General features: G+C 34.7%; 3 protein-coding genes across 3 annotated transcripts; 2 read left to right on the top strand and 1 right to left on the bottom strand.

Moving 5' to 3' along the window:
- The first annotated feature begins 8,872 nt into the window (after positions 1-8,872).
- LOC149414320 (uncharacterized) lies at positions 8,873-16,976 on the top strand. The gene is made up of 5 exons (XM_089644133.1): positions 8,873-9,001; positions 10,184-10,380; positions 15,459-15,608; positions 16,161-16,289; positions 16,948-16,976. The coding sequence occupies exons 2-5, from the start codon at positions 10,230-10,232 to the stop codon at positions 16,974-16,976; spliced, it is 459 nt and encodes a 152-aa protein (XP_089500259.1). The 5' UTR covers positions 8,873-9,001; positions 10,184-10,229.
- Positions 16,977-47,924: 30,948 nt separating this feature from the next.
- Positions 47,925-84,757, top strand: LOC149414321 (trypsin-1-like). Its single transcript, XM_089643660.1, has 9 exons — positions 47,925-48,124; positions 67,220-67,323; positions 71,401-71,593; positions 75,785-75,936; positions 77,780-77,889; positions 79,244-79,393; positions 79,974-80,103; positions 82,092-82,223; positions 84,002-84,757. Exons 1-9 carry the CDS (start codon positions 48,046-48,048, stop codon positions 84,179-84,181), a joined length of 1,230 nt encoding a protein of 409 aa, XP_089499786.1. The 5' UTR covers positions 47,925-48,045; the 3' UTR covers positions 84,182-84,757.
- Positions 84,758-98,999: 14,242 nt separating this feature from the next.
- LOC149414322 (uncharacterized) lies at positions 99,000-130,033 on the bottom strand. The gene is made up of 11 exons (XM_089644249.1): positions 129,410-130,033; positions 128,327-128,499; positions 126,902-127,245; positions 123,100-123,269; positions 119,174-119,310; positions 115,471-115,621; positions 111,319-111,485; positions 108,367-108,503; positions 107,753-107,984; positions 105,178-105,340; positions 99,000-99,315 (listed from the first exon to the last, which is right to left on the bottom strand). Exons 1-11 carry the CDS (start codon positions 129,522-129,524, stop codon positions 99,278-99,280), a joined length of 1,827 nt encoding a protein of 608 aa, XP_089500375.1. The 5' UTR covers positions 129,525-130,033; the 3' UTR covers positions 99,000-99,277.
- Positions 130,034-144,179: the final 14,146 nt, after the last annotated feature.

The following is a 144,179-nucleotide window of genomic DNA, read 5'->3' on the forward strand; positions in this document are numbered from 1 at the left end:
TTAGTGTCGTTAAGTAGAACGAGAATCGCCCTCCTGGTTCCGTCTTGGTGGAAACAGTCTCTTGATTTCGTAGACGCATGGCACTGCTGTGGTAATTGGTTCTAGCCCAAACAAATATAACTGAAACAGAATATTTGCGACTTTCCAATCAAAGCATTGATACGAATGCTGATACTTTTAGAAACCTCTTGTTTATAGTAACGTTACGTAAGTCTCTTAATACGGTGAAATGCGGCTACTTTGATGGATTTTGATTTTATTTTTACAACAATTTGGAAATCGATAAAACAAATGGTTAGAAAATTAAACTTAAAGATGACACTATTATTGCTTATCGAATAAGACCTCACCTTGATGTTTGTAGATTTAAATTTATACAAAATAGGACTGTTAAACGCTTTGTCCCTCTTTTGACAGCTAGGTCAAAGATAAGTGCATCACTAGACGGTTAGTTTCTACATTCGCATTATGGTAGGTACTGGAGCATTAAAAATAAAAATATTTTTCAGTGTCTAATTTCACCAATGGGCCGTTTTCGCAAGATTTTGGTCGCTAGAGGCGCTATTGTTCTACCGGTCCAACTTTTTGTGTTTAACTGTCAGATCCCATACATTTTTTAGGCCGTTTGACGCAATTTAGTGTTTTATATTACAATAATGCCGTCAACCTGTTGTAGTGTTCCTATGTGTAGACATAGGGGTGGGCACGAGTTTCCCAAAGATTAAAAGACTTAAAAGCCAAATGGATTCATTCCATCAGACGTCTAAAATGGGCACCGACTCCTCTATCTGTAGTCTGTAAAGCTCATTTCAGATTATGTAGTCAATGATATTAACCATAACAGTAAGTACATGACTCATTTAATTAATATCTTACTATAATTGAATACCCAATATTATATAAAGGAATAATATAATGAACAAGTAAAGAAACATTTGACATAGAATGCACAAAATTTTATACACAATATTTTGCCTTTCGCAGTTGACATTATTTAACAAACGTACCTAATAACCGTAAATACAAGTGTAGTCAATCACAACTAACATTAATAATTATGGTAGACATAATATCTTATTTCCTTTCTTTAAAGTAACCGTATTTTTAATTATTGCAATAGTTTTATTACACAGTTATCAAACTGTCTGGCACGAGAATTCTGGGCAGCTGATTCTTCATTGTTGGAAATCTAATTTACTTTGCATTTCTCGTCCAATGTCTGTGTATCTCGTAATTGTAATTTAATTTTCAGTAGGAGTCTTTTAGGAAAAAAAATCAAATTGTTATTATTTCTTAACGTAGACCATTTTGTATTTTATATCATGCAAGTATGGAAGTTTAGCCTAATTTCATTTTCAGATGTACTGTACAGGAAAAATCTACTGAAAGGTGTAGTTCCTTCAATATTTCCCTGGATAAAAGTAAAAGGAAGTAATTTAGAATTAAGAAACAGACTGGAAAGGCATCTGAAACGTGAAAAAACATATTTAAATTCTTCAAAACCAAAACCACAAGATGAAGCGGCATGCCTGTGAATCTACAAGACGCGGCGTTGCCTGTGAATATAGATGACGTGGCAGTGGAAGTCATATTGCCTTTTGATACTCCGTGTGATAGACCGACTCTAGATAAAGACATTCAGACAGATAATAAAATGGAAAGGTTAACAAGAGAATTTTCAAGTCAAACCATAAAACACTCTGAGTTCAGTATAATGACATACAAGAAAGACCCTGCCTCAATTCATTTTTATACCGGTTTAGAGTCATACGAGAAAGCTGCTGTTTGTTTTTCAATCCTTAGGACAAGCCTCACACTGTTTAAAATACTTTTATGGTAATCCTCCCAATAATATAAATGCATTTGAACAATTTTTTTTAACATTAATGATATTGAGAACACACAAAACATTTTTTGAAATTGCAAGAATGTATCTTATATCTATTAAAGACGTTTCTAATATTTTTATTACATGGGTGAAATTCATATCACTGCAGTGGAAAGAGCTCAATCTTTGGACATCAAAATCAAACGTAATTTTTTTTTATAATAAAAAACACATAAATTTGTTTTTGACCACGATAGTTTTATTTTCACTCTACCGGTTTCGGAAGAACCCTTCCTTCGTCAGGAGAATATTTAAAACTAATCTACTACACAAAATATTGACACATAAATACAAAAATGTTAAGTGTTTGAGAGAGATGTCGACAAAGTGGAAGGGGTAATTACGGGAATTCCAGGAATATTTTGTGTAGTAGATTAGTTTTAAATATTCTCCTGACGAAGGAAGGGTTCTTCCGAAACCGGTAGAGTGAAAATAAAACTATCGTGGTCAAAAACAAATTTATGTGTTTTTTATTATAAATTATGATGAGCCACAAAGTGAATGCTTTTTACAATTACGTAATTTTTTTTTCTCCATCTGATTTTAGAGACAAATACCCTAACACAGGGTTAATGATTGAAGGTACGGAATGTCCAATTAAACGGCCTACACTACCGACTGCACAGCAAGCAACCTTTTCTACCTATAAAAACAGAAATACTGTTAAAGTACTTATCGGTGCTACTCCTAGTGGCCTCATAAATGATGTGTCTCCAAGCTGTGCTGGCTTTGCCAGTGATCGCCAGATCATTGAAAAAAGCAACCTTTTATCCCTGTGTGATGTTGGTGATTCTATTATGGCTGACAAAGGTTTTAATGTCCAGGACATCTTCGCACCATATGGTGTCATCATAAACATTCCTACATTTTTCAAAAAAACAAACAGAATCACTTGGAGTGTTTTAGAAAATGACAGAAAAGTTGCTAGCAAAACGGTGCACATAGAAAGAGTAATAGGACTTTTAAAAACATATAAAATTTTGAAATCCCCTATGAACTATACCGAGACAATACTTTCATCGGATATAATATTTATATGTTGCATGTTGTGTAATTTTAGATCAAGTATAATAGATAAAGATGCTTAATAAATTGAATATAAAAAAAAATGAGTGTGCTTTAGACCACACGAGTGAAGTAAAACTTCACTAACTTATGCCAGGTACACGCTGTATATAATGCTGAAATAGGTAGTACTCGTTAGCTAGCTCTAGCTCCTTCTCCTTCTCCCGCCTCCGATCACTGTTTGCATCGATTAAGACCCTCCTCCGATCACCGTTTCATCGATTAGCGTTGGCATGTGATTTTTCGTAACGCTTTTCGTAAGGCACCAGTTTACCCCCCAAGTGTCGAGCGTGCGTAAAGAAGTTTTACTTCAAAAACTGTTAATGTAAATATTGTTCAAATTTTAGATTATATATTTTAGATAACTTCCCGAAGAGCTTATCCATCAGCGCGCACGATTTCTAACTTAACCCTTCTTTGAAGTTCCTTTTGTTATATGTATTGAAACAAATACACAGGGTGTTAAGGGACCTACTTAACTTACTTTAACCAGTAATTCCTGACATTATTTGGAATAAAAACCGTTTCTTCTAATTTAAAAAATTCTTTTATTTCTCGAGGTCAATATGAAAAGAACAAGATTACAGACATAATATAAATCTGTCGTAAAACATTTACAAACATTATACACATAAAAGAACATATCAGTACAACAAATAATTAACATTATACATAAATTATTTATTGTTTTGGCATTTTTTTTTTTTTTTTTACATCCTAAATTACCTTGTGAACAGTCAACCTGTTAAAATAAAGAAAATAAGATTAGCAAATTAAATATGCAACTAGTGCAGAATAAAAACAAAAATATTTTCAAGTTAGTTTGTCAAAATCAATGCCTTCAAGGCGAAACAGCTGCCATGCATAGTAATAGATACACTTAGTAAAACATTTCAAATCCTATTTTATTTAAAATAATTATATTAAAAATATACAAGATATTATTTTTCCAATAATAATTTCGGATGACATGTATTTATATTACTACTTATTTACATTCTGTACAGTCATTGGAGGTTGTCCACCGCTTACCCGCCCTGGTATAAGTAACATAAGGTTACTCCTTCAAGTCTCTCACAAGGACGCTATATATAAGAACGTTTAATAAAACGAAGCTAGACCTCCAATGTCCGTGCATATGGTGTTAGGTAGCAGTATGCAAGTTCTTACAAATACACAAGACAGTGATTGTTAGTAAACAAAGGCATTGGAGGTTATCCACCACATAACCGCCCTGGTATAAATAACAGATGGTTACTCCTTCAAGGCTCCGAATCTAGACCTCCAGTGTCGGTGTTAGGAAGCAGTGCTTACATAATATATAAAATGCGAATGGTATATGATCAATAATATAAAGTATTTCAAATATAAAGTAATTAAAAACATAAACATACCTTGCTGCTGGTATAGGCATCTTGCTTGCGTATGCATGCTGCAAGCAATGAAACAAGAAATGATAACAAAAACACGTATGGTGAAGAAGGCTAATATGGGGTGGGATGTGGGACTCTCTCGTCATGTGGCACTCAGTACCAGCTGTGGAGAATGCTGTCGGACTGACCGTGAACGAATCTCTGTCCTTTAGTCTGTTTCTCGGTTATGGATAGTGAGTGGGGGGACATACCCGAAGACTTTAAGGATGGAAGCGTCGAGTTGCCGGAGGGGGAGCGGAAGGGCGTCAAGTAAGTACGTCAAAAACTAAGAGGCAGGAAGAAGCAGCAAGGTAGTTGTCTGTATACTGTAAGCACCTGTAAATTGTGTTGGAAATACATATGGTTTAAAGAAACACTTGGGCAGAATTGGTAATCCACATTACAACTGGCAGGTCCCAGGAGAATGCACAAGGGCTTCAGCCTGACCGTAAGCGAAATCAGATGCCCACGCCCTTCAGGTTTCCCGATTGTGCCAATTCCTAGTGGGGCCGTTCCCTCTGTCAGCTCACCAAAGGTTGTCCGTGTAAACATGCTTCTTTAACAAAGCTGCTTTAAAGTAATCTTCATTAAAACTTATTAATTTGTGTAACATTTTCTCAATAAAATCTTGGTCCCTTTCTATTTCAATGATTTGAAAATCCTTTAAGATAAATATTTCTAAGAATGCCTTAGACCTGTGAGTGCATAGCAGCTGTCCTTGTATTTGATAATAATAGTTATGGTTTTTGTCTAACTCCAGCTGGCCCGAGAATTCACCTAAATACAAATATGGGACAGTCTCCACAGATATGATGCTGTCCTTGGCTGTATATGGACATTTGACTTCTAATAGAACATCTTCACCAATCAGTGCATCGGGAGAGCTGCCTAAGAACTGATGTTCAGGGTAAATGACAATTCCACAGGGAGAAGTGGAAGTATTTGTTACAAGCTCAAATTTTCTTATCGCTGCAGCCTCAAATTTTGATCCATATTCTAATGATGCAGCTTTGACAACAAAAACTTTCAAAAAAGATCCTGCCAGATTTCTATGATTAGTTTTCACCGTACTTTTACATATTTTGCCGAAATTTGAACTAGTTAGGCGTAGGCATCGTTAAGTGAACCAGTTTTTAGACTTACCGTGAAGTCTAGTTGAGGATTCAATCAAATCAAGTTCTACTTGTGATTTTTTATAAATCTCAAGGAAAGAATGTTCAACAGTTTCCCTTTCATAGAAATGATCAAACGTGGCAGAATATTTGTCTGCTGGTGGAATAATTTCCATGATAGGTATGTGCCTTAAATTTGAATTATGTGCAGAAAATCCTATGGCTAAATTACGGAACATAGTTGGGTAATTTTTGTTTTTAATCGAAGTAGTTAGCCTAGGATCAAAATCAAGGAGCTGTTGTTGAGACAACTGCTGTTTTTTTAGTTGCAGATATTCCGCTTTTATAGGCGCACCATGATATTTCCTTGGTGTATGAAAATTTTGTAACATGCTTGTACAACTTTGTTGAACAAATTTTTTTTTTATTTTCACTAAAATCTACTATTCCATGTAGAACTACAAATACGTGCTTGCAATGTGCATTAGACCCCAAGCCGGCTGCGCACTCACATTGGCATTCCAATATAGTATTACAATTACAGTGTATATAGACAGCATACGAAAGATGTTTCCTGTACTCCGAAGCACACTTTCCTAAAATATAGGTTGTGCCATTTTCATGTGCACTTCGAACACTCAGCAAATATTGTTCAGAATACATATTTAACGCTTTGTCGGTGTTCTTCAAACTTTCCCAGGAAACACTGAATTTATGTAGTTCTTCCCGCGTCAGTGCTGGAATATTGGAGGCCATGTTGATGTCTTGAAAATCTTCCGGCTTCGGCGTAACCATTTCCAAGACATCTTCGTCTGCAACGCCAGCAGGATTGAAATTATGAAGTTTATCATAGTCTTCGAGTTAAATAAAACGCATTATGATAATAACTATTGATAAATTAGAAAAGAAATTATCGTAGGCAATATAAAAAAAGCAATAGTGGTGTATTTACTAACCTTTCTACGAGAATTGCTTTTTTACCAACAGTTTTGGCATTACGTCCTTTTAATTCTTCCTTCAATTGGAAAATAGTTCACTGACCGTAATTTCTGTACATTTTACTTACAAATCGAGCAAACTAGGTTTTTTGTCGGAAAACAAATTGCAAATAGCTATAGAAATGACAGATCTTTGGAAGACCACAGTCCATAAATATACCACTGTCTAGATCGATATCTTCGGGCTTTTTGTATGTAACGGAATTATACAGTACTTAACCACAGATATACAAGCAGTACCTACCGTGCGGAGCAGAGCAGTACACAAGGTAGAGGAAACTCAAGGCCATTTAAAAAAGATGCGACCATAGACAACATAATTGCTCTCAGCCTACTCTGTTCATTCACTAGCCCAAAAAAAAAACTATTATAAAAATAAAAATGTCCTTGAAGCAGAAAAATGTCGAAATGTTTTCCGAGGGCAAGGTTCATCTGACTAAGAAAATGAACTTTTACAGTTTATTTCTTTAAGATGAAACTTGTTAATCTGAGAAGAAGAAACCCAAAATTACAAGAAAAATTCCAAAACATGATTGTCCGACAGTACGACGATGAATTCAGACATTTTTCAGCCTATTTTGAACTCATTATTACATATTATGTTTCAAAACTTTAATTTCACCAAAACAATAAGACAATACAGGATAACACTAATCAATAACATGAATAAGTTGGTCGATATAATAAATAACATTTATACGTCGTTTAGGAAGACATATGCCAAGTATGTTACGTAATAACCTAAAAACTGTCAATTCACTTTAAACTTGAACTTACGTAGGTAGGTTGAATATATGTTTGTAACTCGCTAACACTATACTGGCTTATATTGTATTTTTATCACGAACAACTTTAACACGCAATATTTTCGACGCGAAATTTTAGTATTTCGGCAGCAAATGACAACCTGCGTGTATAAATAAACCACTCTCATTTCTGTTGGAATGATTTGAAAACTGTCAAACGGGAAAATTCCGTCATCTCTTTCTGTTACACGAGTCATTATGGTAGAGAGCGAGAGATCAAACCAATCCTTCTGTTCTCACCAATGAGATCTGAGCTTTTAGCCATATTATTCGTTTTCTATAAGAATTTTGAGGTGGGCGTGGCGGTTTCAAATGAGTTTCAAGGCCAAAGCTTAGTTAAATGCCCCTGCCTCAGTCCATAGATTTGGTCGACAGAATAGGTGACAGGAGGACCGGTGCTGCCATCTCTTGGATATTTTGAAATCACTCAATTAATCGACTAATCAACTAATCATACGAATTAATAACTTTCTAAAAAACATTTTGTTCGATATACTTAATGCAAAAATTTATGTGAGCAGAAAGGATAATTTTGAAGAAAACTCGTATAAAATGAAGTGTTCGAGGATCGAACAAGGGTTGGGATAGCCGTATTTTAAAGGGCTATTCCACACAGATAAAGCATGGATAAAGCCTTTGGCTTATGACAGGCGAATGCGATAACACAATTTGTAAGGTTAATTCACAGTCAGCTTACCGGGTGGCGAACGAAATCTGCATATCAAGAATCATCTGTCAGCACTGGAACGGTGATCGTTCTACGGTAGCACTCGTTATTTTGAATTGGTTGCGATAAAATACGTATTAAGGGATTATTCCTATAAATAACCGGCGATAGTATAGGTACACATTGGTTTTGACAAGACGAACGTTTCGATGCGATTGTACGGCTCACGGCACTCCGTGATTATGGTTGACGTGTGTGAATTCAAACTGTACAGTTCAAATTCTGACCATACTATTGGTTAGCACACGGCCTGTCAAAAGCAAATCGGCGTGACGGAACATGAAGTGATCCAAAAATAGTACATTCTCTAACGGCACGACGGCGAAAAAAAACCAAATGTTAAATATGTTTTTGGTACAAAAGTTTCCTTGTTAAAACTTAATATTTTTACTGGTGAACCTGCTGCTTGGAAATATAACAACTGCGGAATTTCTTCGGTGAGTTGAGAGTTTCCAGTTTTGATCGCCGTGAGGTTGCAAATAAATTTTGTAACGGTATTTCTGTATAAATTCGGGTCTAAGTTTACGAGTTTTCGTGTTTTTGGGTCCGGTCGCCTACAAACTGAAATGAACCTTACGGTCGGTTGAAGTTGAGGGGTAGAGTGGTCGTTTTTTGCCCGCAGACCACCGTTTTACTTATTTTGCGCGACGGCTATGCGGAATTCGCCCGAATCATACGATTTGAATTTGCTCAATCAGAGGGCTGAAACCGTCCAAACGATAGCGTTAAAATATTTTCAGATTTATGTAACATTTATATCAAAATATCTAAATAAACATACAAAAAAACTCAAATTATTTGATAAAAGCAAATATATAATTTACTGTCTATGACTTCATTATTGTCTATGTACAACTTAGCAATAATTTTGACACATCCTTTCTTCACTGCCAGTTGTTCCATCATGTTTCCAATCTGTAACTCTACATAATACCCTTTCAACGTTTAACCCGCGCGGTTAAATTTATCACCCCACACTTGTGATAGTTATTGGTAAGTAATAATATTCATATTTATTTTAGTAGCAGCCGTTATTCCAAATCTAACTGAACGACCACTGATCTTTAATTTGAGCTATGGCAGGCTAAAACAAACAACCGCGATGTATCTAACGTGACCTAGTTTCTTATACCAAGTTGTATGATTAGAACATGAGTAGAATAATTAGATGTCATCCTTGACTTAAGCACTATTAAAGTGAGACAGCAACACTGTTTATATGCTTCTATGATAAGTCATCAAACTGACAATTCAACACACCTCTTAAAAATCATATAATCACATAATATTTAACCTAGTTTTTGCATCACTTTTCATGGCTTTCCATCACTTTTTAAAAAATGTATGTTGAGTTTTCATTTTGATTAGTTATCCAGTCACCAAATTAAATAAATTTATAAGCCGTTATAATTGCACTAATGATACAGAAATTAAATAAAAGTAATTCATTAAATTTGCGCCAGTTTGCTTATAAATAATTTCAAAAGTATGTCATACAAGATGGTTGCCAGGCATTTGGATATGGCTTCAATGCCATTCATAAAAAATCGCTATAATGCTCTGTCCACGGCTTTTAGTTTAATGCTACGGTATATCTGCTCACTCTTTCTTCCTCTAATCCAAGTCTCTGATTGCTTATACGTCAGTCATAGTAATAACCATTGTTCTCATATCGTGTATTGACAAAATCCATTATGGTGTACGAATGTAAAACGAATTCTTTAACAATACACTCAATCTTTAGAGATAGATATTGTAATGTATTATAGGTTGGGTTATTGCACGATTGGTGGCGATTCTCTCAAATTTCAGTTATTTGTGAAAAATTCAAACATGTATTCAATTTTTTATATAGAAAAAGAAAATTTCTGATTCATTACTGAAAATAGTACAATCCTTAAATACATATTTGCATGCCCTAAACTAAACACTTCATTTTCCGAACACCACTATACCCACTAACGAAAATATTACTTTGGAAAATCACCACCAGAAGCATTAATGAAATTCTATTATTGTTCTCTTCTAATTTTGAACACTTTCAAGAAATATGTTAGAGATATCAGTAACAAAAAAACTGTTTCCCCTATTTCCCCCTGTATTTATGTGTGAAAAAAACTTTTGTTAGTAAAAATAAATAAATGTAAAGGTCATTCACTATCATGATCTTTTCAGGTATGTTTGTTTTGGTTTGAAGCTATCGCTTCCACAGGGCAGTGCCATGAATCTACTAAATCCAGATAATGTTTCCATCAAGACGGAACCAGGGCCCCAGGAAGAAGACGGTGAAATACCGTACACGGATATAGACATCGACCTCCAAAATGTAAAGAATGAATGTTTGCAATATGCGGAGAGTATTCCGTCAGCCAGTAAGTTGCATATGCTAAAAATTTAGGACATTAAATTCGGATTTTATTTATTTATTTATTTATTCAACGCCCAGAGGGCTTTTACATGGTTGGTATGTAGTATAATTTTAATTTGACAGATATTTTGAAACATTAAAAATAAGAATAAAATTACATTTGATAAATCTATGCAACAAGTCATACAAACACAAGAAACAAAAACAGAAAATTACAGCTATTTGTAGGTTTACATGATGTGTTTAGGAGTATTGTTGAAATAAATGTTTTAAATGATCAACAAAACTTGCCAAGTTGGTATTGAATATGTCAACATCACCCAAGTAATGATTTCCCATGGTGTAAAGTCGTTGTATCGGAGAGTGGGCAATGTAGTTACGCTTATGTGTGCTGCCGTAGAATATTGTATTTTGTCGTGTTGTTACTGTGGGTGTATGTATGTTTATAAGTTGCAGGAGTTCACAACAGTCGAATTTAGAGTTAAGTATTTTGAATAAGAACGTTAAATCGTTTATTTCACGTCTATCTTCTAATGTATGTATTTTTAGAGTATTTAATAAAAAGTTGTATTTTAAGTCTTCGACAGGGATATTTAATTTAAAATTTATAAAACGTAGAAATTTTTTTTGTATTCGCTCAATGTTGTTAATGTGAATTTTGTAAGATGGAGACCAAACTACCTACTGAGTTATATTCAATTAGACTTCTTACTAGAGATACGTATAATAGTTTAATGGCTTGTAAAGAATTAAAGTTTTTAGTTGTTCTTAATACGAAGCCTAGTGTTTTCATACCTTTGTTCACAATTTGATGGATATGATTGGTGAAACTTAGTTTTTCGTCCAAAATAATTCCAAGATCTCTCATTTCCGTGACTTTTTCTAAAACTATGTTATTGATGGAATATTCGAATAAAACAGGATTTTTGTTTCTGAAGAAAGTCAAGGTTTTGCACTTTACTACATTTAAAAATAAATTATTTTGAATGCACCAATCTCTAAGCTTACTAATATTTGATTGTAGTATATGGCAATGATTTATGTCAGTTATTTTCTTGTATAGTTTGATGTCATCTGCAAAGAGCAATACCTCGACATCGTTGAAGCTTGGTTATATCATTGATGAAAATGAGGAACAAAACCGGGCCAAGGTGACCACCTTGCGGTAGGCCACTGGTAGCCCGGAAAGCTTTCGACATCCAAGATTTTATTTTAACGAACAGTTTACGATTTGACAAATAGCTACTAAACCATTTTAGCATGTTATCGGATGTTCTAAATTCATGACCGTTTTGAAATGTCGTGTCGAAAATTTATTTGTGACATGATTTAAGTTACATTCTTTATTGTATGTTAAAAATACACATATATTGATGGAAGAAAACATCATTCCTAACTACCACACTCCGCAATGAAAGTGCTCAAGAAAAAACGTCGTTTTATGCTGAAGAATCGGAAGAATGTCTGAAGCGGACATCTTGGTGTTTCTTATTTCTTATATAAACCATATAATTTTTTTTTATTTTTTTTATTATTTATTGAGTTAGTTTATATATTTGAATATAAACTAATATAAACAAGATCATATTTCATTTTGTAATTTTACATATTTTTACAATAAATATAACATTTATTTTTAAATACATTCATTCTTCCTTCATTCTTCAGACTTTCAGGCATTTCATTATACATTTTTAGTCCTTTGTACATTAGGCAGTTCTGTGATTTTGTTTTTTTCATATGTGGCAATCTAATCCTATTTACATTTCTGGTTTCGTAATTATGAACATCTCTATTAAAAACTATTTCATCCTTAAAATATTTTGGCATTTGGTTGTTCATGATTTTATGTACAAAAATTAACACATTAAATAATAGTCTCTTTTTTATAGAAATCCAATTTAGCTGTTCTCTCATTTGATCTATGCTTGCGTATTTTCCTTTTCCTAGTATACATCTCATAGCTCTATTCTGTATAACATAGATAGCTTGTTCAAGTTTCCTTCATTGGCCAAATACAACATAGTAGAGCAATAATCTAAATGTGGAGCAACTATAGTTTTATAAATCAGCTCTGTAGTGTTTCCATTTAGTTTAGTTCTTAATCTTCTAAGAAAATTGACTTTTTTAGATACCTTCTTTAGCACATATTCAAAATTTGCTGCGAAAGTTAGTTTTGAATCTAGTATCACACCCAGGTACTTAATTTCATTTACTTTTTCAATTTTTTCGTCATTATTTGTCAATTTTAACTCTGTGTTATGCGTTTTGTTGCCTATTTCCATACATTTTGTTTTGTTGACATTCAGTTTTAATTTGTTTAATTTCAGCCATTTCGCTATATTTTGTAGGTCTTCATTTAATTTATTTATTGCATCTATGTACTCTTCACATGAAATATAGATTGATGTATCGTCTGCAAATAATCTAATTTTGCAATGTTTTATGGTTTTAATTATATCATTAATGTAAATAATGAATAGAATTGGACCTAATACCGACCCTTGTGGAACACCGAGGTTGTTTTCTATCGGTTCTGATTCTGAGCTTTCCACTTTTGTTACCTGTTTTCTTTCATGGAGATATTCTTTGAAAAGATTTAGAGCTACTTCAGAAAGACCTATATCTTCTAATTTTTCCCAAAGTTTTTTTCCTTTCTATCGTTTCAAATGCTCTTTTAAAATTTAAGAATGCTGCAATGGTGATTTTTTTATTATCTGTTTCTTTCTTCCATGTATCAATAACAATGTTTATTGCAGCTTCACAAGAGTTATTATTACGGAATCCTGATTGTTCGTCACATAATATAATATGATGTTTTTTCAAATACTCATCGAGTTGTTTCTTTATTACAATTTCTAGTACCTGTTCGTATTTTGGTAACATATTTATAGGTCTAAATTCTTCACATTTTCTGGTATTAACAACTTTCGGAATCGGGATCACAATAGATGTTTTCCATGTGTTTGGAAATTTTCCACTTCTTAACGATTCATTTATTATGTTCAGTAGATGAGGTCCTATCACTGGCATTGCATTCCTTAAAACTGTAAAATTTATTCCATCTGGACTCTCTTTTGATTTGGTGCTGTTTAGAATCTGTAAAAGAAATGTTTCATCAATCTCTTTAAACACAAGTTTTTCTCGGTTTAGGGGAACATTTCTCACGCGGTTGTCTTCCTTCAGTATTGGTATGCTCTGATGTAATTTCGTTATGCTGTTTACAAAATATTTGTTGAAGCAGTTCTGTATGCTACCAGTCACCAAGTCACCAGTTAGGATGTTATCTTCTTCTTCTTCGAGGTTTTGGGTGCACCAGTTCTCTATAAATGATAGAAAGTCTTTGGTACTTGCATTTGGAGAATGGTAAATTACTCCGTATACTCCTTTCTTATATCCAGAAGTTATCCTGATCGCTAGTATCCAGCAGTTCTTTTCGTATTTTGTGTTAGAAATAACTTCATATAATATGTCTTTTTTGATAATTATTATTGCTCCCCCTGTGTGTCTACTGTAGGAATCACAGCGTATTGTTGTATATCCTTGAAAAGTAACTTTGCTGTCTTCAATATCGCATGTTATGTGAGTCTCGCTTAACATTACAAGTGCAGGATCATTTCGTTCAATCAGTATCTGGATTTCTTCATTATTCGATATCAGACTCTGAATATTTAAATATATGATTCCTTGCAGTTGGTTGCTTTTTATAAAAAAAATTACCTTTTTCTTCTCCAATTCCAATTTCCTTTTGTATACTGAACATTCGAAGCTCCATGCTGGATGATTTGAGTCTAGGTTTATCTTCAACTTGTTTTTAGTATTAATACAATTATTAATATAAATATCATACCATGTAAATTTTTATATTTACCTATTTTGAAGGTAATAATTAATTTATTTTATTGTTAAGGAACATTTATAGACTATAAACATGAAAAAAAAACATATGTCAACAGTCCACTTAAAATCTTATGTTCACATCATTCACAGCCCCTACCTTACTCCGCCTCACAGCGCCGCCCGACCGGGTGGTGACATAGTTAAGTTAGTTTTTGAGGTGTCACAAAAAAAAAAAAAAATTTAAGTGTCATTTTACACTGTGTATTAAGAAAAGATAACAGCAAAACGTGAACAAGGCAAAAAAAGAGATACAATAAAATTAAAAAAACATATAGATCAATATGTGAAATCAAAAACAAAGAAACATTCTCAGTTTATAAAAAAAAACGAAAAACATTCACAATCTATTGCTAATTTGCTTTTTAAAATAAGCGAGACTATTTGCATATATATCTATGTAGTTACACTCAATAGAATTGTACAGACGACGAATTCGAGACAATGGATTGAAGTATGCCATATTGTTCTTAAAAAATTCTAGATGGAATAAATTCTGCCTTCTTAAATTACGTCAATGAGGAACTTTAATAAGAATATTGCTCAGACAATGAGTTGCTTCAAGCTTGTCATGAACAATTTTGTGTAGACATATTAAGTCAGCACATTGTCTTCTTTTATCCAGGGTCGTAAAGTTAAAGTTTTGGAGTCGTTCCTCGTAAGACTGGAGTACGGCATTTAGTCCAAGTTTAAATGATAACAATCATAAATTTGTTTTTTGTGCAGATTCGTAGTTTTTGAATATTTCAAGTAGTGTGGGTTCCAGATAACACTCCCATATTCCAATATGCTTCTGACCAATGAGTGGTACAAGGTTATATTGGATTGGGGATTATTGAATGGCTTCGATATTCTATGTATAAATGCAATCATTTTCAAGGATTTACTCGTGATATATTATGAATATAATATATAATCAAAGAGAAAAAGATATTAAAATAAACGAATAACGGTCACAACTTGCAATTGAACCCAGGATCTCTTGTATTTCTGGGACAGGCGTCCTTAATAAAAACAAGTCTTCAAAACGTCGTGTTAATCCTGAATTCAGTGACATTTATCTTTTTATTTGTCTCGATCTTGTTCTGTTTCATGTTTTTATTTTATTTAAATCTTTCTACTAACACAAATACGTTTTGATGTACATCCATTATCGATATAAGTATTGTTGTTTTGTTTATCCAGGTAGCATTAATTTGGAGACAGTTACCATCAAGGCGGATCTTCGACCCCGAGAAGATGAAGGGGGATATCCTTACGTGGAAATCGACATTGACCTGCCGGATATTAAAAAGGAATGCTTAGAACGTTTCGAAAGAATTACCCACACATCAGGTAAAACCGATTATTGAGAACACGTCAAAAAATTCGTGCTCTCCAATGTTTTACATTTTTATGAATTCAAAGTGCTTATGTTATCTGGTATCACTCTGTTCTCTCCGGTATGGTTTAGCAATGTACGTATATTTTACAGGTTGCATAAATGTGCAACCTGTAAAAAAGGCGTTAACCATCAAGGCGGATCTTGTACCCCGAGAAGATGAAGGGGGATAAATTTCCGTGGCCTTCGCGATGTTAAAAAAAACTACTTAGAACGCTTTGAAAGCATTTCCCAGACTGCAGATCAAACCAGGTTTTTATGTAAGTTTTAATAATTCCAGCTGCTTGTTTTGAAAAACAAGTTATTTATTTGATTTTCTTAAAATTACCGGTTTCGCTTAGTACAAGCATTTTCAGTTCGATGATAAATCAACACACTGACGACTTATCACACATTTTAAAAGTGTGATAAAGCTAGACAAATCTTATAACCTATTTACGCTGTACTTAGGTTATAAGACTTGTTTAGCTTTCTATATACGTATTTTTTTCCTAATTTGTCGACAGATCTAAAGACGCATCCTGTGGAAAAATCATTATTTTTCTGTTCTCAAAAGAGCCGTCTGACGAGCCACACGCCGACTCACAGTGGAGAAAAACCTTTTTTATATTCCGAGTGCAACTATTCATGTTCCCGTAAGAGCCATTTGAAAGACCATATATTGACTCACAGTAAGGATAAACCATTTTTATGTTCTGAGTGCAACTATTCATGTTTTCTAAAGAGATATCTGACGCTCCACATGCTAACTCACAGTGGAGAAAAACCTTTTTCATGTTCCGAGTGCAACTATACATGTTCTTCAAACAATAATTTGAAGAGACATATGCTGACCCACAGTGGAAAAAAAACTTTTTCATGTTCCATATGCAACTTTTCATTTTCTGAAAAGAGCAATCTAAGGAGCCATATTCTGACCCACAGTGGAGAAAAACCTTTCTCATGTCCCGAGTGCAACTATTCGTGTTCACTAAAGAGCAATCTAAGGAGCCATATACTGACCCACAGTGGAGAAAAACCTTTCTCATGTTCCGAGTGCAACTATACAAGTTCTCAAAAGAGAAATCTAAGGCGACATATGCTGACCCACAGTGGAGAAAAACCTTTCTCATGTCCCGAGTGCAACTATTCGTGTTCACTAAAGAGCAATCTAAGGCGCCATATACTGACCCACAGTGGAGAAAAACCTTTCTCATGTTCCGAGTGCAACTATACAAGTTCTCAAAAGAGAAATCTAAGGAGGCATATGCTGACCCACAATGGAGAAAAACCTTTTTCATGTTCCACATGCAGCTTTTCATTCTCTCAAAAGAGCGATCTAAGGAGGCATATGCTGACCCACAGTGGAGAAAAACCTTTCTCATGTCCCGAGTGCAACTATTCGTGTTCACTAAAGAGCAATCTTAGGAGCCATATACTGACCCACAGTGGAGAAAAACCTTTCTCATGTTCCATATGCAGCTTTTCATTCTCTCAAAAGAGCGATCTAAGGAGGCATATGCTGACCCACAGAGGAGAAAAACCTTTCTCATGTTCCGAGTGCAACTATACAAGTTCTCAAAAGAGAAATCTAAGGAGCCATATGCTGACCCACAATGGAGAAAAACCTTTTTCATGTTCTGAGTGCAACTATACATGTTCACTAAAGAGCAATCTAAGGAGCCATATACTGACCCACAGTGGAGAAAAACCTTTCTCATGTTCCGAGTGCAACTATACAAGTTCTCAAAAGAGAAATCTAAGGAGGCATATGCTGACCCACAATGGAGAAAAACCTTTTTCATGTCCCGAGTGCAACTATTCATGTTTACGAAAGAGCGATCTAAGGAGGCATATGCTGACCCACAGTGGAGAAAAACCTTTCTCATGTCCCGAGTGCAACTATTCATGTTTACAAAAGAGCAATCTAAGGAGCCATATTCTGACCCACAGTGGAGAAAAACCTTTCTCATGTCCCGAGTGCAACTATTCGTGTTCACTAAAGAGCAATCTAAGGAGCCATATACTGACCCACAGTGGAGAAAAACCTTTTTCATGTCCCGAGTGCAACTATTCATTTTCACGAAAGATCAATCTGACGCGCCACATGCTAACTCACAGCAGAGAAAAAACTTTTTCATGTTCCGAGTGCAACTATTCATGTTCTTCAAACAAAAATTTGAAGAGACATATCGTCGCTGCTCTGACTCAACCTCGTATCTACAGTTTTTGCATTTTTAAGATAAAATTATGAACATCTGCGCATTTTTCTTGCGCATTTAATGCACAAACACGTATCTTCCTTAAAAATATTATTTATTAGTTATATTGATAAAACTCAAACTCATATCTGGTTTGTCGAATGCAGCAAACTCGTATCACAAGATACGAGTTTGCGATCTGTTTTGTCGTGCGAATAGTGTCTGAAGCACTCTGAAGTTAGAGCAGCATTCTCGTATCTACGCGTGACAGGTCGAGTCTTGTAAACATCCACTGTTGATTTTGTGTGTTTATAATAGTTATTTGAAGTTAAACATAGTGAAAGTTTTTTTATTAGTGAATATACATTGTATAGAGTAAGTTGTTTTAATTTTAATCATAATATTTAAAGAGCATTCTGTAATAATGACAATATATTATAGCCAGTACTTAACCTCACATATTATCAAAAATTCAATTGCAAATTTGTGAGAACTTGCTTATTTTAATTGAAATATTTACTAAATATAAGTTTAACTTATACATGCAATCAATTTAACCATGAACTTTCCTACAGAAAATGAAACGAAACAATACAAGGAGTACTCGTTTATTGCAACTAGCAATGAACAATTCGAGTATACCACATAATCCGGATTCTATTGAGTGCCTTTCCCTAATAAATCAACCATCTTCGTCAAGACAAGCTGATGAACGGGAGTTGATGATGAATAGCGAAATAATTTTGGATAAAGATTTCTGTGAAACTGTTATGGAGCAGGCAGCCGAGTCAAGACAAAATAATCAACATGAGATGATCGAGGGAGGAATTTTAAACGAAGTTACCGGTTTATTTTATTCATCTGCAGAAACAGACAATGTTTCAATAATGAATCAGTCTTCCAGTGAAGTTGGTCTAGCATTCCTTGCCGACATTGATGAAAACACAGTAACTTATTACCTGGACGAAGCATCAGGTTTATTAATTGAAACTCGCAATGAATTTGAGGTTGAGAAGAGTCGAGCACGAAAAGGTTTAGGAAAACCTGCTGCCTGGAAGCGAAATAAACTAATAAAAGCCAGAGAAATTGGACATGAGTATGAGAGCATTGAAAGGAAAAAGGCAGCCAGAGGAAAACCTTGTAATAAAATAGTCCGTCAAGCTCGTGCTTTAAAACCCAGGTGCGATAGTTTGAAATGCACTCGCAGTAAACATTTAAGGCAGTGTGATGTTATCAGTAACAGTGAAAGGCAGAGTATTTTTAATTCCTTCTGGGAGTTCATGACGTGGCCACAAAGAAAAGCGTATGTGAACGCACTGGTAGAAAAAGTTCCAGTTCAACGAAAAACTAACGAAGTACTATCACGACGGGAAAACACCCTTAAATACTATTTAAAAAATGAAAATGCACGTGTGCCTGTCTGCAAACGGATGTTTTTGTCTACTTTGTCGCTAGGAGAGTGGACTGTTCTTAACTGGGTAAAAAAAGGAAACAGTCATGGTATAATTTCTGAAGTTAAAAGTGTTGAACGCATTAATAAAAAGAAGGCTTCGAAGGTAGAGCATATCAAATACTTTTTAAGTAAGCTGCCAAAACTGCCTTCTCACTATTGCAGAGAGAGCTCTTCGAAGCAATATTTAGAGATGACGTATGCATCAGTTAAAGATGTATACAGAGCATTTGAAATGTATTTTTCTGATAATGATAAACCTTCTGAGGAGAAAGGAGGATATAATTTATTCCGGAAACAAGTCGATGCCATGCAACTTGGAATATTTCAGCCACGTAAGGACCAGTGCGACATGTGTTTTTCACATAAATTAGGATTTGTTTCTTCTGAAGCTTTTGCACAACACATTGCAGAAAAGAACTTGGCCAGAGATGAAAAACGAAGGGACAAGGAAATGGCGATTGCCGGACTTCAGAACATGTTTACTGTCGATGTTCAAGCTGTCCAGCTTGTACCATCCTTACCTGCAGGATCTTTATATTTTAAACAGAAACTGGCTTGTCACCAGTTTACAATTTATGATGTTGTAACATCAAATGTCACCTGCTATGTTTGGCATGAAGGAGAAGGAGGAATGGATGCCAACATATTCTCTTCGTGCATACTAGATTACGTTGAGAACCATATTACTAACAAAAATGTACCGATAGTATTTTTTAGTGATGGTTGTGCAGCGCAGAATCGCAATGTTATACTGTCTAATGCTCTTTTACATTATTCCAAAAATAATAATGTCACTATCTTACAAAAATACCTCGTGAGAGGACATACACAAATGGAATGCGATTCTGTACACGCTACCATTGAAACCCGCAAAAAAAACAAAGAATTACATGCACCATCCAATTTTGTCCAAATTATTAAGGAATCTAGGATTAATAAGCCGTATCAGGTGAAATATGTTGACCATAAATTCTTTAAAGATTATTCCAATATAACCTATTACAAATCTCTAAGACCTGGAGCAAGAGTAGGAGAGCCGCGTGTTGTGGACATACGAGCTATAAAATACAGTCTTGCTGACGGTCTTCAATTTAAATTGTCATTTAAAGAAGATTGGCAATGTCTCTCGCGTCGTCAAAGCCATGTTCCTGAAGAAGTATTAGTAAAGCCCTTGTTATCGGGGCCAGTACCAATTAAACTGACAAAATTCAGAGATCTACAATCCCTCAAAGATGTTATACATAGAGATTATCATACATTTTATGATAATTTGGTTCATTCAAATGATTAAGGGTGAACAATTTTAACCCAAGATTTCTTTTGTTGAACAAATTTATTGTTATATTAAAATCTATTTTTTTACTTTTATATTCTTCAAGGTCTTATGTGAAATCTTTTATACCTTATTCACTAATAAATGTTTTTAAAAATATCTAACACTTATATAATTTCAATGCAGCAACCTCGTAAGTAATCACTGAAAGCAAATTATACATTCTGCAAACTCGTATCTCACTAAAACTATGAAAACTAAAATGTGCCACAGTATTTGGTATTTTATTAACTTAATTATTGAGTTTTAAATAAACTAAAGTAATTTAAAAAAAATAAAAAACTTTAAATAAAGTTGAAACGGTGGATAAAGGTAGTTTTTTTTGTCTCCTGTAAAAAACTGTTTTTGTAGATACGAGGTTGAGTCAGAACAGCGACGATATGCTGACCCATAGTTCATAAAAACCTTGTTGATGTTCCATATGCAACTTTTCATGTTCTCGAAAGAGCCATCAAAGGAGCCATATGCTCACCCACAGTGCAGAAAAACCTTTTTCATGTTTCATATGCAACTTTTCACCTTCTCGAAAGAGATATCTGACGCACCATATGCTGACTCATACTGGAGAAAAACTTTTTTTCATATTCCGAGTCTAGCTATTCATGTACTCGAAATAGTAGTTTGACACAACATATGCTAACTCACAAAAAGGATTAACTTTTTTCATGTTCCGATTGCGACTTTTCTCGAAACGGAAATTTTATGAGACATATGCTGACTCACAGTGTAGAAAAACCATTTTCATGTTCCATGTTCAACTATTCATATTTATGAATAAAAAGAACAGTAGAAATAACCTTTTTCATGTTACGAGTGCCCCACATTGATTTACTCGGGAAAAACCTTTCTCATGTTCCAACTGCAACTATTCATTTTCTACAAACGGATGACTTAAAATTCACTGCTGTTCCCACGGTGGAACCTGGTTCGTGTGTTTATATATACATGTTAGATATTTCGATATTGTATGTTTAGATGTTTATGTATATTTATAATATATATATATATATATATATGGATCGAAATTTTCGCTAATAACACTGGATATTTTAATCATATGTCTAAAATTTCTCGATCATACAACGAGTATAGATATTTTCGAAAATAATATAACTTATTTCAAATCATATCTCCACAATCTCTGTACCTACAAAAAAAAATATTGTCGATATTTGATGGTTTGATATTTTCTATTATATACCAAATTTAAAAATATTTTTTTAAAAATTATTATGTCTTTTAATTTTTGTAATATTAATCTTTGTTTAAAAATACTGATATTATTGCTTTTGCTTCTGTGAATGTGCAAATGTGTATTTGCAGACGCATTAGTATTTGCACGTTAAGTTATTTTATACTTCCCACAAGATTGTATTTTAAATATCCTGTTTGTGCTTCTAGAAAAATTTAAAAATATATTCTAAATAAAAATAAAACAACTTGTCCAGTTCACAAAGACGAATTCTGAGGAAAATGAATTCTAACATTCCTGAGAAGCAAAATCATTTATCAAATATATATTGTTGAGAAGATAATCATTACTACAAATCAATTGTAGAAGATAACGAAATGCAAATGCTTTGTGATCATGTCAACCAGCCTACTTCTTTTGTTAAAGATTTAATCGATCAGTCTACTCCATTTAATGATGGTTTGGTAAACCAGCCTTCTTCATTTGATAATGAGGTGGTTGGCCAGCCTTCTTTATTTGCTTATGATTTGGTCGGCCAGACTACCTCTATAGCTTATGATTTGGAGATCCAGCCAACTTTGTGTGCTGCTTTGTGTGATTTATTCAACCAATCATTTAGTCAATATTTTTGCAAAATTGGCTCGAACTTAGCAAATAAAATCAAACAATCTTCATTTACTGCCGAAAAAACAGTGTGGAATGAAAATGTCAATTAAGAAAACTCCCTTAACATAGTCAAGATAACAAGTGAAGATATAAGAAATACCATAGCCTCCCTAAACACAAATACCTCATCGGGAAATGAACTCTTATCAAACAGAGCAATTAAATATCTTCTAAATGAGCTAATCTACACACTGACGTGCCTTGTAAATCTTTCAATAAGAAAAGGTATTTTTCCCACACGTCTTAAAATTGCTACGATTATTCCAATATACAAAAGCGGTCCCAAAAATTATATATCTAACGATCAGCCATTTAGTCTATTACCTACACTTTCGAAAATATTGGAAAAAGTAATAAAAAAACAAATGGTTAAATTTTTGGATGAAAATAAAATATTATCAACGACGCAATATGGTGTTAGGGAAAACCTGGATACTGGTGATGCTGTAGCTAAAGTAACAAATACAATTATAAAAAAACTGGATGAAGGTAAAAAATGCTTGGCAGTTTTTATTGACCTTCAAAAAGCTTTTGATACAATTGACAATGTAATACTATTTTTAAAATTAAAAAAAATGGAAGCACGGAGCAAGGTCTGACTGTACTCCAAAACTGGTTAAAACAAACTCCCTTACATTAAATGTGAGTAAAATTAAATATCTAACATTCTCTAAAAACAAAAGAGGTCAACCAACGAATGAGCATACACTTAAATTACATGAATGTCTAAACAAATATCCGCAATGTTCTTGCCCGCATATAGTCCAAACTAAAACAATTAAAAATCTTGGGATCGCAATTGACAACAAACTTCATTGGGATGCACACATCGAAGGAACCTCAAAAAAGCTAACAAAACTCATCTATTTCTTCAAAAAATTACGAAATATCTTGTCAACTACAGATCTAAAGAGAGTATATTATGCTCTATGCCACTTTCTATTGGAATATGGAATAATAGGATGGGGCTCAGCATCATCAAACCATCTTAAACAACTAAAGAAAACTCAAAATTGGATCATAAAAACCTTATTAAAGCTCCCCTTAAGGACGCCAACTACTGATATTTTTAATCTGTTTGATGTTCCAAGTTTACAAAAATTCTATGCTAAAAATATTCTAGTTCATCACCTAAAAAATAAACCAGAGGCAAACCCCTCTCACGATCATAAAACCAGAGCGAAGCAAACAGACACACTTAATATTCCTAAATGTTATTCTACATTTGGACAAAGAAGCTCTGAATTTTTAGCAATAAAATTTTATAATAAACTCCCTCTCAACATCAAACAAAGGAAAACGAAAAAAAACTACATTAAGGACATCAAATCTTGACTTAAGGAAATAACGGAAGAATAACTAGCTTATATATTAAAAACATCATCTCAGTCGCTGAAAACGTATACTAACATACATAGTCCCCCTCAGCACAGGATCTCCTAGTGAGGAGGGCTTCAATAATCTGTTTGAATTTTATATATTGTCACGTCTGAAGTCACGTCTGATGAGCATGGACCCTTGTCAATCACCAGGGCTATGATGGGGCTAAAGCAAGAAGGCATAATGTGTAAAAGCATTGAAGAACCTTGATCATGTTGTCACGTCTGAAGGTGTTTTGAGAGTCCGCCAGCGGTGAGCAGGTTGCGCCGGGTAGAGATTCGTCTGATGGAGTGCGCGAGGCCATCCTCAATTAAAATGCATCTATTGAACGTTTAACGGAACAATGATGATTCATCTTTGTGTCACCTCGACAGCATGCTTGGTAATCCAGTGTAGTCTCCAAGGAATTACTTTTCACAAATAAAACCATTTTTTAATCCAAATAACTGATTGTATATTTTAATCTCTTCGAACAATACCACTCGAACAAAGAACCGGCTGATCTCGCGCAGGAGTCAAAACGTCTGTTTTATGTTTGGTTAATTTACACGGAAAGTCTTCGAACGATCGGTTCATGGTAATTGCGTGCTCTTTTCCATTTTTTGTACAATCTTAATTTTGTCCCGCAAAACACAACGCACAACGCGGAATCGTCCTCTCCCGTATTGTCAACGATCTTTCTACCCGCGTTATTCTGCCCGCCCGTCAAACCGATCGCAGGGCAGCCACCCGAAAAACTCTAAACAAAACAATAATCGGGCACTACCCTGGCAATCCAAACTTGCACAATTCTTTGACGTTACAATATTTTTTTTTCCATGTGCCATACAAAAATGTACCTAATTATTTAAAAAAGTAACTTAATAAAATTTAAAAAAAACTACTACATTTGCTTATGATTTTGTTAACCTGACTATTTCATGTGCTTATGAGTTTGTCAACGAATCTACTTCATTTGCTAATGATTCGTCTTACCAATAGACAACATATTGTGACGCTTTGGTCAGTAATACTACAACCAACGCCAGCGTTATAACAATTTATTTATACTGGGTTTTTACAGATGTTCTCACTTACGTAAGAGCTATCCAGTTATAAAAACTCAGTTAAGTTACAATCTAAAAATTACATACACACAGGCAAAAATGCAATTAAATACAGGTTACGTACAATTAATAAACCAAACAAATAGTGAACTTTTTATTGAATTTGTATAGATTATCGACGAAAATATCTACTTCAGCACAGCGATATTATGTTTGAATATATTCACGTGAAAAATGCTATGGTGTCTTAAACAATGGGAATTGGGAACATTTATTTCAATATTGCCAAGACATAATGAGATATCAAGATGGCCGTGAATAATTTTATTCAAACATAATTATTAGGACAGTCAATTGCCTTCTTATTTTAAGTGTATTAATCTTAAAGTATTCACGACGTGCGTCGTATGATCTAAGATGATCATTTAGTCCACATTTGAAAGATAATAGTCTAAGCATTTTTTTTTATTGATTCTAAAATGTTTTCATACTTGCAATAATGTTGATTCTAATGTTGATTCTGTTGATTGTTGATTCCCATTTCGAGCCTTGGCCTCCTTTAACATGAGCCTCCACCGCCCTCTGTCCTCGGCCGTCGTCTTCCAATCTGCAACATGGAGTAGTCCTCTGGCATCTTTCCTGACATCGTCCTCCCATCTCAGCCTAGGTCTGCCCGCCTTTCGTTTGCCTCCCGGGTGTCCTGTTAGAACCTTCTTTGGTACACGTGTGCTTGGCATTCGGTGCACATGTCCGGCCCATCTTAGTCTTTGGAGCCGTAAATGAGTAGAGAGTCTAGGAGCTTGGTAGATGTCATATAGCTCCTTATTGTGGCGGATTCTCCATGCCTCTCCCTCTCGCACCGCTCCTAAGATTCTTCGAAGTACCTTTCTTTCGAAGGTGTCCAGCCGTTCCGCAGACTTTGCTGTTAGTGTTCCTGCCTCACATCCGTAGGCCAAGACCGTTCTAATAATTGTTTTATACAGGGTTATTTGGTTGATTCTAAATAGTGCTTCCATATTCAAGTTAACTTCTAATTGAGGCATAGGAAAGGGTTAGAATTGATAGAGGATCTTTGAAAGGTTTTAAATCCCATCATTTTAAGTGATTTGGACTTAATGTCATTAATACGTAAATCAAATATAAATCTAGAATCAAGAGTAATTCCTAGATATCTTATAGAAGACACTTTTTTGAGAATAATATAATTAATAACATAGGAAAAATTCTTTATAACCTTATTTAGAGTAAAGTTTAAAATATAACATTTTTCAAAATTTAAGTGTATATCATTGACAGTACATCAGTTATTTAGTAAGTGTTATCCAATTAACCGGTAATAGATCTTGTTGACATTTATTATAGTTTCCTTTCCTGAAGTTATAATTTGAATCATTTTTCTTATTTTCTAAGAAATTATTTTTATTTTGTTCTACCTTAATTTCAAATGAAGGGTGATATGGCCTGGTGCTGTATGTATATCTATGTAAACTTTATCAGACAAAATAAGGTTTAATAAATTTTCATTTCCATTGAGTACATAGTTAAATTGATAGAAATTACAAATTGATAAAAGGTTGATAAAACTGTGTGCTTTCTGGCTTTAATAATTGGAAGGAGAAAGGACATTATTTTCAAACGAAGTGTCAGGTAACTATTTAGTTTCTGGCAAATTGAAATCACCTATAATAATGAACTGTGAATTGGAATTTGAATGCCTTAAATATAGATCCTGTAATTTTACGATCTGACTGCAATAATTATCAACAGTTACATTAGTAGGAATGTAGACGACACAAATAAAAATTAACAAGTTTGAATGAGTATTGGACTTGATCACGAGCCATAAATCTTCATTGTCACTTTCCCACTCAGTTTTTCTAGAAACAAGAAGTTTTTTAGAAACGGCGGCTAGAACTCCACCACCTTCTTTAGACACAGATTTGGTGGACTCGCGATCTCTTCTAAATACTATGTAGGGTCAGTGGGCCGGTTGTGGCCATTGGGCCGGTTCTGGCCATTTTCAACTTTACAAGTCGAAATATAAGCTAAATAAAATCGAATCTTTTTTTAACCCTATGGCAAAATGCATATTTGTTAATGGTCTTCGTTGACAAGTGACACAATAAATTTCATTGTTAACAGTTTGTGTTTGGTCGATGCGAATAAGTGTTGCGGAATTTTTTATTGAGATTGTTATCCAAAACCTTAAGGAATCCACTGTAAGTAGGCAATGCAATCCCGGTATACCGGGATCCCGAAATACCGAGATCCCGCAGACATTTAGCGGTACTAATCTCGGTCGAAAATTTTGCGGGATCCCGCTGGACTGGCGGGATTACAGAGAATTACCTTCAATTCACTTACAATGCGCTAATGACTATTGTGCACAACCAGCGTGGAAGCTGAACGAGCTTTTTCAGACGCTGGCTACCTTGTGTCCAATATCAGAAGCCGTTTTTCAGATGAGACAATTAATACTTTAGGTAACTTTTTTACGAAGCTATTTCCAAAATAATGTTTAATTAAACTTATGATGCTCATTGTACAAGAATATAGTTTATCGTGTAAACGTTATTATTTAAATTTAAGTTGAGTTTTAGTTTCAGTGCCGGCAATCCGGGCGTTTATTTTATTGTCATTTGTCACATAGATTTCTTTTACCCACATCACTAAACAAAGTCTTTTCCGAGGCGGGTATGTTATGTAAATTTATGCCGTATCTTATTCTTTGCCAATTTATGACTTAAACTTTACCTATGTCTAACTAAAGGTATACCTATTAATAAATCATTTAAAATGTCCCAAAGAACTTGTTTTATTATAGGTATAAATTTAAAAGTCTAAAAACAAGGTTGGTAGATCGAGGTATCAGGTCTTTATACTATTGATTAGAAATTATCTTAGTCCACTCTGTTGGATCCCGCAAATACCTGGATCCTGCGGGACTAAGATTGTTCAGTCCCGCAAATACCTGGATTGACATTTCCTGGCGGGATTGCATTCCCTAACTGTAAGTAATCTTAATATATATTTGTAATCTTTTTGATGTTTTATTTGACAACAAGTTGTACCCCTTATAAAAGGGTAAAGTAATATGTTTTTGAGGTTATTTTTAGCAAATTGGTTGTTTAAACATGATTTTTCGATGTGGCCATTACTGACAAAAGAATTTATACAAATGTATGGGTTGTGGCCACGTTGGTGGCCACAAGTGGCTCCCATACAGTACTAGTTTTGGCCATTATCTAAAAAAATGTACATATCCGCTAATTTTGATATTTTAACTTAATAAATTATTATGTTTCTTCTTTAGAACTGTGAAAATGACTCCGGCAAATAAGAAAAAAAGATGCTATTGAGCACTCAAAACGCAAATTTTTTTGTTATTCACCATCGAAAGTGATTTTGGCACTCGATGCTATAAAAGGAGGTATGAAGGTATCTACTGCTAGTAAAAACTACAAAGTAACCCGTAGTACTTTGCGTAACAAAATATGTGGACGTGCACCAGCGGCCTCAGGTCACGTAGGACCACAAGCTGTACTTGGTATAGAAATAGAGATGTCACTAGTCAGGTGGATTAAAGATTGTGGCCGGGCAGGTTTTCCAATTAACAGGGAATGTTTATTAGATTCCGATTGTTGTTACTGGCAACATCAATACTCCTTTCATCAATAATCGCCCTGGGAGGACATGGTTTGAGTCATTTATGACGAGACATCCTGATTTAAGCAAAAACATGCAGAGTACATAAACAAGCAACGCGCATTGATAACCGAAGAAAAAATCAGAAACTGGTTTGAAGAAGTCATTAGTTTGTTAGGACCTGATGGATGTAAGATTTTTGAAGATCCTGCTCGAGTATGGAATTACGATGAAACTTCATTCTTCTTAGCCCCCAAAGGTGGACTTGTCTTAGCGACGAAAGGCGAACATGTTTACGACACTTCAAAAAACAGTGATAAAGAAAATATCACTACTCTGTTTACAGTAAATGCTCTTGGAGAACTAGCTCCACCTCTGACACTTTACAAATACAAAAGAATGAATTCAGATGTAGTTCAAAATGCACCCAATCGTTGGTCTATAGGTAAGACAGACAAAGTCTGAGTCTTTCTATGAATTTATTGGTAATGTGTTCCTGCCTTATCTCAAAGAAAAGGGTACAATTCGATAAGACTGGATTCAACAGGTAAAGCCGTCGGGTTTCGAAGAACTAGATCGAACACCCCTGGAAAGAGATTATGTCCTGGTTGAATTCAAGAATCCCAAAGCCACTTTTTATTATGTCGGCAAAATATTGCGTTCAAAAGACAAAGACAACGACTTCGAGATAAGCTACCTGAGAAAACATAATACCACTGGGAGCCAATTCACAATGCCACAAATTCCTGGTTTGGCATCTGTTGCTGAGATTGATATTAAAATGATATTGCCACCACCATTATTTACAGGTACAAGCAAAAGGCAAAATTCTTTTTATACTTTCGAAATCGAACTCTCAGGTCTAAATTTGCGCTAAATCTTATTTTTTTATAAGTTTATTGTATAACTTGAATAATAATCATCGATTTATAATCATTACTGTGTTTAATTTAGATAAAAAATGTAAGTTCCCTACATAGATTCATGTGGCCAAAACCGGCACACGGGTGTGGCCAGAACTGATTAAATTGTGGCCACAACTAATGCATGTGTCCAGTTCAATGAAAAAAAATATTTAAAAATAATTAAAGAACTGTTACTGGATATATTTACATAGATTAAAGACAGGTATTTTTATTGTACATTAATGCTGGAAAAATTATAATTTACATTTATGTGCAAGTTTGGTGCTCATTCAAAAACGAAAAAATCCTTAAGGTGGCCACAACCGGCCCACTGACCCTATCTGTCATCAAACAATTCTTCACTGAATACTGTTGAGTTCAACCATGTTTCGGTAAAACAAATGATGTCATAGTTATTAATTAAAATTTCATTACGTGCACTGACAGTCTTTGTTTGAATACACCTCACGTTTTGATAAAATATATTGAATATACCAACAGTAAGTAACCCGTCATCTTTTTTCTGTATGATTAGACGCCATAGTCGGTCATGCCAACTTGCATATCAATCGCGGCTTTTTGTGCAGGGCAGACTATATCTCCCGTGGCATTGTTTTTCTGGTTTCTTGAAGCGAGTGCAGGCCGCACAGATCGCAGCTTGTGATTTCTTGGGGAAATCCATAAAATCATGTCCGGTCAGAGCGCAGTGGCGACAAGTTTGTAATTCTTGTGTGCAGAATTTTCTGGTATGGCCGTACTGGTGGCACTGGAAACATCGTGTGGCTCCTTTGTAATCGCGGGCGCGGCAGGCGTTCCACCCAAGGAAGCATAAGCCGCTATCTATTAATACCTTTCTTCCTACTGGATGACACGTAATTATCATATTCATAGAGCCGGAATCTTTTTTGCCGAATAGGGATACTCTCCTCATTGTACGTATGTGATCTTCTTTGAAGAGGTTGCATTTCCCATTTATATTATTGTCGAATATTTCTTCAAATAGTGCAGAATCACTCGTGGGTTCACCTTTCGGTACATCATATACTACTATTTTAGGGAGTTTTCCCATTGGACTTATCATTTTGATCCCTTTGGCGTTCAATTTTTCTTTCACCTTTTTGATATTTCCACCCCTCCAGAATTGGTTGTTTGTATTGCAATTCCTGCGCCCTTTATTTTTCGGGTCCTTACCACCTGAAATCCATCTGTTTTTGGGTTTAGAATTGAGGTAAGGTTCATCTGGAGTTCCTCAGATGTCTTCCCTTCTGGTATATTCGGGTAAAATAGAATGGTTGGTCTTAAGGAAGGGAGTTCTCTCTCATAATCATTCATTGAGATCGATTTTGAGGCAGAAACTACTGACTTAAATGCAGGTGCACCAGCAGTTGCTCCTGTATAAGTATTTTTACCAGGATTTTTCTCAGATGTGGGAATGTTTGATAGATTGGCTGTATTTTTCTATGAGCTTGTCCAATTTCCCTTCATTTCCCTTTTGGACCTCTGAGAAAGTTTGAGCAGTATTATCCATCGCATTTATAATCACCATTTTCCTAATTTTTTCTAGAGCACTGTTGATGGCAGATCGATCCTCTCTGTTAATATTGTTTTTTTCCCTTATTCATTATTTGCTTGATGCTGTCTATCAGAAGCAGTATAGGATCTAGAATATTCATAACATTAAAATGGTTTGTCTCTATTTCACTTTCAATCCTATCATTAGTGGGGTTTAAAATAACTTCAGTTTGGTTTGTGGGACTTGATGCAGTCCTGACACTTGAAAGATTTTCCATCTCCTGCGCATTGTGGACTTGGTTTGCTGATTCAGACAGGCGCTCACCATGGAGGCTCCTAAAAGGAGACTCCGATCGTATGTGAGTAAAGCGAGGCAGCGAGTTCTCCATGTTCGTGCACGCTAGCTCGGCTCGAAGATTCTCTAGTTCCTGTCGCTGTGCTATAATTTGTTCAGATTGTAGTATGATTGATATTTTAGCAGAATCATCCTCAGACTCAGAAGAGCACATGATGAATTGTTTTTTCCCGTGACAGTAAATACCATCACGCACTTCAAAGAATATCCATAAACCGAAACTTTGTTGTTTAGAATTTGTGTATGGTTTACTCAGATTTACTGATTTTCTATGGTTAAGTTTAGATGATCTTCAGTAGTCACCAATCTAAACCGTTTTTGGTATTTGTGATTTATATCTGTGATTTTACGTCTCAGATTCCATTTTGCTAGCTTCTAGTTAGGTAGACTAACGAGTCACCAATAGAATACGCGTAGTATTAAATAAATCCCTGATTAATATAAAAGAACCACTTATTTATAAAACTCCTTCCAAGACGAGTTGGAGACTGTTTGTGCGAACACAACAATTACATAAAAAAATCCCATACATTGGAAAACCTAAGATATTAATTTGCCATAAGAGGATAATTACTTCCTTCCCTGCTAATAATCTTGGAATTGAATGCAACACGATTTTAATCAGTTAACAATGGAGTTCTGGTTCTTACCTTTGATAAGACTTAATGCGATCGTGTAAAAAATTAGGAGATCCGGTAAGATTGCATGTCTGATTCAAGGGTCTGTAGTAAGCGTTCAAAAAGAAGATGAAGATGGTTTGAAAGGGACGCAGGAGAAATACTTTGCAATGCAGATGTAGACACGCTCGTTGCTCACTGACCAATAGGAAGCATGATCTGGGCAACAAGTATGGGGGTGCTATTGATTTATTTATTTGCTCCATTTATAGAATTAAGCATAATATATATCAACACTTTGTCGAATCCTACAAATTAGAGTAGCGTTGGTAAATTAGTTTTTTTTTGTCTTACTTTTAGTGTTGTTGTAATTTATTTTTTACTTTATGTTACTCTTACGTTGTACTAATATTGCTTCATATTTAGTTTTCTTTTTTTTTAATTATTTCTTTTTTCTCATTATACTTGTGATCACAATTTTACAACTGTGTATTTTGTACCTATTTTACAATGGATTATATCTATTTACTGTCAGTATCTCCTGTATAATACAGATATTCTCCTATGTACACTGCATCATGTATCACTTTTGACGGGTCGGTGGCCGAGTTGACATCGCGTTTGGGTCCCACTCGGGCGTGGTGTGTTCAATTCCTCGGCTGGCCTCCATCACAACACAAGTCCTCCATCACAACACAAGCAACGTTTTCAGCTTACTGTGGTGGTTGTAGGAGATTTTCAAATATTGTCAGGTTATTCGTAACCCGGGAATGTTTGTCTTTCTTTTTTTTTAATAAAAAAAAATGTAAAATATATTATATATATTTTATAAATAAATATCTCTACACCGGAGTGAGATGCGAAGTCGAATTAAAATCAGTTTAATGTAGTTTTTTGACAGTAACATTGTGATACACAGTAGTTAATGGTTAAATTTTAATTTTTTAAATTTAAGGAGGTTAATTTTTTAACTTGCTCACACTTAATGCAAAAGTACAACATTTGTCTTATTCTCCTTAAAGAAAATACCTAATCAGAAAGTTAGTGTTATAATCTACGACGAAAAATGTGATAATGTAAAATGTAAACAACACGATCCTATTTGTACTGTAATCAACTCTTCTTCTGAAGTCAAATATCTCGGTGTGATCATTGATCAAAACCTGAAGTGGAACCTCGCCCTTCTGTTTACAGAAGGGCGAGTTCCAGGATTTACAGCTCTATTAAGAACCAGGATTGCAGGACTGAGGGGAAGGATAAACCATTCCAGAAATATTCTTATCATAGAATACCGTCTGACTTCAGGATCGAGCATTGAAGACCATTGGAGAAAGATACTTGCTTCCACAATCTTAGATCCGATGGATTCCCGTGCTTCTCTGCTTTAATCTCACTTTTTAATTTTAATTTTTAATATATTCCTATTATGTAAATATTATCTGTACTTATACCCTCTATGGGATGTGTGGGATTGCACTCACCTCCCCACATCCTCGAATAAAGAATTTATTTATTATTTAAGGCCCCATCTGTGCATCATGTGGGCACAGCGGCTATGGGAGCACCTTAACCTATTGATGTCGGACCAGGTTTTGCGAGGCAATGAGAACCCAGGCTGTCTCTCGGTGGGGTCCTGTATGAGATGGTCATTTCCCGCGTTGGCCGTTTGCCACTCAAGTTTCCACCTATCTTCTGGGGTGAGAGGTAATCGGAGGAGTCTCTCTCCTTCCGCCCAGAAGGGCTTTCGGGAAGGGCAAGCGGCATGCCGGGTGGGAGACGACATCTTCGTGCAAAGGTATTCAGCGCCTTCATGTATTCCCGCAGTGTTGCGATTTCTCCCCAATTTTACAAATATGGCAAAAAAGTCCCGCTAAACTGCTTTTTAGCAGTTTGTCTAACGGATTCTTTACATTAGCAATCTTATTATAGTGAACTTACAGTTACATTTTTACAATTATATGTATAAAACAAAAAAAAATATATTTTTTTACAGAAATATAGCAAAAGAAAATTATGGAAAACATAAATAACAATTTTAATTTTAACAAGTCTTTAGAATAATATATCATTGTAAGCTAATACAAATTCATTTTTTCTGTAAGCCAAGTCTTCAGTAAGTTCATCAATTGTTTGTTTTGGGCACAGTTTTTAATTTGAGCAGGTAACATATTAAAACAACTGGGAATCATATAGTTTAAAGTTCTTTGTCCATATTTATTTGTATGCTTAGGTACAACAAGTCCTTCATTAAAGTTAAAATGAGTATTATGATTGTGTTCTAGCCTGTTTATATATATAAGGGGTTATTTATGTGCTGAAATATAATTTTGTACCACAGAATTGCTCTCACTGAAATAATTTTGAGACTCGGTTTAAAATTATTAATTAGTTTTTTAATACCCCTGATTTGCTACATTTAATTTCATTACACGATCCTGACAGAACAGTTACAAGACAGTACCTACGATATTATTGTAGCAATTCTTCTACATCGTTGCAGTATCACGCGCCTATGAGACGAATCCAAAATTTGAGAAACATATACTCCGATGTTGTAGATATATTTAGCTCAACAATGTTGCAATATTATATGTTGTGACTTTAAATAGAACTGATTCATTTGTTGAAATATAAACCATTACAAACCAAACAGAGTTAAGACTGGGTATGCAAAATGTAGTTGGTCGATGTCTGATAAATAAAAAATATTTCTTTCTGTTTTACTCGTTATGTGAATAAATTGTGTAAAATATAAAAATATAATTGTAATTTACATATACATATACGTATAGAATATGCATATGTCCTTTATGCATACTCTGCGACAGTGTAACTACAAATTAACATGAAAAGTGTTTTTTGTATCTAATAATATTTATTATACGTACTTAGGTATTACATTTCTGCATTTTTTGTTATTATCTGTATTCTTTATTATGTCATTTTGTATATTTTCACAATAATACACGATTTTTTTACTATCAAAAATATAAAGACTTGTTTACTTTCGTTTTTACTTCCTCCGATAAAAATCAATTTTGAAGTTTCACGTCTGCCGGGTGTCACGTTCCATTTATTAATTTAAAAAAAAATACTTTTAAAAAATCTAACATCGCGATCGTCTGAATTCCTTTTAGGTAAGTAATACCATCATTGTAGTGGAAAAAGTTGCTTGTTCAATGATGGAGAACTTAGATAGCAGAGTATTTAACTCGCGTGGAAGCCTGACGCATTTGCCCAATTCATTATTTTATCGGAGTTTTGTTTTACAATTACGTAGAAAACAATAAAATGTTCGCTTAGAATAAAAAAACAATTAATAAATATTATTTTTTTGATAAATTAATGTTTTTAAGACAAGATTTTATTTATGCATAGCACAAAGGATAACAATTATTTTTATAAGCAATAATTGTTCGCCTGAAACACTCATCCACATTGAAAAAATCTCCTGATAAAAAATACATGACGCCAACGGGACTCAAACCCGTGTCCATTCGATTTCCGGTCGAAAGCTCTGACCACTGAGCTATGGGGGCTTATTTCTTACCCGCGAAATTATTCAATATATGCTAGTGTTTCATTCAACAATTACTGCCTGTTACATTTTTTTTTTTGTAAAATCTTGTCTTAAAAACATTAATTTATCAAAAAAATAATAATTAATATTTGACAAGTTCAAGTATTTCACCTAAAAATGTAGACAATTTGTCTCAACGCCATCTAGTGAGAGATTTAGCACTTACAATGCCTTTCTCATATAAAATAAAGTTGGTTGTTCTCAGGTGAAAAAAAAAAAAAAAATGTAACAAGCAGTAATTGTTGAATGAAACACTAGCATATATTGAATAATTTCGCGGGTAAGAAATAAGCCCCCATAGCTCAGTGGTCAGAGCTTTCGACCGGAAATCGAATGGACACGGGTTCGAGTCCCGTTGGCGTCATGTATTTTTTATCAGGAGATTTTTTCAATGTGGATGAGTGTTTCAGGCGAACAATTATTGCTTATAAAAATAATAATTAATAAATAATTATAATATGATAATTTGATTAAGAAAATTGTGTAAGAAATGTGAGAGATGTTTGAAGGGACATTGGGTGGTTAGAGTGTAGAATATAGGGTGTTATGATTGAAATGTATTGCAGTTGTAAGAATCCAAAGCTTTATCTGTGTTTTTGCAAGGTTTGGAAAGAGTATTGGCACATTGCTAATCAATCCAAGGGAGCCTGCTATGCCTCGATACAGAGGACTATCCCATCAAAATAGTGGTTTAAAAAATTCCTGCACATCTCCAACAAAGAAACTTCCTCACTTATTTGTATTATTGGACATTCCATACCTTCTCACCTCTTTAAAATTCACATGCTTGACTTCTCATATTGTACATTCTGTGCTCTAGAAGTGGGGACTTTAGATTACGTATTTTTTTGGTTGTCCCACTCTAAACAAATATCCTTTCTTCTATCAAGACTTATCTAAAATTTCCTCATCTCCATTCAACATCTCAGCTCTTCTAAGTCGGAATTCGACTGCGATCTTCCACATAATTTTGAAAATTTGCCAATTGAAACAAAATTAATATATTAAATTACCTTTCCTCTCTCAATAGTTTAAAATGATAGAAACCCTTGAAATGAGAAAGACAATTTTTTTTTATAGAGTTGGGTTCCGGTTTTTAAGTTATCAGGGAGAAAGTAAAAGATTTCGGGAGATAAGAAGATAGATGAATTTTTTTTCTGATTATGTGATAATAATAATAATATTTGGATCATTTGTAAAGCGCAGTTTTTATGCAAAATCACCTCAAGGGCGCTGTAAAAATCTACTGTACATTTCTACAATGATCTATGTTATTACTAATTATATAAAGAGATAATATACAGTACTATACTTACCTGGTAGATCACTTGAGATTAAAACTTAATTAACATTATCTAATTGTTGATTAGCGAAATTTAGATACAGGATTTAGGACATAATTGGAAAATTGGACAAAATTGGACTTTCCGGTATTAATTTTAATAATATTTATTTATGTTCTTTAATGAGCGTGTTTAGGAAAGGAAAAGCAAATTTTATGCTGGGCGGTACTACAGTAAGGTGAGTTGGGGTAAGAGCACTGTATAAAATGAATAGATGAAGTTTAAAGTAATCCCATACGTCACAGCATTATCCCATCGCATTCAAATTTTTACACAAGGAATATTAACTATTCCTTAATCAAATTGTTTTATCGCAAGAAGTTAATCTGCTGTTTTTATTAGATTTTTAAGTATTCAAAAAAAAAAAAGTGGGTGTGTCAAGCCTACGCAAGACAGAAGTGAAACTTCTAGTTTCAGCTGATGCTTGGCGTGGCGCAGTTCGCTGGTGTCTGAGAGAGAGGAAAGAAGAGAAGAGAGAGAACGTTCGTGAGCGGCTCCCCCACCTCAACCAGGTTTCACTTCAAAAATGCCACAGCCGAGAATCGAACCTCGCTTAACTGATTGAAAGCCAACCACGCTGAGCACCAACTGTAAGCAAAGCCGCATAAATTGATTATATTATGTAGGTTCTGAAAATATGAGAGCTTGTTATGTTTTATAATGTTACCTACATCACACCCAAAATATAATATATTTTTAAAAATAATGTACAATGTACAGAAATAGAATCCCACACAAGATCGCGTAGTGCGCTCTAGCGAACGGATATTTTATCAGAGGGAGATAGTTTTAATTTTTTTTTCTGTAAATTATTACATATTATCAAAATAAATAAATTAATTAAATAAATGTAATACAATTATCATAATATACGGATTAGATAATAATTTTAATCCAACACAATAACGCAAAGCGCGCTCTAGCGGAGTAATGTTTTATCACAGTGAGATAAGTGTTTTTATTATTTTGCAATATTATTTTCTTTTAAAAAATGTTCTGACCTACTAAAAAATAAGATATTGAATGAAAAAGGCGTTAAAAACAAAAAAATAATGTGCGATGGCCGAGAATCGAACTCGGATCAACTGCTTGGAAGGCAACTATGCTGACCATTACACCACCAACGCCAGTTGTCGGGATGAGCTAAGAAGCATTTATATGTTACTTCAAAACTTTGACTAGATCAAATGAACTTTAATCGGTGGTGGGGGTACCCGCATTTTCGTTTCGGTCATGAGTCGGTTTTACTCCGGTCCTCGAAATTGCATGACGCGCGTAAAGAAGTTTCACTTCAAAAAGGTCTTGATAGATCCACTTACCCCGCCTCCGGGGTAAGTGGATCTAACCTCAATATTTTGATTTTTGGCTAAACGAATAAAAATGTTTAATTGCAAATCCAATCAAAAGCACTAAACACACAATTTCGCCATTTAAAAATATTGAATATAGTGGAATATACATCATAAATCAAACATTATTTGGCAGATTGGGGTAAGTGCAACATTTTATGACTAGTGATGGGGCAACGAGAACAAACCTTTTTTTATGTATTAGTATTATTTTTCACAATATTTACTAACAATTTTATTATAATAACATATATTTACTACTAATAACTGAACTTAATATGTTTTTATAGGAACTAATATTTTGGTTACTAGATTTTTTTTAAATTACACAATATATGGAAATAATAACGCCTTTGCGAAACCTGTTGTTTCCGACATTAAAATGATAAAAAATTAAAAAATATCATTTCTTTTACAGGTAAGAATTTATCTCATACAAAATCCCTTATTGAATATTAAAACCATTAAAGGACATTTTGAAAACGAATTCTCCTCTTCTCCCAGTTAAGGGGTTTGGCAAAACAGATATAATATCTGCGTTATAAATATCGGATACGTCATCAACTTTCGGGAATGAAAATACGTTACGATTTTCTCTGGTTAAATGTGAAACCCTTCGTACATATTTGACTGTCTTCTTATATTCATCATTTTTTAAAATATTTCCTATGTAATGTTTGAGGCTTTTCTTCGCTATAAATTTAGTAAGTATCCAGTCACCAACTTTTGTCTCAACGTTTAAATTTGGTTGTACATCCAGTTCTTGCAAAATGCCATTAATGTCAATAGACAAAACATCATCTAAAGGTACGTTATTTGTATTGTCTTCCACGTCTTCCATTAATAGATTTTGGAAATAGTCGCATTCATCTTCAGAACTAGACTTCCAATCAGATTCTCTGACAGATGTTTCGGACGCCAGGCTAGGTTAGACTTCTTGCTTGAACTAATTTTCTTCTTCGAATCATTTAGTTTATTTTTTAAACGCTCTACGACATCATCGTATGTTATGACCTCCACACAAGGTGCAACTTTCGTCTTTTTTACTTTAGCAGGTTTGTTTTTTTGTATAGATCTCAGCATAAGCTCTTCAAATGATTGTTTGACCTTTACAGAACACAGAAAATCTGAATTAGCTGTTTTAATTATTCGGTCTTCTAAAATTGTAATCTTCTTCAACGGGTTGAGGGAGTGATTTTTGGTAGTATAAGTAGAAGACTCGGAATACTGAATCGGGTCATTTCCAACATGTGATACAAATTGTTCTTTAAAAGGTTTGACTTCTTTAGATGTGGAAGGTATGGCATAAAATTTTTCAATATTTTCTATTGATGCAAGTGGATTTTCAGGTAATGTTTTTGTTGGTTGCGCATTCCAATTGTGACTTGGTTTATCTATTTTTATGTTTTCCTCATCAATACACATTTCAAAATCAGTAGTAGTTAGTATTATTATTAGTATTATTTCTATGTCTGATACTGTGTTTCTTTTTTTTTTAAAGTAGTATGCACATCACTAGTAACATTTGCGTCCATACAAAAATATCAGGGGGAAGTGGATCTACAGTTTAGTAGCACTTACCCCAGCATGATAATTTATGGGGGAAGTGAATCTAGTCTCATAAATCACAATTCTTTCAGATATTCATAATGCAAATATATACACATCAAACCTCAATTCAATTATAGAGTACTCACCAATTTTTAACTTCCTAGCACAAGTTTTTGTCAAGTTATAGATAAATGAAGGCAGCGCTCACAACTCGCACGCAGACTAAAACCAACTGCCAAAATTTGAAGCTCTCTAACAACTCTCTGTGTTTATGAAGCAGCTCCATCTATATGTCAGAATGAGGATTTAGCTAATTATATTACATTCTCATAGATAGCAGCGCTTGAATATTGTATTCAAAGAAGGTAGAAGGCCTGGATGAACTTCCCCCAAAAATTCACTTACCCCAACTCACCTTACAAGGTTTTGATCAGAATTCACTTTCCTAAATGTGATTCGTCCCTCGGTATAAGACAGATTTCGAATAATGTAAATCCAATAAGAAAAGTGTGATTAGGATGTATTATGGGCAATACAAGAATGCATGGAATGGTAGGTATATTTAATTTGGATATAACAGCTTAAAAAGATAAGTTTTTAGTTTAGACCTGAATTCTGTTGTACCTACTTGTTATGGATCTTAGTTCCGCATTGAGTTTATTCCAAGCCTTCGGCCCAGACACCAGATACTCCGAAAGCGCGATCACCAAACTTAGTATTTGGCTTGCGCTTAGGTTCCATCAGTCTGCCTACAGCTGATGATGTTGCTGATCTAAGAGTTGACTGTTTAAGAGTAGAGTGTTTTCCGAGACGCATAGATCAGAGATATAGGGTGGAGCCATTTCATTGATGGTTTTAAACACCATCCAGCACAATTTATACTTGTACAATTCCTGTACAATTACCTGTACAATTCTTTAAGGGCACTTGAGCCAATAAAGGTTACTATAGTACATAGTTCAGGAACAATTGTAATGCCAGTTGGTTATAGTTCTGGTGGTCTGATTGTGTTGTAAACTTACTACTATAAGTAGCTTGTTTTGTTGGTGGGAGAAGATGTGATAAACTTTGTCCTCTGTTAATGTAAATATAATTTAAAATGTAAATTTCGAAATTATTGTAAATACTTAAAAATCAACAAATTGATGTTTATACATAAATGCTTTTTTTAAACGTACGGTATACGTCCCGGTGACGGATCACCATAGAGAATCAAAATGTTGCTTGAAATAGCTTATCATCTTTACAGTATCGAGTCGATATCTACTAATACTAAATTATAGGTTGATTCTATTTAAACTGATTTCAGTAAGGCGTTCGAAATAGTTGATCACTATTTATTACTGCATAAACTCGGTATAGATTTATCACTATACCAATGGTTAAAACATTATTTAACGAAAAGAGCTGTTAATGGCTGTTAAAATTGGTGGCATATCATCATATAAATTCATTGCTACGAGTGGCGTTCCGCAAGGGTCAAATTTAGGACCAATCTTGTTTTTGTTATTTGTTAATGATGTTTTATATATTTTCATTGATGTTCATATCCTGATGTTCAGATGATTTAAAATTATTAAATTCTATGATGTCCAGACCGATGTTGGTAACGTAATAAACCAGAATCGACGTTCACTGGCAACACTGACGCATCGCCATGCAAAAGTTAAAAAAATACTAATAAATTGACATATTAACTTCAATATACATATGAAGTCCATGTGTAGTTAGTTTATCAGGTCTTAAGCTATAACTTAGAACGTAAAGCTGGAACGGATTCAATTGATCGCGTCTTAGGTGAATTAATTAGGTCTATCGATCGTGTATACGATTTCTTTCAGTTCTAAGAGCTTAGTTAGTTCACCCCCAATCAATAATAACACTTTTTGACATCTTTTCCGACACCTTGGAGGGCGCGCCTCCGCGCTAAAAGTAGCGGCTTTTGCGAACCGACTGCGGAAATCATATTATGACCGTGCTCGCAAATATCGCTAACTGATCATAGATGACGTTGATCGTTTCGATTTCGTTAATATCGTATTGTGATAGGGTTTTAACCGATCATCCGTGCTAGACCTACAGATTGAATTACCAGTTACATTATCTTTCTTTCTCATCTCCTTTTCTTCCCCACTACCTTCTATAAATACTCATTGGCAGAAATATTTTTTGAATTGAAAACAAATCGTCATGCAAGTGGCTCTTTTTTTGTCAATAATAACTAAATTATAATGATTGTTATTCAGAAGAAATATGCTAATAATGTGGGGAAAACTCAGACGTTACTAATCTAAGAAGTATGTTATTGGTATATTTTCCCTATTACGGAAAGTAGTGTAGCGATTAGTACGATTATTACGATTGTTACGATTATTACCACAATTACGATTATTACGATTATCATGATTATTACGTTTAATACGATTTATTTTTATTTATTATTTTTTTTAACTAAACTAATGACGATTATTATTATTTTTACGATTATCACTATTACGATTATTACTATTATTAGGAATATTACAACTCTCACGATTTTTATGATCATAACGATTATTTTTGGTATTACGGTTATTTTGATTATTACGATTATTTTGAGCACTACGATTATTACGATTATTAAGATTTTTTCGATTATTAAGATTATGGTGTATGATAAAAGCCGGTTATTTGCAAAACAGAATGATTATAATCGTTGAAAATCTTTACGATTAATCATTCAAACTTGCACATAGTGATTTTTTAATTTCTGTTTTAATTTGTGCCCAAATAAAAAAGTTTTATAATATATATTTTTGGTGGTTTACAAAAGCTACGCATAAACCCACTTTATGTCCGGGTTAAATCTTCCCCAAAGGAAAAACTAAACCTTTCCACACACTTTTCCACAAATGATCATCTAGTCAATCCACATAATGCAAGTGCATTATATAAGCAAAATAAATACAAAACGATACAAGAACAACACTCAGATATTTTCATATCAGAGGGTTGGGCTCAATAGAACTCCTAACTGGACTTATAAAAAATCGGTACCAACACAGGTATACCACTCACGGTACCAAGTATAGGTAACGCAACGAAAGAAGGAAGCAATAAAAATGCTTAGAATTGATGTATTGGTCTATCTGTGTGAACGTCAAGCGCCGCCCACTAACGCGATAAGGCTCTCTGTCTTGCTTACGCTCACTTATTGTAACTAGTTAGAAGAGAGGCAAGTTTTAACAATACCGTTACGGGGTATACTTACGGGGTGTCCTATTCATTCAGTTCGTAATTTGATTTAAACATACGTGCACCTACATATCGCAAGTGAAATAATTACCAATTTTTGAATTTGAAATAATAAATAGTTTTCATCATTTTTAATTCGAATTAGTAGATTTACAGAGTGTTTTTAAAGTGTGCAAGTGAATATCACATCTTTGCGATTCTTTCAAAGACATAAAGAAACCATCCCTTCGTTAAAATAGATAAATAAATATTCTAGGAAACGATAAAATTTTGGAAATGTGGGTTAATTATACTTCTAGGAAATATATCAAATTAACATTAGACATGCTTTGTAAAATAAATATTTCTGGTCAGAATAATAATTTTTCCCCGAAAAACAATTAGGTATAAATTCCAATTGCCGTAATTTCCGTGAATTAGGGTCATTATCGATGGAAGTTTGTTATGTACAGCATTCTTACATAAATGACTAAGAATTGTTAGCAATACCATTGTCTTTTTTAAGAATACCTACCCATTTGAATTCAATCCTGAAAATTATCACATTAGTTTAGAAAAAAAATGATTAACTTCAATATTTCAATAACGATGTCGTAAAACAAAATAAGTTTTATGTGACCGACTTCAACACGCTTTGGCTTAGAGTTCTCAATTGTGAAATAATCATCAATTGTTTTTTTTTTCAATCTTAAATCGAAACACGCTGTATGTAAGTTTTGCATCTGTGTGAGTACTGTGATGAAGCCAACTTAACTTGCGAGACCTATACCAACATAGAACGCGTCCTATTTTCATCTCGAATCGCTGGGGATAGACGAACTCGGTGAAAAAAAAGTTTTTTTTACATTAGCTCTACACAGGAGGTACTGAGGGAAAAAATTCCATCTTATCTTTGCGGATGTGAAGGATATTTTTACGGAAAAGAAGGAGAGAAAGTTCTGGGAAGGAAAAAAAGTATGAGGGGTGTGTAGAAATCTGGAGTTAAATGTGTCCAAGAGTAATAGAGTCCATTCACACCACTGCAGTGCAATGCGATGAGTCGATAAAGAGTCCTTCGGGAGAGGTCAAAAGGTATCCCTCAAAGACTATCTCCCGATCCGACCCGCCACGCAGTAAGTGAGCAAACGCATCCACAAACTAGACAAACTTTACATCCATGAACCCGGGCACCCCTGCCAAGTAACCAAAAGTAGCGAAACACTTGGACTGACCTATGGCAGGGGTGTTGGTACACCTCTCAAATTTTAAATTAGTCTATGTTTGTGGTATATTTATACCATTGATATTAAACTAAATTAAATTTTCACCAAAAGTTTGTACAAAAAGATATATTTTTTAAATATTTTGCTTTCCATTCTCGTTACTTTTACGTTTTATTTACAAGTTTCCGCAAATACCAGATTACTAGTAGTCGGTATTTTTTTCAGTGCAGAAATTCTGGGACTAACTAAACTACCAGGATTGTCATTCCCTTATTGCAAAACTAGCTAACTAGCTAACTAACTGATTTTTTTGTAGAAATACTTCTTCTATAGATGACTACTAAAAAATTCCTTTATCGATTCTCTATTTATTTATTTATATATACATATATACGCCTAAAAAGGCTTATTGTAATAAGGATGGTGTAAATGTCATAAGTCTTTCGTCATTGCACAAACAAAATTTTGCTACAATAATGATGGTTGGAAGAAGAAATTCACATTTGGTTGCATGTTTTATTTTTAACGTTTTTCAATATTTTTTTACACAAACGCAAACAATTTTGAAATTGCTGCAAATAATCGTAGATTGCTCTTATTTGGTCGCCGTAATCGTAGTCGCAAGAAAAATATAAATTAAGCAACTAATCGTCGGTATAAAAAAATACCCATATACGAGTAATAAATACTAATTGTATTGATGAAAGATCTATAGAAGATGTGTAAGATTGAACAGATAATTATTGTTATTTGTGTTTGTACGATTGTACACATTGTGTAAGTGAGTGCAAACAACACAAAATACTGTTTCTCAGTGACGTTTGAGAAAGAAACTCTTGTCAAAAGTTAATGTACACGGTGTCCGGAAACTGGCATTACAAACGAGAAACTGGTGAATACTGATTACATTAAATCTGGTGACGATTTTGTGGCATAATTTTATTTTTATTAAAGCTATTGTTTTTGAGTCCGGAATTGGAATTTTTGTATTGGTTGCTAGGGGATTAATATCTTTTTAAATGCGTCAAATCTTATATTATGATAATAAAAATTATAATTATTTTAAAATATGCAAATGCTTATGTACAGTAGTCTGCTTCGCTCGAGGTAAATATAAAAAAAAAATAATGGAAAATTCTCGTAGTAGGAGTCCCGTAATAAAATTTAGTACATATTTTTTTCCATATTTTAAGGATCTTCAAGGAGTATTCGTAAATCATATTAATTGCGCAGATGATATGGTTCTTTTAGCACCGTTACTTAGCGCACTAATTAAACTACTGCAAATATGTGAAAATTTTGCAAAAAATCATAACCTGTTTAAATCAATCGTTATGGTATTCTAATTTAAAAACGAAATTATGCAAACACCTTCTGTTCCGTCACGCCGATTTGCTTTCGACAGGCCGTGTGCTAACGAATAGTATGGTCAGATTTTGAACTGTACAGTTTGCATTCACACACGTCAACTATAATCACGGAGTGCCGTGAGCCGTACAATCGTATCGAAATGTTCGTCTTGTCAAAACCAATGTGTGTACTCTCGCCGGTTATTTATCGGAATAATCCCTTAAACGTATTTTATCGCAACCAATTCAAAATAACGAGTGCTGTCATAAACCATAGGCTTTATCCATGCTTTACCTGTGTGGAATAGCCCTTCAAAATACGGCTATCCCAACCCTTGTTCGTTCCTCGAACACCTTCAGTATGGCTAGACGGAAGGAAAATGGATGTTAGTCGTCAAATACCTGGGACATATTATCACAGACAACCTGAAAGACATCGAGGATATGAAAAGGCAAAGAAGAGTGATATCCGTTAGAGCAGTATGCTTTCAAGACGTTTTCACTTCAGCAGTACAAACGTCAAAATATTCTAGATACTAATAAGATACTATTCAACAACTGTACTTCGCTGTACACGTCAGCACTGTGAATAGATTATACTGCATCCCATTATTGTAAGCTAAACGTAGCTTACAATAATGCCAAGTGTTCCGCCTACCGAAATACTGCAGCGCTACGGAAATGTTCCTGAAGGGACGAGCGCACTCTTTCAGAGCGCTTCTCCGCTACCACATGATAAGCTTAAGGCGCAGACTACGCCAATCAAATAACACAACCATCACTGCCATGGTTGCCTGGATGGAGTCGTCCCCCCTGATGGCCCTCTGGAGACAGGAGGTGTTCAAATATCCTCCATAAACGGCTGATAGCATCTGTGTATTCTTATAACTAAACTTTGCAAATTTCACGAACATTGAAATATTATATTTAGATGAGACACGAAGCGAAAAAATAGGTTCCGCTTTTTTACCTCCAACTGACCTCTAACTCTCCCAAGGCTCTAACTAAAACTATCGAATCTGTTCTACGCGCACCGCTTATCGCGTTCTAACAGTGGAACAAGTTTCGATGAGATATTAGTAAACAGTAGCGTAACTAATTGTAGCTCTATGGAAAGAAGATTTTCTGTGTTTTCCATACAAACGTAAAGTTCCAAGATTTATTAAATTTTGAGCAAAAAATTTTAATTAACTTTTTTTTAAAAGATGAACGTAAGAAATTTAAAAAAAAACAACCCAAAACCCTTGTTGATACTCTTGATGAAATTTTGTACACTTGCCTTTAAAAATAAGCGGAAAATTACTATATCTGATTTTGAAAAACTCTGCATAAAACCTGGAAAACGCCGGGACTTTAGTTAATAAGTATGTAAGAAGATAACTGTTCCCTATATTGCTTAGAATTATTTTGATCCAACTGTTGTAATACGTTTTTCTTCTAATTCAGTTTCAAAGTTAAATAATTTGGGGTTTTTGGTAAAATTAATTTTGAATACCTTCAACTTATTCGTAATCGGCATAAAAACGTGACTACAGGCCCTTTACGAATTGATAGGTTTCCTTTAAGCTTTTAATAAAAAAAATAATGAATTATTGCGATGTTGGAACACGTGTTCATAAAAATCATTATATTTTCGCATTTTTTATTATTGCGGCAAACGCAGGTGCATAAACACGTGTTCCGATATGTATTCTATTTCAAATTTTCGTTTGAGAGACGCTGATATTGTTTTCAATGTTTAAAATAATCCTTAGTTATGGCATCATTCGACAATTTTTCGACTTAAGGCGATGTAATATTTTGAATCAGTAACAATAATCAATAACCCACCTTACGTAGATGGCGATAAGGCTTAAATTCACACCACCGCTTCACACCATCCACCTGTTTTGATTTATGCAAGAAAAAAACATGGCCAAAAAGTGCCTTTTATTTTATTTTGTGGATGTTCAGGCACAAATATTTAAATGTTTTTTAATCATTTTATAAATAACTTAATTTGCCACATTATACAATAAAACCATAACCGAAAATGGGTTCGTAAGTAGGAGATTTTGAACTTTAAAAGCAGTTTTCATAGGCCTATACATTATTTTTTTTGGGCTTATAAAAAGACTTATCTAAAAAAATACTCGATTATTTTAAAGGCCAGGATGTATTCTACTCGCAGTATTTAATTAAAGCATCTGAAACATTTCTAGGCGACCAAATTTTCAAACCAAAAACACATGATTTTAAATTACTACGTAGTGCATCGCCTTAAATAACTTAATTTACCGCCCAACTTATAAAACTCACATTTTTTCTGCATCTTCTACAGTTATAATATAGTAATCTTGTCAAGCAACAATTGTAGGTATCATGTTCTTAGTAGCGCGGAGTCTTGGAGTCGAACGGTCGCATCGTTCGGAAAAATTGATTCTTAATTCAAATAACAACTGTCAAATAGAACGAGTGTTTCATTTTAAATTTCGAACGTGTCGTTTAATAATTAGCAAAATGGCCGCTGATTTTATTAAGTTTTTAGTTTTAATTGCTTTCGTTATGATTGACTTCGCAAGTGCTCAAAGTTATGATGGTAATTATATATTTTTTTGCTGTTTAACTTGATAAGGTTAATATTACAATGTTTGCGCTTAGAGTTTTGAGAAGGTACTCCAAATTATAAGTATCACCAGGCAAAAAGACAAGAAACGTTATTTGATATGGCTTTTACCGAGTTTGGTAGTATTTCTCAACCTTCACATTTCTTATCTCCTTCCCTTTACCACGAAGTCCAGTTTACGTGAAGCATTCCGTCTCCTAGTTCCCAGAGAGGTTAACTTACTTACCATCCCGATGTTTCCCGCAGGGGGAGGACACACAGCCAAACAACTCGGTCTTGGCACACACTTCTTGCCTCATTCAAATTCATACATCATCTCATATGTACAGGGTTTTCCAATAAGAGGTGTTATTTTGAATAGCCGCTATTTCGGTAGATTTTACTTTTGATGCTGTCATTTTTTGACATTTGACAAGTAGAAACTACGCCATTAATAAAAATGGAACGATACACGCTTCAACAACGCATTGAAATTAATAAAATTCACTATTATTAATTATTAGAATTCCATCGAAAAATCGTCTTGAGTGATGAGGCCCATTTCCACCTCGGTGGCTTCGTCAAAAAGCAAAATTGTCGCATCTGGGACACGGAAAATCCAAGAGTTATTGTTGAAAAGCTTCTCTATCCTCAAAGTGTGACTGTTTGGTGCGGCTTATGGTCCGGCGGAGTCATTGGATCTTACTTTTTCGAAAATGAGGCTGGAGCAACAGTTACGGTGAATGTATCGCTATAGAGAGATTATCAATGATTTTTTTGGCCGGAATTGGATGGTATTGATCTGGACAACGTTTATTTTCAACAAGACGGCGCTACGTGCCTTACGAGCAACGAAACTGTTGATCTTTTACGATTGAATATCAAAATAACACCTCTTATTGGAAAACCCTGTAGGTATATATAAATATTATTTTATTATTATGATTATTGACATGGCCCGAATAGATTGGTTTACTTGATTGTTCCATGTCTTCCTCGGACGTTCCCGACTTCTTCTAACATTCCTGTTTACATCAGCTTTTCGTATCAAACGTGAATTCGTGACCTTTGGGTCATTAGTGTATTATTTATATAAAATAATTAACAACGTTTTTCCCCAAGTTTTCAAGATATTTTCAAGTAGGTACATATCTATTTAACTGTAGTTTGTAAGCAGAAAAGATAAAAAACATTGCATTATAAATAATTGGTTTTGATATCAAATGTCATAGGTCAAGAAACAAGTTGATATGTTATATGTTATAAGGAAAACCAGTGACGATATAAAACTAAGAGTATCAGTAGAAATGACTCGGGCGTGTCTGTGTGACCGAAGTAATCTAAATTGTTACTTAATTCAAGTAAAACTCTTTAATTATTTAAAAAAAAATACTTCATTTTAAATTAGCTCCACACAGAAGGCCATGAAGAAAAAAATTCCCTCAAGGCCAGTGTCATCTTTCCGGATGCTGTGAGGAGGGTATTTTTAGGGAAAGGAAGTTCTGGGAAGGAAAAAGTTATTAAGTCACCTCATGAACCCGGGCACCCCTGCTAAGTAACCAAACGTAACAAACCACTCGGGGTGACCTATGGCAGGTTGGTTATCCAATAAATGGTTCTCAAATTGAAATATGATGAAATATAAAATAAGATAAAAAAATAATTTTGATGGTCGTAAATTTAAATTAAAAATCATCGATTTACGTTGGAACAAACTACTTCTTTGCTATGTTTTATTTTAATTTTTGGTTCATTTTATTATTACGGTGGGTACGGTAAGATGATTTTTACTACAATTTACTCACAAAAAAATATCGAAGTTCCCTTATCACAATTTTTAACTAAAATAAATAAAAATAGCACAAATTAGTACAAGACCTGACTCTGTAGAAATCGCAAGTGCGCCCTACTGTCGAATTTGACAGCCATCTTTGGTCCGGAGCCCCTAAATACCTGAAAAAAACCCTTGACTCTGTGCAAAAACGGGCGGTCCGTTTGAAAGATTCCCCAATCTTAACAAACGGACTGCAATCTTTAGAGCACAGGCGTCAGGTAGGTATGCTGTCCTTGTTCTATCGGTATTACAATGGAAGATGCTCTGAGGAACTAGCGTCATTGATCCCTTCGGCACCGGTGCGTAGTCGGGCCAAATACACGCCAAACGCGCGCCCATCATTTGTACACGGTTGACATTTGTCACATGAGAACGGGTCGCTTCTACGATTCGTTCTTAAGTTCAACAGCTCGGCTGTGGAACGAACTGCCAGCCTCTGTGTTTCCTCCCTCCTACAACATGGGACTCTTCAAGACCCATGTTCACTCCTTCCTCTCCACAAAAAGACCCTCCACACAGCATCCCCAAAGATGACATAGACCCTGAGGGAAATTATTTTCTTCAGGGCCTCCTGTGTGGAGTTAATATAAAAAATAAAAAAATTAAAAAAAGATATTGGCTGTACTTTTTGATTTAAAAAATAATTATTCGGTTTGATGAATTATTTTGTCTCAAATCCAAAGTTAAGTTTTATATGAAAAATACCACGCAGCAGTTAAAAAACAATTCACACATTCAATAATATTTTTCTAAATTACAACATCGTAATTTTTTGGATGCACTGCCCAAATTTAAAAGAAGCATCGTGTCAATAATATAAAATGTTCATCGCGCAAACATATCCCTTCACAAATCACCACTTGTCATACCTACAAACACTCACAAATACACACACACCTGTACACTAGACACGTCCCTTGGTAATTAATGTAACATACATATCATAAATAAGTTATTACAAGGAGACATACGTCATACCCACCATGGAATATTCGATATCTGTTAATGTATTGTTTTATCATTGTAATAATTTACTTTTTTGTATCTCTAATGTTATAATGTAATCATAGTCATTTCGGCTGTCGGTGAGTTGATTGGTAATGTAAAACTTTCCAGCGTAAGGCGTAACATTTTTCAATTTCAATGAACTTTTAATTCAAAATTGGAACTACCTTCTTATTTTTGACAGGCGATAAATTAGGTAGATACGCAAATAACTAACTAACAGGGGTAGGCAGAGAGGACGGACCGCCAAACAACTCGGTCTTGGCACACACTCCTTGCCTCATTCACATTCATACATCGTATCATACATGCTCTTCTATTATTCTGACTCTTGACAAGGCCCGAATTAAGTATCTGATTCACTTGATCGTGCCATGGGCGTCCCCGACTTCTGCTATCATTCACATTTGCATCGTCACATTTCTCCTTCGCTCATTCGCTCTCATGCCCAAACCATCTAAGCGTCCTTTTCTTAATGTTAAATACTTCTTTCCTAAAAACTAAATTTTGGAAATAAAACGTTAAACAATGTCTTACCTATTGAGACCGTTATCTTTTGTATAAATTTCTGTATCTTGTTCTTTTTATCTTATTATCTTCATCTTTGATGAAATACATCTTTATTCGAGGTATGTATACGGCGATGCCCTACGTCTTGTAATATTTTAAATTGAGCCGCTATCAATAACAACCCTTACGTAGATGGCGATAAGGTTTAAATTCCCACTTAACACCATACGCCTGTTTTGATTTATGCAAGAAAAAAACATGGCTAAAAAGTGCCTTTTATTTTATTTTGTGGATGTTCAGGCATAAATATATAATTTTTTTTCGACGATTTTATAAATAACTTAATTTGCCACATTATTCAATAAAATTATATCCGAAAATGGGTTCGTAAGTAGGAAATTTTGAACTTTAAAGCAGTTTTCATAGGCCTTATACATAATTTTTTTCTGGGCTTATAAAAAGACTTATCTAAAAAATAATCGATTATTTGAAAGGCCAAGATGTATTCTACTCGCAGTTTTTAATTAAAGCATCTGAAACATTTCTAGGCGACCAAATTTTCAAACCAAAAACACATGATTTTGTATTACTACGTATGGCATCGCCTTACATGAATCAATGAAGTAAAGACGCGCGTGGAATCAGTTGAAATACTATAGCGGGCCGTTCATATAGCTATTTCATTTGTACACAAACATTTTTTGAACGACTCTCATTTTCATAATCAGTGCTGCATTTTTTTTCGGAACATAACTTGTCTTACTATTTAACACAGTTGATTGATAAAGGTTTTATTATCGATAATATCGGTAACGATCTTCAGTCGTGCTCGGAAATGATGACAAATTATCGACGTTATTGACAAATCCTTTATCGATCGACCGTACTAGTTATCAAGGTATTTTTATTATTTATTTATTTATTCATTTTCGGGAAATCGACAGTTTACATTTAATCATTTTGTACATAAGTATTATAGATATAGTAAAATAAAACCAATTATGGATTTCCTCCTTGTGATTTTAACTGAAACAGCATAATATGGAATAAGTTGTTTAAATAAATTATACAAAACAAAGATTATATAAAATGAAAAATTTACAAAACAATACATTTATAGCCATGGAGAGAGGTTGTAGATATTATTCAAATCATAATAGAGACATAAACATTATTCACAAACCATCAGAGAAATATTCTTTTATGGATCTCTTGTATTTGGTAAGTTCGCAACTGAAAATATCAACCTTGGATAATACGTTATTGTAATTATTGCACAGGCTGTGTCATTGGATAGGTATAGTAAATATTGACGGCATTTTTTAAATAAAAGCTTTACACATCCTACAATTAAAATACCCCGCGATTTCTCACAGGTGTGCGCTAGTAAATAAATAAATATCATTCTTAGTACGATATATTGTTCATAGGCATTGTAAACATTACACAAAAAGCATACAAATATAGGAGGTTCACTTATATTTTTCATTTTGTTGAATCAATTTGTTTTTCTTTGTATTTTGCACTTACTTGTTAAAAAAAACATCAGCTTCGTCCGAACACAAAAATGTGCCTACAACGGTGATCGAAAAAATTCTCAAGGACTACTAAACAATGCACTGAATTAAGAAAAAATCGCTTCTCTTGCTGATTAGGGTGAGGGAAGCTATTGGTTAGTTTTTTACCCCGCAGGCATCTCTGGCTAACAGATCTTCAGAATGGATATCACAGCTGTGATGACCGATTAAAAATCAAGCTTTGCTCTAGAAAGTTAGTTACCTAACTTCGGTTACCTCTGACAGGACCGACTCAAGCGACGCTTTGCAAACCGTCTTTGCAAAATACATTGAAACCCTTTAGGTAGAACAATAACATATTACTCTCGATTGGGAGGACGATACATATGTAACCTATTCCTCAGTGAACCCATAAAATGTTTATTAAAGTTTGTTACACTGTCTTACTATTGTTGAACTGCTATCAAAGATATTAGAAGAACGAGATATGCTATGTTGGCCGTCGGACCGTAGGCGGAGTACTACCTAATTAGGGTACTTTGAAGGGTATCGGGACGTGTACGCACAGAAATCTGTTCTATGCATTAGTGCGGATACCTTACCGTAAGCGAAGGTGTGCAGTAGTATTGGTGAACAAAACCGGCGACACTCGGCAAAACAATTCCACACAGTAAGAACTGCTCATAGCATATCTCGTTCTTCTAATATCTTTGACTGCTATAAATAGGTGTCATACTTGCAAATTGATCACAACCAAAATAAATAATAAATAATCTAGTTACACTAACCTCATCTATGGTATTGATTTGCATTATGCGATCGTGCTCGAGAGATTGGTATAAAAAGTTACGCCTATCAATCCGATATTGCAAATTAATTGGTTATTGTTTTTTATAATTTTGTCTGGAAGGCAATTATATATGTTGCCCTCTTCGTAACCAATGGATTGCTTGCAATAGTGAGTACGTATGGTGTTTAAATGTATGTTATCGTGTTGACGTGTAAAGTGTGTGTGTACTTGGAACGTTTTAGCGAGTTATGTATATGTATGTATGAGTTTATTATTTATTTTGCATATAAGAAGACTTGTAATGGTAAATGGTAATGGTAACAGTTATTTCACATATATATTTTTTAGTTTTGAAGTGAAATATCTTTTTGATTACTTTGTTTTGTTTTACCTGTAGTTTTCCAGATTTCAATCCAGTAGTTAAAATATGAATGTACGAGGCTATGATAAAGACCTATTTTATTTTATTTGGTAACGAAGGTATTGAGGGTACACCCTAGAGCAGATGTTCCCAAACATTTTTGCTCCGTAGACCACTTGCCGAATATTGAATTTTCCTAAAACTATTAACGTCCCATGTGATAATCCTTTATTTTTTTAGTAAAAAGATTCCCTTCCCTAGCCTGCCCAACAACCGGGTGGCGGTATAGTTGCTCTATCTTTACATTGTGCAGACAGGGGCACCCTTGTGAGGTATTACACCAAATGAAAATGAAGCAGGATAAGCAACGGGAATTTCTTTTTGTATAAAAAGAAATTCCCGTTGCTTATCCTGCTTCATTTTCATTTGGTGTAATACCTCACAAGGGTGCCCCTGTCTGCACAATGTAAAGATAGAGCAACTATACCGCCACCCGGTTGTTGGGCAGGCTAGGGAAGGGAATCTTTTTAAAAGCAAATTTTCTTAAAGCCCTACAGAACTGCCCCTTAAGTTCTTTGTCAGTGTTTATTTCGATAATTTCTTCTTGTCACATGATATCAGATTCTTCAACGTTGCATTTCCATAGTCAAAATGTCCTCAAACTTAGTTTAGTCTGTGTGAAGAGCATTTAAATGTTTTATTACCCTGGACGTTTTTCAAAAACAAGTTGGGGAACTAGGAAAATTCGCGGCTTCCAATGTGCAATGTTGTGCTTGAAAATATTAATTCTGACGAGAAAAGGAACGTAGACTCTATTTATATACCTCAATTAACAACTTTACGAAATATAAAAATGCAAATATCAAATAAGTAATTTCTCGGTCTATTATATTTGTCTTCGAAACGTTCGATTTCAAGCAAAAAACTGGTTTTTATTTATTTTGTAAGAAAACAAAAAAGTTAATCAAGTGAAACTGTCACAGATAATCTTAGCTATAATACTATATTTTTTAAGCTGTTTCCTTTACGCGTTCATACATTTCTATTGAAAAAATGTTTTTTTTAGTAGTTTACATTTATATTTTTTATTGAGTAATTTATTTTTTTATTTGTATTTTACTCTAGCGAAACGATAGGAAAACCTTCAATTCATCTAAAGCATATTTTTTGGTATTAATAATGTACACCAATTCGTTATAAAGATTAATCAAAATAGTGATATAGCCGCTTTAATTAGATACAAAATTTTATCTGGACTATAAATTAAAAATTTTAATCTGAATTATGAAGTGATAAATTGCTGCAATTTCACACGGAGAAAACTTACTGTTATAAAATAATGCTAATTTATTAAAAATATCTTATTCCTGTTAGAAACGGGACTGCAAGCCCCTACTGAATGAATTGATAGACTACTTGTTAATTTTAGTAAAAAAGTTCATAAAAATCATCATTTTATATTACAGGGCAAACGCAGGTGTATCAACACGTGTTCCGATATATTCTGAAAGGATTAACATTTTATTAGAAAGCGGCCTGCTGTCCCGTTTTTAACAGGATTTTAATAAATCCGTAATATTATTTATTCTCGGTCCAATACTCGAAATTGATTTGATCACTTAAAATTTGGCAAAAAAGTGAGAAACAAATTTCCTTCAAAACGTTTTTCATATATTTTTTTTGATTCGACAATTTTTGCTTCCAAGTAGTGTTATCTAAAAACCTGATTTTTGGAAACTACCGTTTTTTATACGTTGCAATATTTTAATTTACGTAAACACAACTTGACTCTGTATTTATTTTTATATCTCTTATTGATGACCCTAGCAGTTTCAAACTGGTTTTACCGGTTTTTTTAGATAATAAATATCTTCAAAGACATTAATTTTGAATCCTTGGAAATTTTTTGTTTATCATTTCTGTAGACTAATGAGGAAATTTGAATTTGTGGTATAACCCGAAGAGATAGGCAGTGACACTTGGCGCAAACTCTTTCATTTACATTGGTACATACTCTTCAAATCAGACTCTTGTCATGTCTCAGGCGTCCTGGACTTCTAATACCATTCACGTGCACATCTATATAAGTATGTCGTATACATATTTTAATAACTAGTTGACATGTACCTGGCTTTGATCGGGGTTACGAATAGTTTGGACTAAAGTTATAAGGTTGTGAAATCTATTATACCTGAGAACTGGGTCAATTTTTGAAGTGGAAATAATATTATTCCAAAGAATTGAAAAGTTTACTATTTATAAGTTTTATTTCACTTGATCATGCCATGTCTTATATAGGGAACAAACAAACAAACATACAGGGTGTATCGGCACTAACCCGACAAACTTTAACCAGCTATTCCTTAGCACATTTGGAGTAAAAAATGTTATGGGCACTTTGCTGTCCGGTAGCATTTTTTTTTCTATTAAAAACAAAAAAATTTAAAATTTCCACACTACATCACTGTCATTGGCATTGCGTTTCGTGTTCAACAGCTGTTATAAGCAAGTATGTCAAAAAGCGTCTTCGCTCTTTCGCACACACTAAATAATAATAGTTAAAAATGCGATGAATGGTGCCGTGCCATTTCGTTGTGATTGTAGAAGTGCGCCAATATAGGTACACACGTGCATTATTCGACGGAATTCGAATAAAATATTTGCCAGATGGGTTTTCAAACTTTGACAAAGGATAAAACAGTGGTGACATGTGGTGAAAATATGAATAATATTTTTTTTATTAAAAAAAAACTTTACCGGACAGCAAAGTGCACATAAGATTTTTTACTCCAAATATGCTAAGGAATAGCTGGTTAAAGTTTGTCGGGTACGTGCCGATACACCCTGTATTTGTATTTTTATATATGTATATAGAAGAAAATAGGTACCGAAAAGGTTAATTTAATTGCGACTTGTACATTTTTTTGAGCTGAAATCAATAATATTTTACTGAATTTTGTAATTCTTGTTGGTATTAGTGTTTGGTGACATTTGGGATTAGAGAACTTTTAATTTAGATTTGTTTGAGTTGACTAATTATTGCACGAACTTTTTTGATAATCCAATGTTTAGTTAACTAATTATTGCACGACCTTTGTTGATAATCCAATGTTTAGTTGACTAATTATTGCACGACCTTTGTTAATAATCCAATGTTTAGTTGACGAATTTTTGCAAGAAATTTGTTGAAAATCCAATGTTTAGCCAAGATTTAAAAATTGTTAAAATTTTTTAATTGTCTTGATTTGTCAAAGAGATTCTTGTTCATTTTATTAACAATTTACTTTAATTTTTTTTTTGTCCAAATGTTGTATTTGGTATTTGAAGGAATTTTGTATAAACCGCGTGTTTCGTATGTTTTGTATCTTTATTAATTGTTTTGTTTTTAAGGCGATGCACTACGTCGTGTAATATTTTAAATTCAGCCGCTTTCTATAACAACCCTTACGTAGATGGCGATAAGGTTTAAATTCCCGCTTAACACCGTCCGCCTGTTTTGATTTATGCAAGTAAAAAACATGGTCAAAAAGTGCCTTTTATTTTATTTTGTGGATGTTCAGGCATGAATATTTAAAAAAAAATTATCATTTTATAAATAACTTAATTTTCCACATTATACAATAAAATCATAACCGAAAATTGGTTCGTAAATAGGAGATTTTGAACTTTAAAGCAGTTTTCATAGGCCTCTTACATTATTTTTCTCTGGGCTTATAAAAAGATTTATCTAAAAAATACTCGATTATTTCAAAGGCCAAGATGTATTCTACTCGCAGTATTTAATTAAAGCATTTGAAACATTTCTAGGCGACCAAATTTTCAAACAAAAAATACATGATTTTGCATTACTACTTATTTTTTTTTTTTTTTTTTTTTATATTTACTCCACACAGGAGGCCCCGAAGAAAATAATTTCCCTCAGGGCCTATGTCATCTTTGGGGATGCTGTGTGGAGGGTCTTTTTGTGGAGAGGAAGGAGTGAACATGGGTCTTGAAGAGTCCCATGTTGTAGGAGGGAGGAAACACAGAGGCCGGCAGTTCGTTCCACAGCCGAGCTGTTGAACTTAAGAACGAATCGTAGAAGCGACCCGTTCTCATGTGACAAGTGTCAACTGTGTACAAATGTTGGGCGCGCGTTTGGCGTGTATCCCGACTACGCACCGGTGCCGAAGGGATCAATGACGCTAGTTCCTCAGAGCATCTTCCATTGTAATACCGATAGAACAAGGACAGCATACCTACCTGACGCCTGTGCTCTAAAGATTGCAGTCCGTTTGTTAAGATTGGGGAATCTATCAAACGGACCGCCCGTTTCTGCACAGAGTCAAGGGTTTTTTTCAGGTATTTTGGGGCTCCAGACCAGAGATGGCTGCCAAATTCGACAGTAGGGCGCACTTGCGATTTGTACAGGGTGAGCAGTTGTGTACTATTAAAGTATCTGCGGGCCCTGTACAGTACGCCCAGCTTCTGAGAGGCCAACTTTACTCTAACTTATGGCATTGCCTTAATATTTTTTTGGAAACTTGTCGAACATCTAGTAGGTACTTGAATTTTTTAGAATATATCTACAGTGTATGGTGACTTTGAGTGTAACTTGAAACAGCGCCTTTGAGGAGATTTCGCACAAGAGCGGCGATAGATATACAAAACATCGAAATATTATTATTATGTTTAATTTTAAATGAAGACATATGGCCTTACAAATTAAAGTGTTTTAAATTTAACACAACTGATAAACCATCATTAATGTAGGGTTATCAGTTGAATTAACACCAGACTTGATGTTAAAAATATATTAAAAAATATGTGTGACCTCTCCCACAATATGTTTTCCGAAAATGGAGTCCATAGAGAGAGTACATAGACGATTTATAAAAATACCAATATATTTAAAAGTCCATATGAAGATATACTAAAGGAACTAGGAACAAGGAAAAAAATCTTCTCCACTAACAAAATATAAAAATCTCAGAAAAATTAGTAAAACACCTTTTTCATGCAATCCTAGAAACCATTACCTTGCAAATAGAGTAGTGGAAGCATGGAACTAACTTCCACAACATGTCATCCATTCTACTAATAAAGAGTAGTGGAAGCATGGAACTAACTTCCACAACATGTCATCCATTCTACTAACATAGAGTAGTGGAAGCATGGAACTAACTTCCACAACATGACATCCATTCTACTAACATAGATAAGTGGAAGCATGGAACTAACTTCCACAACATGTCATCCATTCTTCTAACATAGAGTAGTGGAAGCATGGAACTAACTTCCACAACATGTCATCCATTCTACTAATAAAGAGTAGTGGAAGCATGGAACTAACTTCCACAACATGTCATCCATTCTACTAACATAGAGTAGTGGAAGCATGGAACTAACTTCCACAACATGACATCCATTCTACTAACATAGATAAGTGGAAGCATGGAACTAACTTCCACAACATGTCATCCATTCTTCTAACATAGAGTAGTGGAAGAATGGAACTAACTTCCACAACATGTCATCCATTCTACTAATATAAATCTATTTAAAGCTTAATTGAATTCTTATTTGGAGAGAATAAAGGATTAACTTATTTTAAATTTAAAAAAACGTGATTAATGTTTAACTTAATCAGATGCGAGCGCATCAGCAGAATGTTAATAATAAATTTAAAACACGTTTGTTAGTAAGTGGATAGTGTTTCTTGTGAACAGGGAGTTAATACTCCAAGAATCAATTCGCAACACTCCTTAGTTCTCACTTATTTATTAACAATCGAGATGAATAATCCAATTAAAAACAGGATAAATCACTCATAAAATAACGTTTATTATTTTTTTTACATTAACCGCATACAGGAAAATAATTTCCCTCAGGGCATATGTCATCTTTTGGGATGCTGTGTGGAGTAGGGGTGGAGTAGGGGTGGAGTAGGGGTGGAGTAGGAGTGGGTCGGAATATAGGGATCAGTGTGTCAAGGAGTAACGAATTAATGAACTATCGCAAGGCGATTGGTCGAGAGACCAATTGGAGAGGTCAAGGGGTATCCCCAAACCAGCCTCTCCCGATCTGGCACCCCACGCATTTGATGGGCAGACGCATCCTGAACACACCTCACCCGATGAACCCGGGCACCCCTACTAAATCACCCAATTTAACGAACCCATTGATGTAATAAGACCTGTCTCAGATGTGTTGGTTATCCAATAAATGATTCCTAGGGCGGCGGTACCAAAACACGCCTCCCAAATACAAATAGATCACATTTAATTAATTAATTAATTATACAGGTTGTCCAAAAAAAACGACTAAAAAAGTTATATATCTTTTTAACTTCTATTATCGTGAAGTAACGACCTGGCGAAATTAGACAAATTATGGGTCAGTCTGAATTATCAACAAATCAGTTCCAATTTTGAAAATGACAATTTAAAATCAAATTAATGTTAAAAAATATGTATTATAGGTAAATACTTTATCGTTTGTCTGAATTCTTCGAATCAACTCCAATTTTGAAGATGACACTTAAATTTTAAATCCAAGTTCATTGAACCGTAGTTACAGACAGACGTAGTAACAAACGAAAATTTTTGATGTAGCATATTTGTGGCAAGTTCCAGAGTGCGATACTCGCAGTATCGCCCTTGTGAATTATTTCCATTCTAAAATGAACGTTGCTTGAAATGGATTTAGCTGTGTTTGGTGACAAGATCTAAAGAGTCAAGAAATTTCCAACCTTCTTCTAACTTATCTCCTTTCTCAATCCTTTCCTTTCAGCCTAAGTAGAAAACTTACTGATGTAAAATATTACTAATTTATTAAGAATCTCTTCAAATTATTCGTAATACTGTTAAAAACGCAACTGCAGGCCATAAACGAATGAATTGAAAGGTTTTATTGGTAAATTTGAGGAAAAACTGAAAACTTTGGAACACGTGTTCATAAAAAACCATTATATAACAGGGCAAACACGTATTCCGATGAATTTGTAAAGTGATAATATTTTATTAGAAATCGCTTGCTATCTCGTTTTTAACAGGATTTTAATAAATCAGCAATACATATAATCCTACTGGTTTGGAGCTGTTATTATTAATGTGAGGTGTTAAAAAAAATACAAATAAATATTGAGTAGGGTCATGTAAGACGGACCTCGGTTAAAACCAGTTTGCAGGTTGCATGGATGTTTGCGAAACCGGTTAGTTGGGCATACCAGCTACTTGGTTAACCTACACACGCCCTTAACCTTGCAATGTTGATCGCGCATGCGCAAAGTTTATTTAAAATTATTATTCTGTGCCTTACCATTACCAGGTAATTGTTACATTTATGGACGGGTTTACAGAATTTGAACAATTCATCAATTTTAAATGTTGATTGTCAAGTTCTGCGAAGGTTATATGTATGTTATGTTATTATTTAAGTTTAGAGAAACAACTGATCAGTAATGATATAATAACAGAACTTGAATAGAACCTTCACAGAACTTTAAAATCAAAATTAAAGTTAGATTAATTGTTCAATTTTTTTTAAACAACTCATCCTTAACTTGATTTGGCTAAATGGAAAACCTTTTTTATTTTTTATTTTAGAGTAAAAAGTAATTCTAGAAGTTTTTATTAACGCTGCAGTTTGGGTCAGTGGCGGCCAGCTAATATGTGCTCCCGAGCGCCGAACAACCAACAAAATTTCCGACATGGCTAATCACAATACGAAACTCGGTTCGGTTATAATATCTCATTCAAAAGGTACCTACTTATTAAGCGCGCTTAACTTGCAGACCGACTTTGACTTGTGCCTATGTTCGTAGCAGTTCGTTTTCGATTGCGATCCAAAATTTAACTGCTTTGTCGCATATTCTGTGGAACAGTCGAAAGCGTGGGTCCATACCATTACATACTATTCTTTGCAAATAATACCATATCAAGAACGGCGTTCGGAGTTTTACCACCACATCAGAAGGAACGGTTTATTCAGTAGAAAGTTAAACTAAAACGCGTATGTTTGATATTATTGTCGATATCGTTGTTTCAATTTACCATCTGCTATTTTTCAGCGAATGTTACGCTTCTTCGATACAAGCATACAGGATAAAACTTGTCATTAAGAGATGAGTGATGGTCAGATTACTTATTATCAGTTCAGTCAGTACTCGCCGTTGCCAGGCATTGTATCTTGAATTTAAAACTTTTCTTACTCTGAGAAAGTTTTGAAGTTTAATTGCAGGTTATATCGATCTTGTATATCAATTATTAATAAGGCATATCAATTGCATGTTATACTAATTTATGATTACTTTTGTGTTTGTTCAACGTATAAATTAAGAGTGAGTTTGAATGTGGAATACATTAAGAATAATAGGTCGAGTTTTGAAAACAAAGTGATAATAAAAAATGCCGGTCCACCTAAAACCTGAACTGATAATAAAATAAGAGTGCAAATCTGGATCGAACAAGTTTACTCGATCATTTAACAAAACAATGTATAACAAAGCTTGTAGCTCTGTGCATGTGATCAATTGAATAGTTTATTTTGTTTTACGTGTTTAATTTACGATGTTGATTCAGTTTGGACAATCAGCGGTGTTACTGATGTAACTCACCTTTCTGAAAAAATCAAAAAACATAATTCTTATCATTTACATTTACAAAAAGTTTTGAGCTTAAAGGTTTTAGGAAAAGTTGACATCAGAATGCAATTGGATTCAGGCTACCGTGCCTAAGGTAAACACCATAATGAGCTATTTAATAAAAATCGATACAGGTCAAATTTCCCAGAACATGATTTCAACGTGACGCTTAAAACGTATGACTTCCTTAATAAAGTTCAGTACCTAAAAGGTAAACTCTGTGCAATTTACGCCCGCGACGATTTTTCAAAAGCTAACGGCGCTTTATCAATTTTACAACTTTTTTATAGTACTTGTTTATTAGAAGACTTTCCCGAGACTGTGAAATTACTAAAACTTTTGTGCACCATTCGTGACCTTTGGAATGACCTCAGTTGAAAGCTAAAGATGTTTCTCAACGTTAAAAAGAATAAAATCTTTTAACACGTAGAGCCAGGACAGACTGAACGCACTATCAGTGTTAAGCATTGATAGAGGTCTTTGCTAAACAAAATGAACAGAGAATAGAACTTCTTTATAAATAGGTATGTACCTTTATTTAATTTATTTTATGACTTAATGTTGTAATCCGGTGAACCCCCACATATTTTGACCACCGGCCGCCACTGGTTTGGGTATGTCACACCCGAGAAGCTTTTAAACTAAGATTATTTTAATGTTTTAGTTGCTCCAAAAAGATTTTTTCAGATAATCTAGCTCTTTTTTAATATATATTACTGAATTTTTTTAGGGAAAAAGCACAAAAATGTAGTGAAATTTTGAAAACGTTAATGAAATTAATTAATTGTAAGGAAATATTTTAAAAGCCACCCCCTCCTTCCTTGGAATTCCCTTTAAGGCGATGCACTACGTCGTGTAATATTTTAAATTGAGCCGCTATCAATAACAACCCTTACGTAGATGGCGATAAGGTTTAAATTCCCGCTTATCACCATCCGCCTGTTTTGATTTATGCAAGAAAAAAACATGGCCAAAAATTGCCTTTTATTTTATTTTGTGGATGTTCAGGCATAAATAGTTAATTTTTTTCCGATCATTTTATAAATCACTTAATTTGTCACATTATAAAATAAAATCATAACCAAAAATGGGTTCGTAAGTAGGAGATTTTGAACTTTAAAGCAGTTTTCATAGGCCTATACATATTTTTTTTCTGGGCTTATAAAAAAAAGACTTATAAACAAAATACTCGATTATTTCAAAGGTCAAGATGTATTCTACTCGCAGTATTTAATTAAAGCATCTGAAACATTACTAGGCGACCAAATATTGAATCCAAAAACACATGATTTTGAATTACTACGTATGGCATCGCCTTAAGGTATTTTTCAGTTTCTATTTGGGAGCTGGCTTCATTTAGAAAATCGGTGGCTTGGGTACGTCACACCCGACCTCGTAGTCAGTGCTATATTTTTATAAAATTATTTTAGTTGTAGTTATTTAAGGCGGTCTTTGTTTTATTTTTAGATTTGGATATTTTTCTATTTTTATAATTTGAAAGTACCTATGTTATGTTAATTAACCAAAGAAGTTGTAATTATATATAAAAAAAAATGTTAAGTCACCAAAAGTTGTACTTTTTCAAAGAAAACAAAGACACTTTATTTTTTCAATAAAAAAACGCATTTTAATCACAATCATAGTATTTTATTGGATACTATTATTCATATCTCAAGTAAAAAAAACACACAATTACAATATAAAAATATCGGGTATCTTATACCCGCCGGTGTAACAATTTTTCTCCTCATTCTCACCAGGTTAACCATAATAAAAATACTAATTTCGCTTGTCTGTGTAACATTGGTTCAATGAACTCGGATTTGATTTGGATTTAAATGTGGTTTTCAAAATTGGAACTGATTGTGTAAATAATTCAAATATTCTTAGCTATGATATAATATTTTAAATAAAAATTATTTTGATATTTATAATTTAGATTACGGATATTATCAAGAATTCCGACAAGCGACCTAAGTTTTTTTATGTGATTCCGCACAAGAGTCCCAACTTCTCCTAACCGTCTGGAGCCAGTGAAACTATGTTGTCCCCAATTGGGGTATGTTGTGTAGCTGACGGTTGTGGGGAGGGGAGATGAGGAAGAGGTAAGAACCTGGCTATTCAGATCTGGTCAACAAACACGTCCAAAGCCATTTGAAGCTACGTTTCAATTCTGAATAGTGGTTTTACACCAGCGCGATAATGGGATACGATACAATAAGGATTTTGGCTTTTGAGAGGAAGGGTCAATACTCAGTCAAAAAATCTTTGTTTTTTCGATTTTTAACTCCAAATATGCCCAGGAAACACGTTGGTTAAAATCCTTCAAGTCTCTGCTGATAAATCCTGTATTTTATTCAAATTTGTATTTTTTGTTGTAAAGAAATCTTCTATTTTTAGACGCGGCTACTTGTTATGTATACGTGTATCTTCTGCAGATAATAACATCTATGTATGCGTTTACCTAGAACACGTATTTCCTCATTAAATACATAAACGGGTTTGACTTGACCTTACTGCGATAATTGTGAACATCCTAAGATATTGTGGAGGAGCTAGAATCAACGGCATTAAAAGTCATTATTATTTACACGTGGATTATTAAGACTCTGCAGTAAGAATTCAAAGAAGAAAATAGTTGTAATATTAAAAAAGAAGCGAAATTATAATATAATATGAAATATATATTATAAAAAGAAACACGTGTTTCTCTACGCGCCTAATTTTCATCACATCCAGCCACTGCCATCCACCGGTGGTTATGGTGGCAAATAGCTCTTGGTGTCACATCGAAAGTAAAAGAGTTTTGTGGGGTGGCTGAGCACATTACTTTGCCATGGGAAGGCCGGAAATGATTCAGATAATTCAAGAATGGGCCCGCCAACTGAGTCGGTGAATCTGGAAGGTTCCATTAAGTTCATCAGGTTTTAGAATGCTCTAGAAGGTTCTGGAAGGTTCCAAACTGAGTTTAAAAGTAGAAGAATGATTTTGAAAGTTCTGGAAGGAGCCACAGCAAGACGTAAGAATACTTAAAACTAGCTGACATTTACCCGGCGTTCCTCGACTTTTATGATTTCTGGTTATCCATTAATTCACTCATTCTATTTTAATGACACGAGTTATAAAGAGACAACAAAGCTATTAGCTATAAAATAGATACGTGATTAAATAGGTACCTATCATAATATTATGACGTTGACTTCAGAGCGGTAGATACTCTTAGTATCGCCCTGGTGAAAAACATCCATTCGAAAACGAAACGTTTCTTGAAATGGTTTGGAAATTTGATTGGCCCGGTACTTCTACATCTTCCTATATCCCATCTCCTTCTTACCTCTTTTAACCATAAAACATAGCCGAAAATTGGCTTCAAATGGTTGGGAGCACCTGAAACAATTCGCACAGATATTATGTGATCTGTAATTTCCATTTCTGGTTGGTGAGAAGAAACGGAACAATGTCCAATCCTCATTCGAATAAGTAAAGAAATTTCTTTGTTGGAGAAATGGGGGGGTTGTTGAAATCACTTATTTGATGGGATAGTCCTTTGTATTGAGGCATAGTTGGCTCTCTTAGATTGACTAGCAATATGCCAATACTCTGACCAAAGATTGCGTGATCTATCTTTGAGGATGGAAAAAAAGTCAGATAGAGGAATGTGGTTTACGAGGGTAACAATAGGGTTGGTTGCTCTTTATTTTGCCCAGTAATTCGCAATGTAATTCACGCAGTAAAGGCAAATTTAACTATAATTTATCAGAAATAATCTAATTTTTTTAAGACGGGAACCTTGTGTGTCAGTCAGCCAAAATGCAACGATGCGAGATCTTTCGCAGCCAATTAAAGATATTTTTTATTAGTAAGAGTTCTAAACAGAAATTTTATTGAATGTGCAATTAAAACACCGTTTAACGGTTGGGAAGTGTTTTTTTTATTACTAACTTTTTTGGTTGTTAAATATCAGTTTAGTTGATATTAAATTGAACCATGTTTATTTTAATACACCAAATACACACATTGGAAGAAATGCGTAAAATAAACGACTTAACTTAACTAAATTCGACTGTTGCGAACTTCTGCAACTCATAAACTTACGAATACCTACAATAACAACACGACAAAATACACTATTCCACTGCAACACACATAACTCCCCAATACAACGGTTTCACACTATGGGAAACCAATACTTAGGTGATGTCGATATATATAATATTAACTTTGCGAATTTTGTGGATTACGTAAAAGACTTATTTAAACACTATTCCTAAATGGAAGTTATATTTTTGTAAGCCAGTCAAATCGCTGTATTTTTTAATTTATGTTTTTGTTATTTTTAATATTTCTTTCTCATGTTTCAAAACTGTCATTAAAATTGTACCACCTACATGTAAAAGCCCTCTGGGCGTTAAATAAATAAATGAATATGTTTTATCTTTCTTTTTTCAGGTGATAAATGCGTATTGCAAAGAACGGGCGCTTCGGGAGTCTGCAGTTCTCTAAAGACCTGTATACCTGCAAGAAATGACCTAAGAAAAGGACTTCCTCCGCAGGTAAACCATCCTTCAACTTTTGAACGCTAACTAAAATGGAAAAAAAATACCATTTAACATTTCGTACCCTTGGGACAGCAAGATCTTATTTGACATTTAGCCCAGAATTGACTTTTTGCACCAAGTTTTTAATTTTTTTATAATAAATCTGTACAAGAGACGGGTTCCAACCGTCTGGAACCAGTGAGACTATGGCATCCCTTATTGGGGTATGTTGTGAGGTTGAAGGTAATGGGAAGGGGAGGAAGATGGGGAAGAATTAGGTGGGACTTTACCTGGATATTCAGATCTGGTCAAAGTTTCAAATTCAAATTGTGGTCTTACACCAGGGCGATACTGATAGTATATTGGCAGTGGCAGGGGCAGTGCAAATAAAAATATACTAAATCCACTAATTAAAACTCAAAAAGCCATAATGAAAATTATACTGAAAGTTCTTGTAAGAACTAGCACTGACGAAATCTTCACAAATCTTAACATCATGTCAATTAAACAACTATATTCTAAAACTATACTCATTTACATTCATAAGTACAAAACCCAAGAAATAACAACAAACACGTACAATAGAAACACTAGATCTCATGGTCAAAAACTTATCCAACATATAACTACTAATACAACTTTTGGGCAAAAAAGCTTCTTATATCATAGTATTAAACTCTACAATGAAATACCACTCGCACTCAAAAACCTCAACATTATAACATTTAAATCTCAAATAAAAAGCTGGATACTTAATATAGGGAGATCTGAAATAGAAAATATACTGATATCAAACACAGACTAAAACCGAATCTACTAAACTGAACTATACAAAAAAACACTATCTTACTTATTTTAAAATCATTTAAAAAAAAATTATAGTATGTGATATATGTTTATAATTAAATTCATATGTTACTTTGTTGTAATATTAATTTCTTATAATTAAATTATAATATGTAAATGACATCCTCAGCACGGGAGATCCCAGTGAGGAAATCATTATATCTATATGTTACCAATGATAAGAAGACAATAAATCATTATTATTATTATTATTCCACTCTGGAATGTGCCGCAAATATACTATGTATGCCTAGAAACGAGTATATTGTAAAATAACATAAATTAATCAAATGACATTTACTTGCGCACGCCAGGATTTGAGAGCCTTTCCCCTCGAGCGTGGAGGCCGTCTATGTAAATTCCAGATAATTATTCAAAATGGTTTCATTTCAAAAACTTTAGAATAACAATGTTCCAATTTCAAATTTTACACAAAACAGCCATAGACAAAATATTTTTGAAGCAAAATGGTTTCGTTTTAATATTTTTTTGCTTGGGACAACAGGGTTCCAATGTGCCAATTGCATGAAACTGTTAAAATAAATGATATATATTTAAAATTGAATATTGTGCAGAAGATATGTAATTGAAATGTATTTACGTTTTTGTAAAAAGCATTAACATTGTGACTTGACATCATTTACAATATAAACACATAAATTAGTTTTAAAACACATTCATTTTATTAAACACTAAACCGGTCTCAAAGAACTCTTCCTTCATCAGGAAAATATTCAAATTAACTTAAGATACACAATACTTTTATTTATTTATTTATCTATTCACTTATACATACAGTTTATAGGTATACATAATGACATTGGGTGCAAGTAATACAAATAGATGTTCCATATATAAACATTGTAGTATGACATTGGGTGCAAGTAATACAGATAGATGTTCCATATATAAAACATGGTAGTATGACATTGGGTGCAAGTAATACAAATAGATGTTCCATATATAAACATTGTAGTATGACATTGGGAGCAAGTAATACAGATAGATGTTCCATATATAAAACATGGTAGTATGACATTGGGTGCAAGTAATACAGATAGATGTTCCATATATAAAACATTGTAGTATGACATTGGGTGCAAGTAATACAGATAGATGATCCATTTATATAAAATATTGTAGTATGACATTGGGTGCAAGTAATACAGATAGATGTTCCCTATTTAAAACATGGTAGTATGACATTGGGTGCAAGTAATACAGATAGATGTTCCATAATATATAAAACATGGTAGTATGACATTGGGTGCAAGTAATACAGATAGATGTTCCATATATAAAACATGGTAGTAGAATGAAATGTGATATACATGATTGAAGCTTAGGTAGTAATGTTCTGTGAACACCTCACTGGGAGAACTTGAGTCGAGGTGTTCGCATGGGTGTTATTCTGCCGTCATAGCTGGAAACACAATATCCTCCATGGGAGTCTTCACCGTTGTTCCACCCATGATGTAATTATATGGATACAATGTAGTAATTTGAGTGTGAAGTTACGTATCAAAATTTTCTGTAGACACACTGTAGTACAAGAGTAAAGATGCGTTGTACAAATGTAGAACATCATTAAAACTTCATTATACTGAATAATTTCTTACTTCGTCTGGTAATTTATTGCGAAAAATGTATTTTAATAAAATAATTAAAATAATTGCGTCTCTTTATGAGGGAAGCGTTGCATGTGTTAGGGTGAACGGGGGTTTTACAGGGTGGTTTGATATCACAAAAGGTGTTAAACAAGGCTGCGTAATGTCACCGTGGTTATTCAATCTATACATGGATAATTGTATGCAAGAATTGAAAGAGGTGGGATTGGGCGCCAATTTGAGAAATCTAAAAGTATGTTGCCTGTTGTATACTGATTTCAGCGGTGCTGATGCGTAATAGTATGGATGATCTACAGTCTCTCGTGTCTAAGATGAACGAAGTATGCATGAAGAATGAGTAAATGATGAATGTAAGTAAGTCTAAAGTCATGGTGTTTGAAAGAGAGAGTACGAAAACAGAGTGAAATATAGCTGTGAATGAGGAATACTTGGAGCAGGTGGATGAGTTTGTGCATTTAGGAAATATGTTCTAGAGAGATGGGAAGGCTGACAAAGATATTGAAAGAAGGGTAAATGCAGGTAATTCCGTTAATGGATGACTGAACGCAGTTGGTGCTAACAAAAAATTGTCCAAAGAAGCCAAGTTAGCTGTCCACAACGGAGTGCTGGTACCTACCCTAATGTATGGAAGTGAGGCATGGAAATGGCAAAGAAAGGATGAAAGTAGATTGAATGCTGTTGAAATGAGATCCCTGAGGCGTATGTGTGGTAAAACCATGTATGATCGTGTGAGGAATGTGACACGACCGAGTAAATCAGATACTTGAGTCGGGCCATGTCAAGAGTCAGAACAATAGAAGAGTATGTATGAGACGATGTATGAATGTGAATGAGGCAAGGAGTGTGTGGTGTGACCGAGTTGTTTGGCGGTCCGTCCTCTCTGCCTACCCCTGCGGAAAAAGGGCGTGATGGTAAGTTAGTTAGTTAGTTATCTATGAACACGTAGACTTACAATTTATTTATTTTGTAAGAAACAAACAGCTTTTATATAATATACCTACAATGATAGATATAAATATACAAGTTAACTGAAGTCAAGCCACAGAAGTTTTTTATGTTAAAGTTCATTGGAAATGAAGTTTTAATATCTTAAAATTAATTTGGTGTTAAAGGAAGGGGAGAGGAAGAGGAAAATAGGAAGAGGATAGGAGATGCTCCCGATACATTCCATACTCTCATATTAATAATCGATCGTACGCATTACTTCATATCGATATTTCTTATTACCAAAAATGTCAATGCTGTAAAATTTTGCATTATATTGTGCACATATACAAGGAATTGGGGAATTTTTTCGAATGTTTGTTCTACACGAGGGTAGATAAAATAAATCAGATTGTCGGGTTGATCTAGACGGAATATGAATTATTAAATTTATTATCTACGCGTTCATAGATGGCATTAATTTAATTATTTGAATAAAATACACTTTTTGCAAGTTATGGTTTACGAATTATTTATTTGCGCCCGTAAAGAAAGGCAAACAAATACAATATTGGATTGAATCACTGCTATTGATATTGTATTTGTATATAATTAGTCTTTGGTTTATCACATATTGATTACAATGTAATATTCATTATAAATGAAAATAATGAATTGTTCTGTAATTTTTCAGACCTGCGGATATGCGGGAAGTGTGCCTATAGTATGTTGTGTACCCGATACCAACGGTCCATCCACCAGCCCACCACCAGCCACCACTCTTTCACCACCCAAAACTGTCACATCACCCCCTGGATCAACCAAGTGTCCGGATTTCCCGGCTGGAGCGATCAAGGCCAAGAAGACAGGAGAGAAAGCTTGGGACTGTAAGTATACAATACATGTACAAGTGATTATCTATCACACGGAGAAAACTTGCTAGTATAAAAGTATGCTAATTTATTAAAAATCTGGTCTAATTATTCGTAATCCTGTTGAAAAGGGGACTGTTCCGTCACGCCGATTTGCTTTTGACAGGCCGTGTGCTGATCAATAGTATGGTCAGATTTTGAACTGTACAGTTTGAATTCACACACGTCAACTATAATCACGGAGTGCCGTAAGCCGTACAATCGCATCGAAACGTTCGTCTTGTCAAAACCAATGTGTGTACTATCGCCGGTTATTTATCGGAATAATCCCTTAAACGTATTTTATCGCAACTATCGCAATCCAATTCAACATAACGAGTGCAACCGTACAACGATCACCGTTCCAGTGCTGACAGATAATTCTCGAGATGCAGATTTCGTTCGCCACCCGTTAAGCTGACTGTGAATTAACCTTACCAATTGTGTTATCGCATTCGCCTGTCATAAGCCATAGGCTTTATTCATGCTTTATCTGCGTGGAATAGCCTTTTAAAATACGGCTATCCCAATCCTTGTTCGTTCAGGGATTGGGATTATAATAATAATAATAATAACAGGGACTGCAGGCCAATTATTAAAATAATTCCCAGAGGGCAACAAAAAAATGTTTGGATTCATTGTTAGAGCAATATAAACAGTGATTTCTTGTATCTATATTTACATACACATGCAGAAGGCTTTTGCGTTAATAACCTTTCCCTTACTGTGCTGAAAAAATCCACGCGTTTCGGTGCTGTGTAGTCAATACACATCTCAAAATAAGCGATTTAATATCAGAAAAATATGAATATTCATAATAATGTAATTTAATTGCTGAAAACATGAAAAAACCATCGGCAGATGCTAAAAAAACGTGCGAGGAGCCCATGTCTAACGACAGTCCGTTTCCGACTGGCTGGCGGCTAGCACACACACAGCTATGCGGTCGTAGGTGTCGATGGTCTAAATCAAAATACAACTGCGGACGTGTGGATTTCTCATGTTCCCGCATAACGAACTAAAGCGGGACATCAATAGCGTGTCATTTCCTCACACACTCTTCGCGCATTTAGTATCACAGGGTTGATTGTATTGGTGTATTTGTTCCCGATTTTTAACAAAAATCTCTGATTTTTAATTGAATTTGAAAACTATGTAAAATATTATTTTTTAATTCAGTGCATAAATGTATAACGGAGGAATACCTAAAATCTGAACCTAGAATTTATTATATTTATAGAGTTATTAAAGTTATTAGAAGCAATGTGTAGTAAATACACACCACAGATAAGGAAACACAGTAAAATGCAAACGTGTTCGTAAAATGCTACGTATACATACACGAGTTGAACTGCTGAGCTGAAATTCTACTTATGGGAAAGGAACGAAGCAACCTCAAATGTATACGTACCATAATATTGTGGCAGTTCGTAATTATATTTATCAGGAAAAGGACACTTGCATGAACACGTGTTCCAATATATATCCTGAATGGACTGATATTTTATCAGGAAATGATTGCAATCACGTTTATAACACGATTTTAAAAAATCAACAATACTCATTTTTCTCCGTTCACGATCGAATGATAAACCCCTATCAGCTTTACTAATAAATAACCAGTTCTCAACCGTTAGGAAAATGTGAAAAATCTTGGTAACTTAAGAGGAAACTACAAGCCAAAAATATGTATATTCTTGGTATACCTTATATTGTAGGTAATAGGCATTAAAATCGCTTGACAAACGGAGTTAAGAAATGTTCGATTTCAAGCAAAAAACTGCTTTTTATTTATTTTCGAAATAATTTTGTAAGAAAGCAAAAAAGTTAATCAAGTGAAACTGTCACAGATAATCTTAGCTATAATACTGTATTTTTTTAAGTTGTTTCCTTTACGCGTTCATACATTTCTAATGAAAAAATGTTTTTTTTAGTAGTTCATATTTATATTTTTTACCGAGTAATTTATTTTTTTATTTGTATTTTACTCAAGCGAAACGATAGGAAAACCTTCAATTTATCTAAAGCATATTTTTTGGTATTCATAATGTAAACCAATTCGTTATAAAGATTAATCAAAATAGTGATTTAGCATTAAGCTTTGCCTTAAAATACTTGGGGCGTATCATCAATGAAGACCCATCAGACGATGGAGATATCGAACGACAGAGGCGATATCAGCGTAGTGTCTAATATGATTTCCCAAAGACTGTATAAAAGCAGCAATAATAGCAGACAAAACTATTTTTCTTGTATATATATATATAGATTATAACGAACGTCGCGTTTAACCTTAAGGGTAAACGTAAAAGAATTCATAATGTACTCTTTCATAGATGACGCTAATTTAATTATTTTAGTAACAAACACTTTATATCGGCGATTCAATCCAATATTGTATTTGTATGCCTCTCTCGAAACGATTGAGTGTTTATACAGACAAAACTATTTTTTTATATATTCATATTGCATATGCACTATAAAGCTCAGAAAATAATAATAAAGATTATCCTCAAACTACCAATCACAAGCAGCTCGGATGAAATCTTTAGGAAAATCTGTGTTATGGACATTAGTCAACTTTATGCCAAAAACATACTAGCATACCTCTTCAAACACAAAACTACTTTTGGCAATGTCCAAACTGCTCGTGATACTAGAACCAAAGGACATAATCTCTTACAAATCCCTTTTGCTAAAACAACTTTTGGCCAGAGAAATTTTAGATATTTTGCAACAAGGCCTATAATATAATGCTCTCCCACTAGCCATTATCCTTCGCCATAGACATATGAATATTAGTAGACTTGCCCTAAGTGATTAAAAGCGTATTATCCCCACTCCCCATACCGGTTCCATTGGAGCCGGCTGTGCTCGCGTATGGCCTCAAGTGAAATTTGAAAACGTGACGTCATCATTCTTTTGCGAACTATGGTCGAGGCATCATCGGTTCATTTTACGAAATAACACGGCAAAATGTTGACTTGTGATATGAAAACTTGTAAAAATAGATGTGAAAAAGAGAATAAACCCAATTGTTGTATTACATTCCATAAGTAAGCATTATTTTACTTTATTTTAAGCTTATTCACACCGTATTATATGGATCAGTTTTAGAAACATATACTATCACATCACAATGTAGCGATTCTCAAGTGTGCTCATCGTTGTTTACTGGGGTAAGTAAATTATGAAACATTTGTAAAAGTGTCTTAACTAAATACTCTGAAACTAACTACGACTCTGAAAATAGAATAAATTTACTTTGCCGAATTTGGACTTCGCAAATTAGTTCATAACGTGGCGAGTAATTTGCGCTCTCATGTACAAATGTCTATTCATTCAAAAGCAGATTTTACTTTTAAGAAGTAAATGGTGATATTATAATGCGAGATGCCTATTTACTGTCAGATTGATTTATTGACGAATCACAGTCAGCCTTACCCCCTTCGTTCTTCAACAGTTGATTTTACCCCTCGCCATTATCTTCTCGTCCATTAATTCCTATGTCTGTGGACTGAACGAATTTTTTTCGAAATATAAAACAGACATCAAGTCTTGGATCATCAGCCAAGACAAATCCAAGATCAATTTTTTTATAAAAATCCCCTCATAAGTATGCACTAGATGCTGATTAACCAATTTATCATTTATTATTATCATTTATTTTTTTTTATCATTTTCACATTATCATTTAATGTTATGAAATATTATATGTATCAAATAATATGTAAACATTAATTTATGTTCTCAATACGTCTGTCTCGACACAGGTTTATCATAGTGAGACAGACATTGAAAAAAAACATTATATTGTTAATAAAAAATAAAAAATAAATTATAACGAACGTCGCGTTTAACCTTAAGGGTAAATGTAAGAGAATTTATAATCTACTCTTTCATAGATTGCGCTAATTTAATTATTTTAGCAACAAACATTTTGTATGGGCGTTTCAATCTAATATTGTATTCTCTTGAAAAAAATGAATTTTTTTATAAACAAAACTATTTATTCTTATTCATATTGTCTTCAGATTTTAAAGCATAACTTGCAAAAAGCGTATTTTGATAAAATAATAAAATTAAAAATAAAATAAAATTATTCAGTATTAATATGCCAAAAATAGCTCAGGTCTTCTTTGGTTAATATATTAGAGTTACTTTCAGATTGTATCGACCTATCTAACGCTGTGTACCCGTGCACGAAAAAAGGATTCCTGCTTACATCATCGGTGGTTCGGAGTTTCGAGTGTGGTCACATTTCTACCCCTCTGATCGTAGGGGGAACGCCTGCCACTGCCGGCGAATTCCCACACATGGTGAGTATCATATAACTAACTCCTAAGGTAAATTTTTTAGAATTTTTCAACAAACATTATAAGCACTATGCGTAGAGTCAATTTTATCGCTTTTTGGAACAGCTCCACATTCAAATACAAAAGTTAACCACAGAATAATAAAAATGTATATTTTCTATTAGCTCAGCTACACTACTCGCGAAGTTGATCGAAGTTGACCGAATACGATAGTGTGGGCACGAACTTCACTTCGCTTCGGGCAACTTCGCTTCGCTTCGCCCGACTTCCGATTGTTGTCGGTAAATGCGCCCGAGTCAAAGGACTCGAAGCGTTACTCGCGAAGTTGCACGAGTGTGTGGGCACGCACTTCGAACTTCGGCTAACTTCGTCGAGGACTTCGTCGAAGCGTCGAAGCGAGTAGTGTAGCTGACACTTATGAAACTATGGGACTACTTTATTTCCCCCCACATTTGGCAATACTAACGCGAATTAATCCGCTGCTATACGCAAGCGAGCATGAGAAGAGGAATCTTCATTCCTGTTTTAGCGTTCGATTCAACCGCCAGTTCGTCCTCACGAATAAAGGGAAATAAAGTAGTCCCACAAAACCAAAGATACTGAGAAAGTTTTATTACTATTTCAGTACTGTAACTGTCTTTAAAATATAATAATAACAGAATTTGAATAGAACTTTCACATTTAATTTTAACTTTGAAATTCAATGAATTGTTCAAATTATTGACGATAAGCATTTTTTCAAAGTTTTCCAGGAATAAACTCTGCCTTTTGGCAGTGTACATTATACTATTACATTTATTCGAGTTCTCTCGAACATGTTTTTAAACTTTATATCAAATTTAAAAGATAAATATATTTATTTACAAAAAATTGTTAATGTTCTAAATATAGGTATATAATGAATATTAAAAAATAAAATTATAAACGATAGCTACAAATAATTATTGATTAAAAATCATAAATAAACAGTTACAAATAATAATAACAGTGATCCACAAAATTACTTCTTACGCGCGCGGTAGTGTACAACGAACTGAACATCTTTACGTTGACGAATGTCGGCGGACGGAGAACAGAAGTCATGGGATAAGTCTACAGAATTACTGCCGAATGTATTCGAAACTTCTCACGTCCGCCATTTCTTAACTGAGACACTTTTTGCATAGATTCCAGATGGGAGTTTGACCCAAATAAGCAGGTGTACCGGTAAACCGGTGTAACAATTAAAGCAGAATCGACTGTATACATGAGTCGTGTAATTTCTATACCCGCTATATCAACTTTCATTGATTTGGAGAAAACCGCAAAAAACTGTCACATCTCTAGCGTACATAAGTAAATGCATTACAATTTTTTATATAATGAATTGGAGTAATAAAATTTCGAAAAGCATTTATTTTTCTATATATGTCTAGCAATAATTAAGTAATTTCGATAAATAAAATGGATATAGCGGATTTTGATACTCACTTCGTGATTTTGAAAGTCAACTGAGCCGACATGGCGGGTTTAGAAACTCACGCGTAGATCATTTTGACACACGAGCGTGGCATCAGAGCGGCGGCCATATTGTATTTTGGCAAAATAACTGCTTGCGATTCGTTGAATCCGATATAGCGGGTTTTGATAGTAACTTTCTGTATGATATAGCGGATTTGGTTTCTCACTCGCAGTTTTAACATGGTTTTTGGTCGCGATAAGGAGCGTTTTGAAACTCAATTTCTAGGCTCCTCTTGTTGCTCGCAAAAATGTGAACAAGATGTCATACTCAGATCATTTTGTCAAAAAATCGGATATAGCGGGTATAGAAATTATAGGATTCACTTGTACTTTTTTTAATTTTCAGGCGTTGCTTGGTTTCTCCAACGACCCGATCCAGTGGGATTGCGGCGGTACGCTGATCAGCAAAGACTGGGTAATGACAGCAGCTCATTGCATCTTCAAGAGGGATACCGGGTAAATATTATTTATTTTACCTAATCGCTGGCTATCTGTCTGTCGCGCAATCAAAATATAAAAAAAGCAGTAATATCTATTTGCAGCACTATCAGAGGAATATTTTAAATCGAAATATCAATTTTCCAGAGCAAATACGGAACGCATAATCAAATTGGTCAGAGTAATTCAAAACAGACAAAATGACATTGCAAATGTCATCTGAAGAATCGCGAAGTTAGCAACTAAACGCGAAATGCAAAATGACCGTGTTTTTGAGGTTTGGAACAAAGCAGTGCCAGTCAAACGAAAATCTACTTTAAATTTAAAATAAATTAAATAGGTACCTAATCCTTTCTTCTCTCTAAATAAGAATGTAATTGAGCTTTAAATAGGTTTATATTAGTAGAATAGATGACATGTTGTGGAAGTTAGTTCCATGCTTCCACTACTCTATGTTAGTAGAATGGATGACATGTTGTGGAAGTTAGTTCCATGCTTCCACTACTCTGTTTGCAAAGAAAAGTATGCTAGGATTGAATGCAAAAGGTGTTTTTTTGTGTAGGTACACAGAGATTTAAATTTTTGTTGGTGGTGAAGATTTCTTGGATGTCCATGCAAATGATAACATTTGCATGGACATCATAATATCGTTAACGTCTCTATCGTATTTTATTCGTCACTGGGCATAATTTGTGTTCTTCTGCTCAGCTTACCTTTAAGGCACCTCGAGATATACACGACGACGCACTTTACACTTTACGTTGTGAAATTATGACTGATTCTTTGGTAGCGCAGAGTGAATTTCAATTCTCTTTTCTGACCCCCTCCCCGCTCGATGACATAAGCACACTAACAAAAAAAGGACAATGGTCTATTTTAGAATATACACGCCACTTGGCGCCACAACCCTTGGGCCTCGAAATATATTTAAATATTTGGGTACAACGAAGAAGAAGCCTTTTTATTTTTTATTAATTTATATTACACGCCCGTACGGGCTATTACAAATTTAGTGGAATATTATTAAATAAGTAAAATTTGTTGTACAAATTATCCATTGGAATAATAAAATTTAACATTAATATGTATATAACGTATGTTACTATAGCCTTGTTGTAACTAAATTCTGTCTAGTTGAACACATCTATCATTGCTGATTTGATCTAGGTACAAGCGAGTATCTCAATAACTCCTGTGAATCCTGATATTGTCGTTGCAATTTAAATGAATTTTTGATTGAGAATTTCTAGTTGTTATATGGAAGGTAATTAGGCTAAGTAAATCAGGGCGGTCTATAATACCAATAATAATTTAAAAAGTTTCAAGTTAAAAATGCATCAACGAGTAATAATGAATATTGTCTTGTTTCCAGTAACGTTACACACGTCCGACTAGGTGGCGGGGACTCCAACAGTACTTTGGAAGCAGAGTACTACTACAGAGTTGCTGAGATAGTGCCTCATCCAGAATTCATAGCACCCTCCGTATACAACGATATCGCGCTGCTCAGACTAGACAGAAGGTATGATAATTACTTATACTATCTACTTTAACAACAAACCGTAGAATCAATTTTTTCGCTTTTCAGAACAGCTCATTTTGTCTCATAGACATCGTTGTATCTTCCTTACTGTACTGTCATAGTTAGGTCAAAAATCAAATTGCCAAAAACTGATATTGTCAAAGCACGTGTCACTGTGTTCGTACACGCTAATCTCCGAAACCGTCCAACCGATTTCAATGAAATTTTGTGTATTTTATGTTTGCTTACAGCTTGAAATATAGGATAGTTTTGGAACCGTTAGGTAGCGCTGTTGTCGTGATTTAAATATATTTATTTATCCATATTTTAAGTTGTAAAAGGTTTTAATAGATAGCAGTGTGTTAAGCATAATAGAGAAAATAGCACACTCTCATTTAACGCTTCCCTGAAAATGCAACGATGTTTGAGTGTGGAATTTTTACTATTTGTGTAATACAGATGTCAACACAAAGAAGGCGGTCTGTGGTAGGACAACGTCTGCCGGGCCCTGTAATGTCATTATAAAATTCAAGTCGTCTATTTCGACTGGCGGGTACATAAAAATCGTTTTCTTTTACAGCGCTAATTTTACCTCAAAAGTGAGGCCAGCCTGCCTGCATACGGGCAACTCTGTCAACGACGAAAAGATCATCGCCACCGGTTGGGGAACCACTTCTTCGAGGGGAGCAAAGAGTCACGCCCTACTAAAGGTAAGTTTACTTATAATCGAAATGAAACAGATGTATGTATTTAAAAAGGAGTGTAAGGAGAATATACGATCAAGCGAACCAAATGCTTGACTTGGGCCATGTCAAGCGTCAGAATATCTCAAAGGTAGATATGAGACGATGTACAAAGTAAGGAGTGTATGTCAGGACCGAATTGATTAGCGCGCCTCCCTCTCTGCCTACCCCTGCGGAAAACGGCGTAATATTTATATTTATTTATTTATTTAACGCCCAGAGGGCTTTTACATGGTTGGTAGTATAATTTTAATTTGACAGATAATTTGAAACATAAAAAATAAGATTAAAATTACATTTGATAAAAGCTATGCAACAAGTCATACAAACACAAGAAACAAAAAGAGAAAATTACAGCTATTTGTAGGTTTACATGATGTGTTTAGGAGTATTGTTGAAATAAATGTTTCAAATGATCCACAAAACTTGCCAAGTTGGTATTGAATATGTCAACATCACCCAAGTAATGATTTCCCATGGTGTGAAGTCGTTGTATCGGAGAGTGGGCAATGTAGTTACGCTTATGTGTGTTGCTATAGAATATTGTATTTTGTCGTGTTGTTACTGTGGGTTTATGTATGTTTATAAGTTGCAGGAGTTCACAACAGTCGAATTTAGAGTTAAGTATTTTGAATGAGAACGTTAAATCGTTTATTTTACGTCTATCTTCTAATGTATGTATTTTTAGAGTATTTAATAAGAAATTGTATTTTAAGTCTTCGACAGGGATATTAAATTTAAAATTTATAAAACGTAGAAATTTTTTTTGTATTCGCTCAATGTTGTTAACGTGGAGACCAAACTACTGAGTTATATTCAATTAGACTTCTTACTAGAGATACGTATAATATTTTAATGGCTTATAAAGAATTAAAGTTTTTAGTTGTTCTTAATACGAAGCCTAGTGTTTTCATACCTTTGTTCACAATTTGATGGATATGATTGGTGAAACTTAGTTTTTCGTCCAAAATAATTCCAAGATCTCTTATTTCCGTGACTCTTTCTAAAGCTATGTTATTGTTGGAATATTCGAATAAAACAGGATTTTTGTTTCTGAAGAGAGTCAAGGTTTTGCACTTTACTACATTTAAAAATAAATTATTTTAAACGTAATGCTTTATTTAGGTTTATGTTTTGTTTCTTCAATGTTGTTTTGTCACTATTATACTATGTCACTATAGACATTCAAATTGACAAACCAGCCAATAAACAAACCAAATTTCTCCCTTTCTGTGATTTGTTAATAATTGAATCTGCTTACAAATTGGGTAAACAAAAGTTCGGGCTTGCCGAGATTGAATATTTTGATACATCATATTGTTAAACACTTTAACAAATGTGTGAGCACTCTCAAACCTTCCCTCCTTGGTGCCAAAAGTATGGTCACATGCTCTGTCTCCAGCTCGTCGAAATGATGCCCAGATTTTATATTACGGCAACTCTTTCAATTTGGATGTCTGTGTTTGTAATGGAACCCACTTTTACCGATGGTCTGTTTGATGTGCAGGTGACATTGGATGTCTGTGTTTGTAATGGAACCCACTTTTACCGATGGTCTGTTTGATGTGCAGGTGACATTGGATGTCTGTGTTTGTAATGGAACCCACTTTTACCGATGGTCTGTTTGATGTGCAGGTGACATTGGATGTCTGTGTTTGTAATGGAACCCACTTTTACCGATGGTCTGTTTGATGTGCAGGTGACATTGGATGTCTGTGTTTGTAATGGAACCCACTTTTACCGATGGTCTGTTTGATGTGCAGGTGACATTGGATGTCTGTGTTTGTAATGGAACCCACTTTTACAGATGGTCTGTTTGATGTGCAGGTGACATTGGATGTCTGTGTTTGTAATGGAACCCACATTTACCGATGGTCTGTTTGATGTGCAGGTGACATTGGATGTCTGTGTTTGTAATCGAACCCACATTTACCGATGGTCTGTTTGATGTGCAGGTGACATTGGAGAAGTTCAGTTACCCGGATTGCTCTGCCAAGAACCCAGCCAGCCGAAGAGCCAAGGATGGAGTGAGGGACGCCACGCAGTTCTGTGCTGGTCATCACACCGAGTTCAAGGACGCCTGCCAGGTAGCTTACCGTACCAATAACTATTATATCAACAGCTTATTTATTCTCCCAAGCATTACCGATTGAAAGCTCGAGTCATCATGAACACTGTTGCAATGTTTATACAAGAGAATCATCTTCTCTAAATAGTATAAAACAATGTCGCTATCCGCGTCTGTCTGTGCGCTTAGTTCTTCTTAACTATTCAACGGTTTTTGATAGGATTTTCGCTATCATTTAAAGAATTTATTCCGGAAGGTTTATATATAGATATATATATACGTTACATTAAACAATATCACTGTGCTTGAACCACTATACAGGGTGTGTCGGCAAGTACCCGACAAACTTTAACCAGCTATTCCTCAGCACATTTGGAGAAAAAAATGTTATGGGCGCTTCGCTGTCCAGTAACATTTTTTTTCCATTAAAAACAAAAAATAAATAAAAAATCCACACTCCGTCACTGTCATTTGCATTGTTTCTAGTGTTCAACAGCTGTTATTAGCTAGTGTGTCAAAAAGTGTCCTCGCTCTTTCGTACACACTAAATAATAATAGTTAAAAATGAGACGAATGGTGCCGTGCCATTTCGTTGTGATTGTAAAAGCGCGCCAACGTAGGTACGTACGTACATTATTCAACGAAACTAGAACAAAATATTGCCAGACGGGTTTTCAAACTTTGACAAAGGATAAAACATTGGTGACATGTGGTGAAAATATGAATAGTAAATTTTTTATTAAAAAAAAATTTTACCGGACAGCAAAGTAAAGTGCCCATAACATTTTTTACTCCAAATGTACTAAGGAATAGCTGGTTAATGTTTGTCGGGTACGTGCCGATACACCCTGTATATTTTTTTATTAAAGCTGCCCGATTTTGGAACAACCGTTCCTTCCTCAGGGCAAAATAAATACTAACTTAAAATAACAGAATAATGGGTGAACATTTATACCTAGGTGTTATACTCTAGCGTATCAGACTCGACTTCTAATTGTATCGTCTGGCCCAGTGATATTTAATACGCAGTGTAACTTTAGCGTATCGGACTCAACTTCTAATTGTATCGTCTGGCCCAGTGATATTTAATACGCAGTGTAACTTTAGCGTATCGGACTCAACTTCTAATTGTATCGTCTGGCCCAGTGATATTTAATACGCAGTGTAACTTTAGCGTATCGGACTCAACTTCTAATTGTATCGTCTGGCCCAGTGATATTTAATACGCAGTGTAACTTTAGCGTATCGGACTCGACTTCTAATTGTATCGTCTGGCCCAGTGATATTTAATACGCAGTGTAACTTTAGCGTATCGGACTCAACTTCTAATTGTATCGTCTGGCCCAGTGATATTTAATACGCAGTGTAACTTTAGCGTATCGGACTCAACTTCTAATTGTATCAATAACTCACACAGCATCATTGAGATGATTTTTCACAAAAATGGATCTATACAAATTATCCAATTATTATTATTATTGACTTAGCATAGCGAAGTCCTGTTTTAACTCAACCATTTTGCATTTCGTCTGTCTGCAAATTTGTTTGCACATTCTGTTTAAAGTTGGTGACTATATTGATGGTTCAATAAATAGTTTTTTTTTTTTCTTATTGAGAATTTCTTTAAGAGAATTCGAAAAAATTATTGTCATTGAGATAGTGACATTTCTTTGGACATATTGTATAATTCCTTATTTGAAATAAAAAAAATTGAAACTTATTTTTTTTGCATTTGAGTTCTTACTACAGAACTACTAGTATTTTATACACAACATGACAATTTTTTTCTTCTTCTAGGGCGATTCTGGTGGACCCCTTCAGATCTACAACGACGCAGCCGTGGAGTGTACCTACTTAGTTTTGGCCGTCACCTCTAACGGGAAGACGTGCGGCGTTCCCGGCCAGCCCGCCATGTTCACACGCGTGTCGGCCTACATTCCCTGGATAGAGAATATTGTCTGGCCTAATGGAATTTAAACGCAGCTTCATATTCTTAGCTACATTTGAACTATACACTCTATATATTAATATGCTTCATCACGTTTTTGCCACCAAAGCTGTCCGGGAAAAACAATCACTACGCCCCTTAAGTTTAGACGACTATACGGTTCATTTTTGTCACACAGTCAACTCACTTTTGAGGCAGGAAGGGTCGTCCGGTATTAAAAAAAGTCGTATTTCACTAAGGGAACTTTACTAAAATGGGCGAAAACTCTGTCAATTTTATCAATACAGGCCACGCACTAGAAACTTTAAAGAGAGCTGTTTTCGGACTGCGTGCACTGAGTTTGGCAGATTTTAGTATTAAACCCTACTTAACGCAGTGCAAGTCCGAAAACATGGCCTAACATGGCTCTACAGCATGGCGCCTGTATTAATAAAATATGACAGTGGCGAAACCCATCAAAAGCCACCATTATCTGCTAGTAGTGATTTATTTTTAGGGTATTACGCAGTGTTGAGCTTGCCCCTTCGTTAGCCATTGTTTTGAACAGCATTTTTAAACAAAACGTTGCCTAAAAAAGGAGGTAGCCAAGATAAACCCTTAGAAACCCCCCCAATGGATCTGGCACCCTCTCCTGAGAAAGATTATAGCGTTGTGTGTCACCTCAACATAGAATACGTACATGCCACAACCAAATTATGAAAATCATGTAATTATGGCGTAAATTGTTCTGACCTGTAAATTCCTTTCTCATAATTTTCAAATATAGCCTGGCTAGCAGATCACAGCGCATATCGTCGCCACGCTCACACTTATAACACAATCTTTTTAGGTATGACAGGTCTGAATGAGATTGTATGGCGAGCAATATGGAGTTATATAAATCACTTTGAACTTATAGCGTAATCTGTAACCCCGTTTATACTTTTGGCCGTGAAATCTCAAATCATATCAAATGAAAGTTTTGCTCGTATGCCCTGAATATAGGGCCTCTATTAGCAATAGGTTTCAATCCACTGTTCAATATTCTTCTCTCACAATGATCAAAAATTATCCAATGAGCTTATCTGACAATGTACACAAGGTCAATGTCAACCATCATACCGTGGATAAATTGTTGTATTCTGGCCCTGTGATATTTAATACGCAGTGAAACTCTAGCGTATCGGACTCAACTTCTAATTGTATCGTCTGGCCCAGTGATATTTAATTCACGGTGAAACAGTAATGTATCAGACACAACCAACTTTTCCATTGAAAATTACTTATTCCTGTCATAGGATTATCTTGCCACATTTAAAATTTATATAATAATCTGTAATAATTCACATCAGAGCAAAATGACCTACTACTCATATCACTCTGTTCATATAATTAGATGTCACGTACATAATATAATAGTCCCAAAGAGAGCTTGTACGCACATCATCGACAATTGTCCTCTTCCTTCTCACATGTCTTGTATGAAAACAAAAAAGACAAAAGAGAATGAACTCTCTATGGGACTAGTATACTCGCAGTTCAGCCGATAAGCAACGATGTACACCGAGTGTCAACATTCATCAACTGGATATAGGGAATAGTTAAGGGGGGGCTAGGGTTAATTCGTACGAAAAAAGGCATTTATTTGTGAATTTTTTGTGACAACACAGTTAAAATTTCTTTATTAAATCTAATATGACAGTAAAGTATGACATTTTAAGAATGTTGTATAAAATTTTCACAGAGAAATATTAAAAAAACACGGCAATGGCAGCAATTATTCGGACGTATCTCAAAAAAAAGTAGAATGGCGGTGACCCTCATAACTCGGTGCTGGGTCATCTGAAATCAAAAAATCAAAGTTCATTCGTTAGATAATAGTTTTTCCCAGGTAACGCTGGGAGGGTTTTTCGAAATTTTAATTTTTCACTTTTTTGGAACACTTTGAAGGGAAAAACGCTATTTTTAGTGAAAAAAATCGGCTAATTTGTTATTGTGAAATAATAATTATTATCAAATTTGAAAAAAACTCTCGAGCGTTACCTCGTAAATTATGTACAGAAATAGTTTTCAAAATTTCAAAAGGATCGGTGCAGTAGTTTTGAAGTTACGACGGGCACCGACTTTGAAAACATCAGTTGTGGGAAAAACGCTACAAAGTTTTGAACACTAAAAAATCTGGTATTAAACGTTTATAAGCAAATTTTATCGGCTTACCTCACACTGAATCATCAATGCCAGGTCCATAAAGGATGTTGCTATCATCCATGATGTCTAAAGCACCTTTTTGCTCCTGTCTACGACGAATCCTGCCTTCTTTAGTTTGTCTCTCAGCTTCCTGCTCTGCTCGGCTTATACGTATGGTCGGGTAGGGATTAAAATCCAAAAGGTATAAAAATACTCGTAACTTTGTCAATTTTGCTCCAATCAACTTGAAATTTGAACACAATATTCTTAACATATTAAGCATTTAATTTAAAAAAAATTAAAAAATGCAAAAAAAATAATTTTAAAACCCTAGCCCCCTCTTAAGTCAAATGGTGCCTAAAAGACAGTGAAACTCGTCAGTCTGACAATGTACCTACACTTGAGTGTTGGTTTCAGTTTCCTATTAAGCTACACTTGAACTGTTCCTTCAAAAAATGATTCTGTACCCCCAAAATGTCGGCCTACATCCTTTGATAGAGTTCACTCTCTGATATTGATCTTATTCTTTTAACTAAATAATATATTAAGATGTCTAAATAACCAATATCACGAACCTATCAATAGTTCACTGTAGTTTGTAGGACTCACAAAAAACCTTATGACCTCTCTTGTGTTTTAACTTGCAGATAGAGAAACAATAACGCGTGTTGCTGTCACAGGTGACATCTATATAATATAGGCATATAAAAACACGTTAATTCGAACATTTTGTCAAAATTTCAAACCAATCGGTGAAGATCTTTGGGACATTTAAGATTTTGAACAAATGAATATTTACATTTTTATTTATATATATTTGGATGAAAACCATTGTTTTGCTGTGTTCAATAAAAAAAACTTAATATTTTTCTAATACCTATGTGTTTTATTCCAAATCATATAATAACTGATTTTACATTGTAAAGACAAGATTAATTATAATCAGTTAATTTCATCTATGGTTTCGCTTCACCATTGTGTATAGGTCACATTGCGAAAACCTTGATTTTTTGGTCACTGCGGTTGACAAACCTGCAATCGAACCACCGAACCTCAGAGTGCAAATAGCTAGAAACCATTTTTTATTCAGCAGCCCAGAGCAGTGGGCACCCTCTTGGCAGAGGACTGAAGAATCCGCTCGCTGATTTCGTTAATCATTTTAAAACTGGATACTTCATCCTTGGCTATTGAAAATCAGAAGACATCTGCTCATCTTGCGTTCGGACTGGCATTTCCTATGAAAGGAGCTGATGACAAGACTCTCCGCTCTCTCGAGGAAGGGTTATTTTTGGGACTTCCTGGCCTGGTACGCTGCGGAGTTCAACTTTCAACACCACCACGAAATTGTACAGTGTCAAAATAATTACTACTATGAAGCAAGATCTATTTTTTCCGGTCAGAATTCAATATTAGGACGTCTTTTACTAACATAAATCCTTATTGTTGAATGAGCAGGCAGCGTTCTGCTGATGCTCTCATATCTGATTTCACCATAATTGAGTTGTTTTAAATTCAAAATAGGTTAATCCTTTCTTCTCTCCAAATAAGAATCCAATTGAGCTTTAAATAGGTTTATAGTAGTAGAATGGATGACATGTTGTGGAAGTAAGTTCCATGCTTTCACTACTCTATTTTGGTAGAATGGATGACATGTTGTGGAAGTTAGTTCCATGCTTCCACTACTCTATTTGCAAGGAAGTGTTTCCTAAGATTGGACTTCTTGATTGGTAATAATCTTGGTAATCTCGATTGTTTGACATTTCTTTCATTCAGATTGTAAAAAATAGAATCCTTTACTCATGGCTCTTTAAATTATACTATTTAAAATCATTAGCTCGTTACTTCAATAATATTTTATTTACATTATAATTCCACGATAACAAACTTTTAATTGATAACATACTAACAAACAAATGGAAAACTTTTAATAGATTTTGTAATAAGTTAATAATTAATACATAATCTCAAATAAAGAAGATAAATGCAAAAATTTCAACGATTACTTTAGCAATATTGGGCCTCTACACAATACAGCTAATGAAACAATGTTCAAACACAATAGCATTGAATCACCATATCTTCACCTTTAACCCAAAACTACGGAGCTCAAAATAAATAGATTTACAAATTAATTCTCTTAAACCTGGCCTGTGTCATCTTTGAGGTTGCTGTGTGGAGGGTCTTTTTAAGGTAAGAAAGGCGAGGAAGTTCTGGGAAGGGAAAGGGTATGAGGGGTGGGTAGGAATCTGTGGATCAGTGTGTTCAGGAGTGACGGACGAATGAATATATTACTCCCACGATGGGTCGAGAGACCAATTCGAGAGGTTAAAGGGTCTTCCCAAAGTAGCCTGTCCTTATCTGGCACGTCACGCAGCTGGCTGGCAGGCATATCCTGAACACACCTCACCCGATGAACCAAGGCACCCCTGCTAAATCACCAAACGTAGCAAACCACTAGGAGTGACTTATGGCAGATGATTCCCGGGGCGGCGGTACCCTAACCCGCCTTCCAAATTGAATGAAAACGGATCCATGCGTAATATTCAAAGGTCTTGACAAAGACTATACCGAAAAAGAATTCTTAGAAGACATCATTGAACAAAACAACGACATCAAAATGATATGTGAAAAATACCAAGATAAAGAAATATTACAAGTTAAGGCCATCATTACAAACAAAAAAACTAACAGCAAAAACTTAATACTACAAACAAATCTCGAAATGAGACTACATCTTATTAATAAAAAAAAAAATTCATCTAGGATTCATGAGAATCTATGTAGAAGACTGCAGTCCTCTTACCCAATGTTTCCACTGTCAAAGATTTGGACACACAGCTACAAAAATGCTACAATAGAATGAATAAACCAACATGCAAGCACTGTTCAGAAGATCATCCCATCTCCGAGTGTAAATCCCTGGAACTGCCACCCAAATGCGCTAACTGCAACTCAGCTAACAAGAAGAAAGAAATAAACTCCTTGAACAGTAAAATGAATGAAGTAGACCACCGAACAAACAGCGAAACATGTAAGTTCCGATCTTACATGCTTAAATTAGCCAAAGAAAGAATTAACTACGACATTGAATAAAAATCTTTTAAATAATTTTGTAAAATACAACCGAAAATGCATTAAATGGATGATTTCTTAAGTAACGAATTAGATTTAAATATTAAAATTCAAGAATATGAATGTATATGTACCGATTCGTGTAACAAAATTATTTCTAAAAACATCAATGATATAATTATTATGCACATAAACATCCGTTCAATTCAAAAAAATTTAGATGAATTAATTCTAAAAATAAATAATTTAATTAAAAAACCGGACTTTATAGTGTTATCCGAAACATTTACGAACGCTGAGTCACCGCCTTATCACTTACCTGAGTACAACTATATTTCTACCAAAGTAGACATCAATAAAAATTCGGGAATAATAATATTTGCAAGCAATAAATTTAGTATTGTTAACATAATAGAACATCCAATACACTTAGTAAACTGCATCGAAGTACATTTCAAACTCGGCAAATCCATATACCATCTAATAGCTATCTATAGAACGCATGGCTCGAGTATTATTACATTTATTAATGACCTCAAATACATATTATTAAAATTAAAAAATAAACTTTGTTTCGTCGTAGGAGATTTTAACGTTAATATTAATGAAAAAATAGAAAATAATAACAAAAATGAATACATCAATTGTATGACTGAACAAAATTTTATATCTTGCATAAATAAAAATACTAGGGAAATAAAAGAACATACTCCATCTTGTTTAGACCACATTTGGACAAATGTAAACATTAAAGATCTTCACAAAATAAAATCAATTGTTTGGAAAACTAACATAACTGATCATCACTCATGCTTACTTCTGTATAATAATAATATTAAACATAAAAAACATAATTTAATAACCAAAAAATCAACAATAGATATGACTATTCTCTCTGAAAAATTAAAAAAGGAAGATTGGAATAATGTTTTAAACAGTGATGATACTGAAATTTGTTCGACTAACTTCGAAAATATTATGTCACAACACATTAAAAATTCGACAACTGAGATAACAACACACATAAAATCAAAATTAAGATGTTTAAAACCTTGGATTACTAAAGGACTTATTATATCTATCAGAAATAAAGAAAAACTTTACAAAATAACTTTAAAAAATCCCCAAGATGAAAAAGCATATATTTTCTATAAAAAATATAAAAATAAATTAACATCTTATATTAAAAAAAGTAAGAAGAGTATTTTAAAAATAAAATATTATCTTCAGAAAATAACCATAAACAAATGTGGAAAACTGTTAATTTCGCCATAGAAAATACAAAAAAAACACAAAAAATTAAGTACATTGAACATGATAAAAAAATTATAGATGCCAATATACAGCCTAAACAATGTGCAAACATATTTAATTCCTTCTTTGCAAATGTTGGGAAAAATCTTGCGAAAAATATTCATAAGCCTTCAAACCAAGAAAACCATAAAAATAAAAATATACAGAAACGTAATATACTTTCAATGTTTGAAACAACAACAGAATGTGAAATCTCGAAAATAATAGAAAATATGAAAGGAGGTTCGTCCCCCGGTTTTGATTCTATTACGACACACATGTTAAAAACTATGAAACCTCACTTAATAAAACCTATCACTCATTTAATAAACTTAAGTTTAACAAATGGAATTTTTCCAATGAACTACAAAACCACAATAATCTCACCTATTTACAAATCTGGAGATCCACATCAAGCAACGAATTATCGCCCAATATGTCTAATTTCTAATATAGGAAAGATCTTTGAAAAAATAGTAAAAAAACAATTGGTAAATTTTCTAGATAATAATAAAATATTACACAAAAACCAGTTTGGCTTTATAAAATCACTCAGCACACAAGATGCTATTGCTAACGTAACTTCATACATTTACGAATCATTAGATAAAGGTAAAAAATGTGCGGGTATATTTATTGACCTTAGAAAGGCATTCGATAGCATATCCCATGAGATGTTATTAAAAAAATTGAATAATATTGGAATAAAAGGCAACGCAATTAAATGGATCACCGACTACTTAAAAAACCGTCCTCAAGTAGTAAAAATCAATCGTGTTAATAGTGATCAAGAGATTACAAGCTTTGGAATCCCCCAAGGTACAGTGCTTGGACCAATTCTATTTACTATATATGTAAACGATATTTTTTTTCAACCCTTACATGGTCAAATTACGTCATACGCCGATGATACAGTATTAATAATAAGTGATACGACTTGGGAAAATGTAGAATTAAAGGCCACAGAAGACATCAACACGCTCAAGAATTTTTTCGACACTAATTTACTGTCACTTAATAAAGAAAAGACATTTGTAATTCCATTTGCAATCCATACAAATGATACTCCTAAAAATTTTAACATTGTCATACATAATAATACTAAAATTCACAGCCAAAACTATTGCAAATCAAACTGTACAGTACTAAAAACAACAAATAAAATTAAATATCTAGGAGTAATTATTGATAAAAATCTGAAATGGAAGGAACAAATATGTCAAGTAGTAAACAAAATTAGAAAATTAATATATATATTTTTAAGAATTAGAAACTTTCTGTCGATAAAAAATCTATATTTAATTTACTATGCCTTAGTTCAATCCACTTTACAATACGATATTATTAGTTGGGGATCCGCGTATAAATGTAACCTTCTTCCAATTGAAATTATACAAAGAACAATTATTAAAATTATATTAAAAAAATCCTTTGACTACCCAACAGAACGCCTGTTTGAAGAATTTCAAGTACCTACATTTAAAGACCTATATATTAAAAACTCATTAATACAAATTATAAAAGAAAAAGATAAATATCAATTTTTAAATGAAAACAGAACGCGACTTAGACATGTTTTTCTATGCCCAAAACTAAATACGTCTTTTGCACAACATCATTATACTTACCAGGGAAGAACTTTTTTCAATCGTCTACCAGAAGAAATCAGAAGCATTAATGATAAAACCCGAATACTGCTCTCTGTCAAGAGACATTTTAAAAATATTCTGAAAAAAAAAACTACTGTCACTTAATTAATCTCACAAATATCCTTAGTTTTCCATAACTTCCTTTCTTTTTTAAATTTAATAAATTAATATATTATCCTTCACTACTATCAAAAAAAATACTACAGCAAACATACATTTATGTAAAAAGAATTATTTAAGTACTAACTAACAACAACATTTATGTACACTCCCCTTCCATACACAAGCAAATGCTTTCAATGGAAGAGTAGTAAAAAAATACAAGACGTAAAATAAAAATAAAAAAATAAAAAAAATAAAATACTTAATCTGTTAAGAGTATTAATCTTAAGTGAACTATTGGCTTCTAAAATATCAAAATTAATTAACCATTGTATTAAAGAAGGAACTTTTCCAGATTGGTTTAAAATTGCAAAGGTAATAGCAGTTTACAAATCTGGATCTAAAACAGATACCTCTAATTACCGGCCTGACTCAATTTTGTTATTTATGAAAGACAACGAATGACCTGAAAAATAAACTGAGAACCAATTGTGCTATTGTAATACTCGTAGACCTCCAAAAAGTGTTAGATACGGTGAGACATGATATATTAATAATATAATAGGTGTAACTAGTCCTGCTCTCCAACTCATTAAATTATATCTAAACAGAATACAATAATATATCAGCATAGATAACAACAACAATCAACACACAAAAATAAACTATGGAGTTCCTCAAGGATCCGTATTTAGTCCATTCTTATTTCAAATATATATATCAATTAAACCTAAATGGCGAAATCTGCTTATCTGGCAGAAAAATGACTTAAATAATCACAACTTGACCTTAACATATTTAACCTTTTGAACGCGTTAATTTGCTCTGTTTTATCTATACCCGTACGCGGTACATATTTTCAAATACCTATGCACGCAATTAAATGTCAAATTATAGCATTCTGGCATGATTTATTGGACTATATAGACAGAACAGATTATTCTCCACAATATGAAAACAAATCCTCGTCTGTCAACACTCTTAGATGTTTATAAAAACAACCATAAAATTTCATACGAAGACGTACCGTATCTTTTGAATGTGGTCCCGCCATTCACTCGGCGTGTGTGTACTTAGGTGATAGACACAAGTGGGACACCATGATCACTTATCATTTTTAGTTATGAAAAGTTGTGAATGACATACTAGTACTAACGCCATCCGTTGACAAAAATGTAAACTAAAGGACTTAGGAGGTATTTCACTATGTCAGGCTAAATATCTGAATAGCTATCCGTTGGCTGGCTTTAAAGTTCAGAATAACTTCGTTATTCAACGGCGACCGTTTCACCATTGTTTCGAGCTTCCGGATAATAATATCAACACTCGAAATAGTCTGGCAACATCGCAAAATGTTTGCAGTTACTTCATCTACTGCCACGGCTGTCATGTGTCACAGTCCGCACACCATGTTATGTTGATTATCAGGTCATTTTAGATAGATTCGTGTCGAATTAATACATTGTTTCTTATTTTGAACACAATCAAATAATTCAGGATGGATCATACAAGCATTCAAATTCATTCAACAAAATTCGACTCACTTCTCAGCTGTCAAACTCGGAATGTTTTGACGCCATCTTTGATTCGAGGAATAGCGCCTAACGTGAAGTTCGAGCACTGATTAGTCAAATCGAACTTTAACCCGAGCGTTAGCGTTATTCAGATATAGTGAAAACGAAAAAATGACTTATCCGCGGATTAGTGCTTAGTCAGAACATAATCAGAGATAGTGAAATACCCCCTAAAAGGCGCGAAGAGGTGCACTTGATTATCGATCTTTTTTTATGAAATACAATTTTATTTTTGAGAAATTCTTGTAGATGTCAGCATCGTGATAGTTCTACGAATGTCCAAGTGAGCAAGAAATACATTTATGATGAAAGAGCGCTGGAATATCGGCCGTCAAAGTTTCCGTATCAACTGTTGATACAGCCGCATGTGAGTATAGACTTTTTGCCGTAACAACAGTTGATACGGCCGCGTGCAAAGAGTTATAAAACTGGCTAATTTAAAAGATATTAACATTTTTTTTTTTTTTTAACTAGTTACATGATCTTAAGCTCACTAAAATAATAATACCGTCTCATAAACCATTACAAATAGAAGAAAGAAACCTACACATTTTAGACAGTGAAAAATACTTGGGCATTCATTTTGACAAACATCTGACATTTAAACAGCAAATAGATAAACTAAAAGAAAAAATCATTCCATTAATCGGTGTATTTCGTAATAGCCCATCTTCCCCCAATAGAAGTAAATTTAAAAAAAGCCTTATCCAGTGACACCAGAATTATCTAATAGAAATATAGGGAAACACACACATTACATACTTAAAATGATTTAAAAATAATACAGAAAAAAGTTATAAAAATACTCTTTATAACTCGGATATCCCCATGAAAAAAGTATACCAAGAAATGAACTTATTGAAAATTGTACGACTATAACATAACACATGCATTTTAATCTACAAAATGGACGTATACATGCAACCACAACATTTATAAAAATGTCACAAGTTCATGGACACTACACAAGACAATATACAGTGGAACCTCTCATAAGGAGAACCTCTCCTATAACTCTAACCAGATTTCAAGGTTAAGGGACACGTTGCCATTATGATGGGATTTAATCCCTCAATAGGTAACATGCTGATAAAAGAAGTAGTAATAAAAAGAGTTATGAATTACAACATATTATTTATTTCTACAGCGTACAAAACCAGAGCAAACTAGAGATCTCAAAATATTCATGATTGAATTTAATCCTAGGGCGTGTGCGTCGGACCGAAGGCCTTCCGCATCGGACTTTTTAATAATAGGTAGCAATGTTAAATGGTGTGACTAGAAAAGTGAATTAAGAATAAGTAACATGAAACGTGCGTGTGTGTGACAAAAGTATTCTGACCTGTTACAAAGAGTAGAGGGCGCCAAACATCATTTTACATGACGTTAAATTTAGATGAGAAAGCAATGACCAGCAAGACGATTATAATATGTTGCGTCATTGTTCCCCAAAAGATCGATGTCTCGAATGTTCGTCCAATGTCGTTTGTCGCGTTCGCTGCGTCTTCCGGGATTGCGTCTACAGCCGGCGGGAGCCGTATTGGTACTGGCCGCTCGGGCTCGCTCGAGTTGCCGTCTCACCTCTTCTTGCCAGAATTCAGTGTTTCCATACTCCGAATAATCTTGAAATGTAGCGGGTAGTAAAGAACTGCTACATAACGAGTAATTCGCTTAGTGAGCAAAAATGATAAAAAAAATGCTCCTTTAACGAGTGACGCAGAAAGGGAAAATCCCATCGTCATGTCACTCACTTGTGAGCCGGGACTTCTGCGCCAGTGCGTCAGTCTCTGGTTATCACACGTTCCGCTAGTACGTTAGTTTCGCATGTTATCACACATTTTTTCAAAACTTGTGTTCAGACATTATGTATTTGTAATTTTTTTGTGCAAAGTTTAATAACCTTTAAGCAAAAATGTCCCTGAAGAAAAGACCAAAAGATGACAGTCATAAAAGAATAAAAGTAACTGTAGAAATAAAAAGTAAAATCATTGAAAAGCGAGAACGACTTGTGAGCGTGGCTGATCTAGCGTGCCTTTTCAATCGGTCTACATCAACGAATTGCTTCCTCAAGAACAATGATAAAATTAAGACGATAGATGCAACACCGCTCTGTTACTCCAGCCTTTTCTAAGCAGGTTCTAACTTTAAGAAACTTTCCACTAAAACACTCTTCGAGCATTGTTTTGCGGTGACTGAAGGCATAAGTCTCATTCTCAGAGAATTTTGGAAAGATAACTTTCACATCGTTACTTGCCTCAAGATGATTGACAAGGCATAGGAAGGGGTTACCAAGAGGACCCTCACTTCTGCTTGGAAGAAGCTTTGGCCAAAGAGCGTGTTCGAATGTGATTTTGAGGGGTTTGAAACAGTACCCATGGAGTGTATAGTCAACGAGATTGTGTTTTTGGTCAATACCATGGGACTGGAGGTGGATAACAACGATATTGATGATCTTATGGAAGAGCATAGTCAAGAGCTGACCACCGAAGAGCTTATGGAGTTACATTCTTCAGGCTCAACAAGAGAAACTGTTGCATCGTACATTGGGAAGCATCAACCTAATAAGGAGGTGGCAAATTTATTCAATGATAATGCTGTGTCCACAGACATAGGAATTAATAGACGAGAAGATAATGGCGAGGGGTAAAATCAACTGTTGAAGAACGAAGGGGGTTAAGCTGACTGTGATTCGTCAATAAATCAATCTGACAGTAAATAGGCATCTCGCATTATAATATCACCATTTAGTTCTTAAAAGTAAAATCTGCTTTGAATGAATAGACATTTTTACATGGGAGCGCAAATTACTCGCCACGTTATGAACTAATTTGCGAAGTCCAAATTAAGCAAAGTAAATTTCTTCTGTTTGCAGAGTCGTAGTTAGTTTCAGAGTATTTAGTTAAGACACTTTTATAAATGTTCATAATTTACTTCCCAGCAACCAACCAGCTTTGTGTTTCGCGTCCAGACGTTTCTCGATGTGATAGTAACAACTGATTCATATTATACGATGTGAATATGCTTAAAATAAAGTAAAATAATGCTTATATATGGAATGTAATACGACAATTGGGTTTATTCTCTTTTTCACATCTATTTTTACAAGTTTTCATAGTACAAGTCAACATTTTGCAGTGTTATTTCGTAAAATGAACCGATGATGCCTCGACCATAGTTCGCACAAGAATGATGACGTCACGTTTTCAAATTTCACTTGAGGCCATACGCGAGCACAGCCGGCTCCAATGGAACCGGTATGGGGAGTGGGGATAATACGCTTTTAATCACTTAGGGCAGGTCTACTAATATTCATATGTCTATGGCTGTGTCACATTTTCAGCAAATTATGAAGCGTCGGCAATAAATATCTCTAGACAGCTTACTAATAAAAAAAGATTAATTATTTGTCATAAATTCGTAAATAATAAACTAGTTATTTCGATTTTTTTTTACTGTTTTAACTTTTCCCTTACTGTGCTAAAAAAATACACGCGTTACGGTGCTGTGTAGTCAATACACATCTCAAAATAAGCGATTTAATATCGGAAAAATATGAATATTCATAGCTAATCGATTATGTTTATTATATTTTATATAAAAAAGTGATAATAATTGTAATTTAATTGCTGAAAACATGAAAAAACCATCGGCAGATGCTAAAGAAACGTGCGAGGGGTCCACATCTAACGACGGTTCGCGGCCAACTGGCTAGCGGCGCACCTCTACCAACACAGCTGTGCGGTCGTAGGTATCGATGGTCAAAATCAAAAACTACAACTGCAGAAGTGTGGATGTCTAATGTTCCCGCATAGCGAACTAAAGCGGGACATCAATAGCGTGTCATTTCCTCGCACACTCTTCGCGTATTTAGTATCACAGGGTTGATTGTATTGGTGTATTTGTTCCCGATTTTTAACAAAAAACTCTGATTTTTAATTGAATTTGAAAACTATGTAATATATTATTTTTTTGATTCAGTGCATAAATGTATAGCGGAGGAATACCTAAAATCTGAACCCAATTTATTATATTTATAGAGTTATTAAAGTTATTAGAAGCAATGTGTAGTAAATACAATCCACACCACAGATGAGGAAAGGTTAACAATTTATAAATATGCAACTTTATTTGAATGACATAAAAAAATTTTGTATTTTTTGGCATGGAACGATTGGAACATGGTAAGATTCTGGAACGAATTAATCTCGTTATGAGAGGTTCCACTGTTATAAATTATACTCTAATACAGTAAATACTAAAGTGGTCAAAGAAGCATAGGACATGAGGGTATGCACGTTTAAAAATCTCATTCAACTTAGCCCGAAAACGGAGAAATAAAAAACAAATTTAAAAAAAAAAACCATTCAATTTAACCACTCAGAATTTCCATCACTAGTATACGGATTGCCATGATTTAAAAAAACAGAGTATGGATAATGAATAAAGCTACGCGTCTGTATTCAAGAATATCTATGGAACGTAGAGGTGCATTATCTAAGTCGATTGGATCTATCATCTTGTTCGTTCATAATTTATTGCGTTTCTAAATAATTTATTAAAAATATTTTAGTTTGGACGGTTAATATTTTGAGGTGACTAATAGTTTTTAATTATATTTCTTCAATATATAAAGTGTTATTTCTTTATGATACTCAGAAAAAAGTACATTTTTCACAGCTTTGAAATAATGGTCAGCGATTTTTACATATTTTTGACGTTTTCAGAAAATGTATATTTAGAAACGCAAATATTTACGTATAACAAAACAATACGATAGTGAATTTCATAATCTTTCCAAAACCTTTTTTAGAATGAGGCTACGTTTCCCAAAACGTGAGTTATGAAGCTTTTAACAAAACTCGTGAATAACACAAAAATTTTCACGTTTTGACAGTTCGCAAAGGAACACAAAGTAAATAAAAGTCTTTTTCTGAGAGGTTAAGTGAACAAAATTATAATGCAGTTTAAGATATTTTGTATTATTGATATATTTTAGGTAAAATAATTATTGTTAAAATATTATATAGCTTTGAATTATGCAGTTATTTAGAATATAATAAATTATTTTATAAACAACATTTTAAATGAGCTTTTTGCAAATATAGCAAGTAATAATTTTTTTAAATGCAGTGGCCACCCTTAATATCCGACTGAACGCGTGGCCACAAGACGCTCTCGATCCACACCACGTGGCGGGCCATTCTGGAGAACACGTGCGTCTTGCAGTCCTGGCGGGGGAAGGCTCGGTAGGTAGGTGCAGGCCACCCTGTCAGACTCTTACTTCTGTGAGGCGGAACCGCTGGTCACCTGCAATAAAATTTGATCAAATGTTTGCATTGAATAAGTCCTACAAGTACACATGCTAAAATGACACATGCTAAAATCACATGTGCTAAAATTACATGTTCTGAAATTACATGTGTTGAAATCACTCATACATAAATTACATGTGCTAAAATTACATGTTCTGAAATTACATATGTTATAATTACACAAACTAAAATTACATATGCTAAAAATTACAAGTTCTGAAATTGAATTGGTTATAATTAAAAATACTAAAATAACATGTGCAAAATAATGTGTCGAAATCACATACTTAAATTACATGTGCTAAAATTACATGACTGAAAATAAATACGTTATAATTACACATACTAAAAGAACATGTGTTGAAATCACACATACTTAAATTACATGTGCTAAAATTACATGACTGAAAATAAATACGTTATAATTACACATACTAAAAGAACATGTGTTGAAATCACACATACTTAAATTACATGTGCTAAAATTACATGACTGAAAATAAATACGTTATAATTACACATACTAAAAGAACATGTGTTGAAATCACACATACTTAAATTAAATATGCTAAAATTACATGTTTTGAAATTACATGTTATAATTACACAAACTAAAATTAAATATGCTAAAATTACATGTTCTGAAATTACATGTGTTGAAATCACTCATACATAAATTACATGTGCTAAAATTACATGTGCTAAAATTACATGTTCTGAAATTACATATGTTATAATTACACAAACTAAAATTACATATGCTAAAAATTACAAGTTCTGAAATTGAATTGGTTATAATTAAAAATACTAAAATAACATGTGCTAAAATAATGTGTCGAAATCACATACTTAAATTACATGTGCTAAAATTACATGACTGAAAATAAATACGTTATAATTACACATACTAAAAGAACATGTGTTGAAATCACACATACTTAAATTAAATATGCTAAAATTACATGTTTTGAAATTACATATGTTATAATTACACAAACTAAAATTAAATATGCTAAAATTACATGTTCTGAAATTGCATTTTTTATAATTACAAATACTTAAATTACATGTGCTAAAATTACATGTTCTGAAAATAAATACAAATATCACACATACTAAAAGAACATATGTTGAAATCACACATACTAAATTACATACAATGCTGATATTACACACGCTAAGAAGAGCATTCAGCACAACATCGAACATCCTCAGTAGAAGGTTCCGGCTTTGGCCAACTTTAAGAAGAGCAGCATGAAAGGCTACGAGTGCAGTACAACAACGCTTACCGCATGATGTTCAGTCTTCCCAGATACTGCAGTGCTTTCAACATGCTCACGGAGAGGCGAGTACCAGGTTTTGCAGCCCTCATAAGACCACGGGGAGCAGGTTTAAGAGTATGAACAATCCCGCCAGAGTCCAGATTCAAGCTTCGTAGCATACTGAGAAAGTTATTGGCTTGAACATCCTTACTTTTACTGTATATGTATAACCTCCCACATTAGTATAAAATGTCCCAATTTAAAAACCATTTAAAAACAAACATCGTTCTGACTACAAACGTTGCTGTCCGTCTTTAACTATCTGGCTATCTCTTCTCTTCGTCCTTTGTCGGTCTTTGTTTTGTTTATATTTACATATTAAATATTCTTGCTCTAAAATAATATGAAGTATTTCAATGAATAATCCCTCCCCTGCTCATCGATAGCTGTAGCACTTACTTTACCTCTGTATTTTGGGGTTTTGATTTATTCGCCCCCCCGCCCGTCCAGACGAAAGCCTAGCCACTAATGACAACCGTAGACGTGTGTCTAAGGTTCAATTGGGCTTTATTATGGGCATTACAAAGCCTTTCACTATAGCACACACACTAATTCTGCTATATATGTCATATGTAAGGTCACAACTCGAGTTTGCCTCAGTCATTTAGAATCCTCAATATCAAACATACATTGATCTATTGAAAATATCATCTGTTTGACCCAACCGCTTTATATAAATGACCTAAGCTTATACAAAATCGTGAACAATCTTGTTTATTCATCATATCTGTTAGAAAAAATAGCAATTTGTTGCCCTGAACACAACGCAAGATCGAATGACTTATTTAGAACATCACACTGTAAAGCCAAATATGCGCAAAACTCTTTAATAGGACGTATCTGTAAAACTCACAATGCCTCTAGAGATGTACATATTTTCAACTGTTACTTGAAAACACATCAAATGCAGCTTACTAAACTGATAAGCATAACATTTTGTAATTCCTTATAATGTTTATTCTTTATATTTCTTTGTCATTTATAAATATATTGTGTAGGTACAAATACTAAGTCAATAACTTAACTTAGTGGAGCTTTATTGGTCTAGAACAGAGGTTCCCAAACTTTTTCCCCGTAGACCCCCTGCCTGCCGAATATTGAATTTTCTGAAAAACTATTAACGTCCCATGTGATAATCATTCTTTTTTTTAGTAAAAAGATTCCCTTCCCTTGCCTGTTCAACAACTGGGTGGCGGTATAGTTGCTCTGTCTTTACATTGTGCAGACAGGGGCACCCTTGTGAGGTATTACACCAAATGAAAATGAAGCAGGATAAGCAACGGGAATTTCTTTCTGTAGCTAGCCCTACAGAACTGCCCCCTTAAGTTCTTTGTCAGTGCTTATTCCGGTCAGTTCTTCTTGTCACATGTTTTCCGATTCTTCAACATTCCATTTCGATAGTCAAAATGTCCTCAAACTTAGTTTTGAAGTCTGTGTAAAGTACATTTAAATGTTGAACGTCTTTATTACCCTGGACGTTTTTCAAAAACAAGTTGGGGAACTAGGAAAATTCGCGGCTTCCAATGTGCAATGTTTTGCTTGAATATATTAATTCTGATGAGAAAAGGAACGTAGACTCTATTTATATAACCTTAATTAACAACTTAACGAAATATAAAAATGCAAATATCAAATAAGTAATTTCTCAATCTATTATATTTTTAAATATTGAAGACAATATTAGTGATTTTTAAAACGAAAATCTGAAACAGAAAAATCAGAAAAGGAAACGGTCACATCTGGGACTCGAACCCAGTCCTGGGTCAATATTGTCTTCAATATTTAAATATTACAATTTGAGGTTTTACTCAATTAAGTTATTCCGAAAAATTAATATTCATTCTAGACTTGCAGAAAAGTCAACAGATGTCGCACATTAAAAATAAAAAATAAGATAGGTTTATCTAAAAAGACGCTGTCTGGATTGCATTTAGTTCGGGTTGAATCTTGCGATCATACATAAAGATAGTTGCCAATAAAAATGTGCGGTGAAAAAATGAAGACAATGTTGGTAGTTCTTATTCGAAGAATGATACAGTTAAAAGTGACCGAGTAGGATAGGGTCCCATTAGCGCAGTTGGTAGAGCATTGTCCCGGAAAGACAAGGGTCCTGGGTTCGAGTCCCAGATGTGACCGTTTCCTTTTCTGATTTTTCTGTTTCAGATTTTCGTTTAAAAATCACTAATATTGTCTTCAATATTTAAATATTACAATTTGAGGTTTTACTCAATTAAGTTATTCCGAAAAATTAATATTATATTTTTGTTAGGTCTATTGTTTCATTTACGGAACTCCTAAATGTTGACTTGAGGTAAATGGGGGTCCGCTTGTATGTACCCTAAAATAAACGATTAAAATAAAATAAACGATTTAATGTTCTTATTCAAAATATGTACTTAACTCTAAATTCGACTGTTGTGAACTCCTGCAACATATAAACATACATACACCCACAGTAACAACACGACAAAATACAATATTCTACAGCAGCACACATAAGCATAACTACATTGCCCACTCTCCGATACAACGACTTCACACCATGGGAAATCATTACTTGGGTGATGTTGACATATTCAATACCAACTTGGCAAGTTTTGTGGATCATTTAAAACATTTATTTCAACAATACTCCTAAACACATCATGTAAACCTACAAATAGCTGTAATTTTCTGTTTTTGTTTCTTGTGTTTGTATGACTTGAGGCATAGCTTTTATCAAATGTAATATTATTCTTATTTTTTATGTTTCAAAGTATCTGTCAAATTAAAATTATACTACCAACCATGTAAAAGCCTTCTGGGCGTTAAATAAATAAATAAATAAAATAAGAGTTTGATTCTATTTGACAATGATCTTTTACGTTTTTTGTTTTGTTTCATTCTAAATCGATAAAAACATAAATAATTATTCCAAACCTTTGCCGAACTATCCAATTGAACACTTCAAGCGCGTAAAAAATATAAACTGACATTTGTTAATGTCACCATCTCTGTAAAACATCGTGTTGTCTCCCCCACAGTCATGACCTAAGCGTCCCTAAGCTTTCTTTAGTACCTAATTTTTACTTCGATGAAAAATATAGTGCCATCTCGTTTATTCTATGGCGCGCATAGGGACAGAAGATGCCAAAGTGGACATTCTTTAAATTGACCCAGCGAATCGAATGAAAGCTTCTATTAGAGACAACAGATGTCACTGCTCGTCACTCGCAGCTCGCAGCTCTGCTGTTTCGTGGTACATTTCAAATAAATTAAGAATAAGACCAGTTGTTTTGATGCACATAATTGATTATTATTGTTGTCTTATAATTTTGGGGGGTCAAACACCAATTGACCTAAGGGAAGAACCGCCACTGGGTAACTTATGTATTTGCGCAGGAATACTACTTAAAATACTAAAATGATATGTCAAGTATTTAAGCTAATATAAGGAGGATAGTAAGTCAACATTGTATTTATTTAGTTGTAAACTTACTTATCTGTTCAAATTGTGCATAATTTTATCAATTAACCGCTGACTTTACCCACAAAGAATTGGCAGAGGTTACATAAAGACTACATTTTGTTACTTTAATGCAGTTCTTTTTTTTAATTTGGTTTTAAAACATACGATTTTGTTATCGTCGAAATCTCGGTCTTATGTTATTGTTTACATGCAGTTTCCATGGATATGGGCCAATCGCAAATATGCAACATTGCCACACTCATACTCGGCAAGCTCACAGCGAGTTTATCGGGTAAGTTTGTACCTCACACTAAGGATTTTAGTAAGTATGTCTTTTTGCATGAAAAATTTATATAGAAAGTTATTTATCTTTTTTACTCCTACCATCAAGTAGAATCACCTCCGAAGTTAGTGCACTTTACCCCCGGACACCCTATACAGGGTGTATCGGCAAGTACCCGACAAACTTTAACCAGTTATTCCTCAGCACATTTGGAGTAAAAAATGTTATGGGCGCTTTGCTGTCCGGTAACATTTTTTTTCCATTAAAAAAAAAAAAAAAAAAAAATCCACACTCCGTCACTGTCATTTGCATTGTTTCTCGTGTTCAACACCTGTTATTAGCAAGTGTGTCAAAAAGTGTCCTCGCTCTTTCATACACACTAAATAATAATAGTTAAAAATGAGACGAATGGTGCCGTGCCATTTCGTTGTGATTGTAAAAGCGCGCCAACGTAGGTACGTACGTACATTATTCAACAAAACTCGAACAAAATATTGCCAGATGGGTTCTCAAACTTTGACAAAGGATAAAACATTGGTGACATGTGGTGAAAGTATGAATAATAAATTTTATATTTAAAAAAAAATGTTACCGGACAGCAAAGTGCCCATAACATTTTTTACTCCAAATGTGCTAAGGAATAGCTGGTTAAAGTTTGTCGGGTACGTGCCGATACACCCTGTATAAAGCACTTAATTAGTTATGAAACTATAAAAAATAGTGCTTAATTCTTGCATGCCTTTAAAGACGTTGCGTTTAGTAACGAAGCGATGGAGAATATAAAAGCGTGTCTAATCGATTTACCTTTGTCGTCTATTTGTTGCATATCAGTGTAGTCATCGTGTTTGACAACAGGATCATTAGTAGCTTCCAACACCACGTATTGATCCATTTCATTGGAGGTTCCCTTTTTCTCATCCATATCCTCTTCCTGGAACTCCGGGCAGGAACTGGCCACCACTCCCACCTATGGACACATACCATGAGGAATATCTTAGGCTGATTTTAGTGTCACGCTCACCGTTAGCGCTCATAGATCAGCGCTGAGGCTCAGCGTGGCTCTTTTCAGTATCGTACTGACCGCCTTACTGTACAGTCGAAGACCAAAATGCGGAGTATATTAGTTATTGCTGCTTTGTACTACCTATCCCAAAAAAATAAAAACCGGCGACGACGAAGACTCCATGTTCATCCGTTGATTGAGCAGAGAGCCGTTGCTGGAGACTTTGTCTTGTTATATGGCGAACCTCATCGATAACTCGACCTGTATCCACTTCGCGATTCGCCATGACTGTACACGCGATGACGTCTGCTCCGCTCGACACTAGAATGCTCGCTGAAAGCAGAGGCGCTCGTGCGATCGTCAGCGCCGACAGCTACGCGGCGCCGACGCGCGACGCGTACGGCCACGTAGCCATCAGCGCTGACCACCTTGCGCGCGGATAGTTACGCGTCATTCAAAAACGCTTCCTAGTAGTTCATATATCTCGACCATCAGCGCCGACGGTGCGCGTGCGGTCGGCGTGACACTAAAATCAGCCTTACAGTCAACATAGAACATCTTGCTAGTTTTAAAATTAAACACCGCACAAGAGTCTCAAATGCCCCCAGCCGACTGGAGCCAGTGAGACTATGCCATCCCCAATTGGGGTATATTGTGAGGCTGAAAGTAATGGGGATTGCTCTTCAGATCTGGTTACCAAACACGGCCAGAGCCATTTCAAGCAATGTTTAAATTCAAAATGGTGGTCTTACACCAGGACGATATTGAGAATACGTTCCACTCTGGAATGTGCCGCAAATATACTGCACATTATTTTTAATGAGTCAATTGTGAAAAAACACAAATTAATCAAATAAAATTTACTTGCGCTTGCCGGGATTTGAACCAGCGTTCTCTGGCTTGCTAGTGGAGAGCTTCACCTCTCGACCAAGGAGGCCGCCAACCCACTTACTTCTAGCTTCACAATCTTCACCTTCATCTCAAATGCATACTTTCCATAATTAAAAACTTAATTTTAGACAATATTATATTCCCGCACATTATAACTGAGTTCCACTCTATTCATGATTCATGTTAAAGTGATGCGCAACGTCATGTAACTTTTGGAATCGAGCCGTTGACAATAACACTCCTTATGTAGATGCCGATAAGGTTGAAATTCCCGCTTAACAACAGCCAATTGTTTTTATTTATACCAACAAAAAAAAACATCGCAAATAAGCATGTTTTATTGTATTTTGCAAAGTTCGGGCACAAATTTAAAAAATGTTTTTTGTAATCATTTTTCAAAGAACTTCATTTGCTATATTATACATTCTTCTTCTTTCGTATGGTGGGGGGTCAGAGGGGGACATCTAGATCTGCGAGCCATTTTAGGGCCTCAGGCGTCGCCATGTGGACCTCATCAATCCCGCCGGGGAATGAATGGAGCGGGCATTCGTTGACCACATGTTCGGTAGTCTGCACCGCACCACATTCACACATCGCCGACTCTTTAAGGCCCCATCTGTGCATCATGTGGGCACAGCGGCTATGGGAGCACCTTAACCTATTGATGGCGGACCAGGTTTTGCGAGGCAGTGAGAACCCAGGCTGTCTCTCGGTGGGGTCCTGTATGAGATGGGCATTTCCCACGTTGGCCGTTTGCCACTCAAGTTTCCACCTATCTTCTGGGGTGAGAGGTAGTTGGAGGAGCCTCTCTCCTTCCGCCCAGAAGGGCTTTCGGGACTTCAAGCGGCATGCCGGGTGGGAGACGACATCTTCGTGTAGAGGTATTGCGCTTTTTTGCAGCGCCTTCTTGTATTCCCTCAGTGTTGCAATTTCTCGCAACTTCTCTATTATACATTGAAACCATAAAAAATAAGGGGTTTGCAAGTAGGAGATTTTGAAATGTTTATAGGCAAGCTACTTCATTGATTTCTGGACTTGTAAAAAGACCACAGCTCAGCTGTGGAACAATTTGCCGGCGTCTGTGTTTCCTCCCTCCTACAACATAATCACTCCTCCTTCTCCTCAAAAAACCCTCCACACAGCATCCCCAAAGATGACATAGGCCTTAAGGGAAATAATTATTTTCAGGGTCTCCTGTGTGGAGTTAATGAGAAAAAAAAACACAAATCCACCATCAGTGGCATTTTGGATTTTTTGACATCTGAACGGTCCCCGTTAAACAATGATTTGATCGAATTGTGATCAACTGTCAAGCATAACAATAATGTTGTATCAGTATCAGTTGTTCTAGACTTGTTTCACGGGAATCGTGTCAAAAAAATTCTAAACGGCAACGGTCGTCGATTTGATTTTAGTCAAATGTGAAGGAGTTTAGAAAACTCGAAAGTAAACTCAATCGGTAATAACTGATTGCGCTAAACAAACCGATTGTCCATCGAAGAATTGGATCTTCTTCCGGCGGCCAAGCTTGAGCGCAAGCTTGTTCTCGTGCACCGCCGAGTCGGGGTCGTGCATGGCCATGTGGCGGACGAGGTTTCCCTTGTGACGGAACTGGCGCCCACACTCCTGGCACTCGTGGTTCTTCTCCTTCGGGCTGGGCGGGATGTAGTCAGGGTTGTGATGCAGGTTCTGGTGGCGCTTGACTAACTGCTTCTGTCTGCAAATACTCAAAGATAGAATATTGAGTAAAACCTCAAATTGTAATATTTGATTATTGAAGACAATATTAACGAAAATCTGAAACAGAAAAAGATACAGTTGCATCTAAGACTTGAATCCACGACCTTCGACTTGCCGGGGCGCTGCTATACCCCAAAAATTAATCACTATAACTCGATTACTGTCAAACTTATTGTGAAATCAGATATGGATGCATCAGCAGAATGCTGCCTGCTCATTCAATGATAACAATAGTTCAAGAGCGTCCTAAAAAATCACTAAGTAATGTTAACTAATCTCCTATATTTTCCAAACTTCAACTTATCTGGAGCGACTGGAATAGTAAAAATTAAAATGCGACCTCTAAAATAAATAATCACCTAAACTTCTGGTCACACTTTTCACAAGCGAAAGGCTTCTCGTCAGTGTGGATGAGCATATGAGAGTTAAGATGGCGCTGCGAGATGGAGGCGTACGGGCACACGCCGCACTTGAAGCACTTCTCTCCCTCGTGAGTCTGAAATACAAATGTTACATGTTAAAGAAAGAACTTGTTTACATACATTTTTTTTAATTATTGTATTTTTCTTAACCACTGGAGAACCAAGACATTTACAAAAAAATTAAAAAATAATGGTTTTGGATTCGCCTAATGAATAAAATAATTCTGACATTCTGACATAAAATATGTGGCTGATTTCAACGGAAACGAATGACTGGTTTTAACTAATTAAAAAAATATTCTAGTTAATTTTGAAAAGTGGCGTTCAAGTCTGAATGATATGAATCCTATAATTTCTATACCCGCTATATCCGATTTTCTGACAAAATGATCTGAGTATGACATCTTGTTCACATTTTTGAGAGCAACAAGAGGAGCCTAAAATAGAGTTTCAAAACCCTCCTTATCACGACCAAAAACCATGTTAAAACTACGAGTAAGAAACCAAATCCGCTATATCATACAGAAAGTTACTGTCAAAACGCGCTATATCGGATTCAACCAATCACAAGCAGTTATTTTGCCAAAATACAATATGGCCGCCGCTCTGACGCCACGCTCGTGTGTCAAAATGATCTACGCGTGTGTTTCTAAACCCGCCATGTCGACTCAGTTGATTTTCAAAAGCCTCTATATCACGAAGTGAGTATCAAAATCTGCATTATCCATTTTATTTATCGAAATTACTTAATTATTGCTAGACATATATAGAAAAATAAATGCTTTTCGAAATTTTATTACTTCAATTCATTATATAAAAAATTTAAATGCAATTACTTATGTACGCTAGAGATGTGACAGTTTTTGGCGGTTTTCTCCAAATCAATGAAAGTTGATATAGCGGGTATAGAAATTACACGACTCATATATACCACTTTCTGGGCATCTAGCGCTCCAGTGGTTGAAGAGGGCATAGTTTTTCAGCCTTTATAGATTGCACGCCACTACTGCCTAGCATAATAATAAATAGAGATATCCTCACTGGGGTTTCCCGTGCTGAGGATTTCAATATTCAATAACAAATCAAATTGGTGGTATGAATAATATAAAGTAATTATAAATATATTAAATAGTGTTTTTACAGAAATAATTATAAATATATTACTTGGTGTTATTTTGTTCAGTTGGGTGTAGGGAATGCAATCCCGCACGAAAATGTCAATCCAGGTATTTGCGGGATCCAGCAGAGTGGACTTAGATATCTAATCAATCGTATAATAAAGACCTAATACCTCGATCTACCAACCTTGCTTTTAGAGTTTTAAATTTATACCTATAATAAAACAAGTTCTTTGGGACATTTTAAATGATTTATTAATAGGTATACCTTTAGTTAGACATAGGTAAAGTTTAAGTCATAAATTGGCAAAGAATAAGATAAGACATAAATTTACATAACATACCCGCCTCGGAACAGACTTTGTCTAGTGAGGTGAGTAAAAGAAATCTATGTACACAAATGAAAATAAAATAAACGCCCGGATTGCCGGCACTGAAACTGAAATTGAACTGAAACTTAAATTTAAATAATAACGTTGACACGATAAATAATATTCTTGTACAATGAGCATCATAAGTTTAATTAAACATTATTTTAGAAATAGCTTCGTAAAAAGTTATAGTATTAATTGTGTCATCTGATAAACGGCTTCTGATATTGGACACAAGGTAGCCAGCGGCTGAAAAAGCTCGTTCAGCTTCCACGCTGGTTGTGCACAATAGTCATTAGCGCATTGTAAGTGAATTGAAGGTATGTGCCTTTTAATCCACCGGACTTGAAGTAATTCAGAGTAAGTGAGGGTAAATCTGTAGTTGCTCTCTTTCAGCTTTAAAAGATCTTGAATAACCATCATTCTTAGTGTCTTGCCGTAATTTATAACTATTAATTTGATTGAATTAGACGATGTTGGTAAGTTAAAACCCCCGGCTTTAAAAAGATCTCGCAAATCCGACGAGGTACAGAAAACTCGGAATGGTAAACCATCTTTAGACACCATTCGTGATACCCTCTTTTCGACGGTATTGTTTTCGCTTGAAAAATGGTCAGTGATTTTATTTGTTGATGGTTGAGGTTCACAATGAGCCGACGTGGAAGAACTGGACGTTGATGCAGTTGTAGAAGCTTCTCTGTAATCCCGCCAGTCCAGCGGGATCCCGCAAAATTTTCGACCGAGGTTAGTCCCGCAAAATGTCTGCGGGATCTCGGTATTTCGGGATCCCGGTATACCGGGATTGCATTCCCTAGTTGAGTGGTTTCAGTTTTTAATCTATATTTGGTGTCAGTATATTATCTATTTCTGATCTCCCTATGTATCCAGCTTTTATGTTGTTATTTTTGAATGAGAGAGGGATTTTACTGTAGAATTTGGTACCATTGAACAGGAAGCTTTTTTGCCCAAATTTCGTATGTTGTAGTCAGTGGCAACTCGTGACTTTTCAGTGTGATAGAGTGCTAAGTTTGAAAAATTCAACATTATTGATGTTGCTTCGTCCAAAACAATTTTAGAAAAACAATTAAAAAATCGTTTTCAGCTACAACAACATCAATAATGCCATTTTTTGTAATATTAGCACTCTATTACACCCTAAAGTCACGAGCCTCCACTGGTTGTAGTTGCTTGTTGGATATGTTTTTGACCTTGAGTTCTAGAATTTCTAATAGTTATTTCTTGAGTTTTGTATGTATGGAGATAAATGAGTGTTGTTTTAGAATATAGTTGTTTAATTCACATGATATTAAGTTTGAAGATTTTGTCAGTGCTAGTTCTTACAGGTGGAGTGATGATTCGTTTTTTGTATTAATAATGCAATCGTACACAAAATTAAATACCTTAATGTGCTTCTTATAGTCGTAGCGATCACGGCAAAAGTTTCCGCACCTCTTGCACTTGAGCGGCTCATCGGAAGTGTGCAGTTTTCGGATGTGGATGCGCAGGTCAGTCTTTCTTCCGCAGGTGGTGGGGCACAATTGGCAATGGTATATTGCCCTGTTCCCAACTAAAATAAAGAAGTACTTACAGTAAAACCCCTATTTTACGTTTTTTAAGGGACTGAAAAAAAAAAACCTAAACGGAAGGAAAATGTAAATGGGGGGTATTGAATTTTATTTTTTATTACAAAAATTGTGTATATATATATTAGGGATACTGAAGAAAACAACTTTTTATTTAAAAAAAATCATGTATATCATGGAGGGTATTGAAGAAAAACACATTTTTTATTTAAAAAATCACGTAGATTAGTTGGTTGCATTTTTTTTCTGTTCTAATTCTTTTTCGATCCTGTATGGACATTTAAAAGTTTCTTTTCGAACACCGCCAATGCTTGAAAAATAGGTTTTAAGACCCTCGATGTACTTCATCGCTAACAAAACAAGAAACGTAAAAACTATGTGATGATCGCGAATAATGTCAGAAAGAAGCGTCACAAATCGAGTTGAAAACCGAATGACAGATGCGTAAATAAACCGAAAAAATGATGCTACAGTATTTTACACATGGCTAAAATTCATAAATGTCCGCCAATCACCGCGTTATGCACCGTACCCCGACCAATCACGGCACGGCCGGCTAAAATTGAAATATGTCGGCCAATCACCGCGTTGCGCGCCGTAAGCCGACCAATTACGGCACGGCCGTGTCAAGCCCGCGAAACTAACATTTTTTGAATATTTTCGACGTAAATTGCGGGAAAAAAAAACGTAAAAAGCGAGTATCAAATGTACTAAAATATATCGGGACTGAAATAAATACGCGTAATTGGCAGGAAAACGTTAAACCCGGGGACGTAAAATTCGGGTTTCACTGTAATTAAATTTGTGCATTTGGCATACAAGGAATAACATGAACATAAACAGAAAATAATTTCTCTCAGGACCGATGTCATCTTTTGGAATCCTGTGTGGAGCGTCTTTTTGGGGAGAGAGGATGGAGGAAACAGAGAGGCCGACAAATCGTTCCACTGCCTAAAGATTGTAATCCGTTTGTTAAGACTAGAAAATCTACCAAACGGACTGCCCATTTTTTGCAAGTATTTTGAAACTCTAGACCAGAGGGGCTACCAAATTTAACAGTTGAGTGAGCTGGTTCAGCAATTGTGGCTAACTTTGGCTTTGGCTTCGGTGGAGCCCCCGTGTCTGAGCTGATAACATAGAGTTACATCAAGCATATCAATAGAAGGAATGTTAGGAAGATGGATTGAGGAGCCTAGATCATCCCTTACAATTTTCTCTCCATAGGATGTCATCTAGAATTCTGAATTGTTTCTGAGAATATTTTTTAAAAGATTTTTTGATTCCGGCGTTAACAGTTTCCTTAACAGTCCGTTAACAGTTTCCCTTTAAAGTTTCTGGTGGTTCTGGAACTACTGCAAAATGCCTCTTTTCCCCCTGTACAACACATTCTCGGTATTTCACGTTTCCGGTCCAAGGAATTAGTCATTGCATTGCGTTGTTAATCCACCAATTGAAATGATGGCCTGGCGTAATCCAGTGCACGATCATATTGTGCATTTTGGTAAACATTTGAGTTCAGCTCCCCCAAAACCTCGCCTGTACCAATTTGGAAACAAATCAACGAAGAACTCTAGAATTTCAAAATGGCCGCTGGATAATTCATCATTCCAATTTATAACCAAATCGATACAGAACTTTAGAATATCCTTTCATCGTTCATCTGCTTTTCATGGTATGTTATCCTAGATATTAGTTTAAGAGGCTACCAATAGATGGCATGTGGCATCTATGTAGCTGTCGATAATGCAGGGATTGAGACTACAACAATTTACTTTTTTGAAATTTTAATTTTAAAAAGAAAGACAAACATTCCCGGGTTACGAATAACCTGACAATATTTGAAAATCTCCTACTACCACCACAGTAAGCGGAAAATGTTACTTGTGTTGTGATGGAGGAATTAGCCAGCCGAGGAATTGAACACATTAGGCCTGGGTGGGACCCAAATGCGATGTCAACCCAGCCACTGACCGGTCAACTATTATAACATACACAGGGTTTTCCAATAAGAGGTGTTATTTTGAATAACCCGCTATTTCGGTAGATGTTACTTTTGAAGCTGTCATTTTTTGACATTTGACAAGTAAAAACTACGCCATTAATACAAATGGAACGATACACGCTTCAACAACGCATTGAAATTATCAAAATTCACTATTATTAATTATTAGAATTCCATCGAAAAATCATCTTGAGTGATGAGGCCCATTTCTACCTCGGTGGCTTCGTCAACAAAATGGCTCGGAAAACCCGAGAGTTATTGTTGAAAAGCCTCTCTATCCTCAAAGTGTGACTGTTTGGTGCGGTTTATGTTCCGGCGGAGTCATTGGATCTTACTCATTCAAAAATGAGGCTGGATCAACGGTTACGGTGAATGGATCGCTAACCAGAGATGATTGATGATTTTTTACGGCCGGAATTGGATGGTATTGATCTGGACAACGTTAACTTTCAACAAGACGGCGCTACGTGCCATACAAGCAACAAAACCATTGATTTTTACGATTGAATATCAAAATAACACCTCTTATTGGAAAACCCTGTACTATTGCAACCTCAAGGTCGACGTCCTAGAATAATTAGAAGAATAATTCCTACCACCTGCTAAATAAGCCATTGGAGTAATTTTTATCTATGACAGATAAAATTCATAGTTGACCCCGGAGATTTTAAAGGGTTTCGAGAGAAACACGGAGTTAAAACACATTGTTTTATTGTTATCTAACAAAATAAAAAGAAAAACATTCATTTTCTGATTGAAATGCGGTTCCATGTGATTTTACTTTAAAATGTTGAAGCAATAATTAATTAATCACCGCATACTATGGATACGTATACTCAATGATAAAATACGGAATAGTTTTTTGGGGAAACTCAGTAAACGCCAAAGATGTTTTTATCATCCAAAAGAGGTGTTTAAGAAAAATTACAAAACTCTGATCACCGGGATTCATGTAGACCAATTTTTAAAAATCTCAAACTTCTATTGGAGTTATGCCTGTTAGTTCGATCATCTCCAGAAAAGTTCCCACAAAAAAACTCAACATGCTACAAGGTTCACAGAAAACTTTTTAATCCCAAAAGCAAACAAAACTATATTTCAAAAAGGACCACACTACATGGCCATTAAAGTATATAACTTCCACGTAGCATCAAACAAATAACCGATATACTTAAATTTAAATCATCACTAAAAACATTTCTCTTAAACAAATGTCACTACACCTTAAATGAATACCTTACATAAATTAAATACCTCTGTTTGTTATTTTTTATTTACATACATTTGTTAACATGTACAGGGTTTTCCAATAAGATGTGTTATTTTTATATTCAATCGTAAAAGATCAATGGTTACGTTGCTTGTGTGGCACGTAGCGCCGTCTTGTTGAAAGTAAACGTGGTCCAGATCAATATCATCCAATTCCGGCCATAAAAAATCATTAATCATCTCTCAATAGCGCAATCCATTCACCGTAACTGTTGCTCCAGCCTTATTTTCGAAAAAGTAAGGTCCAATGACTCCGCCGGACCATAAACCGCACCAAACAGTCACACGTTGAGGATAGAGAGGCTTTTCAACAATAACTCTTGGGTTTTCCGAGCCCCAGATGCGACAATTTTGCTTGTTGACGAAGCCACCGAAGTGGAAATGGGCCTCATCACTCAAGATGATTTGCATTTGATTCACTCAAGTGAATTTTAATAATTTCAATGCGTTGTTGAAGCGTGTATCGTTCCATTTTTATTAATGGCGTAGTTTTTACTTGTCAAATGTTACAAAATTACAGCTTCAAAAGTAACATCTACCGAAATAGCGGGCTATTCAAAATAACACCTCTTATTGGAAAACCCTGTATTTGTTGGGTTAGCTGGAAGACATAGGATGTAACCTATAAGCTATACCCTTTGAACTCTGTATTTTTGTGCAATAAATATTTTTTTGAATTTGAATAAAATAAAGCTTACTGTTGTGAATCAATTTATGCGCCTTCAGGGAGTTGGATTGTGAGAATTGCGACTTGCAGTAATCACATTCATATGGTTTTTCGTGGGTATGCGTTCTCACGTGGCGCTTCAGTTTGAACTTGTCGGGAGAGGCGTACGTGCAATGCTCGCACTGAAATAGAGAAACGTTTCATTAACAAGTTTAACCCCTTACAGAGCAATATTGATAAATGGGAACTTCATGTTATTGAGGTAAAAGTAAGTATAAAAGGTCATGGGGGCAGTTTTACTATTTTGTGTCATACGTCAAATGATAGTTGCTGAACTGTCTGTAAGTAACGTTGAAAATGTTGATGGTCAATGCAGAATCGCTAAGCAGTTGAATCGGTCTGTTGATTGGCGCTTTCTGATAGGCAGAAGTCCTAGCTCTCGGAGGATGAAAAGGTGCATGGGATCTTCCGCAAGTATACGAGGGTGGTCTGAAAAGTTTCCGACCTAACAATGAAACAAGAGTTTTTTTCTTAAGTTTTTTATTTATTTTTCTACATAGTCTCCTTGTAACTCTACACACTTCTCCCAGCGATGCTCCCATCTCTCTAACCCATCCAAATAGTACTCAGAGTTTTTCTCTGCAAAATAATTGTTCACAAAGGTGATTGCCTCCTCATTTGACGAAAATCTTTGTCCTCCGAGCGCAGTTTTTAGATTAGGGAACAAAAAGAAGTCGCTTGGGGCTAGATCTGGTGAGTAAGGCGGATGGTCAAGCAGTTCAAACCGTAATTCATGGCAACCGCTGAGGTGTGAGACGGCGCATTGTCTTGGTGAAACAGGATTTTCTTTTTCTGCAAATGTGGCAAACGCGGCAGCTAACGCGTGGACAGCTTTCTCATGTCTAAATCTTGATTTAATATGTGACAGACACGTTCTTTGGACATTTTCATAACCTCTGCTATCTCTCTCACTTTAATTTGGCGGTCGTCTAACACTATTCGGTGAAGTTTAGCAATGTTATTGTCAGTAGTTGCAGTTTTTGGACGTCCCGAATGTTCATCATCTGCCAAACTCTTACGGCCACTTTTAAATACACTATGGTAAATGATGGTGCAGAGTCCCCATACACAGAGCCCAACTCATCATTGATTTGCCTAGGCGTATTGCCTTTCAAAAACAAAAGTTTATAACAGCACGATTCTCAATTTTTTCCATTTTCACAAAAACACAAACATCGACTCGCTCAAACGACTTCAACTAAAAATTGCGCATCTAAAATGGCCGAAACTTTGGTGAGTAACTGTCAAAAGATGCACAACTACATTCACTGGCTTTTATTGAAGACCACCATCTTTGATCGGAAACTTTTCAGACCACCCTCGTACTTGTTAGGGACATATAAGTTAACCACTTTTAATATAAGTGGGTGAAATATAGTTTCAGTGATTAGATTAAAAAAATGTTTGCCTAAACATATTTTTTGGTGGGTTTCTAAGGTGTTGAAATCGAGCATGACCATTTCTGTTAAGAGCAAGAATGGATATAATAGTATATTATTTCTTTTATATATTATTATATACTAGCTGTACCCCGCCACACGTTGCTGTGGCTTAGTCAGTATGTGCAGATAGAGAAACAATAGGGCGTATTACGTCTAACAGATGGCGCTTTTTTTCAAAAACAGCATGTTTGTCCAACAAATTGAGCTGTTTTTCAAAAAAATATGTATTTACCTGTCACAGATGACATCTATATAATATAGGTATATAAAAACATACGCATATTTTTATGCAACGTTGTGTCAAAATTTCAAAGCAATTCGTGAAGAAATTTTGAAGAGAATTAAGAATTTGAACAATCAAACATTTTTATTTATTTAGATAGATTTGTTCCCTACAATACAGGCTATATTTAATGAGAGACACTATGAAACATGACCCTTATATATGTGTATGTAATATGTTCCCTAGGAGTGCACAAACAGCACACATGTGCCCAAAGAGAAATACGTTTATACAAGAAACATGTCAGTGGGGACATTTGTGACATTTGGAGGTTAAGAATGGTGACATTCTAACATTTTCAGTTTGTGCCCTGAATTATGGTATTTTATCTTTGAATCTATGAAGAATTGAGTTTAAAAAAGAATGTACTTAAGATATATATTTCCTCATTCCGTTTTACCTAATGTATTTTACACCTAATAAAAGTCTCAATCAAGTCACCACTTTCTCTTCTTTCTTTCAGAGCAGTTGGTATTTTTGCAAATCGTAAAAAAAATATGCATATATGCAAATTTAAACACATATATTTATTTAATTTAAATAGATTATTTTTCTGTTCAGACTTGCAAAGTTTATATGAATCCTGTAATTTCTATACTGAGTATGACATCTTGTTCACATTTTTGCGAGCAACAAGAGGAGCCTAAAATTGAGTTTCAAAACCCTCCTTATCACGACCAAAAACCATGTTAAAACTGCGAGTGAGAAACCAAATCCGCTATATCATACAGAAAGTTACTATCAAAACGCGCTATATCGGATTCAACCAATCACAAGCAGTTATTTTTCCAAAATACAATATGGCCGCCGCTCTGACGCCACGCTCGTATGTCAAAATGATCTACGCGTGTGTTTCTAAACCCGCCATGTCGGCTCAGTTGACTTTCAAAAGCCTCTATATCACGAAGTGAGTATCAAAATCCGCTTTATCCATTTTATTTATCGAAATTACTTAATTATTGCTAGACATATATAGAAAAATAAATGCTTTTCGAAATTTTATTACTCCAATTCATTATATAAAAAAATGTAATGCAATTACTTATGTACGCTAGAGATGTGACAGTTTTTTGCGGTTTTCTCCAAATCAATGAAAGTTGATATAGCGGGTATAGAAATTATACGACTCATATGTACTGTTTAAATTTTAATTATTGCTTAAAGAACACATACAGCAATGTTAATAATTTTAGAAATACAATAATGTTATGGAAAACACAGCAGGTCTGATGGACAGTTGGAGCAGACACATGGATATTATTGATTATTATTAAAATTATTTCAATATGTAACAGAAATTGAAGTTGTGAGCGATGATGGTTTTTGCAAACAGTACAAGGCTTACAATTTGTAACACAAAGTCTCCCGGGTTACGAATAATGTGACAACATTTTAAAAACTGTTAATTACAGCACATCAACCACAACGCCTGGGTGGGAACCTAAGGTACATGTCCATTCAGCTACTAACCAATCATTAGATTTGTAGCGGCAGCTACTAGTAGGTTCTAGAAATTCTATACACGCAACGCGCATCACGTTGGAACCTACGAGTAAGAGTGCGAAAGTACACTGCATATTCTGATTCGCAATCGCCGGTTTGTTCTCGCGGTACCTAGGGCAGTCAGTGATAAGCATCAATAGATCAGTCTCGTTCAAGTGCCTGACTGCAACTGACGACAGGCAGCCGCTGCACCCCCGCCCCCGCGTACCGTGCGTTAAAAATTACCTATTCTTATATGTATATATCATAAATTGGGTTTCATATTTTCACTTTCTCCGGGCAGTGATATTTCAGTATATACGCATAAAAAGCTGCCACTGCCTAGATCAGATAATGCGCATGTGCTGGAGTAGTTTGGAGCGCTCCATGCAGGCGTACCGGAGTACGGCCACTTGTGCGTGCAGAGTTCACATGCAAAATGACAAATAGGCTGAAAGCGAGCTTACCTGGTAGGGGCGCTCTCCCGTATGGCAGCGAACGTGCCGCTTCAGCTTGGAGAGCTCCACCGACGCATAATCACATTCGTGGCACTTGTACGGCTTATTGTGGGTGTGTATATAGCGCACGTGTCTAACCAGTTCACCTGACAACAAATACACTTGATTAAATATTGCACACTGAGCATAGCACAGTGCTATTAAATGAGGAAATCGTTGGTCAAACGAGCTTAGATAAAGAACAAACATTTCATATTACATACATGCCCATTTGCAATCAATTTCCTCAATTAATCATTCTTATATTGGCCAAGTAGAGATATATTAAAATGAAAACAACAATGATCAGCCTGCACAGATAAAATATCATAACCTCAATAAATATTTAAAAAATCAAAATTCTACCAACCGAGCCAAATCCCGATTGGATAAGACCGATATTTATTGCGTATTTTAACTGCTATAATGTCATCCAATTTCAGAGAAATGCGTATGTGTCCGTGAATGTACGCGTGATTGTCACCAAAATTTTAAAGAATGCATTGTCATCGATAACAAGTATATCTGCTGAGCTGTGCCCCTATCAGCAGCATTGTGAGGCAGGTTAAGATAGGGGCTGTAGGGAAAACATTATTAACCTTTTCACCGCGATCAAATGTACCGAAAATTACACTCGTACGCGGTACTCACTTTGAAAATCAAAACCTACCACTTTAAACAGCTATAAATCTCTTATTTCTTGACAGATTTATGATTTGCTTATCTTAAAAGCTTTATTAATTCTCTTGAAGTTTGTTGAAACACATAAATAAACAATAAACCACAGGATACAGATATAATATTATAAACAGTGACGCATCACAAGAAATCAACAAGAACTGTCGCCATTCGCATGCACACTGCTATATTGTTTATAGTAATTACTTACCCGGTCTGATGGGATTTGGACCACTGCGCCGATATCATCAAAACACAATTATTTTTATTATTATATCTACTAACAAATAAAGTTTTAATAAAAAGTTAACACGAGGAGAAATATTTACAAATTTTGTTTTTCATGGTAGTTTCTAAAACATGGCCATACACACAATGTCACATTACACTCTGGGCATTTATACTGGGACATTTTCCTTTTTTTAGAAATGGCGCATACTCGGCAGGCTCGGTGTAGTTTTTGACTATTATTTCCCTTTATTGGGTGGGGCATATGTTTTGCTAATGCCTTAGCAGTTAGTCTCAGAGGTAGATCGTGTGAAGAGCGAGAATGAGGCTCAGATCGGGAAGTTACATGATATTTTTGCAACAATTGTCGTATTACGGCTAATTGGAAATCTGCTAAACTAACATTTTTATTTGTAATTGATTTAAAAGCTATATGAGAGTTCAATAAATATAGATCAATAATATGGAAGGCCACTTTTTTATACCACTTAATTGTTTTTCGCAGGCAATTAATACTACTTAACATCAAGTCCACTTTGTCAACAGAACCCATACACTTATTATAGTCTAGAACGCACTTGGGTTTCATAATTGGTTGACGAGTTTTCCAATCAACTTTTCCCGTCATGTCCATAGAGTCGTCATGTAAGGTTGTTAGCATGTGAACTTCTCTTTTATCGCACCACTTTAAAGCCAACAGAGGTCCACGATGTTGTGCTTTCATTTCACCCTTTTTAAGTTTATTAAATTTTGCCATGCCTTTTCGTGTCTTCCGCACCGTACCACATGCATTGGTTTTGTTCGCATGGAGAAAATCATATAGTTGAGGGCTACTGTACCAATTATCAATAAAAAGATTATGTCCTTTATTTAAATAATCTTGAAGTAGTGTCGTTACTACAGCCCCCGAAACCCCGAGACATTCAGAGTCAGTTATGTCAGTCCCTTCGCCACAATAAATAATGAAGTCTAATATAAAACCCGTCTTCACGTCACACAATACAAACATTTTAATTCCAAACCGGTGACGTTTGGATGGTATATATTGTTTGAAAATTAAACGCCCTTTGAAAACAATTATGCTCTCATCGATGCATAAATTTTCATAAGGTATCAAAGTTTTTTTGAACAATTTTCGGGTATGGTCAATTAGGATTTTAATTTTGTAAAGTCGGTCACCAGGAATTTGTGTGTCGGGGTTTGAGAAGTGTAACATTCGCAATATAATTTCGTAACGATCCCCAGACATGGTTTTTCCGAAAATTGTACTAGCAAGCAATGGGTCAGTGGACCAGTGTTCTTCGATAGTAAGATGTCGGTTTCTAGTCATTAACATTAACAGTGCAAAAAAAATGTACATTTCTTCGACAGATGTGTCAACCCATTTACGAAGTCTGGATTTTTGGGAAGGTTCTTCTTTTGATATGGTGGCTATATAATATCGATTAGTTTCGATCACTATTTTTGTCACTATTTCTTTGTTCAAGAAGTATTCAAAAAAGTCAATTTCCGATGAATTACCAGAAAATAAAGTGGATGGATCAAAACCTGACACAAATTCATCAAATTCATGAACTATTGGAATAAATGGACCAGAGGTCCAAGAAGAAAAGCAGTCTGCATTTACGGTATAGTCTAAGTTAGGTGTACGAGAGTCATGATCTTGGCTTGTCCCGGGGGCGTTTATTTCACTGTCACTAACTTCTTCATTAATTGGTATATCTTGATCATCTTCACTTATTTCTAAATCAGAATCAATGTCTAAATATGTTTCATAAATTTCGTCTTCCGTAAGATTGCGGTTTGCCATTTTTAAGGGAGTTCAATTCTGATATATAAAAGGTAAGCCCATAAATATAGACAGATATATTACAATTTAGGTTGACCACAAAATTTAGAAATAAAATCACAAAAGAAAGTCAGTCAAAAAGTCTTGAGTAAAATAACTATTTTTAAAACACTTCACGTCACTTAAGTTCACAAACAAACTAATATACCACAGAAAAATAAATTACTTAAAAAGATTCGCAAAATAGAAATCGGTCAATATTTTACATCGACGCATAAGTCCATCAAAGCAGACTGGATCACCTTAGAAATACTATGGATGACACAACGGTTCAGCGGCGCGACATTCAAATGACTGAATGAAGATTTAACGAATCATCGCCTTCACAATGTTTTATGTAAACAATTTATTATATTTTAACCAGCAAACGCCAGATGTCAGTAAGATAAAGGATTGAACTATTTTTTGGTTCAGTTTTCTGCTAAATTCGTCGCATATTTACGTAGTATACAGCCGCTAAAGTCAAACGCATGATTTGATGCGCGTAGCGCTGGGGGCACGAATTATTTTCGCATGAATTGATGCGCGTAGCGGCGAAAAAGTTAATGCAGGTCTTGAAGAGCCCCGGATTATATGAAGGAGGAAAAACAGATGCCGGTAATTCGTTCTACATACAAAAATTAAACTAAGAAGCGGCCTTTTCTCATGAAGTCAATATCAACTGTGAATGTGTGTTCCACTTGTGTATGTCGAGTTTCACGCATGTGCACTGGGGACCAATGCTGCTAGCTCCTTAGAGCAGGCACCATTAAAATACCTGTAGAACAGACTCAGCTAACATTGCATCTGTGCATTAGAGATGGCTCGATTGGTCTGTTAACAATGGATTATCAATCAGACGGACTGCCCTCCTTTGCACAGAATAAAATAGGTTTATTAAGTATTGTGGGGCTCCAGCACAGAGGTGGCTCCCAAATACAATTGTTGGGTGTACTTGAGATTTGTATAGGGATAGCAGCTGGTCACTTTTGAAGAATATGCTAGCCCTGTACAAGACGCCCAGTTTCTTGGAATCAACGTATTTAAAAATGGCTGCGATCAAAAGTGTTTAATGTTTATTTCAGTAAGATTAAATTGATACTGAATGTGGAAAACAACACAGTGTCATTAGGTGTGTATCATAAATAGATAATTCATTAACCTGAAGTGGTGAATGCGCTCTCACAAAAGCGGCAGTGGTGAGGTTTGGTGCCAGTGTGCGTATTGACGTGGTTTTGGAGAGAAACCCGAGTCTTGAATCCTTGCTCGCACACGGAGCACTTGTGTGGCCTCTCCTCCGAGTGAGACTTCATGTGCCGGAACAGCATGTACCTGAGGTACACCAACAGAATCAGACACTAGTCATGCTACATAATAACATTAACCTTTTCTATGCGTCATTAATTTGTATCACTTCGTTCACACGCGGGGCTATTTATTATCAATCTAATTTATGACTTTAAACAATAATCACGCATGGATTTTAAAATTTGTTTTAAAAAATACGTCGCTTATGTCTTGAATTATCTTTTCAAGTATAAATAAACAATCCGAACATCAATGGGGCTTGATAAAAATTCGAAGTATATATTCATAATGTAACTGATATGGTATGCCCGGGCGGCCATGTTTATTTCAAGGTTAACGATACACATGATTATAAACATGCCGGAGTAGAGCTCTTCAACTGTGGTGCGATGTAAGTGGTTGATTTATGGGTGCGATGTCGCGTTTGACTGGATACATGAAATATTGACACACTTAAAAAGGTTCATATAATAAAAAATAACTACACTTAAATTTACAAAAATAATGAAATAATTTTTCTGTTATTATGTCACCGTAAATATGTATCACTCAATATAATTTTTTATCGTGATTTTGAAACAGTTCTCAACGCATAACGGCAGAATCATGGCTTTCATGTATTTCAGCAGCTTCGCAATTATTATCGACGTCACTGTCACTAATTTCAAAATCTGAATCTATTTCTAAAGTAGCACCAAATATTTCTTCGTCATTAAGACCACGACCCGACATTTTGTATTTTGGCAATAAAAATACTTTCAAGAATTGATAAAAAGTCAAACTTGTACAACTTTACACTTGATTTTTCACTATAAAAAAGTTTTAACCACGTATCTTTATTTGAAAATAATCTAACACTGACGAAATTTTATATTTCTTCAATAGTTTGAATGAATGTATGTAACTGAACTTATTTTAAAATATGATAAATCAGATTTAATGTACACTGTAATTAAAATAGTTCATATCCACGAAAAAGCAAACAATAATTCGATAAAACAATGTAATCTACACGGCGAGCGTCTCTGTTTGAGAATCTTATAAAATGCGCCTGCGCAATAACGTGTGTAAAGACGCGGGAAGAATTTAAACTGATTCATTTTTCGCTCTGAGTTGGAAGATCCCTTCAAATCTTTGTATCGATGATAAGGATACGTATTATGGATAAATATCGTAAGATGTCAGTAGTGTAAAGATGTGAGATTTTTTAAGAGTATAAGTTTTACCGTGCTCAAGCATGTTTCATACCCATAACGCCGAAGAAACTTTGCGTCGCACAGATGTGCCACCCGCGTACAGGGCATGTACAGTGCGTCGCAGGCGTGCGTCTCCCGCAGAGAAAAGGTTAAAGCGACATCACAAGACAGAGAATTAAACAAAACAGCTGCCGGTTCTAAACAAGATGAGTATTGATATCGTTTTCACATCTACCGGTAGTCAAGTGATGCCTTAATCCTCCTGCAGCTTGGTGATCGCAATAGCCATAAGAGATAAAGAGGATGTGCCCCAACGCCCGAGCATAAAATACAAACGGAACAGTCTCTCATATTATAAGTTAATCATACACGGTAATATGTAGTAGCAAACAACCAAATACATAATAAAGATCACGCGACGATCTAATGACAAGTGGAGAAGGCCGCAGACATACAGAGGTGGGGATGAAGAAAGCTTGTGAGCAACTCGGGAGTTACATCGAGACTCAAGGCAAGGAGGTGGTTCCCACCGCTCAAAGGAAAAGGAAGAAAGCAGACGAATGCTAACGGAAGGACGCCATTGACAGCTTCGTGGTTACCTTTTTAAACTACGGGCCATGTAAGACTTCACCATGTTCATCATTAATTAACAATTAATTCCAAGCCAGTAGATTCATATATTGTCTATCCTAAAGTTATAAATATATCTATTTAATTTAGCCTTTTTATTTATGCTATTATAACCCAGTATGTTCCTCATTACATATGTGTTTTTTTAATGTGGTGCAAGCTGGAATCATTAACGACATCCGCATCTTAGTGGTCATCGTATTTAACTATAACACTTGATGTTCTTGGTTCAATTCATCATCTTGTATGGCTACTACTCGTAGCTCTATCCAGCTAACTGTCTCTTGGGAGTGCTCAGAATGAGATAGCAGTCGAATTCACTCCCCTGGAGATTGTCCACAATATGTTCAGAGCTGGCCAGTGGCAACAAGCAGGAAGAAAACGTCACACAAATGGTCCCAGAATTGGCTGACATAAACCCATTGGTTCTGGAGAAAGGTTGTCGCTTAGAGACGAGATGCTAACACAGTAAAAAGTGCAATCAACCTATTTATTCTGTAACTTTAACACTGCACAGTGAGTGGAAAATGGTGCTGCATCAACAGCTGATTATGACATTGCGTAGGCAAAGTCCATGCAAACAAATGAATTATTCATACGAATTGAGTGGAGAAACTATGTACATATATGAAAAATAGACTGTTGGAACAGATGGAAGATTGCAAAGAGGGAATGGAAGGGGTAAAACATATCTAACCAGTCAAATGATGGCACTCTAGGCCTAGAGCAATGGCTGCCTAAATTCATGTGAATTTTTCGGATTTATTTAACAGCTAAATCGTAAAACCTACAAATATAGGATAAACGATGAAATGAAGTTGGATTCATTGGCTTTAAACCACACTAAGCAACATATGTTTTAATAAATGATAAACCATGAAATGAAGTTGGATTCATTGGCTTTTAAACCACAGTAAGCAGTTTATAAGTTTTAATAAACAATGAAATGAAGTTGGATTCATTGGCTTTAAACCACAGGCACTTTATGTTTTCATATTAATATTCTGAAGTAAGATTTTTTTAATAAGCACGGCAGAATCCAAAAAAACGAATCCCCAAGAAATCTCCATCGCTTAAGGCATTTATTTTGTTAACACCCTATCGCTCCAGTGGTTAACTATTTAATTGGGAAGCTGCGCTAGGCTAGTGTGTGTGCTTTTATGGAAATGTTGGAATAATGTTTCAAAATATATATAAATATAGATGTATAGACAAGTATGTATGTATGAACTAGTAATCCTCAATCGGATATGCCCTTGAATGAACATTCCATTAAAAATGTCACGTTAAATTTAATGAATTCTTCATCAAAGCTACACGATATCAAGTTCTAATATTAATCATTGATTACTAAATTAATATATTATTAAATTAACGTATCGACTTCTGCAATACATACACAACCAACTATCAGTAATCTATACCAGCACTTTGTTGAGTCCTACAAATTCTAGAAGCGTTGGTAATGTAGTTTTAGTGATTTGTCTTATATGTAGTATTATTCTAGTTTCTATATTATTTTATGTTACTGTTACATGTTTTACTAATATTTTTTCATATTTAGTTTATAAGTTTAACGGGAACCATTTATTGATAACCAACACCCCTTCCATAGGTCACCCCAAGTGGTTTGCTACTTTTGGTGACTTAGCAGGAGTGCCCGTTCGATCGGGAGAGACTGGTGAGGGGAGACCTCTTAATCTCTCCAGCCAGGCTGACAAAATTGTGTTTAATTTTCGATAGCTCACAAGGTATTTCTGTTCTTATAAACCATGTAGAAGCACAGCTGGGCATAAAATTACTGAAAATATAATGATTAATTGAACTGACTTTTTAGGACTAGTGTAGTCGCAGTATGTACAGATGTGTACAGCTGACGCAGACTGGGACTTCTTCTCAGGCAACTTGACTATCTTAGACTTTTCATCTTCATCGTCCATCGTGTTGTGTGTAATTTCCAATTCCTCGGTATCGTCAAAGTCGTACACCGTGAGATTGGCTTCTGGCTGGGCTTCAACAACCTGACGCTGCTCCGAAGCCTTCTCGTCCGGCTGTTGGACAATAAGCACATAGCTGAATTCTCCATTGGTAACTTCTGATGGCACAATAGTCACCGTTTGGTATACCTGAACTGGGATCAGCACTTGGTCACCCCACTCATTGTTTATTCGTATCTGAAAATAAAACACCTAGCATAATTGATTCTGGCATACACCAGCATAAAACACGATAACAAAATCAAAAACACTTATCGTTATCTATTTACACGACTAAATTTGGAATTAACTCCTTACAATGTATCGCATGTACGCAATACAACGCATTACCTAGTAACTTTCTGTAACAAACCAAAATATATCGGCAAAAGTTCTTCAAAAGATTTTCCTTCAGCAACTTTACTAACCAGTGACGCAATCTTTCTTTGGAACTCTCCAACTTCTGTTTATCTTTCTTAATTTAATTTGGGAGGCAGGTTTTGGTACCGCCGCCCCGGCAAACCATTTATTGGATAGCCATTAACACTGCCATAGGTCACCCCAAGTGGTTTGCTAAGTTTGGTAATTTAGCAGGGGTGCCCGGTTCATCGGGTGAAGTGTGATCAGGATGCGTCTGTTTACCAGGTGTGTGGCATGCCAGATCGGGAGAGGCTGATTTGGGGAGACCCTTTGACCACTCCAACTGATCTCTCTTAACTGATCGCCTTGCGTTGCACCAGGAGGGATAGACTATTCGTCTGTCACTCCTGGACACAATGATACCTAGATTCCTACTCAACCGTAATACATTTTTCCTTTGCAGAACTTCCTGTTCTTAAAAAGATCCTGCACTCAGCATCCCCAAAGATAACATACGCCTTAAGCGAAATTTTCCTCAGGGCTTCAATGTAAAAAAAAATGTATTTACAAAATAGTTTTCAATTAACTTTGTTAAGTCTATGTTCACTCTTCATGGAATTCCTTTTTAAATTAGTATTCTTATGTAAAAATTATTTTCTTTTAACTGTATGATGTTGTCATTCCCAAATTGAGTTTTATCTTACTATTTGGGAGTAATAAGTATCTTTATAAATAAAAAAGTTAAATATTCATTTGTTCAAAATCATTTTTTGAATTATTGTTTTGAGTTATCCAGTTACTGATGTTTTCAATAGAACGCAAACTGTTACGCCCAAAGATTAAAAAATGACATCACAAAAAATTGTCTATTTCAAACTGTATTTGTATCGATTTTTCAACAACCAATAATAATACATACTTCTTCATTGCCATGAATAATGGTAACATCTTGACTCGTTCCATCATCGATAGCGGCTCCCGTTAGGAGGGTTGATTGAGAATCGGAGTTTGTTCGGAAGTAGTAATGGCTCTGCTGGTCCATGAAGTATGTACCTCGTTCCTTTGTATCATCTATTATTTCCTTGGCAGCAGCTGGAAAATTCCAAACATTACGTGAATCAGACCAAGCCCTCATATATTATGAAAGTATAGCGTTTGTGTGGGACTTGATTATAGAATCATCATTCTCATGGCAGGTAGTGAAACATAGACGTACCCGGAGTTCACTGTAACAATTTGTAAGTAAAAAGCATTCAGGTGAAACTTAAAGTCAAATCACTACTTTCGATTAATCTTTACTACGAATTTGTTATAAATTATGAATATCAAAAAATATGCTTTGGATAGATCGAAGCTTTTCCTATAGTTTTGTTTGAGTAGATTTAAAATAAAATCGTTAGTTACTTTACAAAAAATAGAAACGTAAACTAATTAAAAATTTTGCTTTTCTATAGAAATGTATGAACGCACGTAAGAAACAAAATTTAAAAAATACATTATTATTGCTAAGATTATCTGTGACAGTTTTGCTTGATTATCTTTTTTTCTTTCTTATAAAATTATTGACCAAATAAATGAAAACCGCTTTTACGCTAAACTAGAGCGTTTCCACTCTGTTTGCCAAGCGATTTGTATGCTTATTACCTCTATTTGTGGCACACTAAGTGCCTTATATCACCACGGCGTTTCTATTCTTCTGGATCAGCAAAAAAAGATTAAATTTTAATGATTGAATCAGAAGAGCGCTTACCGTCCATCTGTATGTTGACATAATTCCCTGCTATTTGTTTTATTGAATCAGAAGAGCGCTTACCGTCCATCTGTATGTTGACTTCAATCCCAGCTATTTGTTTTATTGAATCAGAAGAACTCTTACCGTCCATCTGTATGTTGACTTCAATCCCAGCTATTTGTTTTATTGAATCAGAAGAGCGCTTACCGTCCATCTGTAAGTTGATTTCAATCCCAGCTATTTGTTTTATTGAATCAGAAGAGCGCTTACCGTTTATCTGTATGTTGACTTCATTCCCAGCTATTTTTTTTTGTAAATTATCTAAATATTGCTGCAAAAGTTCTTTGTTTTCCATTTCCTGGATCTTTTTACTGTCCAAATTCATCTTGAAGTATTATTGGCAAATAAAAAATTGCGTATGTTTTAATCTGGATACATAAAAATTCAGCCAGCGAATGTCTGCACTCGCAAAACTCACAAAGTAGTCCACCGATATCGCTGAAAATTTCAAAGTTTGTTCTTATTAGTACCACAAGTGTTTAGAATGGTGAAAGAAGTGAGGGACGCCCGAGGAATACTTAACGCAATATCTCTTCGCCGGAATAAGATACAGAGTCAAATCAAAGACGATGTAATGTAGTTTTTTAACAGTAACATTGTGGTATACAGTAGTGAATGGTGGGAGAAGTCGGAGACGCCAGAGAAAGACATTTAATACGCAAATTTTATTTTGAAAATACTTTGGGTAAATATTTCCTAACCGCGGCACTTTTAATAAAACAGATTATGGGAATTACACTTTGTTTCAACTTAATAACTACAAGAAATAACTATTTACTTCGGGAAAGATGGTAAAAAATTAAGTCATTATATCAAGGCTGCCCAACCTTTTTAGCAGTTTTTTTTATTTTTTTTTTTTTTATAGTGAATACCTCACAAGAGTCCCAACTGCTCCCGTCTGGAGCCAGTGAGACTATGGCATCCCCAATCGGGGGATGTTGTGAGGCTGAAGGTAAGTGGGGAAGGGAAAGAGGAAGGTGGGGAAGTACCTGGCTATTCAGATCTAGTCACTAAACACGGCGTTGGGCGAAATTGACGATTTTGAATCACTGGCGGGCCACTGAATACCTGACGGTTCCTATTTCCATGGGAGGGGGGGGGGTTGTTAGAGAATTTCTATAAAACATAATTCCCCACAAAAAAAAAATCTAAATAAGTGCTCCGCACAAAATATTTGAAATCCATGGGGGGGGGGGTTGTTACGGAACTTCGCTGAGAAAAATCGCCGTCGTTGGCAACACTGGTGACCGCGCGCAAGCTGCATTGTTTGTTTTACCGCGGGCCCGCGACACTTTTTCAAATTGGCGGATTGGCGGGTTTTTTGAAAATGTTTCACGCGGGCCACTTATAATTCGTTCGCGGGCCACAATGTGGCCCGCGGGCCTGGGGTTGGGCAGCCTTGCATTATATGTTCAAAATTTAACTTATATATAGAATTTACCTTTGCCGCCATTTTGTATGTAGGTAGTGACACTTGCGAAAGTTTCATTTCAATCTAAGTACGTACAAATTACAAGTGCGGCGGAAATATTTAAGGAAATAATGGTCTTGACAAACTTGAAAACAACACTTGGTTTCTACTTCAATATCTAATGAAGATGTAGTGGTACACCACTACTTGATTCGAACGGTATTCTAGAAGTTTCGGCTTTTTCCAAACAAGCTTCTTGGATGTTCTTTTATTTTCTAATTTTAGTTTGGCAATATCTACATAGCAACCAAAATGTTCGAGAAGCTTCTTCACCTTATAAAGCGACAGTGTGAAGGAACTCGTTAGTCAGTCAGTCATCATCAGTCGTTCAACAACTAGCAAGACTTTGCGAGTGACAACCCGCGCCCCTCCGCGGTGCGCGGGGCGATAAAACCCGGCTTTGCACGGTTCGATCATGGACTCCATCGGGATCCACATCGGGGTCGACTCACTGACCCGCGCTTGACCAGCACTTCACCGTCTGAATCCGGAGTTTTCATCATCGGTTCTCAGGTATGGGGGCTCCATCGAAGCCAGAGTAAAGCTGACCTCTCAGAAGCTGGGCGTACTGTACAGGGCCCGCAGATACTTTAATAGTACACAACTGCTGACCCTGTAAAAATCGCAAGTGCGCCCTACTGTCGAATTTGGCAGCCATCTCTGGTCCGGAGCCCCTAAATACCTGAAAAAAACCCTTGACTCTGTGCAAAAACGGGCGGTCCGTTTGATAGATTCCCCAATCTTAACAAACGGACTGCAATCTTTAGAGCACAGGCGTCAGGTAGGTATGCTGTCCTTGTTCTATCGGTATTACAATGGAAGATGCTCTGAGGAACTAGCGTCATTGATCCCTTCGGCACCGGTGCGTAGTCGGGATACACGCCAAACGCGCGCCCAACATTTGTACATGGTTGACATTTGTCACATGAGAACTGGTCGCTTCTACGATTCGTTCTTAAGTTCAACAGCTCGGCTGTGGAACGAACTGCCGGCCTCTGTGTTTCCTCCCTCCTACAACATGGGACTCTTCAAGACCCATGTTCACTCCTTCCTCTCCACAAAAAGACCCTCCACACAGCATCCCCAAAGATGACATAAAAACACTGTGACCTTCACACAATCTTTCATTTCGTGCCTCCTCACCAGATCCCCAAAGAGACAACTATTTAAGTCTTTAAGTAAACATGCAAAAAATAAGTTTTTATGGTGTTAGTTTGGGTTATTTTAATAATTTATGCGTATTTCCTAACCTTCAAACATAACTTTGATTGAGAAAAAATGGAACTTTAATTCATCTTTTATCCTCCCACCACATAGATAGTTATTTCTCGTAGTAATTAAGTTGAAACCATGTGATATTTATATAATTTCTTGGGTATTGCTATTGGTCGTGCAGCGCAATTCGACAAGTTTATCGAAATAATTACCGATTATTTTTTTTAATTACGAACATAGCAAAATTTAAAAAAAACGACAACTTAAAATTTTGACAGATATTAACACTTTTATAAAATTCTCGAATGTCATACTGACAATCTGATACTGACAGTCGACGCCATTTTATGTAAGGAACATAGTATTTTTAGTAAACGTTAAATTCAATCAAACATTGAAGTTAAGTAAAAAAAACGTAAATAACACAATCCGACAAGCGATAGATTTCGTGCGGCGACAAAGTGAAGCACATAATATTGGCACCCGCGGCGATGACATCGAAGCACTTAAATGCGTTTGAAATGAGAAGAAAAGACGCAAGTTTTTTTTTAGATTTAGTTAATTCTATGGCATTTATGAGGACACTGTAAATTAAATTAATTAATTAAAATGGATTAAACTAACTCAGATTTAAACCCGACGCTTCAGACAGTATTATGACAAAGTTATTTAATTCACCTACCGACATCGGCATTGATTCCACAAACCATAGATATCTACAAGCTACAAAGCTCACAGCGGTGTTCTCATATGAAATGTTAATAAAATAAAATTCCCCTCATAAAAACACAGTGACAAACAGGGACAAGAGTCGTTTATGTACAAATAAGCCCGTTGTCCCAATAACTTGCAGAAAAGTAAAGTTCACTAAGTTTGTAGAGCAGTCTAGTTAGCAACTATGTAGGTAGCAACCAGTTAAGTTAAAATGAATGGAGTATAAAATTAATGTACTCACCATTTGCTGCAAAATTCGGAGGAAATTTTATTTTCAAATTCTAAGTATTATTTTAATTAAAGCTAGTGACTCGCATGCAGAGATGTGCTTTATTTCAAATAAATCCATTTCAAATGGAAATGCAAAATGCAAAATGGGTATTTTGCATTTTAAATACTTTTCTAAAAACCATTTTGCATTTTGCTTTTTAAATGCTTTTCTCAATGCATTTTCCATTTTAAATGCTTTTTTGCAACATTCTTCCTACTATCTCCACTCATCTTTTTTTCATGAGCCCCAAATATGCCATGACGCTGTAATATTAAATGTTAGATAGTAGTTTCTATGTTTTTACGTTGGCAACATTAGTCCCGCGCAAATTTTTTGTGTTTCATAATCTGTAGTCGTGGTGTTTTTGGATTTACCATCATGTAATATTTATATAATCTATAATATCATCATGTAATGTTCTACATTGATTTCCATTATTAAATGACAAAATTGTTTAAAAATTCCATAATTATTTTAATTGATTGACCTGAGAAACCATTTTGCATTTTCAATGCATTTTGAAAATGGGTATTTTGCATTTTGCATTTGAAATGCTTTTCTAAAAACCATTTTGCATTTTACATTTTCAAATGGAAAAGTTTTGACCCGTTTCCATTTTGCATTTCAAATGGTTTTGGGTACCCATTTTGCACAACTCTGCTCGCATGTATATTCGCTCAGGCTTAAACCAGTTTTGTGTTCATAATGTATCCTAAAATTTCAGTTGCGGATTCATCTGTCGACAAAATTCGAAGTAAACCATTGTCTTCTTTCCAGTTTTGTTTAAAATTCGATTTGCACACCAATTTGGGGGAAAAGCATTATTTTTTGCTCTGCGAATAACAGATAGTGTAATTTTTTCAGCCTTTGGACTCTTATGCAGAATTACTCTTCAGTATAACCTGTCGTGTGTTCTGAACGGAACGTAAAATTCTTCGTGTTGCTGACTCATTGCTGACGCAATTCAAGGGAAACCATTCTCGTGTACCTGTAAAGCTGCATCTGCTCCTCCAGAATGTTGGTACTTATATTGAATATTGCAATCCGTTGATTAAGACGAGACAATACTGTAAAATAAAGCCGGTATCTAAACGACGTAAGTAAGCAGCCATATACAAAAATATGCGACGCACGGTCCTAGTGTATTAGACCGACCTGCGGTTGAATTTGCCCTATCAAATCTTTAAAATAAAGTTGGAATCTTTACGAAAAAAGTGATAAAAATTGATCTTTCCGTGGGGTTATTTTAATTATTTCTGATCAACGCATTACTAAAATTTAATAAGTTTCTAGAGCAAAACTAATGCATTGTCTAGAAAAATGAAAGCGGGTGTTTACCGCTAATTTTATAAAAACGTTTTATAAAATTTTTAAACCGTTTTTCATAAAATATTTTAATGGTGAGGTACTGTTTTAAATTTTTTCTTTGTTCGGTGTTTTTTTTGTTATTACAATTATTGGGTATATTAAAACCACCAAGCTAGGCACACGCCCGTTTGTGGTGGTTCATTATAAATAGAGTACATTAAAATAAGTATAAAAGTAAATAATATTAAAGAAAATCAGGAGTGTATAGTTTAAGATAATAAACGTATTATACAATTTAAAATATTTATATAAAAATTCAATTTACGATATTAATGTACTGACAAAATTATTTTACATGTGTAAATTTGTGTTTATATAAAATACATTAAAATAATTTGAAAGAATATATCAAAAGATTGAAATATAATAGAATATTATAAAAAAATAAAGAATAAGAGTAAGAAAATGTAAAAATATGGTAAACTGTTAATAAGTATGTGCGAGTTACAGTGACATTTGTGGATACATTATTCTTCAGCATTTTAAGTATAGATTCATGTTTGAACTAGTAATACTAGTAAACTTTGGCTAATAATACTAGAGTGAAAAAAATTATTGTCACAATATTGTTCTTAATAAATACTGAAGCGACCCTAAAGTACCTGAAATGTAACAGTGGTGTCAAACCATTTTTAATAATTAATGCAAAAAATAAATATAAATACGAAAACTTTTTTATGGTGGTAAGGTTCATATGTTCCTTAAAGAAAACTTGTAGTGGTGGTATAGATTCAATATTCCTTAAAGAATTTTCGCCCCTTTTGGACACCGGTTTTAAATTGATCTTGATGTTTCGATATCATTATTGCGTTGAATATTTTAGGTGCGATATACGAGTATTGTCTCTGTGAGAAGGTAGTTCTTGTTATAGGAATTTTGCATTTTATGTGCGTTGAGTAGCGTGTATGTATATCTTTTTGTGTATAGTTTATCAAACTATTTTTTTCAGATATGGATGAGAATTATCTTGATGTATAGTTGGCGAAGGTCCAGGACAGTTTCCTAAAAAGTGGATCTGATGGATGAAAAGACAAAACATTTGAAGATGATCACAAGTTTTTGAACGGTCACTAGAGGCTAGATAATGGATGCTGTACAACCTCCCCATCCTACAATACCATTCGTTTCTATCGAATCAAATAGAGCAAAATAAACACTTCTTAAAGTGTTTATGTCAAGGATTGATCATACTAATATCTCGTCATAACCTGTTCCACTATTAGAACGCGATAAGCGGCGCGCGTAGACCGGATTCGGTAGTTTTAGTTAGAAGTCAAAAAATCGGAACATATATTTTTGCTTCACGTCTCATCTAAGTATACTACATCAATGGATAGGGGTCGATTTGTAGACCCTTTTTGCCCCAGTGTTAATTCAATTTAACATGAACTTTGTGATTTTTTTTTACCGTAACGGTAGCGATTTAGAAAAAGCATGTTTTTTTTTTCTTATAACTTGTAATCTTTTCTGTGGTGTCTATTTTTTCCGCTCGGTTGAAGTCCTTATTCCCGCCACAACAACGATAAATATTTTGACATCTGCTGATTAGTTGAGTTTCATCGAATTTCTGTCGTCATTGATTACTTCATTTAAGGTGAGATATCAACATGTTCTACTCGAATTACAAATATTTTAACGCATTAAGATGTGTTCTATAATAATAACATCAGTTCAATTCACTATTCGCTTTCCTAGTTCTTGTAAGTACATTATGTTCAATAGACCTTTTTTTGCAAAACTGAGTTATGAATGCCAATATGTTCATTAGCCTATTGCGCATTAATGAAGCTCAAAAAAAACATATTTTTTGGTTTTTAAGTAACATTTTAAGCATTTTTCGAGTGCCAATATCCACTCACGGAAAAATGTTTCAGTTCTTATTTGTTCAATCTCCTGGATATTGAACATTCAAACACTCAAAGTTATGAATATAATATTTTTAAAAAGTTCATAGATATTTGTTCAACATCCCGCCGAAGGTTGAGGTCTTGAATGTTCAATCTCCACTGTCAACCAATCAGGAGCCGGCTAGTTAAAATGTGCGGCCATGTTGATTTTTAGTTGTTTTCTAACAACGAAATTGGTCCACTAAAAATACGTTTAATTTCGAATATATACTGTTATTGAACTAAAAAATGACTTCACCGACTCCAGAATCAATAAACCTAAGAACAGTAGCTCAAATAGAAAGGTAAGTCTTAAAATTATGTCATTTATAGGCTTTTTCACCATATTTTACATGTAGGTACTTCTTGAATTTGCTAGGCAAATATACAGGATGCTTAATTTATTATTTATTTATTCAATTATTTATTTACAAACTTACGACTTTTACATAAAATGAGTATTAATAAATTATATTGGTGCATTAAAACTTATTTTCATTCAAGAAATACAACAAAAGAGCCAGGACATGGAAATGTGCAAAAAGTCGACTGTCCTCATAGTCTGATTGAAAGACATCTACGACACATATTTTGTCCGTTATCACTGCTGAGATCGCTGATGAAAACGAAGTCCAAATATTTCAATTTTCAATTCATTCAATTAAAAGTTTCTGTTTTTTTTGTTTTTTTTTAGTCACATAAAAAACAATAAACATATTCTTATATAGGAACTACAATAAAACCAACTAGGCAAACGACTAACAACAATAAATGTTATGTTAAATAGCGCACACCCATAACCCAAATCGCGGGATATTATAATTTTAGGATTTTAAGAGCTGAAAGTATTTAAAAAAATAATATTTTATTCACGATAATCAACATAAATAATAAGCTTACGGTAAATAAGACCTTCCGAAAGAAAAAAAATCTGTCTAAAGTAAGTAAACCTTAAAAATTACATTTATCAAATGTAGGTAACGAAACAATAAAAAAAACAAATTTTCAACTGAAAATTGAACTTTAATAATTTTACTCATCACTCGGGATTTTTTTTTATGGAATACCGGACACAGTCTCAACTGCTCCCAACCATCTGGAGCCAGTGAGACTATGGAATCCCCAATTGGGGTATATTAGTATACTGTGAGGCTGAAGGTAGTGTGGAGGGGAAGGAGATGGAGAGGAGAAAGAGAGGAAGGAGGATGAAGGAGAAGAGAGATGGTATGTGAGTATCTATTCAGATCTGATCACCAAACACGGCTAAAGCCATTTCAATTCTTATGGTGGTCTTTACACCATATCTTCCTCTCTGGAACATGCCGCAAATAGACTATATGTTATTTTAAATTACTAATTTGTGAAAATAACATAAATGAGTCAAATAAAATTTACTTGCGCACGCCTGGATTTGAATCCGCGACCTCCGGATTTCTAGTCAAGAGTACCCCTAGACCACGGAGGCCGTAATACGTACGATGTAAGAATATTTCACATCACGCATGCACCGACAACCGATAGTAGTATTTTAGCGGTAGGTAATTTTGTACTTGTGCACTGTTTTCAAACATCCAAAATATTGGTTGATTTATATAGAGCTGTTTTTTGTGAAAAATCAACTCAAGGACTTTGTTTGCATATTTTAAAGTAATACTTTAAGTCAACTACTAACTAAGATAAAAGTAAAGTATTTGAAATCTGAAAATCACCCTGTATATGCAATTTACCACTAATTGGCTAATTGAACAAAAAATACCTCAAACTTATGGGAGCCGAATTGTTCAATCTCCAGACGATATGTTCAATATCCAAAATAATCATTCATCATTTTCAAGTCATGTTCAACGTCCACCTTTAAAGTCATAATATGGGCATATTATTGCTTCAATCTTCGAAAAATGATCTTTAATAATTTCCTGTTACACATATGTACTAAACGAAATAACATATGTACGACCAAAATCGAGAATTTTTTAGAATTTGCCTGTAAAAACAAAAAAAAACGTCTCCTGTAAAATTTGCTAAATGGTCTATTGAACATACAAGAACTAAGGCAGCGTATTCACAGTCATTTCCCAGAATATTTTAAATGAATTTCAATGTTCATTCAAATTAACACTGGTAGTGACGGACATGTTTTCGACTAGTATGGCGAATTTTTAAAGATTTATTATCCTTGATTATTTGTTTGTTCCTTAGAGATTATCACTACATTATAAATGAGCATTTTTGACATGAAACAGTTATTTGTATTATTTTTGTATTATGTTTATTTTACCTTACTATTTAAAAAAATTCCCTCTGACATCCAATGTTAATCCAAATTAACATAGAGAAATTTGTAAAAAAAAAAAAAATTTAATATACCAAAAATTTTAAATAATTTTCTGAGTTTAAAGAGTTACGTAACTGGCTGTTAAGACCTGGTCACCAAACACGGCCAAAATCATTCAAACAACGTTTCAATTCTGAATGGTGGTCTTACATAAGATACTTAGAACATTAAGATACTTAGAGTATATTCCACTCTAGGAAAAATAGTCAAGTGTTATCTGCAGAAGCAAAGGTATTAGGATTAAAAATTATAGAGAAGCAAATTGCTTATCTTATCTCAATTTTCATCACTTAAAAAAATCAGAAGGTTAAGTTTTTTTTTAAATAATTTTTGATAATCAATCAAAAAATGGCACTTCTGTTATTCAGAATAGATTAACTGATTATATCAAAACAAATTATACGGGGTGTTGTAAAAAAACATCTGAATATATATATATAGTTAATATGATTGTTTCTTTGTTTATGTAGAAAACTACTTAACTGATTTTGCTGAAAGTGTCCAAGTTTGTTCTTATTAGTGTTAGGAATGTTTAGAGATTGGTTTGAATTGTAGAAAACGTCGGGGATGCCCTAGGAAGACTTTTTTCTTTTTTATGCACCGGAAGGAATCGAATATATAATGAAGTTTTTCACATTAAAAATGAGAATTTAACACACTTTCTGACATCCGATCGAACTGAAACTCGCCAGATAGACTCGTTGTTGATGACAATGCATTCTATCAACTTTTGGTGGCAAACACGTGGATATAAGCGGATATATGTGCATTTATCTGAAATCGGACGACATTACAGCAGATAATATTCGAAATAAATATCGGTCCTACCCGATCGGCATTTGGCAAGGTTATTAGAGTTATCGACTTCAGTTCCTGTGTAGGAAAGTTTTATGCTCAGTCAAAAAAATGTATTACAGCTTTGTTTATTCACGAATTGATTTCTTAAATTTTGTTTTTCGCCCTGTTTTTCATATTGTGCTTATGCGGATTAGCTGAAATGATAATTTTCTTATTTTTTACATTATCAGTTTGAAAATAAGTGGTGTTCTTAATAGACGCTGACAATGTCGTCGTTTATTATAATAAACGCGATTATTTGCTTTCTATCGATAGTTTTTGCGGAAGATCAACTTTACGAAGGTATTTTTTAAAACAGTTATTTATTATTCCCTTTTACCTGTTCAAGTCAGAGATCGAACAATCTTTGCATTACTGTTTGGTAGCACATTTTACCCACGTCAAAAAAATGTTACATAATTTCTGCTTTATTTTTTAAAATGTTAAATTTAAGGCGATGCACTACGTCGTGTAATATTTTAAATTGAGCCGCTATCAATAATAACCCTTACGTAGATGGCGATAAGGTTTAAATTCCCATTCCCATTCCAATAAGTGCCTTTTATTTTATTTTCTGGATGTTCAGGCATAAATATATTTTTTTTCGATCATTTTATAAATAACTTAATTTGCCACATTATACAATAAAATCATAACCGAAAATGGGGTCGTAAGTAAGAGATTTTGAACTTTAAGCAGTTTTCATGGGCCTTATACATTATTTTTTTCTGGGCTTATAAAAAGACTTATCTAAAAAATACTCGATTATTTCAAAGGCCAAGATGTATTCTACTCGCAGTATTTAATTAAAGCATCTGAAACATTTTTAGGCGAACAAAATTTCAAACCAAAAACACATGATTTTGCATTACTACGTATGGCATCGCCTTAAGCCGCGTTTACACCAAAGTTGACAACTAAAAGTTGACAAAACATTGTTTTTTGTTGCTCTAAACCAAATTTAGAACAACAAATGGAATGACCAGTAGTGACTTTGAGTATTTGATTTCAATGATCGGATCTAAAATCAAGAAACGTGACACAAACTACAGAAAAGCAGTACCTGTCCAAGAAAAGCTAGCAGTTACATTACGTTTTTTGGCTACTGGTGATTCGTACACAAGTCTCGGATATTTGTTTAAAATCTCAAAATCAACCATTTCACTGTTTGTTATTGAAGTTTGTAAGTTTGCGTGGAGGGGGGAACAGTTCTAAAGAAATCTTCCACTTTTAATTGTCAACTTTCTTTGATCATTACCGACACTCCGGGGGAAACCAAAATTTAGTGGAAGATTTGTCTCTCCACAAGCGGAAGACAGAAAAGTTGCTGTATTACACAATTCAAAATGATAATAGCGGTATTACATTTTTTAAAATATTTTAAACTATTAAACAGTCGCATATTATCATTTTGAATTGTGTAATACAGCAACTTTTTCTGTCTTCCACTTGTGGAGAGACAAATCTTCCACTAAATTTTGGTTTCCCCCGGAAAAAAGCAAACAAAGGATTTTAACAGATTTTTCAAATCGAAATTATTTTTAAAGTACAGACTCAAATATAATACCTATGTTTTTTCAGGAAATGCTTGCACTGTAACACAAACAGGAGAGGCAGGAGAGTGCAGGAACTTCGCAAATTGCACGTCGGCCATTAAATTATCCGGAGAAGGTGTTTTTCCACAGGTAAAAAATACCTATTTAACCCAAAAATTAATGTTCAAGCCTAAATTTCTTGAATCTTGGAAAAATCCTTAGATTTTTTTAAATATCTTCAAAGTTGTTTTACAGAACTTGAACGATTCATCAAAGTTCAGTGAAAGTAATATTCAAATTTGGTTATTATCAAAGTTCTGCGAAACAACTGGCATTTGATGAAATAATAACAGAATAAGAATATTAACACTTTCACAGAACTTGAATTTCACTTTTGAAATTTGATGAATTGTTCAAATTCTATTAAACACTCCATGATAAATTTCTCAGCTCTGTGCAAGAAAGTACTGTTGAATTTGAAACAATGTAACAAAGTATGTTATGTGGCTGAAGTAAAAATAGTAGGGTGGGGAAGACACGAAAACGAGTCGAAGAAACAACCCGTTCTCATTAAGCCAACATCAACTACTGTAGGCGAATGTTCCGCTCATGTACGTCGAGTTTTGCGTACGTGCACCGGTGCACAAGGGGGTCAATACAGCTGGCTCTTTAGAGCAGGCTCCGTTGAAATATGTGTATAACAGAAGCAGCATGCCTTCATTGCGTTTTCGCATTAAAGATGGCAATTGATCAGCGACCGCGGAAGTGGGGGGCAGAGGGGGCCAAATGCCCCCCTAAAATCAAATGGGTGGGGCCGCGCCCCCTCCAATTTTACTACCTGGGTAAAGAAGGATTATCTGTGCTGGTAAAGATTATCTGTATCCTTCACAGTGCTTTTTTTCATAAATGAAAAAGTGTCGAATTAGGCGTTCACGCAACTGATTTTGATATTGACTCACTAGCACTGCAAATGAAGATAGCTAAGAAAGCAATACCTCACGTGAAGACTGTCCGAGAGTACGCAAGAGAAGTGGCTAATCTACCTAAAGTTTCAAGAGCGTAGTCTTGCTCCTCACCGTGCCAGCTACGTCTGCGTCGTGTGAAAGGTCTCTGAGTGCCCTCCGACGCATCGGAACATTCCTCCGACTACCAGCAACTGAAGCAGAGAAGACTTACTTATCTAGCAATACTGCACGTGCATAAGGCGGAAACATTTACTTTAGATTTAAATGAAATTCTTAGGGAATTTGCTTCAAAGACGGCTGAGAGACGCAACGTTTTTGGTATCGTTCAATGAATGCAATAAAGCATTTTTATTCACTGAACCTGTTATTTGTTTGACCTAGTCATCTCCGTTTTGTCTTATTTATAAGTAGTTGATTGACTGGAGAGGAGACTGAAGGAAGAGGGTGACTAAACAAGTTTGCCCCCCCCGTCATAGAGTACTTCCGCGGTCCCTGCAATTGATCTGTTAACCTCTTGTGTGCCAGCATTAGAGGTGCGCAAAATTGATTGAATTAATTCCATGAATTAATTCAATCTTGTAACACAATAGATCTTATTCTCATTTTCAAAAGGAATTGAATCTTAATTCGTTATCGTTGGCATTTTTTTCTAAACATTTTACAATTAAATTATTTCATGATAATAAGGTAATAATTAATAATGATGTGCACTTTAAATGATTTAAATATTATAGTGTTTCATAGAAATCTAATTAAATATTATTACGGTACTATGGCGGCGCGCCGCGAAGTTTATATGTAATGTGCCCTGTCGCACTAAATCGCGTATCTAGTATCCCGCGCCGTAATCTAAAAGACTCTTTTCATCGAGTCCCCAGTCAAGGAATTAACGAATTTATTCCGTTTTCAGTTGTGACGTCACGCGTCGTGACACAAATCCTATGTCCCATGTACCGAGTCTGTCCGGACAAGCGCTCAATCTCAGGGAATAAGTGAAACAGGACAGAGACAGTGACACTCGAGACAGAGTTCCCAATTCCCTATTCGTAATCGAGTCCCTTTCCTTACTAGTTACAGATCCGTCCGCACCGTCTGCAAGAACGCAATTCATTAATGTCGCAGATAGACACAACACACTTACTAGTCAGAAGTTCCTAATTCATTGCGCTATGTCAGCTGTCAATCGGTTCGTCGTTAGTTCTCGCGTGGCTAAACCTTCGATTTAGTACCTAGTCAGGTGAAAACTTTCTACTTCGGAATCTGAATTCTAGTAAAAAAGCGAAAGTATCTCCTGTATTCTTCTCCTTTCCACATGCGAAAATAATGCAATACGCTTAGAAACAAAACGATATTTACGTTATTGTTCTTATAAGTATGTTTTTTATGTACCTGCCTACTTGTAGACGTAAAACGAGATCGGTTGACTGTCGAATTGTGGGTGATGATAACAAGTAATTTGTTTTGATTTCTGTATTTTTGTACTGAATTGTATGCCACTCAATTTCAGACGTTCAATCAGTTTTTATTTGGCGCATGGATTTAAAATTACCATTGAGGTAAGTAACTGCAAACATTAAAATAAATAAATATAATATATATGTGGTTGAAGCTTATTCCAGGTGAACCGATCGGTTAAACAAAAGTGGGATAGTAATAATATAGTTCTTATAATTGCTTTAAGAACGTATCTCATTGCCCCTAAAATAATATATTTTTTATGTAAAGGTTATACTACGTACCTACTTTTTGTAGTAAATATATAGATAGTTTTACGAAGAAAGATAATAATAATTTTTATTCTGGGATTCAGTTTGCCAGCAAAAATTTTCTATGCAAAAAAAGAAAAATCGAGTGGAACTTTTTATTTTTGGTATCGTTTAATGATGTTTTACCTTCGTTTTTTTATAGGAAAAAGCAACATATTGAATAGCCAAGATGTATTCCAGAAAAAGGATCGAACTTTGGTGTTACTTTTCTGAAGTAGATGGAGGGATGCATTGCTCCACAATTTAGAAATGGCAGTTAAAAAATAAACATCCGACTATTCCTCTCCAGGTCCAGCGCCCTGCGCCTTCCGTTTCCTTTGCGGCACCCATTTTAACGATTTTATTAGTGACTTGTAAAATTACTTTTAATTTTTGTTTGTAAAATAACATATTTATTAAAAAGTTTGTAACATGTTTATTTTGTGGAACGACATATCTTTTTTTACTTAAGTTACTCCAAAGCTCTCCTCGCTTTAAGAACTCTGTGCTATAAAGTGTAAAGCTTACAAATACAGGTTTTCTAAGTAAAGTTATAAATGTACTTCTGCAATGTACATAATAAATCCCTATATTTGATATTTTTGTGTGTTTATTTAAAATGTTTTTTTTTCAAAACG

Source organism: Hesperophylax consimilis, chromosome 20 (genome assembly GCF_061612785.1).
Source record: "Hesperophylax consimilis isolate HC1 chromosome 20, BYU_Hcon_1.0, whole genome shotgun sequence".
NCBI classification, from domain to species: Eukaryota; Metazoa; Arthropoda; class Insecta; order Trichoptera; family Limnephilidae; genus Hesperophylax; species Hesperophylax consimilis.

Bases quoted from the DNA above. Each gene is read 5' to 3' on its own strand.
- LOC149414320 (XM_089644133.1), top strand. From the start codon at position 10,230: ATGAATCTACTAAATCCAGATAATGTTTCCATCAAGACGGAACCAGGG. The intron at 10,381-15,458 runs GTAAGTTGCATA...TTGTTTATCCAG, and splicing joins GGAGAGTATTCCGTCAGCCA to GTAGCATTAATTTGGAGACA. The intron at 15,609-16,160 runs GTAAAACCGATT...ATTTGTCGACAG, and splicing joins AAGAATTACCCACACATCAG to ATCTAAAGACGCATCCTGTG.
- LOC149414321 (XM_089643660.1), top strand. From the start codon at position 48,046: ATGGCCGCTGATTTTATTAAGTTTTTAGTTTTAATTGCTTTCGTTATG. The intron at 48,125-67,219 runs GTAATTATATAT...TTCTTTTTTCAG, and splicing joins AAGTGCTCAAAGTTATGATG to GTGATAAATGCGTATTGCAA. The intron at 67,324-71,400 runs GTAAACCATCCT...GTAATTTTTCAG, and splicing joins GAAAAGGACTTCCTCCGCAG to ACCTGCGGATATGCGGGAAG.
- LOC149414322 (XM_089644249.1), bottom strand. From the start codon at position 129,524: ATGAATTTGGACAGTAAAAAGATCCAGGAAATGGAAAACAAAGAACTT. The intron at 119,311-123,099 runs GTTAATGAATTA...ATTTGTTGTCAG, and splicing joins GAGCGCATTCACCACTTCAG to GTGAACTGGTTAGACACGTG. The intron at 99,316-105,177 runs GTAAATCGATTA...ATTTTATTGCAG, and splicing joins GCAACAAATAGACGACAAAG to GTGACCAGCGGTTCCGCCTC.